At 43.5% G+C, this 121,674-nt stretch overlaps 1 protein-coding gene across 3 annotated transcripts; it reads right to left on the bottom strand.

The window, feature by feature from the left end:
* Positions 1–5,607: 5,607 nt before the first annotated feature.
* Positions 5,608–119,221, bottom strand: rnf144aa (ring finger protein 144aa). Of its 3 annotated transcripts, XR_011593830.1 has the most exons (9): positions 119,021–119,221; positions 63,170–63,316; positions 47,747–47,851; positions 44,189–44,249; positions 35,280–35,490; positions 29,218–29,368; positions 11,563–11,652; positions 8,003–9,475; positions 5,608–7,200 (listed from the first exon to the last, which is right to left on the bottom strand). XR_011593830.1 is itself a non-coding variant. In XM_070884951.1 (8 exons), the coding sequence occupies exons 2-8, from the start codon at positions 63,302–63,304 to the stop codon at positions 9,344–9,346; spliced, it is 885 nt and encodes a 294-aa protein (XP_070741052.1). In that variant the 5' UTR covers positions 63,305–63,316; positions 119,021–119,221; the 3' UTR covers positions 7,905–9,343. The 3 variants fall into 3 exon arrangements, 2 of the variants coding, with proteins under 2 accessions (XP_070741052.1, XP_070741053.1); XM_070884951.1 differs by lacking the exon at positions 5,608–7,200 and having other exon boundaries at positions 7,905–9,475; XM_070884952.1 differs by lacking the exons at positions 5,608–7,200; positions 8,003–9,475 and adding an exon at positions 9,914–10,225.
* Positions 119,222–121,674: the final 2,453 nt, after the last annotated feature.

The following is a 121,674-nucleotide window of genomic DNA, read 5'->3' as shown; positions in this document are numbered from 1 at the left end:
GTTATCGACTTGAAATACATGCAAATAAATAGAAAATGGTTTACAACTTATGGGTGGGGTAATTTAAATATTTGGATCAGCCTCTCATTGACTCAACCTCTGCTGATTTTTGGTTTTTAATGGTCGGCCAATCCGACATCGCCCGTTTTACACTATTGTCAAGTATTAAAATTATCCCCTAGATGCGGCCCTTCACACTGTGGTACGCATATATGCAGCCCTCAAAGTAAAAAAAAAATTGAATACCAATGGGCTAGAGAATGAAATGGGGTGAAATACAACTTTGGCAGGAGCGCAAAATTATTTAATGGAAAGGAAAATCAGGCGGTGTGCAGAATGAGCAGCCAATCTGCTACTGCCCTTTTTTGCATCCCTGCTGAAGTTAAATTTCTCCCCCAAAATGGCTGCAATAACACTTTGAAGGAACAAAAATGTCTTTAACACGTGAATGTTTTCATTGAAAAAAAAACTAATTAGGACTGAATGTACCTCTCAAAACAATCATTTTAATCCAGTCAAGGAGGCTACTCGTGTTCTGATCCAAATTGGGTCAAGAGAGTTAGGGGCCGAAATTGTCCACCGCCCAAAACGAGTCGCACCTAATGCATGGGGTGGCAAATCTGGAGAAATTCAGCTTTTTGGGTGATGTTTCCAGTTGCAGCAGTGTTGGTGTGGGGAGAGGGGCGGAACTGCGCTCGCGTTAGATTAGCCATCACTAGCGGGGTGGAAGTGGGGGCGTGTCGGAGCTGCCGATGCTCAAACACCAGCGCCGCGCTGATGACGTCATCGCGCTGGCGCGTCACAGCGTCTCTCTCCTTCAATTAAAGGGGAGAGATGCTGCGAACTCTGCAGCCACTTCAGTGGCAAACACTGGGCCACCAGGGAGGGTTTCAACCGGGCCAGTGGCCTGGCACCCAAGCCTCGCTGCCAAACCACAGAAAGGGTACCGACAGTGGTACCGACCGGCAGCGGCGCCGCTCCTGCGTGGTAATTTTCAAAAGGGGCAATTTCCCCCAGGCCAATTTCAGGACGGGGTCGCCGTCGGTTGATAAAGGGTCGGCATGTGCATGCCGTGGTGGTAAAACGGGCGGAGCAGTCCCCTACACGCTCCAAGACTGAGAAAGGGTCATTTCTAAAATGGCGGCCCCTCCGCACTGACCCGTGGCTGCCACTTTCAGGGAGCCTAATAGAAAGGGGCAACTTCAGCCCCTTAATGTTATGACAAAGGGCTACACTTGAAGTGTTAACTTTTTTTCCTTTTTCCACAGAGGCTGCCTGAGTTGCTGAATGTTGCCATCATTTTTCTGTTTTCGTTTCACATTTCCAGCATCTGCAGTATTTTATTTTGTCGATGTTAATATTGCTTTGACCCAAAAGCTGATGGAACCTAAAACAGTCCAAACACAGACAAGGCAGCATTGTATTGTCATTGTGTTTATAGTTTGTATAGATTGTAGTCATTGTTCCAGTATATGGGTATTTGAGCTAATTCACTTCTGAAGGAGAATAAATGAACTTGTATCTATTTAGTATCTTTTATCAGCTTCAGGATGTCCCAAAGCACTTTACAGCCAATGGAATTACTTTTAAAGTGCTGTCACTTTCAACACAGCAAGATCCCACTAACAAATAAATAAATGACCAGATAATCTGTTTTTGCTGATGCTGGTTGCAGGGAGAATGTTCGCCAGCACATTAAGATGTCTGCTCATCTTCGAAGACTGCCACAGGATCTTTTCGCCTCCTGAGTAGGACATATGGGGTTTTAATGGCTCATCCAAAGGATGACACATGTAACTGCATAGCACTCCACTGTTGTGCCAGCCAAGTCCTGGAGTGACTTAAAACATTCAACTCAGATGCAAGAGTGCTACTGACTGAGCCAAGCTGGCACTTGCAGTGCTGCTTCTGTGAATAACTTTACCATGAATAGAGCTGGTCGATAGTTTAGTCTTACAAAAAGTGTCCAGTGTGGCTGGTGATAGTCATATTCTGAACAGAACTTGCACCTGCTGCAACCCCATTCAAATCCCGGGGATGAGAACACTTTAATAATAGCAGTAGGCACCATCTCATGAAAACATTGTAATAGGCCTCTCAGAGGGAGAACCTGAGGGCAGAAGGGAAAAGTAGGGTAATATTTTTAAACTTTCATTAATAGTAATAGAAGGTTCACACTCTGCTACAGCAATTGTTCCCTCTGGGGTTGACTAGTGTTGGGGCCTTTACTAGGCCCAGATTAGAACCTACCTCTGTTCTCAACAGATGGTAGTCCAATGGACCTATCGGGCATATGTGGCTGGCTTCCCAGGGTAGCCAGGAACACCCAGTCACCCCCCTCCCCTAACCACCCCAAACTATTGGTATAACTCCGGTGGGCAGAAAAAGCATCCTACCAATTTTGAGGTTTCCAATCTACTTAAAGATGGTTGGAAACCTGGCGGATCTGTCTTGCACCTTGGAACTTTGCACAATTTCTGAGCTCTTGATCTTTGAACTATCTTCATTGCTTCTGGAGAACTATTGTGCATTCACATACCAACCCAAGTGAGGTAGGGAGCACAGTATCTCAACTGAAGCATAATTTTCAAAGCATTTTCTCGTCAAAGTTAACAGATTCATTCACGAGCAATCCTCAGTCCTCTAACATCTGTAGTTCTGAAATTTAAAATATATTGGGGCCGAAATTGTCCCTTCCCTTAAGGCCTGTTACTGCTGGAAATTGGCGACCATGCTGCACTGCGGAGTTCAATGGCCGCTGATTTTTCATGTAATGGCCGCCATGTTGAAAATTCCGCTCCCCGGCTCCCCACACTACTGCTTCGCTGCTGCCGATCCATCCCAAGTACACCCTCAGAGCGTGCACCGCCGAAGGCGAAATTCCACTGAAAGAATTTTGCACCCGCTTGGTGCCACTGGCAGCTTTTTCTGCCGGTGCACTGAGCTTGAAGTCCTTCTAAAATGCCAGTGTGGCTCCCATTAAAAAGGGAGGACCTATTGCCGCTGCCATGTTGTTTTTTTGTGTCGGCTGACTGCCATGTGGGTCAACAATTATGCCCCCCGGCTGGGCCACCAACAGGCAGCCTGGACCCCTCCCCGGTGGCCCAGTGGACCTAATCTAAAGAATCGCAGCTTCTCTCCCCTTAGGGGAGAGCCGTGGTGATGCGGCACCGTGATGACATCATCAGCGCTATGCTGATGACAGACAGCGGCGGCCACTACACCCGCCTCTCCAGAGTGCGAACTTCCACTTACCACCGCACATCTACCCCCATTATGACCGACTTCCGGTCTGCTTAAAAAAAAAGGCAAAGAGCGGAATTTCGCTCAAGAGGCCACCGCATCGGCAATTTTGGCTCCATTAATTGCTTGTTTATTTTAATACAATAGAAAAGCTATCTTAAATGCAATACAGGTATTGGGATTACACTGGATACCTTCCTTTACTGTACTGCTGTTGATTTTTGCAAAGTATGCAGCTTTTTATTATGGTTGGGAAGTCTAGGGATTCACAGAAATGGAATTCCATCATTGTTCAGCTGGAGGAGAGTAGTACAGTCAAATGTCAATAAGACTTTGCTCTAGAACTGGGAGGGCTACTGTTTCTGTAGTGAAAACCTCACCAGGACAATTCGGTCAAGTTCAAAATGCACCAAAGATATATGACAATATTCAATTTTGGCGGCACAAAAGAATAATGGGTACTTGCATTCTTTTATTTTAAAAAATGCGATACCAATTATATATATATTTATATATATATTTTTAAACGCTGGAATACATTTAGTTATTTACACACAAGATTTGTCCATGCTTAGCAATACACGGAGGAGATAACAGGATCTTCACACATTTATATAAGATTATGCAAATATTCTGCATTAGCATTCTAGGATTTATCTACAGGACATCGTTAACATTAACTGGACTCACAGAAGCATTTTAAGGCATAAAACCGACTCCTTTAGCACAATACATAGGTTACAAAACCAGAAAGAGACTGGATTTAAATCACATGGCAATATTTTGGAGAGAAAAAGAGGAAAAATAAAGCTGACATTATTTATACATTCCTTATTGTTAATATAAAAAAGATACACAAAAAACACTTTTTTTTGCAACATTTCTGCATAGAAACACAGACTACAAAGAAACCATTAAACGTTCAAGACAAATACTACTATTCTGCTGTAATGATTATAGAGAACAGCGAAAAGGATAATGGGCATTCCCAACACAATGCAAGATATGATAATGTTAAAAAAATAAGTATTTTAAGACTAAATGATGTAGTTTGTGATAGAAAACCTTTGTATTTACTCTTGAAATATTTTGCCTAAAATACTTGTATTAGATTATAAACAAAAAAATATTTTCCATGGCAAACCAAAATTGTTTAGCATTAAATATGTATACAGAAAATATGCAGAGTATGTGTAAGGACAAAAGAAAAGTGACACCAAGAACTTATTTTTGAGGCGAATAGCACAGATGCTACATGAGGGATAAAGGAATAGAAGGTGTTGCTGATAGTATTAGGTGAAGTAGGCCAGTTAGACCGAATGGCTAGTTTCTGTGCTGTAAATTCTATGTAATGTCAAAGATGGATCACGTGTCCCTTTCAAAATGCAGCCTTCCAGCAGTCAATGTATGCAGGCTTTTAGAATCATCTAGAAGTTCCTGCTTTGAGTGAGACATTTCTCAAATTCTAAAAGCTTTAACAATTATAATGGTCAGGGAAATATACCAGCTGAGTCACTATATCTGTCCTGACTAACAGTATAGTAATAATTTTCTTCTATTCAGGACAGATAAAGGGGATTGTTTTCAGTGATGCTAAATGAGGGTGAATCAAAACCTTGACAGTTTGATTTCAAAGACAATACTGAATAAAAAAGAGGGAGGACTGGAACATTTCTTAAACCCCCTTTCTCCTTTCCCATTCCTCCAAACCCACAGTGGTAGATTTTCAGATTAGTATTATTTTGACACCAGCAATAATTTAATTTAAATACTTCACGGTGATTTCCAATAGTCTCAGAGAAACAATGTGAAGTCAGTTCTTTCACCATATATTTTGGCTTTCTGAACAAGTTTGTTTGTTTTGCTCACTGGTGGATAAATTAACTAAGATCTGTTAAGTATCAGCAACTTGAGGTAGACACAAATTAATGGGAGCTTAAATTTTATTTGGCCCCCAAGAAGATGTGGAACTATACAGCCCATGGAGACTGGGAAGGGGGGGGGGGGGGGGGGATTGAACAATGGTGTGCTCTTTTTGGGCATAAAATCAAGGTTAGAGGGACAAATTTTGGGTTGTGATCTTTTGTGAGTGATCACCACCACCCCCCCACAAGTGCGTCAGCTGCCAAACTGGAAGCCAGTGACTTATAGTTGTGTAGGTAGACCACATAAAACAGACATTGGTTAGCCTGTATATGCAAATCGGGTTCTCAGCGTCAATTGTAGGGCTCCGGTGCAAATTTGGTCATCAAATGGGTGTTTACACAACACATTTTCTGCCCAGTTGTTCCAGGTCTTCAGTGGCCTAATTAAGGGCCAAAATGTTACTGAAGGCTGCTGCTGGCCCGGGATCATCCCCCCCCCCCCCCCCCCACCCCCACCCACTTTGCTACCTACCCAGCACCTACCAGCCGACTGGCTCAGCGTCGACTGAAATACTGAAGGCCCCAACCAGTGAGCTGCATCGGGACGACCGACTGGTGTTTGCATTTTGCCAGCCTCCAAAAAACGTGGGCGCGTGTTCGAATCATACCACATTTCATTTCCAATTTCATGTTGGAAACGTTGCTCCTCCAAAAGATTCGGGGTCTCCAGTTCTCAGCTATCCTGCTCATTTAATAAATAAATAAGTGCTGCCTTGTACTACAGCAACACTATTATATTGTGCAGCATCAACCTCAATTCTTGTGTAATCATACTGCATAAAGAATCATTTTGTTCCCTGAAAACAATGGAGGCTGTTGCGCCTTTAGTAGCAATCAGTACCACTGGCTAATGCAATTATGACAAAAGCCAAGTGCTTTGTCTAAGACTTAGTATGGTATTGGCTTCCTTAATTCTGTCTTGGTACATAAAGCGATATTAACCAGCTTCACTCACAGAAAACGTGCCCTAGTTTAGGTTTAATACAATAGCAGTCATGTGTCTGAGGAAGGGAATCAAGCCACTCAATTCAAATACAAACATCTTGCGGGATTAGTTTGAATTATGCTCATTTGGCAGCTTCTTTTAAAAAAAAAAAGATTTAATAGAGTTATTTAAATCTGTTTGGTCCTGGTTATTTACTTAAAAGTATTTCTTAGCCAGGCTGGTTTGAAGAAGAAAGTTGTGTAAAGCCTTGAGATTAATCAGACTAGATAGTTTCTGTGGATGGCGAGAATAGGAACAGAATGCCATATAAGAATACATAGTTTAGCATAGCAGAAATGACCATTATCTCACTTCTGCTTAGACAAGGTAGCTGTTTAATAACTACTGCAAAATCTATGTTGTGTCATTGCGATTGTTCACTGTCTTTTGCCGTTTAATAAATTTGTTTGGCAATTAAAGGCTAAGTCATGGGCTAGTGTAGCACCACCCTGCCATGCGATAAAACCAGTAAGCTGAAAGTGAAGAGGATTCCCCATTCTATCCCTGGGAATGGAACTATTCCCAGAATTTGGCTGCCTGAGCAAGTGAAAGCAATCTCTGCTACGTATGGAGTGAAAACTCACCTGTGGGAGTGGTCAATGATATTGAACCCCCCCAAAAAATGTAGGAGCAAGAGGAAAAGAAAACTGCAAAGGTAATATTCTTTTACAATCCTACTGCTCTCTGCAAACTGTCACCAGCTCCAGATGATAAATTGAGTATTACTGAAGAAGAATCTATTTGTATATCCAGTGATTGTTTTGGCAGGAGCTGAAGACAGGTTTTTAAAAGCAGGAAACATTTCACTATTGCCATTGGGCCACTTAAAAAATAACAAGAGGTGCAAGGACAAACTATTAGACGTTCTCCCTCCCCCCCTTATAAAAAAGCCAGAAGTCCCTGAAGAATTTCCAATATTCATTTATGTTTCCTGTTCCAACTCTACTCTGCCTCACCTTCATTATTTGTGCTGCTTGTCCTTGTATGTGCAGTGTTTAATTCATGTTTCCACAGAAATGAACTGCCTGTGTTCACATTCCCAGCCTCCTGTAAGATAACAAATAAAACCATTTAACTGAAATGAAAAGTATCAAACAAAGGCACATAAATGACACGTTCCAGCAGCCCTTTGCACTTCAGCTACCTACTTAATAAAAACAAAAGCCGTCTACTTTTTTTTTGCTGATAGCACTACAGAAATTCTGCATAATTATAGAAATTACTTTAGGACACAAGAATATGTCTTTCAATTAAGATAGAGACAGAGCACATGTACACACAACAATGCGATGCAAGTACTGCGAGAATTTGATAGCAAAACATCCAAACTGGCAATAACAGAGCTCACCGATCATGACTTGATTTCGCTCTTCAATGTGATTGTTTTCATGACCATGCTTCCTCTATTCCTTATTATCCATACTTTTGTTTCAGAACATTGGTTCATCCACAACCAACTTTGAACCACTGGGCTTCTTGTCCTCTTCACTCCCCTCCCCCTTAGTTTGTGCTTCTAATTACTCATCTCTTAAGTCCACAGACCAAGAAGTAATTACAAGAACTGGGTCAGATGAGGTGAAGGTTCAAAATCATTACATTAAAGCTGAGGAAATGAGAGAAAGCGGGAGTTTATGTGGAGCTAGAAAGCAACCAAAGCCATAGATGCCCCACCCCTCCCCTCCCCCCTTTATACTAGAGTATGCCTCTAACAGCAAAAGTATCAGAAACAGCATAGCAATATAAATGTCATGGTAGCAGTAAAGGCGCCAAAATCCTCCACTAAGGACTGAGGGGGGGTTCATTAGGTTTCCCCAATGACAAAAGCCTGGTTCCAGTGAGTGTCACTTACTTTGGGTCCAATATTTTGGTTCTGTTTGCTGGCAGGCATACCTCTCAGCTTGCTTGAGCCTGAAGCCTGCATTCTGCTTTAGGCATTGCTGATTTGCATGAAATTTAATCTGGGGTAGGGTACAGGTAAAAATGATCCGAGTTGTGAATGGAATTGTGGCTTCAATGCAACTAGGGCATGTGCAGTATAAATGCGGCAATCTGGTATTAACAGGTACTGGAACAGTTAATGAACCATAATATAAAAGCTGCTGACAGAACCCAATCATCATTACAGATAAATGATCAAGTCTGGTCACACTAAGGCAAACTGAAAGCCTTTCAAGAACTGACTCATTGTGACCCTTCCATGTCCTTCCAATTAACCCTGTGGAACAGAACATGGACTGGACAAAGGGAAGCTGCCACAATGAGAAATCTCCTAATTTACAATCACTTTAAGGGTAACTGTGGCACAGTATTATCTCTTTTTTTCTTTTAAGGGGTCCATTAATAAGGTTTTTGTTCAAGTCAAAAAACCTAAAACAAGAGTGAAAATTCAGATTTTTTGTTCTCAACTTCATGGACAACAAACCCAAATTACAGTAACTTTTAAGAATTGGTTGCTAGAACCAATTTTAATAAACACCAGTTCTGACATTGAGCATGTGGCAAGATTTGCATGAGTTTTACATGTTCACTCTCCCATTGTCAGTAATCAGCCTTCACATCTGCAGTCAAATGTTAGTACAGAAATATTATTGCAGATATCTATTAATAGACAATGCAGCACCTTTATACATTCAGAAATTTGCAAACACATAAAAACATGGAGATATTAGATTGTAGACAGATACGGATAAACAGCATGAAAATCACACCGCCTAGTAATTATGAAACCTTTAAATGCCCAATTTTAATCAGCAAAAAAGCATTGCCAGCATTTTCTCTCTTACAAAATTGCATTTTTTCCTTCTTCATATAACCTTATTCAATTTATATATTTTGTATTTAAATGCAAAGCTGTACACATTGTCAAGACTATTGCTTCTTTTGGAACAAGTACTTTTCTAAGCTTACTACCAATGTTCCAGAGCCTTTGTGCAGAGTACCATATTCCTGTTCTATTTTTTATGAATAACGAGTCTGATGGGCATCCAGATTTTTCCTTTACTAAACTTAAAAAAAAATTGACTGCACTCTCACAGACGCTGGAGTGTAATTTAGTTGTGCAAATCGGGAAAGAAATTTTGGCACTGGAATATACAGTGGGTCAAAAGAAGACAGTTTAAGATGATAAGTAAAATAGGAAAGAATGTTCATAAAATGCCGCCGTCCTGTTTTCTGTTTCTGGGCATCAAGCCTATGTGGGTAAAGGATCATCATCTCCTTTGTTACATTTGCACTTGCAGCAGAGGACAAATGGTGTGGCAAGGAGGAGGAAAGGTGATGCTACTAATAGCAAAAGGCCAAATCCTGCAAATATTCCAACTACCTAAATGGGAGAAGAAGATAAAACATGATTACTATATCATGTAATAATGAAACTAGACTCTCATTCAATAAAGTTATTACCTAAAACTGATGAGCCAATTATAATCTTAAAATATTTACCAGATTTCTTTATTGTCTGTATGTTTCACAAATTATCATTTTTAACAAGAACAAAAAGGAACAGAGAGACAGATGCTAATGACCATACATCAAGCATACAATAGGCAGACACTATAAGCAAATATATGTGGGAATACATGCAAGCTTTTACAATTTTGCTATAAATAATGATCAGTGGAAATCTTTCCCTATATAACTGGCAACTTTTGCTTTTAGCAGTCAATACAGACCTTTTCCACATTAACATAACTTTGTATGATTTGCTGAATTTCTGAATAATAGATAATTATTCAGAAGCAGATAATATTTTCACACAACACAAAGGTGACCTGCTGTTCGATTGACCTCAAACCCATACTCGCCTGAAACTGTTCCAGAAAACCAGTCAAATTCTGGCCTGTCAAGCACAAGTTTTTCCATTCCTTGTGCAGTTAGAACATTTTCACCAAAGTTATATATTTCAGCAGTAAAATAAATGTTGCACAGAATGGATAAATATTTGTGTATTTAGATTCTAACTACACAATATCCAGGTAGACAGGAAAATGTAGCTCTTGTAAAGCAATTGATTTTAGTCCATAAAAATCTGTAGGGCATTTCACTCCTTTTATTTTGCTCAAAATTTGCTGTCCTTGATGCAAAAAAAAAGCACAAAATTCAATTATTACATAAAACATGTTTGGAGATAACTACAATTCTTTGACATTCACCGTAGGATTGTTTTCTCCAAGCCTGACTTACACAATAGGACGTACAAAGATGGAGTATAGCAGAGATAATCCCTATTTATATACACTTAGTAACAGCAATAGCAACCAACAGCAGCTAATATTCCAGCTGATATGCGGTAACTGTCCTCACTGATAGCTGTTATACGCAGTCCTGAATTCATAGGTTTATCATTTTACTAATTATACGGACTCTGTGACCCTACAGATGACACATTCCTTGGAATACTTTTAACAAAAAAAAATGCATGAACCTAATTCTACAATTTTGATGTCCAAGCATATCAAAGATTAAGGAAAGTTTGGAGGAAGATTTATTTTCTATATATAAAATTCCTCACTAACCCCTAACCCTTCTTATCCCAGCTAATGTGGAAAACTGATTTTAAGAAATAATATCTCGTAGAAAGTATTCATAGTTTGCAATCCCTGAAATTCACCAGTTTATTCTCCCCTCTCTAGCTGTTGTCCAGTATGGCGAGTACCAGCATGTGGCTCCATATTTAATCCTACAAAGTCAAATTTTTGCTGGTTCTGGATTCCAACCAGAAGATCGAGAAATTGAGAAAAATTGGTACCAAAACTATGCACTCAGCTGGTTTTGCTTTCTCCCATTCAACGTGCAGGATGAGAAATGATACTGATCATCTGGATTGCCTACATTATCATTCCTGTGGCTAGCTGGTAATTCAGCAGTCACCTCAAGAGAGGAGAATCCTGAAACAATACATGCTCAGGGAAAGGGAAACCAAGAATAAAAGGATGAATATTGCTATCCAAGAGTAATTTTACCATTTTCCCACTTTACTTGGATTTTAGATTTCTTGGGGAAGGAGAGGGGATAAGAGGAGAGTAATTTATGATGCAATTGTAGCCCATTACACATACTCTTCTTGGAGTATTTCCAATGGTTCCTGAGAATAGTACTGGCAGAAAAAGTAATAAGTTTATAAGTTTCACTGCTGGTACAATACTTGTCTCCAGTTTGAACTCAAACTCTCGAGACACCTTTGTGAGCTAAAAGTGCCAAGCATTTATTGAGAACGTGCAGCAAAGGAGTCACGAGAGTCAGATACTGAAATCTATCTGGGGGTCAACAGGATCTTTTCATGTAGTTAAATGCTGCTCCCAAATCGATTAAGAATGACATGATCACTGACACGATTGGGTAATGATAAGGACAGCCATTTCACTGACAGCTTAGAGTGACAGTGATGGAAACAGGACTTTTTCTACTCACCTGGGTTCTGTGCCAGATGACAGAGGCACGAGTATGGCCAAGCTTGTTTCGGCAAGGTCCTTTATCATAGTGAATTAATAGAAAGTCGTCCTATTTAAAAAATAACAATTTCAAAAGATTAACATTGCTTCACCCAAGCAAAGTCCATTTAATTTTCTCCTAAATCTCATCTAAGAGATAGCATTTGAAATTAATTCTACAAACATTAACTTTAAACAGGGGCTATCACTATCATCTCTTGCAACAAATTAAAGGGAACATTTAACCTCAGTGAGCGAATACAACAGATGGTTTGTATTTACAAAAACAAGGCTTATGCTACAGTTTTTAAATCCTGCTGTTTTTAAAAATAATTCCATTTACTGGCTCCTATTTTTTTTCCATTCGCTACTGAGAATATACTAAAGCACAACAAATACTCACTGGGAATGAGGAGGAAAAAAGGCCACCCCAAGAGCCAGCTGTAGACTGTCAACAATATAAAGACAGCACTCTCAGGGCTGCACTGAGAATCTGCTGTGAAAAGATTATTGTGCTGCACATCATTTCAGCACATCCCACTCTTAAGTAATAAACTAGTAGACCTCAGGGCCTCCAATGTAATTTGATTAATGTGGGCTCTCCTGACTGTTCAGTTGGTAAATGTACTGCCGGTGTGGATTTAAGCCATACAGACTAGGAAAGCCTTATGTTCACTTCCTTGTTTGTATTGAAGTTCACTAATCTCAGCCGAGACAAACAGTAGGGGCACACATGCCCAACCTCCCGCCCAGGTCATCACCCTGAAAGTTTAACTATTTCTCTCTCCACAGATGCTGCCTGACCGGCTGAGTATTTCTAGCATTTTGTGTTTTTATTACATCTGTGTTTTCTGCACTCTTTTACGCTGGTTTAAGATTTAATTCACCCAGATTAGGCTCCGCCCACAACACTGACCACGTCCCCCCCCCCCCCCCACGTCACAATTGCGAGATTCCACCAATTAGGCTAGTTTGGGAAGGCTCTTCTAATTGTGCATATCTTCCTAGTTGCACAGGCACTAGTTAGCATGTTTTAAAAACTTTTCATATCAAAAAATTACTTTACCACGAAACTAGTGTACAGCCATGAAACTATTAAATGATTGAGTATAGTTTTTAAAAAAAAGTCATTTTCAGCCATTTTAAAACAGGTTACTTAGAGGACTGAACATTTACTAAAAATGCTTATTTATGGTGATAAACCCATTTTCAGCTGTGTTAATAAAACTTCAGCAGGTTACTACTCAAATACATCAAGGAATAATTTTTAATGAAAAGAAAAAATAAACGATTACATTCTATTACGCTGCCTGATGGCGCTGGTTCGTTGAAGATTTTAGTTTGCGATTATGAAAATGAATTTTATTGTAAGCTTGAACTGTAAACTGACCAACAGACTTTTGTGCGCATTTTGGGACCAATTTCCGAAACTGGGTCCAAAGCGGAAACTCTACCCCATCATGTTCAGCCTCAAGACACTGCAACTATCTGCACGTAGTAAGCACATCATGTTAATTCTCACTCATTGCACTGCTGGGCTCAGTAATTCATCTGAATCAGTTCTTCGATGAGATCAACAGTTACAATTAACACAGAAGGCCCACAGAAATAAACAAAAGGATATTAAAGCCAGACTTTTGCAAGGGACATTGATTTAAAATGGATGCGAGTGGCTTTCTGTTAGCTCCTTTGTATTATGCTGTGAAGTTTGTGAAAATTACAACTTTCCAAAATGATGCTCTGCAAAAAATTAAGTATAGCAGCAAATGCTAGAATGACAATAGGAGCAAAAGGGACTGAAACATTGATATTTACGGCAGCTCGAGGAACAAAGAACACTGCCATATTCTAACTGTAGGTGCTGGTGGTTGGGGAAGGCAAAGAAAGGCACAGTACAACTGGGAAGATGTGCCAGATTTCCCCCACACATGATATGGTTTAAAACTGGGAAAGATTGACGTTAAGCCAGAAGGCCAGCCCAGTAAGAGTACTACAGTGCCTCATCAAGGGTTGCTCTTGAATGGTTCTCCACTGTTGGTAAAGTACATACATATCATTTATCAGGCCTTTAACCCTTTCAGCACTTGCAGTTCTTACATTTTGATGCTGATTTTCCAGTGCATTTTATTGTGTTATACACTGTCTGGATGATGAAATAGAACAGAATTCACCAGTCATCCAATATGATGAGACCTTATCATGGATCAACTATACAACATTTTGCAGTTATGTATTGCCTTTAACGTAGTACATCGTCCCAAGGCACTTCACAAAGAGTGTTATCAAACAAAATTTGACACATGACATAACGATATGAAAAGCAGCTGCTATTAAAACATTACTAGAAGTTTTGATGCTAATGATGACCTGACTATTGTCATCTCGTCATTTGGTGCAACCAAATAGAATTAAAATAGATGATACAGTTTAACTTTCTAATATCTATAACCTTAATATTAATGGAGCATTTTTGGGTTTAAAACTAAATCCTTTCTGGGTTATTGCTAATTTACAAAGTCAGTCAGAGATCTGAGTAACTACCTTGTCACAATTTAAGGAGTATTTTTCCAAATTTAGATTTCCAAATTACATACCTCAAATACCATTAGCTGCCCCAATCCCAATCTGATTTCAGCAACACACTTAATATAAAGCAGTGCAGTCAGGATAAACATTCTGGTCAGTCAATATATTCTCCTACAAGCTGGATAGATCACTATCCAAGAACTAACATCTGAAGTGTGAATGCTAAGATGCTGCATATTAAAATTAACAAAAATTGTAATTCACAAATTAGAAATAAGTAATCTCTGAGTGATGGGTTTTAAACCTGTTAGATAATTGCAGGCTGGATATCAATTCATTACCTTCCTTTGGTGGATGATACCATGCAACTCAAACACATTTAGAAACTGCCTTCAGAATATTCCATGCACAATGACCTCACTGTCTGGAACTCAAACTATTTATAAAGGCTACACGTGGAGATTTTAAATAGCAACACAGACCCTTTCCCCTTTCAGTCCTGGCTAAAAATGTACAATGCCCATGTCTTCTCTCACGTGAACAAAACCAATGTTTGCATCCCACACATTAACTATTCGTGTAACTCCCAGCAAGGCTCCTTTAAATTAATGGCTACATAGCTGAGCAAATCCTAAACTCAAACCTTTCAACAATCAACGTAACACACCTGAAACACATGTGGACATGCATCACTGAGGGCATCACTCCATTGTGGTGCGGTGAATTTTGAACTGTGTGCAATACATTTGTGTTGCGCAGAGATCTTTGATGCACATGACATTGTGAATTGATTTTGTTGTGTTCAGGTAGTGTGTCCATGTAAAATCAGAAATTTTAGCACAGATTATAATTCTGTTGGCAAATTTTCTTTTTACGTTTTCAGATTTGTAATTCTGTAGTGGATTAAAAGACAATATTGAATATAGAAAGGCTGCTGCTCAGAAAGATAAAGATGGTCCTTTGGCTCAGTCAGGTACGGTAGCGTAGTGGTTATGTACTGGACTAGTAATCCAGAGGCCTGGACTAATGATCTGGAAACATGGGTTCAAAGCCCACCATGGCAGCAGCTGGGGAATTTAAATTCAGTTAATTAAATAAATCTAGAATAAAGCGCTAGGATCAGTAATGGTGTCCATGAAACTGCTGGATTGTTGTAAAAACCCATGAACCCTACCATTCTTACCCGGTCTGGCCTATATGTGATTCCAGACCCACAGCAATGTGGTTGACTCTTAACTTCCCTCTAAAATAATCTAGGTGGATCACCACCATCTTCTCAAGGGCAATTATGGATGGGTAATAAATGCTGGCCTTGCTGCTGATGCCCACATCCTGTGAACGAATATAAAAAGTTAGTTCATTTTGCCATGTTCTCCCATCACAGGCTCTTGAATGGTTCCAGAATGTTGTCTTCTTTGCCAATTGTCAAATAATTTGGTGACTATTGGTGGTACACACCTATATTTCAGAGAGCAGATGCAGCTCTTACAACATACAAATGACATACGAGTTCCAATGACAGCTGCGATTTAAATAAAGGAAATGCTGTGCAATCTGTGTGACAAGTTAAGACTAAATGTTAGGCCAGCCCACACACTGCTAGCCAGCTTCGCCACCATATTTTATTTACATTTTTGTTTAAATGGACATGGATATATTACATATGAATGCGAAGAGGTTGCAAGTACCTGTACAATCAATCATTCAGAATATATTTATTTAGGGACTATTTTTCAGTGAATCATGGAAAGACATAGGCAACATCAATATATAAAGACAAAACAGGAAGTGTGATTTTGAGGGGAAGATCCATATGGATCATGTGTCACCCGAAGGTCTACTGCTGCTTATACATGTTTCTGAAACAGCACGAGACCCACATTTGATCTGGTTCTGACTTAGGCTGGTATCAATTTTAAATGCATAATTTTAAAAATTTATAGTGGCAAATGGAAAGAAGACACATGTATAAAGTGCCTTATATGCCAAGATATCCCCAAAAGTTCGAGTTCAGACAGTTTTGACACATTTAATTCTGCCACAACAAATAAGGCACAGCAGTCTGCTCTTTAACAGTTAAGTTATGTAACCACGATTATGATGTACTCCAGACTTTGTAACATGATTGTAAGGGGGGAGGGGGAAATTTCCCCCTTCTTTAAGGCCTGTTACCGCCCGACCAGGGGCGGGAGGATGGTCCGAAACATATGGAATTGACCCTGCCTGGGGGCGGCAGAAACGGGTTTCCGCCATGCCTTGTGTTTCCGCCCCACCCTCCAACCCGTTGTCAGGCATGCGCCGAACCCTTACCGCCTGGTGGCGGCCCCTTTCCGCCCCGCGAGAGGAAGGGAGGGACGTTGCTATGCGTCAGCGGGACGGGGCACTTCAGCATCACGCGGACGTGCTCGACGTGGCGATGATGACACTGCCAGCCTTCCGCCTCGGTTCCTACTCGCTTCTGCCCCTCTGCCACCCCCAACACCGCCCTGTTGATTTTTTAAAGACAAAAGTAGGAAATTTCCCTCTATCCCCTGTCCCATCAGTACTGGTGGTAATTTGCCAGTTAATTTGAATTATCTGCCCCAAACGGGGCAGAGGACAACTTGAGATCCTAAATGTGCAGCCAGCCAGTTGATCAATTCTACAGTCTGCCAATGCTGCAACTGGCTGAAACATCAAACAATTCACTAGAGAATGAGGTAGGGAAAAGTTCTAAGCTTTACACTGCCTCAGTAAGGGCAAAAGCATGATTAGCAAGCTGAAATAAAAAGTGAAAATGCTGGAAATGCAGAGGTCTGTTAGAGTAAAGGAGAAATTAAAATTTTGGGTTAATCAGGAATGAAAACTAAAAGATAAGCATTTAAGTTAGGTTGGAAAAAATGAGGAGGGGATGAAGCAACAGATACTCACTCACCAAGAGGGGGTTAATGAGTTGAATTGTCTGCAGAAGCAAAATACTGCAGGTTGCTGGAAAGACAAAGTAAAAACAGAAAATTGTGGAAATGCTCTGCAGGTCAGACGACATCTGTGGAGAGAGAAACAGAGTTAATGTTTTAGGTCGATGATCAGTTCTGACGAAATGTCATCGACCTGAAAGGTTAACTCTGTTTTTCTCTCCATGGATACTGCCTGACCTGCTGAGTATTTCCAGCATTTTCTGAAGTATCTGCAGACTGTCTAATGGAAAATTATTAGCTGATAGAAAAGGTCACCTGAGTGAGGTGATGAAATGACATTTAAAAAACAAAAGAATGTGTAAATAGTTAACAAAAAAATTAATATTGGCAAGACCAAAGCCATTGTTTTCGGTCCCCGCCACAAACTCCATTCCTGAGCCACTAACTCCATCCCTCTCCCCAACTTCTGTCTGCAGCTGAACCACACTGTTCATAACCTGTGTGTCATATTTGACCCTGAAATGATCTTTCAATCACATATCCACAGCATAACTAAGACCGCCTATTTTCACCTCCGTAACATCGCCCGTCTCCACCCTTGCCTCAGCTCATCCGCTGCTGAAGAACTCGTCCATGCATTTGTTACCTCTAGACTTGACTATTCCAACGCACTCCTGGCTGGCCTCCCACATTCTACCCTACATAAACGAGAGGTGATCCAAAACTCAGCTGCCCACGTCCTAACTCACACCAAGTTCCGCTCACCTATCGCTAACCTACATTGGTTCCCGGTTAAACAACGCCTCGAGTTCAAAATTCTTATCCATGTTTTCAAATCCCTCCATGCCCTCGCCCCTGCCTATCTCTAATCTCCTTCAGCCCCACAACCACCCCGAGATGTCTGCACTCTTCTAATTCTGCCCTCGAGAATCCTGATTATAATCACTCAACCATTGGCGGCCTTGCCTTCTGTTGCCTCGGCCCCAAGCTCTCGAATTCCCTGCTTAAACCCCTCTGCCTCTCTAGCTCTCTTTCCCCCTTCAAAATGCTCTTTAAAACCTACCTCTTTGACCAAACTTTTGGTCACCTGCCCTAATTTCTCCTCATGTGTCAGATTTTTTCGTCTCATAATACTGTAGATTACTAATTCCGTCCCAATAGGTGCCAGATGAGAACTCCCCTGCCGTCATATTCTAACCGGGAGAGAAAAGATGCAGCGCCGGTCACTTTAGTAAAATGATTTGTGGAGATGAGCAGTCATGACTCCACTCTAAAATGTATAGGCCATATTCGAGTATGTAGTGCATTCTGGGGATGGATGTCCGTCATTGGGGCCCAGAATTACAGAACAGATCCTTTTAAGATCGGGCAAGGGCGAATCGCTTTCTGAATTAATAATTTTAATGAAGTATTACTATGTTTTATCCTTAGCTGCAGTTCGAGTCTGTCTCTGACCCATGAGAAGTGAAGGTGGATATATGAATGTGCAGCTCGAGCTGCGGCTCGCGTTCTATTTGTGTCTCATCCAGCGGGCCGGACAGAATGGCTTAGCGGGCCATATTTGGCTTGTGGGCCGTATTTTGCCCACCACTGGTCAAGACTGTACATTATTACATTACTCACATTAGCAGAATACGCAATATAAATACCGACATCATGACTGAACAGACCTATGCTGGAAATATAAGCATTTCAACTGATCTCAATTCTCTCTACTTCTGCCATTTTATGGTAACATAGAAAATAGGTGCAGGAGTAGGCCATTCGGCCCTACGAGCCTGCACCACCATTCAATAAGATCATGGCTGATCATGCAACTTCAGTACCCCATTCCTGCTTTCTCTCCATACCCCTTGATCCCTGTAGCCATAAGGGCCACATCTAACTCCCTTTTGAATATATCTAACGAACTGGCCTCAACAACTTTGTGGTAGAGAATTCCACAGGTTCCCATTTCTCTGAGTGAAGAAGTTTCTCCTCATCTCGGTCCTAAATGGCTTACCCCTGATCCTTAAGACTGTGACCCCTGGTTCTGGACTTCCCCAACATCGGGAACATTCTTCCTGCATCTAACTTGTTCAATCCCGTCAGAATGTTATATGTTTCTATGAGGTCCCCTCTCATTCTTCTAAATTACAATGAATAGAAGTCTCGTTGATCCAGTCTTTCTTCATAGGTCAGTCCTGCCATCCCAGGAATCAGTCTGGTGAACCTTCACTGCACTCCCTCAATAGCAAGAATGTCCTTCCTCAGATTAGAAGACCAAAATTGTACATAGTATTCCAGGTGGGGCCTCACCAAGGCCCTGTACAACTGTAGCAAGACCTCCCTGCTCATATACTCAAATCCTCTCGCTATGAAGGCCAACATGCCATTTGCCTTCTTCACCGCCTGCTGTACCTGCATACCAACTTTCAATGACTGATGTACCATGACACCCAGGTCTCGTTGCACCTCCTCTTTTCCTAATCTGTCACCATTCAGATAATATTCTGCCTTCCTGTTTTTGCCATCAAAGTGGATAACCTCACATTTATCTATATTATACAGCATCTGCCATGCATTTGCCCACTTACCTAACCTGTCCAAGTCACCTTGCAGCCTCTTAGCAACCTCCTCACAGCTCACACCGCCACCCAGCTTAGGGTCATCTGCAAACTTGGAGACATTACATTCAATTCCTTCATCTAAACCATTAATGTATATTGTAAATAGCTGGGGGCCCAGCACTGAACCTTGCAGCACCCCACTAGTCACTGCCTGCCATTCTGAAAAGGACCCGTTTGTTCCTACTCTTTGCTTCCTGTCTGCCAACCAGTTCTCTATCCACGTCAATACATTACTCTCAATACCATGTATTTCAATTTTGCACGCTAATCTCTTGTGTGGGACCTTGTCAAAAGCTTTTTGAAAGTTCAAATACACCACATCCACTGGTTCTCCCTTGTCCACTCTACTAGTTAATCCTAAAAAATTCTAGAAGATTTGTCAAGCAGGATTTCCCTTTCATAAATCCATGCTGACGGACCGATCCTGTCACTGCTTTCCAAATGCGCTGTTATTTCATTTTTAATAATTGATTCCAATATTTTCCCCACTACTGATGTCAGGCTGACCGGTCTATAATTACCCGTTTTCTCTCTCCCTCCTTTTTAAAAAGTGGGGTTATATTAGCTACCCTCCAAACCATAGGAACTGATCCAGAGTCGAAAGAATGTTGGAAAATGACCACCAATGCATGCACTATTTCTAGGGCCACTTCCTTAAGTACTCTGGGATGCAGACTATCAGGCCCTGGGGATTTATCAGCCTTCAATCCCATCAATTTCCCTAACACAATTTCCTGACTAATAAGGATTTCCTTCAGTTCCTCCTTCTCGCTAGACCCTCGGTCCCCTAGTATTTCCGGAGGTTATTTGTGTCTTCCTTAGTGAAGACAGAGCCAAAGTATTTCTTCAATTGGTCTGCCATTTCTTTGTTCCCCATTATAAATTCACCTGAATCTGACTGCAAGGGACCTCCATTTGTCTTCACTAATCTTTTTCTCTTCACATATCTATAGAAGCTTTTGCAGTCAGTTTTTATGTTCCCTGCAAGCTTCCTCTCATACTCTATTTTCCTCCTCTTAATTAAACCCTTTGTCCTCCTCTGCTGAATTCTAAATTTCTCCCAGTCCTCAGGTTTGCTGCTTTTTTTGGCCAATTTATATGCCTCTTCCTTGGATTTAACACTTTCCCTAATTTCCCTTGTTAGCCACGGTTGAACCACCTTCCCTGTAGCACAGTTAGTTGCATGTACCATGAAACCACAGCACAGGAAGACTTGAGTTTATGTCTCAGCCTCATTAACAAATCATAGCAAGAATTGTTCTCGTTACTGAAGCCAGCTTTGGTCATCAGACATGCAGGTGATGTGGACGGTTAAGAAAAAAAAAAAATCAGGAAGATTTTTTGTTGTCACATCTCCCCTGGCAGATCATATTGGCCTGCTAGCTGCACTGTTCGAGGTCACAGTCAAGTCAAGGTTGAGCCAGAATCTAAGGCACCTAGATTATTAAAACAGGGAGAAAAAAAAAATTAAACAAAAAAAAGTAATTAAACACATTTAAAAAAAAAAAAGTAAGGACTCCCAGACATGTCAATGTAGATCAAAAACAACTTGGTAGTCCAGTGCAGGAAGAAAAGGCCTGTACACTGAAAACAAGTACACATTCTCAAAATATGGACTCAATGAGGAATACAAAAAAAAAACAATGGTGGAATGTTAAGCCCCCCAGGATAGGCAGGGGAGAGGCAAGAGGGAAGGATGCTAAATCCGACCCCAACCCAGTGTCTACTTTTGTTTTAACCGGTTGGACGGGGAGTCGGGCAAAAAGTAATCTGCTCCCAAGAGGCGGGTCAGGAATTGTAATATTTAAAATGAGGCAGCGTGCCTCAGATTTTAGCAGCCATGTGGCTTTAATGGCTACAGGCCAGGTTTCCTTGGGCTCGGGAAACCGGCAGCTGAAGGGAGAAATTCTGGATCCAGCAGGCAAGTGCTTTTCCAGCATTGCTTCTTGGCCAGGAGGAGCAGGAGTGCTTCCCCCCCCTCCAGTCCCCTTAAGCTTACCTGCTTCCCTCCTTCCCTGCAAGCCGATCTTCAGCACCCTTCCCCCACCACGATGTCTCCATCACTCCCTCCTCTCCGGTCCGTGGCTGCAGCCTACTATCGTAGGCCTTCCCACCTGACAGCCAGCCAGCCTCTCAATCTGACCAGCTGCCAGGCAGGAAATGGAGAAAGAAAATTCGAATGCAATCCCACTGTTAAATTTGGCAGGACTTCCGGGTTCCCTGTACTGCCGGGTATCCCTGCTGCATAAAGTCCCTCTCCCCCCGCTCCCTTCCCATAAACATCGGAACCAATATATCAGTGTAAAAAAAAAAAATCAAGGTAATCAGCAAATATCATTAAAGTTGCCCATGCTAACCACTGCAGTTATTCAATCTGGAACCGATTCTGGAACAAAAATCCCTTACTACTGGATACATTGTTCCACTGATTAGCCTTTACTATTCCCACAGTTAAAATTCCAGATAGGTTGATAAAAACGATAGTACAGCAGAATAGGCACTTTACCACAGAAAAGCACAGCAACCATTTTCTGCACAAAAGACAAACACTGAAGATTCAGCAAAGCTTTTCTATTTGATTAGCGCCTTTAACATGTTGAAACGTCCCAAGGCGCTTCACAGGAACGTTATCAAACAAAACCTTGCCCCTCCCTATCTTAGTAACCTTCTCCAGCCCCGCAACCCTTCACCTGAGATCTCTCTGCTCCTCCAATTCTGCCCTGTTGAGCATCCCTGAATTTTAATTGTTCCATCATTGGTGGCCATGCCTTCTGTTGCCTTGGCCCGAAAGCTCAGGAATTCTCTCCATAATCCATAGATTTGGTCATCTGCCCCAATTTCTCCTTATGTGGCTCAGTTTCAAATTTTTGTCATAATACTCCTATGAAGCTTTTTCGGACGTTTTACTATGTTAAAGGCGCTATATAAATACAAGTTGTTGTTGTGACATTTCTGCTCATCCAATCCTGGATGTCGGACAAGTTGCGTGACAAATCCGAGGCAGTGAACGGGTCGAGAGAGGTGTGGTGAGGTTGTGCTGATACCATCAGTGTACATGTGGAACCTAATGTGTTTTTGGATGATGTCGCTGAGGGGCAGCATATAGATGAGAAATAGGAAATGGCCAAGGATAGATCTTTGGGGGACTCCAGGGGTAATGGTGCGGGAGCAGGAAGAGAAGCCATTGCAGGCGATTCTCTGGCTATGGCTGGATAGGTAGGAATGGAACCAGGTAAGAGCAGTCACCACCCAGCTGGACAACAGAAGAGAGGCGTTGGAGGAGGATGGAGTGGATAGGAATGTCAATAGTCACAGCTTAGATTTTAGAACATCTTTAGGATTGATAATTTTCTTTTAGTACAATTTCACTGATGTGTTCTTTATCACAATTCAAAGCATCTTGGTCTGCAGCTGGAGCAATGATGAGGCATCACAATTGGTCTTGGCCTGCAGTGCCCCACTGTACCCCAGCATGTCTCGCCACTCTTTAGTAAAGGGGAGAAAAAAAATCCATAAAAAATTAAGGGCTAAAAGCTCCACTTTTTTTGCATGCTTAACGCCCATTTTACTGCTGAAATGACGTAGAACGCTCAGATATCGGCCACAAAATGGAAACTGAAGGGCTTTTTTAGGAGACTTATCGTCGAGTGTTATTTTCCCAATGGGCTTAACGCCGGGAAAACATATTACCGCCGCCCACTTTTTTGGGCGGAATCAGCAGAATGGGCGAAATCAATGCCCATAATATCGCCCAGCATTACTTTCCGCACGGAATTAATGCCGAGATTCAATATGAACGCCCGCCCACTGTTTTTTCTCGTAAAGAGCATATTTACCCAAACTAGCGGCCATGGAGATCGCCCATTGTCAATTTCACCACCTCACACACATATCACCCACAATATCGCTCGCTCAAAAAACCGCCCACAAAAAGTGGAACTAACCGGAATGAACGCCATTGGTGTGCCTGGCATTTGTTAAATCCCAGTCTTACGTGAGGAGCTGATATTGGAAAGATTTGCCTGAAAGAGCACAGATGTGAGTGACAATGCTGTGTGTGTGCAGCTCAGACATCAATGGTGCCCATCATCTTGGTGCCAGTTAAAGTTTATGTTGATTGATGTTAAGTTGTATTTAACTCTTTCATGGTAAGGAATCACCAATGTGCAACGGTCCAGCCAAGTGAGACAATGCGCAACAAGGTTATGTTCAATGACAAAAGTTTAATACCAACATTGGTCTGAAATCATAAGTATCACAGCCAGTAACCCCCAACCCCCAACCCCATCCCACTTTTTCCACCATTGACATAAATCACATGTTCAACATGTCCAGCAACACAGAATACAAAGGCAAAGCAGGAGCGTGGTCCCCAGCCCCCATACATTGCAACAAATTGCATACACCAAGATGGAGATATAACACAGCCATCACCTGTGTTCATGCACCTCACTTTCCTTCCCCCCTCTCCTCCTTCTCCCCACCTCTAGCCCCTTCCCTCCTCGCTCCACGGCGCCTGGCCGAGGAGCTCCTCAGGCAGTGGCTCATTGGGGGGGGGGGGGGGGGGTGGGGGAATGAAGGCAGATGCGGTGGTTGCACGGGTATGGGAGCAGGGGGTACCGAGGGAGCAACATTCTCTGATGCAGAAGCAGGATCTTGGTCCTTGCTCTCATCTGTCGTTCGCAGTGGTGGTGCGGAATCAAGGGGGGAGTGCTGCGTTCGGGGACCACTGGGAGGCCTGTGCCAGCAGTATTCCTGGCTATCGCATCCAGGGACTCCGCCATGCGCGGAATGTACTCGGTCATGGTGGTCAGGTGTCGGGATATGCCCCCAAATGCTTCGATGAGCTGGTCACCAATGTCTACTGTCCTCCTGGACAACCGTACCATCTCGCCACTGTCATGTCGCGCTCGGGGAACAGATCTGCTGCGTCCACGAGGCCTCCGTGGGGTCGGCATCACCCTGGGGACAAATGGGGTACCCTGTGGCAAGGTGCTTGGGGCCGGTACCTCTAGAGTGGACGCGGGAATGACCGGAGGAACCACTAGATGGCTTTGGGGTGGAATGGCTTCTGGAGTGTGGCGATGCAGGTTCTTCGAAGTCCGGCCTCATCCATCGAGAACAGACCCAGTGGATTGACGGGCGACAATCGGAGCTCCTCAGCACCAGATGTAGTAGGGTCGTCCACCGATTCCTGCCCTGCGCCCTCACCTTCTGGCCTCTGTGGCCTTGCCTGGGGCCACGCTGCTGGCTAAGCTGCAAAACACAAATGAGGTTATTAGAGGAGAAGGGGGTGCTAGGGTGATAAGGTGAGTCCAGCGCTACACACAGCATATGCACGACAAAAGCACCACCGCTCTCAAAATCATCGCAGACACCACATTTCATGACCATCAACACATTGTGCATTGCAATGATTTTCATGAGGCCAGCATTATTTCTATGACACTTTTAGAAATCATCTGTCATATATGATTGGTCAGATATGAGTGGGTGTGGCATCTATTGACTTTACATCATGCAGTGGTGTAAGCTTTACTCACGTGGCATCACTTCAGGGTCTGCAGATGAGTCCATGGCTGTCCGGGGGTGCTTCCCCACGAGTGCAAGCACTCGCTCCTCCATCTCTGTGATGTCGCTGTGGACTGGTGGCCCCTCCACCAGTTCGCCTCTGCACGGACCTCATTGTCGATAGCTTCTTCTGTAAAAGGTGACGACATGGCATGAGATCATTGTGTGATATGATTGCTAGGTACTGTCACAGACACTGATACAACACATAACCAACAGATGTAATCATGATTATGATGATAATTATCATTCTTTACCTAAAGACGTGCACCGTGACCATAGGCTTTGAGTAAAACATTTCCGGTAAAAGTGCAAGACCTCAAATCTGTGGATAAATGTGAGGTTATCCACTTTGGTGGTAAAAACAGGGAGACAGACTATTATCTGAATGGTGACAGATTAGGAAAAGGGGAGGTGCAACGAGACCTGGGTGTCATGGTACATCAGTCATTGAAGGTTGGCATGCAGGTACAGCAGGCGGTTAAGAAAGCAAATGGCATGTTGGCCTTCATAGCGAGGGGATTTGAGTACAGGGGAAGGGAGGTGTTGCTACAGTTGTACAGGGCCTTGGTGAGGCCACACCTGGAGTATTGTGTACAGTTTTGGTCTCCTAACTTGAGGAAGGACATTCTTGCTATTGAGGGAGTGCAGCGAAGATTCACCAGACTGATTCCCGGGATGGCGGGACTGACCTATCAAGAAAGACTGGATCAACTGGGCTTGTATTCACTGGAGTTCAGAAGAATGAGAGGGGACCTCATAGAAACGTTTAAAATTCTGACGGGTTAAGACAGGTTAGATGCAGGAAGAATGTTCCCAATGTTGGGGAAGTCCAGAACCAGGGGTCACAGTCTAAGGATAAGGGGTAAGCCATTTAGGACCGAGATGAGGAGAAACTTCTTCACCCAGAGAGTGGTGAACCTGTGGAATTCTCTACCACAGAAAGTAGTTGAGGCCAATTCACTAAATATATTCAAAAGGGAGTTAGATGAAGTCCTTACTACTACGGGGATCAAGGGGTATGGCGAGAAAGCAGGAAGGGGGTACTGAAGTTGCATGTTCAGCCATGAACTCATTGAATGGCGGTGCAGGCTAGAAGGGCTGAATGGCCTACTCCTGCACCTATTTTTCTATGTTCTATGTTCTATAGTCACTCATGACTGTTACAAATCAAATTATATAAATACATAAGTACATGTAAATCAATGTAATACTTACTCTTGCGGATCCCACAAGGTCGTTCCATCGATGTCGGCATTGATTGCCTTCTCGCACCTCGTTGGTCACCGACGAGACCACCTCTGCTATCTCGGTCCATATCCTCTGGTAGGCCCTTGGGGTGGGCTTCCCACACCCTCCCTGTGTCAAATCACTTGAGCGTAACTTGACCTCCTGCAGGAGGGAGGCATTTGCCTCGTCCGAGTACCTCCTGGCTCTTTTACGGCCTCCAATGTGCTCCTCTCCTACCTCACTGCTCTCTCCAGCATCAGTCTCCACAGCGTACTGTGATGCCTCCTCCTCTCCCCCATTATAGGGCAAATTCGGTCAAATATGTGGCTGGTAACAGCTAATTTTTATTTGCCTACTTGCTGGGAAGCTCTAAAGTCTCCCTCCTTCCTCCCAAAGCAGCCACACCACACCCAGCCATGCTTTCAGTCCCTCTGAGCTCCCTCTCTCTGTCTCCTCTTCTGCGCATGGTGACCCTTGACCTCGGGAATCGAGTGTTGCCATGCCGTTGCTAAGGACGGCCACACTTTACTGCAGAAGGTCAAAAAAATTAATGCTATCACCCATTTGATATCGCTCGCGGTAACGCCCATCAAAAATGTAAACTAGGTGTTTTGAGAACAGGCGAGAATCCAGCGATCTGAAAACCCTTTTTTACCGCCCACGCCGGAAATACCGCTCATTTTTGGGAGATAACCACAAAAGTGGAGGTTATAGCCCTAAATGTTTTTACACTGTACCTTCCAGTGCACTACTGACGAGTCATGTGGGTAAACTATGGAAACATGGTTACACTGTACACTAGCAAGGAAATTAAGTAATTAAGTAAAAGACATGGGGGCGGTGGGGTGGTTAATTTTGACTTTGGGCGATATCAGTTCAGTCACTCCCGATTTTCATTTCCATTGAAGTATCGGGAGAGAGGTATAATGGGCAGGTGATCAGATATCGGTCGTTTTACACTATCGGTCAACTCCACGCTCTTTACAAGTTATGCTAACAGTTACAAAGCAAAAATGTGTGCAGCAGTTTTAATGACCCCAAGTGATTTACTTTGGGCTTGACATGGTGAAAATTTCAGTGCATCAAAGATAGCATTGGTGCATAAATCCTTTTAATAATAGGATTTAGACCAATTAACAACAACTTGTAATTATATAGCACTTTTAACTTAGTAAAATGTCCCGAGGTGCTTCACAGGAGTGTTATAAGACAAAACAAATAAATTTGACATCGAGCCACGTAAGAAATTATTATGGCAGATGAATAAAAAGCTTGGTCAAAGGAGCATCTTACAGGAGGAAGGAGCGATAGAGAGGCGGAGAGGTTTAGGGAGGGAGTTCCAGAGCTTGGGGCCTAGGCAGCTGAAGGCACGGCCACCAATGGTTGAGCAGTTATAATCAGGGATGCTCAAGAGGGCAGAATTAGAGGAGCGCAGATATCACGGGGAGTTGTGAGGCTGAAGGAGATGAAAGAGATAGGGAGGGGCGAGGCCATGGAGGGATTTGTAAAGAAGAATGAGAATTTTGAAATCGAGGCGTTGGTTAACCGGGAGCCAATGTAGGTCAGCGAGCACAGGGGTGATGGGTGAACAGGACTTGGTGCAAGTTAGGACATGGGCTGCCGAGTTTTGGATGACCTCAAGTTTACGTAAGGTACAATGTGGGAGGCCAGCCAGGAGTGCTTTGGAGTAGTCAAGTCTAGAGGTAACAAATTACAAAACAAACTATTCTCTTGAATATATTATAAGTATTTTATTTTGATGACTTGAGACAGAGCTGCATGTAACTCATGGAGAAGGGGGAAAAGGAAGATTTTACGGAAGTTATCTCTCACCCCATGGTAACTCAGTCAAACTACTCCTCCATCCCCAATCCCAACAAAAAGTGATGCTATCCTCCAATGATGCACAATTGCTATTCTTTCTATCTATCAGATGTGGACATAGCCGGTTTCAAAAGCCAATAAAAAAGAGAATCATGAACTTTATCCTATTAGCTCATTGAACGGTTATTTTAAAATGATCTTGTGTTTATATAGGAGAATCTACAGTATGCTAAATTCCATCACTGTAACATCTCCCATCTCCGCGTCTGTCTCAGCCTATCTGCTGCAGAAGTTCTCACCATGCCTTAATCATGTGCAGACTCAACTAATCAAATGCTCTCCCACCCTCCAGGAACATCAACTCATCCAAACTTTGCTGCCCCATTCTAACCTGTACCAAATTCCACTCACCCATCACCCCTGTTCTTGCTAACCTATATTGGCTCATAAACCCCAAACACCTTAAATTTAAACAAGCCTCGTGTTTTTTCTTCACTCCTCCTTATCTCTAACCTCCCCTGACGCAACAACACCCCACCCAAAATCTCCATTTCTCTCACTCTCGCCTGTTGTCCTTTGTCCTGGCATTGGGGGCCATGTTTTCAGTCATGTCGGCCCCATGCTCTGGAATTCCCTCCCTAAAGCCCTCAGTCTCTCCATCTCCTTTTCCTCCATAAAACCAACCTCTTTCACCAAGCTTATGGTCACTCCATTTTTTTGATTACGCTTCTGTTGAAGGTGCTATATAAATGCATATTATTGTTGGTTGGTTGGGTTGTTGTTGTAATGAGACTCATTTACTAATTACAACTATTTTACCCATTATTACTGCATTTTAAACATACTGCAGGTCAATTACATGAAATGCATCTTACATTGTTTCCTGAATGAGATATGTATAAATATGACATGGTAAATCTCAATGTGCATACACATGCACTTCCTTTTTTTTATATAAACAAATGCTCATTGACTTACATCAAGTGATTCCAGGCAGTACCAGCAAAAGGCATGCTTGCAGTTTTTACACATCATTTGTGCACATCCTTCATCTCTTTCGATATAGACTTTGCATTTTGGGCAACGTTTGATTGGAACATCATCCTCCTCATTATTTTCAAAGAATGAACTAGGTGGAAAAAACAAATAATTCTCAAAAATAGATCTGGTTCAGATAGCTCAAGAAACAGAGCAGAAAGGAACCTACTACACATAATTATTCTGGAAACCAGCAACAGCCTGACATCAGTAGTGGGTAAAATGATGGAATCAATTATTAAGGATGTCATAGCAGCGCATTTGGAAAGAGGTGACATGATAGGTCCAAGTCAGCATGGATTTGTGAAAGGGAAATCATGCTCGACAAATCTTCTGGAATTTTTTGAGGATGTTTCCAGTAGAGTGGACAAGGGAGAACCAGTTGATGTGGTATATTTGGACTTTCAGAAGGCTTTCGACAAGGTCCCACACAAGAGATTAATGTGCAAAGTTAAAGCACATGGGATTGGGGGTAGTGTGCTGACATGGATTGAGAACTGGTTGTCAGACAGGAAGCAAAGAGTAGGAGTAAATGGGTACTTTTCAGAATGGCAGGCAGTGACTAGTGGGGTACTGCAAGGTTCTGTGCTGGGGCCCCAGCTGTTTACACTGTACATTAATGATTTAGACAAGGGGATTAAATGTAGTATCTCCAAATTTGCGGATAACACTAAGTTGGGTGGCAGTGTGAGCTGCGAGGAGGATGTTATGAGGCTGCAGAGTGACTTGGATAGGTTAGGTGAGTGGGCAAATGCATGGCAGATGAAGTATAATGTGGATAAATGTGCGGTTATCCACTTTGGTGGTAAAAACAGAGAGACAGACTATTATCTGAATGTTGACAGATTAGGAAAAGGGGAGGCGCAACGAGACCTGGGTGTCATGGTACATCAGTCATTGAAGGTTGGCATGCAGGTACAGCAGGCGGTTAAGAAAGCAAATGGCATGTTGGCCTTCATAGCGAGGGGATTTGAGTACAGGGGCAGGGAGGTGTTGCTACAGTTGTACAGGGCCTTGGTGAGGCCACACCTGGAGTAATGTGTACAGTTTTGGTCTCCTAACTTGAGGAAGGACATTCTTGCTATTGAGGGAGTGCAGCGAAGGTTCACCAGACTGATTCCCGGGATGGCGGGACTGACATATCAAGAAAGACTGGATCAACTGAGCTTGTATTCGCTGGCGTTCAGAAGAATGAGAGGGGATCTCATAGAAACGTTTAAAATTCTGACGGGTTTAGACAGGTTAGATGCAGGAAGAATGTTCCCAATGTTGGGGAAGTCCAGAACCAGGGGTCACAGTCTAAGGATAAGGGGTAAGCCATTTAGGACCGAGATGAGGAGAAACTTCTTCACCCAGAGAGTGGTGAACCTGTGGAATTCTCTACCACAGAAAGTTGTTGAGGCCAATTCACTCAATATATTCAAAAAGGAGTTAAATGTAGTCCTTACTACTAGGGGGATCAAGGGGTATGGCGAGAAAGCAGGAATGGGGTACTGAGGTTGCATGTTCAGCCATTGAACTCTTGAATGGCGGTGCAGGCTCGAAGGGCCGAATGGCCTACTCCTGCACCAATTTCTATATTGAAACAATGATTTTTATTTGCTATCTGCACCCAAATATAGTCACCAATCAAAAAAGCTACAGTCTGTAAAACATTTAGTGCATTTATCTTTAAGATATCTTGCATGTCTGGAGAAAATAAAACCTCTCTAATCAAATTGTTCAAATATTTGATGCATCTTTCCGATTATTTCTAACTCCGGTTGGTGCCTCATACGCCTGAAAAATAAGGGATTTTAATAACAGAATGGAGTGGCATTTATCCCACTCCATTATAACTATTAGCCTGCCCCAATGCCTAAGCTTATATACTACAACGCAAACTATTCCCAGCCGCTAACTTTCCCGCCCTGCCGTCATTATCGTCCCGAAAACAGAAAATCCGAAAATCCAGCCCAAACACTTTATCTGGTCATTCATTAATTTTCTGTTTGTGGAACAATTTTGTTTGCCTACACAACGGAGAGTATGTATCAAAAGTAATTCATTGGCTGTAAAGCATTTTGGGATGTTCTGAGGCACTCGATAAATGCAAGCCTTTCTTTTTTCTCTTTATTCAAGAAGGCTGTCAGTGGGACAGCCCTCACTGCAGTACAAGCTGCTGGGACTGCAACTGTATGAACCACTTGGAACATTTCAGATTAGATACACGTTTCACAGCCGTGTTATTGGTGATGTATAATGTTACTGTTTTATATGTCTTTGCAGCCAGTTATCAGTATTACCAATTGTGCGTTTGCACTGAAACACAATTCAATCATTTAATTATCCATTTCAGCAGGCACTGAGAAAGGGATAAATAAAGGGCTCCAAGAAGAAATCCAGTAAATGGGATTTTAAATGTCCCAGCAACATTTGTTTCCTTTATTTTCTGCTCTCCCTATCCTATTTCTTTTTAAAATTTATTTTCATTAGTTTTCTCTCGAACTTTCCTAGTTGCTCACTGGATACAATTGCTCAACCATCTAAGGAGCTATTTTTCCCCTTGTGGCACCGACTCCTGCTAGGGTACAGTTCCATGGGTACATTCTTAAAGTCTGAGACCCCATAATGATTTATGGCAAGTTATTCAACTGCATGGGGCATTAAAGCCAAGCCCAAGATTCACGAATGTGCGCTTTCCAGTAGGGTGCATGAGAAAGCAATCAGGATTAGGAATTCTGGCAATTTTTTCATTTGCCTAGCCTGGGAGAGTGGGGGCGGGGTGGAGAACTGAAACCAATGACAACATTCCTGAGACGTTGCATTGACCAGATATTGAACCTGTGACTTGCTGGGCTGGTTCCCTTGATGTTGCAAGTATTATTCAGTGACACATTTAAGGGGAGGCTTGATACATACATGAGGGAGAATGGAGAAAGATGCAGGCAGGGTGGGAAGAGGTAATTCGAGTTGGAGGAGGCTCAAGTGGAGTTTAAACATCGGCATAGACCCGTTGGGCTAAATGGCCTGTTTCTGTGCAGTGGATTCTATGTAACAGTTGACTCTATAGTATAGAACTACCGGACTGGAATTACACCAGCACAATCCTTTCATTCCCGAATGTTGATCTGTCACAGTGTTGAACAGATACTGAATTACAAAATAGCTTCAGGAACAATTTAAAAAAAGATTATTTACCCTGCTGATTCACCAGAGGCCAAGCCATGGGTGAATCCAGCTTCCATAGAAAATGAAACTTAAAAGGCCTGAAATCTCAGATCTCTAAGAAAATAAGAGAAGTGAAAGAGCATGGGAACAAGTGTAACAAGTAAAACTCAAAAAATGTGGCAGAATGAAAATGGGAGAGAACTTGACAGATAAAGCAGTACTTCACACCTGTGATTTGATGATGTAGCTGAAATATTGGCCCCAAGTTTCCACATGATTTGCTCCTGATTTTTAGGAGCAACTGGTGTAGAATGGAGTATCTTAGAAATCGGAATTCTCCACATTTAGTTTACTCCAGTTCTAGTCAGGTAGAACAGTTTCACTTTGGAACAGAATTTTTTTTTCAAAAGGGGGCGTGTCCGGCCACTTACGCCTGATTTCAAAGTTTCGTGAGTGAAAACTTACTCCAAAACTAACTTAGAATGGAGTAAGTGAAGATTTTTGTACGCTCGAAAAAACCTTGTCTACACTTTAGAAAATCAGGCGTAGGTTACAAATCAGGCGTAGGGAATGGGGGGGGGGGCGGGGGTATTTATCGGGAAGTTTACAAACATTAAACACTTCAGTTTTACAAATAAAGAGCCATCATCAATAATAAATGATAAATACATCAATAAATCAACCAATAAATCAATCAAAAAAAATTAAGAAGAAATAATTTTAAAAAAATCAATAAAACAAAACATTTTCTACTTACCGACTGCAGCACCGGGAGCCCTCCAACAGCGTGCCCGTCCCCAGCACCAGATTTACAGGTAGGTGGCGTTGGGTCGGGTCGGGGGGGTGGTGGGAGGGAGGTCGGTTTGGTTCGGGGGGAGAGGGAGGTCAGGTCGGGGGGAGGGAGGTCAGGTCGGATCCAGTCCGGAGGCGGGGAGGGGAGCGGGTGGCGGGTCCGGTCCGGTCCGGGGGGGGAGGGGAGAGCGGGTGTTGGGTCCGGTCCGGGGGCGGGAAGCGGGAGTTGAGTCGGGTCGGGAGGAAGCAGGAGCTGGCCATGGGAGGAGCCTTATTCACGCAGCCCTAGTGAAGCCATTCGGCCAGGGCTGGGGGTTGCGTGCTTCGGGCTCCTCCCACACAATTTCGGGCGCCTGGAGCTACTGCACTTGCGTGCCCACTGTAGCGCGAATGTGCAGAGCTCCCGGCACTGTTTTCGGTGCAGGGTCCTAGCTCCGCCCCCTACAGCTCCTGCTGCACTGCGCCGAGGGCCAGAGGACCTGCAGGGAGGTGGAGAATACAGAGGGTTTTTTTTAGGCGCACTTTGTGGCGCGAAAAACAGGTGTCCAGGTCGGGACTGCGCCGTTCTAGGCGTGGCTCGAAACTTGGGCCCATAGTGCTGTAAGAAAGGCACTGAATGGATGGCATTTAAATACACACCTCTTTGCACAACAACTGTATACATTTTGATCTTATTCTCAGCTAACATATTTTCAAAGGGCTAGAAATTGGTCTTCTGGCGATAGCGATATTTTTTCGGCATTTTTCACCAAAAATACTGTTAAAATACCACTATTTTTTAAAAGGCCTAAAATTGGCAAAAAAAATGTGCCCGAAGGTAAAAATCGGCGTTGTACATGGATTCACGGTGAAAACTGCAGTCCTCACCAACTTTAGTCCAAGGCCGATTACTGCTAAAATGACAGGACTTGGGAGGGGGCAAAACACAAAAAAAAATTGCAAAAACCAAAAATCAGAAAACATTCACAAGACACTTAGCGAGCGAATCGCTGAAAAGGAATTAAAAAATAAAAACTTTAACTTACCTTTTTTGCAGGTCTTCATACTTACCGCTGTTTCTGGGGCTGCAACGCAGGCTTTTCTTGGGCGGTTTTTCCCCCGAGAGTATGAGTGCGCCGAATGGCCAATTTAAAGCGATATTGCTTTTTTTTGTCTTGCACGATGGCAGTCTGCTTTTCAGTGGTATTTCAAAATCGCCGGTGCACAACTTTGGCCAATTTAGGTGAACACCTTTTTCCATCAAAAAAGGCAAAATATCGCCAAAAAAACGGACGCAAGGTTAGCCAATTGCTGTCCCTTAGTCTTTTTCAAGTACCATTTATAAAACAAGATGGAGCTGAATTTATCGCACTGACTAAATCGGAATCTAATTGAACAGATGTTACGCCAATTTTTGTCTATCGGGACTAATCACAAAAAACAGCACGCTTGACATTGTTCTACTTACAATATTAATTTAAAATCAGTTTTGAACTCTGAATTCACAGAGTGGGGTCTGGCCTCTTTTCCAATATTGGTGGCCAGTAACAGAGCTGTCATGGAGTATGGATGGATTTCATTTATGGTACAGTAACACTTTGCAAGCTACAGACATATTTTAATACTCAAATGATTACACTTGAACACCTCCCGTGTCTTTTCTTTTGGAACAGGGATCTCTACCAAAATTACATCATAAGATGGTCAGGCCTAATTTCATTAAACATGCAAATTTTGCTGCAAATTTTACTTTTTATTGCTGTAAAGAAAAGAAGAGTAAAATCATCTTGCTCTAGTTATAATCAAAGATGAATGATTAGATTTTCATTCAGAAAAGCAGGGAGATGCCAACTAGCTGTTTCATTGCAACGAGCAAATGCTTGTATGCGTGCATGGCCATCTCTTGACAGCAGTCTTGTTTGCAGTTGTTCTAAAAGTTGGGAATGGTACCGGGGATGCTGCACTGCACATCTGGAAATGATGTTACACAATAAGAGCACGGCAGCGCTTCCAACAGAGTAGCTTAACAGGTATAAAGAGCAAGGGCAAGACCTGCTGCCAATAAGCAGAAGAGTAAGTACCTTGTTTCTCCAGGAAGGAATGAGGTAATGGACAGGTTTTCTAGGCAAGCCTGCCCTGCATGCCAGTTCGCTTTGCAGAGAGAGCAAAACTCCAAGTTACAGGCTGCACACTGTATCAGCTGGGGCTGCTGTAACTCCACCTCCTTCACTTGGCAGACGGACTGGCAACTGGAGGATGGGCACCAAGTTCGGCATGGATCCAAAAGCACTTCTGAAAAACAAATAGCTACGTAACCAATTTTGTAAACACGAGGCAAAAATTATAATATAACCCCCCCACAACATGTAATCTTCTGGTATACTCATCATCTTTGGCATGTACACACCTATGAATTGTGCAGTGGTCTTGTATTAGTCCCTGGACTGTAACGGTTTCAATCTAAACAAACAAGCAAAAAAATGTACATACTACTGGCAAAATGAAAGGGAATTGCTCATTTATAATCTCTGTAAAGCTCTGTGGGATGAAAAGGGCGCCGAAAAAATGTCCCCCGATTCTGGCCGCTGTGTTGCCTCTCCCGGGGCTTGACACAGCGTGGCCAGTCGATTGGGGGGCGGAGCTAGGGTCCTGCACGAGAAACAGTGCCGGCAGCTCTCCATCTGCGCATTGGAGCGAGCGCGCATGCGCAGTAGCTCCTCACCTCCAGCACGCCCTGCAGCTTGTGTGGGAGGGACCTGATGCTCGCCGCCCCTATCCCTGGCCGAGTGGTCTCATGCACCGGCCGGGCCCACTGTGGAACGCACTGAGGCTGATCCCGATATTTACAAGTGTGAGGGTTGTGAAGCTGGGTGCTTTCTTCATAACAGAAGTCGAGTCAGATATGAAAAACAATGCCACAAAAGTGTTTCAAATGAAGACTTCGTCAACATTCCTTGCTTCTTTCAACAAAAAGTGCCAGGCAAGACATCCTAAAGCTAACTTTTTATTAAGCTGAGTAGGAACAGGAGTGGGGTCAGACAGAGAGGATTCTTTGGGGAGGGATTGGAGCTGGAGCTGAGATAGGGCACCCTAGGACTGGAATCTGGACTTGCTGCATCGCTGGGAGGATTCATTCAGAAGCAATCCCCATTCTGGATCTTCATTTGGTTTGATTGATTTCAGATTACCAGTGACAATGTTCCCAGGCCGAAGATGAAGGTAGGGTAGGACTTACTTACCTCTGTTGCACCGGCTGGCCTGCTGATGTACTGGGCTGAGTTTTGATATGAAGGTAGGACTTAGTTTTATTTTTAATTTCTTCTTGTATGTTTTTATGTCTTCCTGAAGGCTTACTACTTGTAGTGCTTTGTTTAGTGCTTTGCAAGGTCCTCTCCGCTTCTCTTCCCGCCCCTATCTCTGGCCAAATGGTCTCCGATGTACCTACCTGCGCTGATTTCTTAACTCTCCGTAAGGGTTTTCTGTGCGGCCACAAGTGGCCATATACGCTGGCCTAAGTTAGTTTGTAGTAACTAGAAGCTGTCCAAAGTGGCTTAAATCGCCAAAACGGGCATAGGTGGCTGGTAACCCCCCCTTTTGGAAAAAAAACCTAAACTAAAAATATCCTAACTAACTCACTTGCACTGGCGCAAATTGAATGTGCAAAATGGGGATTTTTAAGATACTCCAGAAAAATCAAGTTGCTCCCCAAAAAAATGGAACAACTCCTGGCCAATTTTGAGCCCATAATCTCTACGTCTACCCTACTGAACTACTTTATAATTTTAAACACCTCCATCAGGTCATTTCTCAGAGGTGGCCTTCTAAGTTGCCCCACTCTGCACAAATCTCAGGATATAATCTGATAATTGTTGTTGTTTTTTGCTATTATAAATTCATATCCCCAGCAGAGACCAGGATTGATTTTAGGTTCAAACAATAAATATTAGATCAAGTACACAGTTCATCCATCCCTCCCTTTCAGTCCTACATCATAAGCTCCATGAATATACCTCCCTTTAGAAGGATTCCCAACCCAATTGCAGCTAATTAACATCACGTACAATTATCACCTGTCCTTTTCCCCAAAGGACTCCTAGTTACAATTAATTGTCCATCAATTTTTCACCAAGAAATCTTTAACAATTCTCCACGAGTAGTTATTTTCTTTGTCACAATTCGTCCATTCAGACTAACAGGACTTCTTTTGCCAAAGATTAAATTAGGTAATTAAAATAACAGACCTTCCCTCACTAAAAATTTCTGCAATATATTTCTCATATGCCATTTATACAAAATTCCAAGCAATACTAAATATAGTCTGCTTCTGATTACATGTAAAAAATGTATGTATTTAAGGAGTCTCCCCCCTTCCTCATCAGGGTCCACCGAATTTGCTATGAAATGCAATGTTGCATGAAACGAGGAAGCTCACAGTTTGATCTCTTGCAGTCAGGTCCAAGAATCATGCAAGCGAACAATGGCAGGAGCAGCAAACTCAACAGTTAAACAACTTGCTTACTTTTACAAGGAGCAGCAAGAATAGGTCATGTTATCACAAGTACAGGTGTGCTGTTGCTACTTGTCTTGCATACTGAGCATGGGTTCCCCAGAAATTAGTCAGAAGAGGGCAGACTCCTCTAGTGTATGGAGAATATGGTTGAAAATAATTATTGCTTGTAATTTGTGCTTCCTCCTCCCCCCAGCTACTCAGCGGAAACTCTTCCCCATATCCGACCTCAAATTCTTTGCATGGCAGAAAACAGTTCAACTTTTGTCATATAGCTTACACTTCTGATTTACTTCACAAAGAATTGTGGCAAAAGTCTATGCAACCACACAACACTGACGACAGCCTTTTTGCTGTGGGAATACAAATTCCTCCCTGATGTTTTTGTGAGCTTTCCATTGTTTTGTAAGGCAAGGAGTTAATCTCAAATGCTACAAGACTTGGCAGAAAAGCAGCAAATGCAAAGGTGGCAAGAACAGTCATTTTATAACAACTAATTTTACACGTAAACATGACCCTTTTTGTTATTGCACTGAAGTTTAGTCTCAGTAGTTTTCCCATTTGCCTAAAAAGCTGGTTTTAGGGCAAATAATGGGCTGATATTTGTGGCCTTACTTGGTCCGTAGTGCGCAGTGAATGAAGGCCTCAGACCAGAATTGTACATTGCTCCAGGTCGAACAGGTAGTTTCGTAGATTTTTTTTTCGGATCAGATGCGTTCGTACGAGGGAAGCTTCTGACCGCAATTTTCCCCCCATTGTAAAACAAAAATCTCACTATAGCAAGACTATAGGATAGCATATACATAATCTTCTGCCAAATGATGCAGTCTGACAGGTATCGCAATGTTCCAGACTAAGAAGAGGATTTTTATTTGTAACAAAGCTTACATTTGTCCCCTTTCCCCCAATATTCATGGTGTTTTGCTCACTCAAGTGGGTTTGAGTAACCCCTAATCAGCTCACTTTAAACAAATATCATCCATCTCTCCTGCCTATGGGAAGATCCCAAATATTCAATTGTGGGACTCAGTTTGTTGAAAGGTCATCAATTTGGGCCTTTGAGCCAGAGGAGATGTCTGCACTACCTAGTGCTGGGCTGTACTTAATAGTGACTGATGGACACATCAGCATGGAGGCCAACGCACTGAATGATCGACAGACTGCCCCTTCACTGTAGGTGTTAAATGTCCCCTTTCGTCATTAGGATGTGGCTAACGTGCTGGGGCCGCTGTTCCTTGCAAGGATGAAGGTTGGCTGCCGATGGCCCCAGCACCAGGCCCACAGTAAGTCCAGGTAGAGGAGATCAGGAGGGGGATGAGTGGTGACTAGCAGCGGTCTACAATTTCAATACTGTTCTTGGCTCCACATTCAGACAAGCAAAAAAAGTTCTTACTGCACAAGATAACAGCTCAAGGGGTTGGCGGTAATATTACAGCATGGATAATGGATTGACTAACTAACAGAAAACAGAGAGTGGGAATAAATGGGTTAATTTCCGATTGGCAAACGGTAACTAATGGGGTGCCACAGGGATCGGTGCTGGGGCCTCAACTATTTACAATCTATATTAATGACTTGGATAAAGGGACCAAGTGTAATGTAGCCAAGTTTGCTGATGATATAAAGATGGGTGGGAAGACAAGTTGTGAGGAGGACACAAACAATCTGTAAAGGGATTTAGACAGACTAAATGAGTGGGCAAAAATTTGGCAGATGTAGTATAATGTGGGAAAGTGTGAGGTTACCTATTTTGGCAGGAAAAATAAAAAAGCAAAATTATTTAAATGGCGAGAAACTACAAAATGCTGCAGCTCAGAGGGACCTGGGGGTCTTTGTGCATGAACCACAAAAAGTGAGTATGCAGGTACAGCAAGTAATCAAAGGTGGCAAATGAAACATTGGCCTTTATTGAAAGAGTGATGGGAGTATAAAAGCAGGGAAGTCCTGCTACAACTGTACAGGGTATTGGTGAGGCCACATCTAGAGTAGTGCGTACAGTTTTGGTCTCCTTATTTAAGGAAGGATATACTTGTATTGGAGGCAGTTCAGAGAAGGTTCACTAGGTTGATTCTGGAGATGAGGGAGGTGACTTATTAAGAACGGATGAGTAGGTTGGGCCTGTACTCATTGGAGTTTAAAAGAATGAGAGGTGATCTTATTGAAACATAAGATACTGAGGGGGCTCGACAAGATAGATGCAGAGAGGATGTTTCCACTCGTGGGGGAATCCAGAACTAGGGGGCATAGTTTAAGAATAAGGGGTCACCCATTTAGAACTGAGATGAGGCGGAATTTCTTCTCTCAAAGAGTCGCAAATCCGTGGAATTCTCTGCCCCAGAGAGCTGTGGAGGCTGGGTCATTGAACATATTTAAGGTGGAGACACACAGATTTCTGATCGATAAGGGAGTGAAGTGAGCACGCAGGGAAGTGGCGCTGAGCCCAAGATCAGATCAGCCAAGATATTAAATGGTGGAGCAGGCTCGAGGGGCTTAATGGCCACTCCTGCTCCAAATTCTTATGTTCTTATGTTACCTTTTTGGTAGCAGCCTCCGGCGGGTCCTTTAAGGACTGCTCAAGGTCAGAGAAAACTGACTGCAGCATCACGGTTCAGGCTGTGGTTAGACGCCATCAAATTTAGCAATGGGACCTGAAAGCGGCATTAGGCTCATTGACTATGCAGATGGTGGGCCTAACACTCATTTCAGGCAAGTGCCCAGGATGACCAAAGGCTGCCCTAACCAGTATGGTGACCGACACACTAACCGCGGATCAGTTATGTACGATCAGCAAAAATATTGATGGGTTGTTTCAGATCCCCCCCACCCTAGTTTCTCCCAGCGTTAATAAGAGAGCAGTGAGACATCATGGGCCCGAAATTGCCCCTTTTTGTACCTGGTTGGTGCTGCCGGGTAGGCTCTAATGGAGCGCAATTGCCTTTTGCCTAGGGGCAGTGACACCTGGGGTGAAATTGCCCCCGAGATTTTGGGGGTGATTTGGAGTTTGCGCCGCGCCCTGCGATTTGTGCCCCAGGCTGGTGCACACCCACCGATGGAGTCACTGACATGTGCGACGACCTCTCACCGCCCCATGCTGACCCCTTTGCGCTCCGTAGGGGTCATTGTCTCGTGGGACACGAGGCTGGCATGTGCCATTGTCGGTGACATCTGCCCAGGGTGCTCCTTAAAGGGGAGGCCGTGTGCGCACCTGGTCGCCACTTTTTTTTTGTCGGACGATTTTTCCGTTGGCCTGTCAATAGCGGCCCTCATCTCGATCGGGCCATCATTATGCAGCCCGGCACTCCTCTTTGGGTACCGGGTCACTGGCCCGGATGAGATGGCCCTTTGGTGGCCAGCAGGGACAATGTAAAGTCCACAGTGGGGCGTTGTGGCGATTCAGTGTTACATGGAGTAGCCGCATAGCGCTGATCTGTTCAGCGTGACCTCAGCGCCGTGCTGCCACCTCAGGAGTGCCCCTCAAATGAAGTAGAGCGCCTGAGACAGCACTCCGCCTTATTTGAGGGGTGCAAAGGGCAATTCCATGCTGGGGGCGGGTCTTCCGCCCCGGGTGTTAACTGGCCCGGAAGGTTACCACTCCCGGATGGGCTGCGGGGCAATTCCGGCCCCCATGAGTACACAAGCACACTTATCCACTTGGGTACTGTGATTGATAAGATACATAGCAATTAGTCTGTGCACCTTGAGCCTCTTAAGATTCAATGCTTTTTAAGAGCATAACTTCTTAAATATATCAATAATTATCTCTTTTTATTCTATTCTGTGAGTACTTTCTGCTGATAGGGTCCGCCCTCTGTTCTGCTCCATGCCCCCCTATTAAGCATAATAGTCTGGATTGAGTGGGACCAGCGGCTGGAGAAAGACCAGGACGTCGCCGGAGCGAGGGAGGCCCGGACGTTGCCGGTGGAATGGGGGCCCGAACGTCGCCGGAGAGAGGGTGAAAGGGTGAAGAGGAAAGAGAGAGTCCAATCTGTGGTCGGAGCTGGTTTGAGGCTCACCGGACGCCGTTGAGTGCAGCAGCTGAGTCAGCCATGTCCAGTTGGAAGGTCTTGGCAGCAGGGAGGTCGATCTGATTGGGGGATAGGCAGTGGGCCCAGGTACTGCCTGTGCAGCACGGGTTTTAGGAGTAAGGGATATATTTTAGAGGAGGGTGGGGGGAAATGCACCCACTATTAGGGCCAATGGGAGTTTAAACAGTGAGAGGGTTAGATTGGGGGGGGGGGAGGAAAGAGAAGAGTGAAGGGTGGCAGCAGACGGCTAGGGGGAAGTTTGTTCGGGGAGAACTCCCTCGGGAGCGACCATCCCTTCCGCCATCTTGGTTATAGTCTGCAGGGCAGTAGTGATACCCACCCTTGTATATGGCTCAGAGACGTGGACTATATACAGCAAACATCTCAAAGCGCTGGAGAAGTACCACCACAGTGTTCTCGATCAGGCCAACATCCCCAGCATTGAAGCACTGACCAGAAATCGACCAGCTCCGTTGGGCAGGCCACATCATCTGCAAGCCTGACACGAAACTCCCAAAGCAAGCGCTCTACTCGGAACTCCTACATGGCAAGCGAGCCCCAGGTGGGCAGAGGAAATGTTTCAAGGACACTACCATCCCTACGGACACCTGGGAATCCCTGGCCAAAGGCTGCCCTAAGTGAAGGAAGAGCATCCGGGAGGACACGGAGCACCTTGAGTCTCGTTGCTGAGAGCATGCAGAAACCAAACGCAGACAGCGGAAGGAGCTTATGGAAAACCCGACACCCCACCCAACCTTTCCTTCAACCACTGTCTGTCCCATCTGTGACAGAGACTATAATTCCTGTATTGGATTGTAAATCACCTGAGAACTCACTTTTAAGTGGAAGCAAGTCTTCCTCGATTTTGCGGGACTGCCTATGATGATGAGTGGATTAAACGTGCTTTTACATTACACTACTCTCAACACATACAACTTCCTTCACTGACTACACTCTGAAGTATGAATACCGCAAGCTGCAGGGAACTTGACGGCACCATAGATACAAAAATGTGAATCTATGAATACTCTCCATCAGATCTAGTGCCTCTTGGCATGCAAGCTAAACAAAGGGAGTCAGTTTAGTGCACTCTGCAATCAAGGCTTCATGTTATTCAGTGGAGCATAGCAGGCCTATGGAGACTAGCACCCGACAACAAATTTAATCAGGGAAAGTGAAACAATGAGGTCCCTCTCTCAATGAGAAGGGCACGAGGATTAAAAAAAATATCTTCGTACAGAATGATTTACATTACATTGTCTTTACTATCACAACATGGACTGAAATATCCATACGCTTATCCTCACTGTTACTACTGTCCTTGCCGTATCATTAATTTTTCTCTGAGCAACTACAGCAATCTTTGCATATCTCCAACAATCACACTTTTCTTCATGTCCAATCTTTGCACTCTGTTGTTACGCTAGAATTAATATTCCTGCTTCTTCTCAAGTTGTGCTTTTTCTGGGCCTCCCATCAGGTCTTATAAATGATGTCCTGTTATCTATCTGCACGTATCTTGCCTGTGTGTTCTGTTGGGAGTAGTTCGCCATTCTTTTCCCATTCCATCTGACCAGGATAGTCAGGACCTGATGCATGAAACATGCTGCATCAATTTGTTGCTCAGTCAATTTACAACGGTACAGCGTGCTCTACACGTGGATTCACAAATCTTATACTTTACAACTGTTCAGTGGACCACTAACTGCAGGAGAAGTGTTAAGGGAGCATAATTATAAATGTCTAATAATTGGCTTTTTTTTGTTGTTCTTGCTAACAAAATAGTATTGCATGAAACTGCGCTTCTAAAAAGCATGCACACGCACCATTTAAATAAGAGCTTACAAAAGACAAGATAAACCCATTTTGAACAAAGAGAAAAATATAGTGCATAAAACATAACTAAGATGAGCAGGAAAAGCCCTTGTTTCATGATATGAGCAGTTTTTAAAATCTGCTTCTTGACTTTGTGCCAAGCCTGTCATCCTGTTAAATTCAGAAATGTGTCATCATTTTTTGAAAGCTTCAACCATGTGGATTCATGACTAATTGGCAAGTTCCTTTGGAAAAAGGGTACTTGATAGGAAATAGAATATAAAAAACCTCACATTTACAAACCACAACACTGCATTAAAATGTTCATCCGAGGCCTTCTTTTCATTGGGAAACCTAGCCATAAAAACTGGAGAAAAGTACTTTTCTGCTGATTAAAAACTTAAGTGGAGCCAAGAATAATGCAATAGAAAGAGGAGCAGGATAGATAATTATATTGACAACTGATCTATCAATATATACTGCAATACTCTGTAAATTAGGGCAATTCTTTGAAATCAGCCAATATATAAATTTACATTAAAAAAGGAAAATCATTATTAACTTACACAAGGAATGTAACTAAAATCATAATGGACAATTAAAAACAAAGCATTTTCAGTTATTTATAGCATAATTTACTTGCCTTTTTCAAACTGCAACCTTTTATATCTCTGCATAAGCTCTACTGCAACGACACATTCGATCTATTGGGAAGACGAACAGTGAAATACTGTTTAAGAAATGCAAAAAAATATAATTTTTCAAGCTACATCAATGAAAGGCATCAACAATACTTGAATGAACTTGAAGACAAACATAGGTCCCTTGCAGTCAGATTCAGGTGAATTTATAATGGAGAACAAAGAAATGGCGGAGCAGCTGAACAAATACTTTGGTTCTGTCTTCAAGAAGAAAGACACAAATAAACTTCCGGAAATACTAGGGGACCGAGGGTCTAGTGAGAAGGAGGAACGGAAGGACATTTTTATTAGGCGGGGAATTGTGTAAGGGAAATTGATGGGATTGAAGGCCGATAAATCCCTGGGGCCTGATAGTCTGCATCCCAGAGTACTTATGGAATTGGCCCTAGAAATAGTGGATGCATTGGTGATCATTTTCCAACAATCTATCGACTCTGGATCGGTTCCTATGGATTGGAGGGTAGCTAATGTAACACCACTTTTTAAGAAAGGAGGGAGAGAGAAAACGGGTAACTGTAGACCGGTTAGCCTGACATCAGTAGTGGGGAAAATGTTGGAATCAATTATTAAGGATGAAATAGCAGCGTATTTGGAAAGCAGTGACAGGATCGGTCCAAGTCAGCATGGATTTATGAAAGGGAAATCATGCTTGACAAATCTTCTGGAATTTTTTGAGGATGTAACTGGCAGAGTGAACAAGGGAGAACCAGTGGATGTGGTGTATTTGGACTTTCAAAAGGTTTTTGACAAGGTCCCACACAAGAGATTGGTGTGTAAAATTAAAGCACATGGTATTCATTTTGGTGGCAAAAACACAAAGGCAGAATATTATCTGAATGGCGGCAGATTAGGAAAAGAGGAGGTGCAACGAGACCTGGCATGCAGATACAGCAGGCGGTGAAGGCGGCAAATGGTATGTTGGCTTTCATAGCTAGAGGATTTGAGAATAGGAGCAGGGAGGTCTTACTGCAGTTGTACAGGGCCTTAGTGAGGCCTCACCTGGAATATCGTGTTCAGTTTTGGTCTCCTAATCTGAGGAAGGACATTGAGAGGGTGCAGCGAAGGTTCACCAGACTGATTCCCGGGATGGCAGGACTGACATATGAGGAGAGGCTGGATCAACTGGGCCTGTATTCACTGGAGTTTAGAAGGATGAGAGGGGATCTCATTAGAAACATAAAATTCTGACGGGACTGGACAGGTTAGATGCAGGAATAATGTTCCCGATGTTGGGGAAGTCCAGAACCAGGGGACACAGTCTAAGGATAAGGGGTAAGCCATTTAGGACTGAGATGAGGAGAAACTTCTTCACTCAGAGTTGTTAACCTGTGGAATTCCCGACTGCAGAGAGTTGTTGATGCCAGTTCATTGGACATATTCAAGAGGGAGTTAGATATGGCCCTTGCGGCTAAAGGGATCAAGGGGTATGGAGAGAAAGCAGGAAAGGGGTACTGAGGTGAATGATCATCCATGATCTTATTGAATGGTGATGCAGGCTCGAAGGGCCGAATGGCCTACTCCTGCACCTATTTTCTATGTTTCTATGTTATTCAAAAATATTCCGATAGTTTCAGTGTTACATCAGAACACATTTAGATATAGTACATTTATAATGATAAAGGCCACCAGAATATAATCTTCCAATGCCAACAACAACAATTTGTATTTATATAGCGCCTTTAATGTAGTAAAATGTCCCAAGCTGCTTCACAGGAGTGTTATAAACAAAACCTTTGACACCGAGCCACGCAAGGAGAAATGAGGGCAGGTGACCAAAAGCTTGATCAAAGAGATAGGTTTTAAGGAGCATCTTAAAAGGAGGAAAGTGAGGTCGAGAGGCGGAGAGGTTTAGGCAGGGAATTCCAGAGCTTAGTGATGCCCAAGAGGGCAGAATTAGAGGAGCGCAGATAACTCGGGGGGGGGGGGGGGGGGGCGGGGGGCTAGAGGAGGTTACAGAGATAGGGAGGGGTAAGGCCATGAAGGGATTAGAAAACAAGGATGAGAATTTTGAAACTCGAGGCGTTGCTTAACTGGGAGCCAATGTAGGTCAGCGAGCACAGGAGTGATGGGTGAACAGGACTTGGTGCCAGTTAGGACATGGGCAGCCGCGTTTTGGATGACCTCAAGTTTACATAGGGTAGAATGTGGGAGGCCAGCGAGGAGTGCATTGGCATAGTCAAATCTAGAGGTAACAAAGTCATGGAGGAGGGTTCCAGCAGTGGATGAGCGGAGGCAAGGTTGGAGATGGGTGATGTTACGGAGGTGGAAATAGGCGGTCTTAGTTATGCCGCGGATATGTGGTCAGAAGCTAATTTCTGGGTCAAATATGACACCAAGGTTGCGAACAGTCTGGTTCAGCCTCAGGCAGATTTTAGGGAGAGGGAGGGAGTCGGTGGCTAGGGAACGGAGTTTGTGGCGGGGACCGAAATCAATGGCCTCGGTCTTCCCAATATTTAATTGGAGAACATTTCTGTTCATCCAGAACCGGATGTCGGACAAGCAGTCTGACAATTTAGAGACCGTGAAGGGGTTGAGAGAAGTGATGGGGAGGTAGAGCTGGATGTCGTCAACATACATGTGAAAACGGATGCTGTGTTTTCCAATGATGTCACCAAGGGGCAGCATGTGGGATAGGACGGGGCCAAGGTTAGATCCTTGGTGGACACCAGATGTACGATGCAGGAGAGGGAAGAGAAGCCATTGCAGGTGATTCTCTGGCTACAAGTAGATCGGTAAGAATGGAACCAGGAAAGTGCAGTCCCACCCATCTGGATGATGGTGGAGAGGCATTGGAGAAGGATAGAGTGGTAAATCATGTCAAAGGCTGCAGATAAGTCAAGAAGGACAAGGAGGGATAGTTTATCTTTGTCACAGTCACAAAGGATATCATTTGTGACTTTGATGAGAGCAGTTTCAGTACTGTGGCAGGGGCGGAAACCTGATTGGAGGGATTCAAACATGGAGCTGCAGGAAAGATAGGCAAGGATTTGGAAGTGACAACGCATTGAAGGACTTGAGAGGAAAGGGAGGTTGGAGATGTGGCAAGAATGGAGGGGGTCAAGGGTTGGTTCTTTGAGAGGGGTGATGACGGCATATTTGAGGGAGAGGGGGACAGTATCTGAGGAAAGAGAATCATTAACAATGTCAGCTAACAAGGGAGCCAGAAAAGGAAGCTGGGTGGTCAGCAGTTTGGTGCGAATAAGGTCGAGGGAGCAGGACGTGGACTCATGGACAAGATGAGAGCAGAGAGAAACTGGAGAAAGATGCGACTTTAGTGCTGGGGGAGCCTTAGAGGAAGGTTGTTTCCAGGGATGGAGGGAGAGGAGAGAGAGAGAGAGAGAGAGAGAGAGAGAGAGAGAGAGAGAGAGAGCGAGCGAGAAAGAACCACAGATGCACACAAGCGAATGCACAGACACACATGCAATGAGGGAATTGGAGAGATATATAAAAGACTCGCACTTATATAATCATTTTATCACAACACTTAGAAAACAAAATACCTCATTTTCCTGTAGCTGACCTCTCTTTGGGCAAGCAGCATCAGGACAGCTAATTACAGATGCCAGGCCCTCTTTAATTAAAAGTTCCACATATTGCTTCAGACACTGTTGGCAAACCAGGGAAAAGTTATAAATCTCTGTCATATGAATTATGTCGTTTTGCACCACTGTGCAGGTGGAACTTCACTGTACTGAAAGATATATCAAAAAAGATTGAAATTCCCATGATTTAAAAACATTTTTGTCCACTCCCAGATCAGGGTTTACCAGATTCAGAGTAAAGCTTCCAGTACTCTGCTCGAACAACGTATTTCAGTCTCAACCGTTGGAGTACCAGTGCGATATTGTTTCACATGACACATAAGCTATCCTGTGACTCTTTCAAGTGAGATTCCCAATTAGTAACAGAATACGATCAGCTTTGTGCTTTGGGGCTTGTGTCCACTAGGAGCCGGATTAAAATTGCCCAAAGACCCTGGGGAGGAAATTGCGTACCGTCCCATTTGGGGGTGGTAGCAGTCACGAGGCTAGATTTCCTGCGCCAGACATACAAGTCCCGCCCCGTGACCTAATTTCGGGTTACCACCCCCAAGAGCAAGTGGAGTGCAAAATAACACGCTCCACTTGCTCTGTGGGGTACATGCGGGGCAGAAAGAATTAGTGAGGGGCGCACTGCTACGCGGTGGGACGCATAGCACTGCCGCGTAGAAAAGTTGTTTGCACCTTCACGAGCAAAGCACTTTACTAGCAATTAAGTACTTTTTTGAAGTCACTGTTGTAATGTAGGAAACAGCCAATTTGTGCACAGAAAGGTCCCTCAAACAGCAATGTGATAATGACCTTCTGACTCAGTGACAAGAGTGCTACCAACTGAGCCACAGCTATCAATGACAATGATGAAAGCCCAATCTCAAACCGATCAAAACATCCGGCCCTCCTCACAAGATATTTAAAGTAAAGTATGTTCCCCTATTCTGTAAGTCAGAAAGTAACATGAGCAAAGACAGAACATTCATCAGCAATAATGAGTGAAATGTTTTGAATTTGTCTCAACAGTAACAGTGACTGGACCCATTTTCAGTATTTAGTACATGACACAGCCCTGCAATGTGCCCAATTAAAGGGAACAATGGAGCTAAAGGTACACCATTAGTTAAGCAATTTAATTAGAAATGCCCTGCTCCCTGATGGTTCACAGATGTGAAACTGAGCCAGACAAAACCAGTCATCCCAGATTTGGGCTTAGAAATTCGATTAAGCCCGAAAACGGGCAGTACCACCACGGGCCAAGGTTAATGGCCGCTCGCAAAAAGAGTGCAGGGACTTGGTGCTGCCTGCTGATTTAAATGAGCGGAGCACAGAATCTAATTGTGCAACATGCTCTTTCTGGCGGTAACATCAGAAGACCAAAGGTTACGTCTAAAGGCTTGGTGCGGCGTTCTCGGGCATTGTGCTGTTTAGGATCATTTGGTGACGGTTCCTGGGTTTTGCTGGGTCAGGAAGTATCGAGTACACTGATGGCCCTTGTAGGGTCAGCGCAGTGTCCGTGTGGCACACTGGGAAGCATTAGTTTGTCCACAGCTTCCATCTTACTTTTTCAGACCTTTGTCTGGGTCTTGTGTGGGGTCCACAAATGGGTACCAGACTGCCCGGTACTCCCGCCTTCGCTGGCTGCCATAGGCCCACAGATGTTTCACCCAGATGTTTGCTGTGTGGAGGTGCTGGAGGGGGAGGGGATGGGGATACAGCACCTTGCAGCTAGCAGTGACAGTGTATAACCTGCATATCACATGGGGATTCACTCCCTGGTGAGTGGGTCTTACAGCACAGGCTCAGATCTGGAGGGACCGTGACTGGAAACACTACATAATGACTGTGGCAGAGATGTCGTTAAACCGTTGCACGAGAGATCAATTGAAATAAAAATGTTTAAAAAAGGGAAACATGAACTCTTGGTCACAAGTTTACAGGTGTAAATCGTGCAGAAGAAAGTTCAAATACATTTTTAACAACAGACTTTTGAAGAACTCTTGGTGAGTGTAAAGAAAGAAAGACTTGGATTTATATTGTGTCTTTCACAACCACCGGACATCTCAAAGCGCTTTACAGCTAATGAAGTACTTTTTGAGTGTAGCCACTGTTGTAATGTGGGAAACACGGCAGCCAATTTGTGCACAAGCAAGCTCCCACAAACAGCAATGTGATAATGACCAGATAATCTTTTTATTTTGTTATGTTGATTGGGGGATAAATATTGGCCAGGACACACCAGGGTAACTACCCTGCTCTTCTTCAAAATCGAGCCATTGGGATCTTTTCCAGCTACTCGAGAGAGAGAGAGAGAGAGAGAAACCCAATGTAAGAAAATGCAGCTTTGATTTTTTTTCCTGAGATTATTATAACTGTAGTACAGTTTAGTTTATTTTAAAAGTATTTGCCGCCTGAAATGTTTGACTGACTGGGGGGAGAGGTTTGATGCATCTCAGTGGAAACAGTTTTCACTCCAATTACATAGTCTGAGCTCTCCACAGTTACCAGTTATCTCAGCAGCTGTTTATTGTACAGTTTATAGCCTACTTTCTCCCTGCTCTACGCTCTCAATGGCTGCATGCAGGGGTATGCTTTGAGCAGGGCGGTTAAGAGGAGCGGCAACATCCAAACTCTGAGCTTGCAAAAATGAAGTCACGCTTCTGGTAATTAAAATGCTTGCAGCAAGCGCAGGCGAAGGCAGTGCTGCTGGCCTGTCCAATATTGTGGCCGTCGTGCTCCTTGCCGGAAGTAAACGGAAGCGAGGTGGCCACAATGTTTCTTCAAAACTGGCTTTAACGGCCGGCGCTGAAGGTTCGATTTAGGCCTTGATCTCTTGTTTTTGACAAATGAACTGATCTCAACCATGGAGCCCAAGGGTACTACAAATTCTCTGCCCCAGAGAGCTGTGGAGGCTGGGTCATTGAATATATTTAAGGCAGAGATAGATAGATTTTTGAGCGATAAGGGAATAAAGGGTTATGGGAGCGGGCAGGGAAATGGAGCTGAGTCCATGGTCGGGTCAGCCATGATCTTATTAAATGGCGGAGCAGGCTCGAGGGGGCAAATGGCCTATTCCTGCTATTTCTTATGTTCTTATGTCTCAGCATCCTTTGAGCTAAGGAAGACATGATAAGAGCCAGGATTCCTGCTCTATCACTATCTAGCCTACCATCATTTACTATTCAGACTTGTAGAAGAAGAATGGCAACTGTGACAAAGGAAAATTGGGCTTCCAATACCCATGGAACAGCATCCCAGCATCACATCCAGAAACCGAGAAAACAATGGGGCGGGGGTTGGTCTTTATATGTCAGTCAGTTTTTGATCCCCAAAACTGAAATAGATAGGAAGGTTTTACTTCAGGTATCACTTCTACTAAAAGAGATAATGTTTCATCCTTCAAACTAGCATAGCTGTCAAAAGTAATGATAGCCAGCTACATACATTTGGTGCAAATTCAACAATTTTTTTCAGAATGTGATAAACCTTGACCAATAGCAGCCAGTTAGAGATCCTGATGCTACATCCTTTATAATTCACACAAGAGCCTCTTCAATCCGAATGCATTTTAGCTCAGACTTTAGATATTAAACTAAAACATTTTTCTCATTGAGAAAAACAGGATGCTGAAATTGGTGGATTTCTTTAAGTAGAAGTCTGAGCAAGTGTTATCTCACCTATATCCCTGGGATTATTCTAGTCCAGGAGAGCTAGGTTAGAACCAAATACGCCAACTGTATTGCAACAGGTTATGAGGATGAGGAAGGATTTGATGAGCAAATTATATGGTAAATCTCTGCTCCAATGTTATTGATCTGAGCATCACAGTAGAACGATCGATTTCAAATAGAGAGGACAGTATGGTTGAAAATGTAGGATATCACCCATCTAAAAAGATAGTACAGATGTAAAGGGCAGCTTACTATATATTATGACTACAGAAATTCCACAATCGTTAGCTTTTTCAACAGAGCTTTCATTAATAGAAATGGACTAACAGACTAAAAAGCTGAAAGCCGATGGCACAAAAAAACCCTGCAGCTAATCCTTTAGGTTGTCATATTTCTCAGATCTACAGCTATTCCTGAAGATTGTTGGGTCTAGAAATTGAATTAGGCCCGGAAATGGCAGGTGCCACCATGGGCCGAAATTAATGGTCGCCTGCAAAAAGAGAGTGCAGGCAGCATTTTGGTGTTGACAGACGATTTAGATTAGCACAACGCAAAACATACCGTGTAATGCGTAGTCTCAGCAGGAGGCCCAATGTAGCATGGCCGTAGTGTCCCTGGAGCAAGGCAGCATTCTCTTAAAGATGAACTGTCTGCCACTTAAAAAAAAAGGTAGAAGTGCTTCAACACTAATATAAATGGCTCAACAAGCCAGGGAAGGGGCACCCAGGATCTCACACGCAGTACTCCAGCTTTGTACAGCGGGTCAACTCTGCAAGAGAGGTCCTCTACCCACAGGGGGGCAGGAGGCCCTGCAGAAAAAACGTGGGACCTGATCACCGAGACCAGCACTGTCAGCATTGTTGCCCCCAGCCCCTGGTTCCAGTACCCAAAGAAGTTTCATGACCTGAGACCAGTGATCAAGGTTAGTGAATGCATCTTCAAAAGCCAGCTCGTACCAACTACACCACTAGCCTCACACACTGTTCATTGCAAGAGAGAAGAGAATAGAACCAAGAGCTGGAAAGTGGGATTAGGCTGGATAGCTCTTGTCTAGGCCTCCTTCCGTGCTGTAAATTTCTGTGATTCTATGAACAGGAGAGGAGAGGAGGAAGAAACATGGTCACTGACAATCCCAGCCACCAGCTCCTCAAGGTCGTCCTGCAAGGCCATCTGCAGTCTTCCACCAGTCATGCTGCAGTCACTGAGGTAGCACTGTATGACTTCACTAGAATAGGCAAAGGCACACACACACAAGACAGTCACTAAGGGAATGCACATAATTGATTTCTTGATGTCATATTGGATGTATACATGGATAAAGTTGGATTGGAAAGTTTGCATTGTGGTGGCTTTTATATTTGCATTGTGGCCATGAAGATGCTGTGATGTCAGTAACAGAGGGAAGGTAAGGCGTGGAACAAATGTTGAAAGGGGAATTGGAGTTGTGGTCACTGGGACCGCATCCCGGATATGCCAGCTAGAAATGAGCTGTCTGGGTTTCATCCTTCGATCTGCTTCCTCCTCTTCTGCTTCCCTCTGCGAGCGGATGCTGGAACTCTGAAATAAAAGCAGAAAATGCTAGAAATACCCAGCAGGTCAGGCAGCATCTCGACCTGAGACATTAACTCGGTTTCTCGCTCCAGGATGCTGCCCGACCTGCTGTATTTACAGCATTTTCTGTCTTCTCGGAGGCCTTCCTTTACCATCTGAAGCCTTGCAAGCATCCAGCAGCACTCCCTGCACACTTTAAAAACTTTTAACATCTATTGCACCAAGCCACTACTTCAATAAAATATTTTTAAAAAAATGTCCAAAAGCTTAAATCCAAACTTACTTTTAAAAAGCATTGACAGCATCTCTGCAGGGTTGCTTCACACATGCTTTTCTGTGAATGGTTAGGACACAGTGTAAAAGGAGAGCGAGAACGTCCAAATGAGCAGTCATGACATAAGTCAGCCGTTGCATGCCGAGTGACATCACAATCTGCTAATTTACATTCGAGAGGCCAGCGCGATCAACTGCAGCGCCATGGCCCTCAACAAAATGGCCGTGTCCAGCGCCGGAAGCGAGGCAGCTGACATTTTTTGAATAAAACTGAACTTGACGGCCGGAGCTACACTGGGAAATTTTTAGGCTGTGATGTTTGTAAATACAGAGATACAACATATTGCCCAAGACCCGAAAAGGTAATGGCGGCAACTTCACCAAAACTATGTTTACACAACAAAATTATGGGTGGGCACTCAGAGGAAGCCAATGTACTTTATTCCACAGGCTACAACAAACAAGGGGCTCCATGAAATAATGTCAATAGGTGGACGAGCACATTAACACAGACGTCAGTCTCCAAGAAATAACTGAGAATGCAGAGTCTACTTTCCCTGTTTTTGTGGTCGGAGGTTTAGCTCTTAGATTTTTCCTGTGTGATTTACACAGCCTTTGATAAGTCAGTAAGTAATTGAAAACTGCACTTTCTTGGAGGAGCATTCAAGGTTTCTAATCACCATTTAACGTTAACCGATTGGAGAGAGAATGTTTAATTAGAAGTGCTGGAATTGGAGTAGTTTGTTCGGTAGCATTCAAAATCGTCAGTGGGCAGTGGTGCCAACTATTGCTATTAGACTTATTAAAGGGCAGAAAGGGCAGCTCGTGCGATTAACTGAACATGACAGGAAGGCATGATAGGAAGGATCATTACAGCTTCCCTAAAGGCTCAGCTAGATAAGGCAATCACTGCCTAAGTCAGACAGACCAGGAAGTTCCCATATTTAATCTCAAATTTTCTCCACTTATCTGTGCCATTTTTTTGGCTTGCACCATTTTTTTGGGGAGTAAATTAAAATCTCCAAGTTTCCCCAAAGTTTCTGCGCCAGTGTAATTCACTTAGGTAGGATTTTCTTTAGGCTACAATTTTTTTTAACCTCATTGGGGACGTAACCTGTCACCTGTGTCAATTCTGGCCATTTAAGCAAGTTTGGCCAGCTCCGATTTACTCCAATTTTTCCTAGGACGGCTTGTGTGACCGCTCTGGAAAAACCTACTGAACAGTTAACAAAATCGGTGCAGGTTATGAAAATCAGCGCAGCAGATGAAGTTCCGTGGCTCAGATGACGATGACAGCGGCAGCGGCAGCAGCAGCAGAGAGGGCGGGGGTGGGGAAAGAGAGGAGAGGGGAAAGAGGCCTTTCGGCCAGGGCTAGCAGCGGCAACAAGCATCGGGAGGAGGTGGTAGGGAGTTAGACTTTTAGCATAAACATTAATAATTTAATGCTGGAATGCTGCTGCAATGTGTAAGGTGCTTGTGCAGGTTGCTGTGAGCTGGCCAGAATGTGTTGCATGTTTCACTTTCCAGCCTCAGCCCGCAGTGTGTCCCTCATTACCCTGGCAACCCGGTCTTTTTGGCGCAGATCTTAGGCTCCACCCTTGAAATTTAAGGACAGGCTAGGCAGTGCCAAAATGAACAATTCAAACGGGGAAAGTTGGATGATTTTTTTTGGCATAGTTGAGCCCCAAAAAACGGCGTAACTCTTCAAGTACGCCAAAAAATGGCTTTGGGGAAAGTTGAGCCCTGTGCGTTGGCCCTCAGCTGGGGAGAGGGAGATGTGTTACAATTGGTCTTGGGGGTGAGGACTGAAATTATCCAGAATTCCCAGTTCTAGTCACTATCAAGCAAGCCCTGCTCACATATAAAGATGACCACTTGGGACAAGGTATTGAGTGCAACTGGCACAGCGGCAAACCTGTCCCACCCACCCTTTCCCTCAACGACTATCTGTCACACCTGTGACAGGGACTGTGGTTCTCATATTGGACTGTTCAGCCACCCAAGCACTTTTTTTTTTTTTAAAAAGAGTGGAAGCAAGTCTTTCTCGATTCCGAGGGACTGCCTATGATGGTGATGATTGTACCACATCCCCAAAAAGGGAGAAAATTGGTAGAATTTGGAGTTATGAAGTAATAATAAAGGTTTAAGTATAACCAAATCCCCAAAAGATGACTTTTATTTGGATAGAAAAATATGAAAATGGAAAAACCACAGCAAATGAATGACCTTTCCATTTACAATGAATTGTAGGTAAGTTAATTTATTTTTTGGACAGGATCTTGAAGAATAATAATAGTTGGAAGATTCAGCCATTACACAATAAGGAGATGGTTAAAAGGGCTCTCTCCAAGGAATTCACGATCAAAGTTTGAGGGTTGTACATTCTGGATGCATTTTACAGACTGAAGAGGAATGGCTGGAACACATACCTAGCCACTCTCTTTGGGCTGACAGTAACCTTCGAAGGGAAGGGACATCCTCAGCTCACCACTACTTCAATCGTATGATAGTGTTCTCAATTGTGTTGGTAATCATGGTTTTAACAAAAACTGTATTACTTAGCTTCCTCCACTACTGAGCCAAAGAGACAGTGAAGGTCCAGCTTTAACACCTGGTGTGCGCTGAGTTAGCTGACCTCATCAGGGGCAACAATGGGGTTCTTAACATTGGCCTTATCTGAGCTAGGGTGGGAAAAAAAAAAGACTAAATCAGCCAGGGATCCCATTCCTGATCGTTATCCAGCAGCTCCTGCACTTTGCTTGGGCTTGGTTGTAATGAGTCCCCTGGCCCATTAGCCTGCTGACACTGACCTGACTAAGTTCACACATGGTGGAATAGCCATTTGGATGAGGTACTGGAGAGCTGCCAGCACCTGTAGAATTGGACTCCAATACAGGTCATTGCTTTCGGGACAGGACAAAAATCTGAAGAAAACTGCTACAACTCAAATACAACAGATTCAAACTGATTTAAATAAATTAGTTTGATCAATTTACCTCAAGTGAACTTCAGTTAAAAGTGAGATTTAGATCTTCAGCTGCAACTCAGAAAACCAGCTCTACAAACAGGTAATCCCGTGGCTCACACATTGGAGGCTTCAGCACTCAATGTAAAGCACCAGTTAGTGGATCCAGAAACAATGCAGACAAGTGTATTCAACCTACGCTTGCATGTTACATCATCTGTCATTTGATGTGCGGTCTAATGATACTGTTTATTACTGAACTTTTTCCAATGGAAGGTTTATGTGCTGGTTTCTGTTGGTAAAACTGTGGGAACAGTTTAGCAAGAGGAAACTGCTCAGTAGTTAGTAACCTACTATCAAAATGTTTTGATGTAATTTGCTGTATAGGCCTGCAATATTGAATACATATTATCCTGCATGGTCAGGTTGAAGAGTCAGCCTACGCACACCAAACAAATGGTAACCCAATGGCAGATTCCATCGACACTGCTTCAATTTTCTGTCTGTGATTGCTTAATTTGATAGCAGCGGGTGATAACTCCAGTCCAGGAGACTTTCAATGCCACCAATGGTATGAGCATTGTGTTGTTATACTACAGGGTTGCCTTTGAATGCACACCTACTATTGGAGGCTGCTACCCTGTTGTATGAAGAGGGTATTTGTTTGTGTATGGGAATTTTGTTTTACAGGGGTCATAGCGTTCTTACAGTTGGGTGTAAGACTTCAGCGTGGAGGCCCCGACCTGCGAGAAACCACCAGCTGCAGGTCGGGGCCATAAAAGGAGCGTTGGGCCGGGAGCAGCATGGAGGCCACTTCAGGGAGCAGTGTGAGCTGGTGCAGGAGGGCAGCGACTTGGAGAAGGGCGACTGGATTGGATGTCACCAAAATCAAGGTCGCTGAGTGTAGCGTGGTCAGGTACAGCAAGGCGGCAAGCAGCAGAGAAGCGGTGAGGTTGGGGCCGAAGGAGTGGCGAGAGATTGTAGAGCGACGTGATCAGGGCCCAGGAGAGGTGAGAGTTCGGGGCCCAGAAGAGGCGAGGGCCCAGGGGGAGCACAGGCCAGCCCACACTGTGATATGTGCGCACTAGGTCCATGCAGCAGAGCAGGTCTCCAGTCGTCTTGGTTAATCCTTGCCACTAGATCAAGACCTAGCTCCGTCAAGCCCATATGGTGGCTGATGTGCAATGGCCATCACACGTTAAAAAATCCACGCACAGGCATCTTCCGCCCTTCAATATGTAGTTCGGGCTGTGGAATATTAGGTCCTTCATTGAAACACCTGTGAACTCATCCCTTTTTGGTGCGGAAGTAAGTCATCCTCGATACAAGGGACTGCCTAAGAAGACGACTACTTCAATACGTAGAGTGCTGAATTTAGTTTTGTTGCCGCTACATTTAAACACTTCAGTTGCACTGGTTTGGCTCAAAGGACATCATGCATCTAACACTAAAATATGATTCAACAAAACATTAAGTACGGATGGGGAGGAACACTAAAAACTAATGTGGTTGATGCAGCTAGAATAGTATTCCTTTTATTAATTTATTTTAAAAATTGAATTTCAGCTCCATTTGAAACCTTCAATTCCACTCAATTCTTCTTTCCATTTATGCCATCAGTCTTCATTTAGCCAGATTGCCCTGGCATTATGGGTGACTTTCATCAATGCATTCTCACTTTTCCACTTTGGAGCAATCAATAATTTTACAAAAGTCCTCCAAGCCTAAGATGTTTGGGCCCAAGACTTCCTTTGGAGCTGCAGTAGTTGGGGGAAATAGAGCATGTATGAAAAGCTCTAATTGATTTTTCTCAGTTGGGGGGGATTCATTCTTCATTGTATTTGGACAGTAAATAGTTTAAGTAATTTTCTGCAATTGGTGCCTTGTTGTGATCGGCTTATTTTGCTTGTGCAGAGGATGATTTAAGACTTTTTCCTGACAAACAACAATAGGATTTACCATCTTCCCACCAAGATATGGGCCCAAATTTCCCCAGCCGCCTAGAGCGGCGTAGTTAGGGGTGGCACGCTGACTTTTTGGGGGAAAAAAAGCGGCAAAAATGTACCTGGTAATTTGGCCGCTCCCTCGTCGTCCGATTCCATTGTCATGGCGCTGCAGGGCCTGCGGGGGGCGGAGCTTCGGCCGCGCTTGCTCAGCGCAGCCGGCAGGGCTTGGGCCCAGCGTCTCATGGAGTGCCGGCAGGGGGACGCATGCGCGTTTCTGCGTGCGCACATGCGCAGTGGAGCGGGAAGCTTGACAATCGGCCAATTAAAGGGAGAGAGTCCTCAGTATCATTGGCAATGGACCATATATAAAGGTAAGGTTTAAATAGTGATTTTTGTGTGGCTGAGGGAGTGGAAAGGAGTGCTGGATAGGTGGAAGAAAGGTGAGAACTGTGATTTTTGAACATTACCCGAGTGTGAGTCCAATACACGAATGTCGCAAGAGCGTGCAACAAGAACAAAGAATTTCCTCCATGAGGAAGGGGAGAAACTAGTGACTGTAATTGAGAAGAAATGGCTGGAGCTGGATATCAGCAAGAGTGGTCCCACAAAAGTTTCACCCAAGGAAATGAGAAGAAGATGGAACCTAGTTGCAGAAGAATACTCTGCAGGGGTCAATACCGCAAGATCTGGAAGCTAGTGCAAAAAGAAATAGCATGATGTTGGTCAAGTAGTGAGTGTAAGTAATATCTTCATCTTTAAATTGAATTGCAGTTGAAAATGTGAGCAACTGTATGTGTCCCACCCATCAGAAGCACACCATGTGTGAAAATTAATATTTTCATCTTTGAAGAAATTGGCCCACAACAAAAGGGAAAGACGTCGAACAGGAGGAAGTCCGCCAAATCTGCACCAACTGTCACCCCTGGAACAGAGGGTTGCTGCCTTGCTGAGTCACACCAGCAGAAAAAGAATCAGCTCTGCACAAGCTGGACCCACACGCGAGGGTGAGGGCGAGTCATTAAAATGCATAGTCACCCTTCAAATTAACCTGCTGACTGGCCTGCTACGCGTCAGACTACTCATTCCACCCATCCTGCCCCCTCCTGTGCTGCTAACCATTTGACTGTTCAGTTGTATTTTGCAGAAGACGACGACACTCCTCAACATCCTGAAGATCCACCAGAAGATCCAGATGCGTGCGCTCCAGACCAAGGCGGGTGGGGGGGAGGAGGGGTCCATGGAAATGTGTGCATGGGAGAATGCTGACTGCGATATGGATCAGGCCATAGCACAGGACATCACACTGCCAGAAACCTTCATGAGCTCCTCGGTGACATTCCATGGGTTCACACCTTCCGAGGTCGCGGGTCCCAGTGACGGTGGTGAAATGCATGTTGGGACACCCAGTGCCCCACCATCCCAGCCTGCACCTCACACTGGAGGGGTGCTACTAGGCAGACCCACGGCGAGGGGAAGGAGAAGCCGACCAGTCTCTCCTGAGATGCAGCCCTCAGAAGAGTTTAATCAGGTTGTGTCATTGGGTGAGGAGACCAATGCCCTCACAAGATCACTCGTGGCGGCCGTCAGTGGGGTGCGTGATGAGGTAGCGACACTGTCGGGTGAAATTTCAGCACTGAGACGGGAATGGAGGGCAGACATTTCGGAGGGTGTGCAAACAATGGCAGATGCCATGAGGGAGCTAGCTTCTGCAATAAGGGCACAAAGGCCGGATACTCAAATGCCACTCCCACTTCAATCCACGCACCAGCCACCGGTGAGACCCAAGCCGGGCCCCCACCCCCCGTCCCCCCTCCCCATCACCATCACCGACCCTATGAGGAAGTACATCTTCCCCGAGATGTGGGTGAGGGATGGGTGCAGCCTTTCTTTGCTGTTGTTGTTGCTATTGAAGTACACTGTAAAATATCCAATAAAAGATATTTTGCATTAAAATTGAATCATGTTCTTTTAGGGCCACACATTTAGGGACAACTGTAAAAAGTAAAAATCCCTCACCCCTACAGTCATGCGGGCCTGCCGCCCCTAGCCCTGGCGGGAGGGCTAGCCAGTGCGTTCTGCAGTTGGCAAGGTAGGACTACTCTATTTTCAGTAGCTGATTTATCTTTCATTTATTTTTGATGATGTTGTGCTGATGTTGTGAAGATCTTTAGAATCCTCTAACTCACCTTCCTCTCTCCCCCCCACCCTCCCTCCCTCTCTCTGGCTACCTGCGCTGATTTCTTAAATGTAGGTAAAGTTTTTCTGTGCCTACAAAATTGGCCACATACACTGGTCTAAGTTAGTTTGGAGTAACTTTCAGCTGGCCAAATTTGCTTATATAGCCAAAAGAGGCGTAAGTGGCTTGTCACGCCCCCTTTTGGAGGGAAAAAACGAAACTAGAAAAAAACCTTACACTGGAGCAAGTTAAATGGGGAAATTTGCGATTTTTAAATTACTCCACAAAAAGCTACTTACTCCAAAAAAAAACAGGGCAACTCCTGGGGAAATTTCAGTAAAACTGAAAAGTTGTTGGAACTTTAGAAAAACTCATTCAAAAATTTTACTGCTTACTTGCTTATTTCAGTTTGTAAAGAGTAAAGGAGAATAAAGCATTTGGCCCATTTGAACTTCATCCCTCTAATGATGTAACTCACCAGCCTAGCATCCAATTGTATTTTGAACATCCCTAATGCGTTGGACTCTAGAACGTTACATGATGAATTGTTACAAATGTTTATCACTCTTTTGAGTGAAGATATTGTTCTTTTAATATCGGTTTTAAATTAACTTTTCACCAATTTAAATTTATATTCGCCTGACTTAGCTTGAAGTAATATTCTGGGTTCACCTTTTGTGTGTATATATTGTAGGCTAATTGTAATGCCACTCCTCTCAATGCCATTCCATCTGAGATAAGCGAGTTCTGCTTAGACTAGCAATTGAGTCTGAGAATTTCCGTGGAAGGGAGTCAAGAAATGTTTGTTTATAATGGTATAATTTTAAATGGATTGCAGGAACAGAAAGACCTGGGGCTTTACGCACAGATGGTGTCAGGGAAAGTAGGTATATGTCACCTTCCTTCCATTGTCTTCTTCCCTCTAGACAGTCCTTAATCTTTCTTCATTAATCATCTCACTCACATTTGAGTTTTCTTTGCACTCTCGCATACATGTCCTGTTTAGTTACCACAAGTGTAATTTGAATTATGAGGATTTCAGTAAAATCATCCCAGGATCCACAACTTCTGATTCCTAGAGAATACTGCAAATTCATAAAACTGAGATAGTCAGCACAGATGGAGACCTCTGTACAGAATTCAGAGACTCAAATATCACTCGGTCTACAAACAGCAGGCAGATGGTCTTGTTGCTGAACTAGATAGATCAAGAAAAACAGCACTGGCACAGCTGCACAGAAATAATTGCTCTGATTAATCCCAGTAGAAAAGTACAGAGGTTTCCAAAAAAGTTGTTGAGAAATCATATTGTTAAACTCTGTCCTATGAAAGCAGATACTATAGCAGCAAGACTTCGGATGTGCTATATTGGATCAGAGAGGTTAATCTCTAAAATGTTGGCAATTTTTCAAACTGGGCTTGATTGAGTAATGAATTGAGCAGATCTGTTTCAATCAGAATTTGACTCCTCACTTGACCTTGTAACGTTTGCTGGACCCAACTACATCCATCTTGAATTCTTCTAGATTCATTAAAATAGTTTTAAAAGGTCCTGTATTCTTATCATCTCAAATCTACTTTTAATGCTAAATTGCATAATTTGAATAATCCATTAATATTAAACCAAAATAATGCAAAAACACTTCCCGTGTTGCTTTTATTAAAATAGCTTATTGTGAGTTATTAAATAATTCAACTTTTTCCAAACAAAAACAATCCTGAATAGTAGAATGCCTGTGAAAAATTGGCACTGTGCCAAACAACAAAAAATCAAGTCAAGATGTCATAGAGCTTTCCAGTTACAGGCCAGTATCTCTACTCTGTGTCTCTTACAAATCAATGGAGCAATTGTTTTTTTTTTAAATAGAAGGAAAACCATCACTGAGACAATTTCACCACCAGAGCAGGCAACACAAAGCTAGTACAGTATCAACATACACAATCATCACAGCGATCTGTTAAAATTATTCCCATTGCTGAAATGACACCTAAAATCAGTAATGTATGTCAACAGAGCTGTTCTGAATGAAATGTAGAAAATTATAGAAGGCCAAATAACATTTCAGTGTAAATCCACAAAGAGTCATTCATATTATGCTAAAAGCTCAGGCGCGTCATTTTAAATTTAAGGGATTAGCAGTTCTCAAAAGTGAGCCATACAATGATCATATATAAAAATAAGGCAGATTTTGTTAAAGTCAGTAAAAAATAAATGTATCTAGTTACTGAAATCACATGAAATGGAAAGACAGTAGTCTTGAATTTCATCTGGTTAGTTTTGCAAGAAAAATCCATACAAAGAGGAAATAAGTCTCCATTTTGAATTAAATGATGCAAGTTGATGCAATATTAATAGTAAAAATGTGAATACATTTACAAAAATAAGTCTATCCTAGCAAGTGGTTCCATTAGATCATGTAAGGTCCAAGACTACAAAAAACATTGACATTAGTGAAATGTAAAGCAATTCTCCGTGAATACAACATAGACAGAGGCAGGCAGGTATCTCTTTGGAGGGAATCCGAAACAAAGAAACTATACTGAATTATCAGAATGGAAAATTAAAACGTTAAGCTAATCTTCCCATATTTCTGGGTCCAAAGGACAGGAAGATATGCAGATTCTACAAATATCAGCAATGAAGAATATGGCTTGTTGCAGTGTTTTTAAATCAAACCTCGACTGTTTTGACATGATACACACAACAATTCCAATATTAAATCTACAATATATTGGAGCATCGCGAGCTTTATAAAATTGTTTAAAAATGTCCTACAACCAGTTATACAGCAAAATAAAAATCATACCAACCAGGGTACAGAATATGCATTGGCACTGCGATAATGTCGTCATTTGCTCTAAAGGATATTCCCCAAGACACAATTTACAAGACACGAGGGGATCCAGTGCCAGGTCCCAAGTAGGCCTATATCTTGCTGTTGTCATTCTAAGCTGAATCTGGAAGAAAGAAAGAATTATCTGCAACTGTAACAATTTAATTGTTTGATCGTAGAAAGTTTTCATCAATTATGGAAGATAAGTACACCTCTAACAAGACCAAAATTAAGTAAGTGATGCGATATTGACAGTCTGATGAACACCCGTCAAACTGATAGCCATTGCCTTATTTGAATACCTTTGCAGTACAATTTGCCTAATGTACTGTGGCAGATAAATGCTAAATTAATTATTTAGTAGTTTACATGCCACACCTAGCAACCCCTGCAAACACAGTTCTCCCTGCTTAAATGTTCCCATTTTCCTATTGCCAAAAAGAAATTGGTTATTTCAACTAATCTGTTAGTGTGTTAAAAATTCATAGCACTGTTAAGCAAGCAACATTGCTGTACGGAAGATTATCATAAAATCGTACAGCACAGAAGGAGACCATTTGGCCCACCTTGTCTGTGCTGGCTCTTTGAAAGAGCTGTCCAATCAGGCCCCCAACCCTGCTGTTTCCTCATAGCCCTGCAATTTTCTCCCCTTCAAGTATTTATCCAATTCCCTGTTGAATGTTACTATTAAATCTACTTCCACCACCCTTTCAGGGAATATATCCCAGATCATAATAACTCGTAGCATAAAAAAAACCTCATCTCACCTCTGGCTCTTTTGACAATTACCTTAAATTTGCATCCCATGGTGACCGACCCTTCTGCCAGTGGAAACAGTTTCTCCTTATTTTTAAATCATCAAAACCTGTCATGATTTTGAACGCCTCTATTAAGTCTCCCCTCAACCTTCTCTGCTCTAAGCTTCTCTAGTCTTTCCATGTAACTGAAGTCCCTCATCCCTAGTAAATCGGTACACAAGAACACAAGAAATCGGAGCAGGAGCAGGCCATTTGGCCCAGAGAGCCTGCTCCGCCTTTTAATAAGATCATGGCTGATCTGATCACGGACTCAGCTCCACTTCCCCGCCCGATCCCTATAACCCTTTATTCCCCTATCGCTCAAAATTCTGTCTATCACAGCCTTAAATATATTCAATGACCCAGCCTCCAGAGCTCTCTGGGGCAGAGAATTACACAGATTTACAACCTTCTGAGAGAAGAAATTCCTTCCAATCAGTTTTAAATAGGCGGTCCCTTATTTTGAGACTATGCCCCCTAGTTTTAGTTTCCCCTATGAGTGGAAATATCCTCTCTGCATCCACCTTGTCGAGCCTTCTCATTATCTTATGTTTTGATAAAATCACCTCTCATTCTTCTGAACTCCAATGAGACCCAACCTACCTCATAAGTCAACCCCTTCATCTCCGGAATCAACCTAGTGAACCTTCTCTGAACAGCCTCCAATGAAAGTATATCCTTCCTTAAATACGGAGACCTCACCAATACCCTGTACAGTTGTAGCAGGACTTCCCTGCTTTTATACTCCATCCCCCTTGCAATAAAGGCCAACATTCCATTTGCCTTCCTGATTACTTGCTGTACCTGCATACTAACTTTGTGTTTCATGCACAAGGACCCCAGGTCCCTCTGTACTGAAGCACTTAGCAATTTTTCTCCATTTAAATTATAATCTGCTTTTCTATTTTTTCTGCCAAAGTGGATAACCCCTCTCCAAAGTCTTGACATCCTTCCTGAAGTATGGTGCCCAGAATTGGACACTACTCCAGCTGAAGCCTAAACAATGTTTTATAAAGGTTTAGCATAACTTCCTTGCTTTTGTACTCTATGCCTCTATTTATAAAGCCAAGGATTCCATATACTTTAAAAAAACTTTATTAACCTATTCTGTCACCTTGAAAGATTTCTGTATGTAATCCCTCAGGTGTCTCTATTCCTGCACCCCCTTTAAAACTATACCAAGATAAACAGACATTTCTTGACTTCCTTCCAAGGAAGGGATTGCTAGTCTATGCAGAAATCGCTTACCTTAGATAGGACGGCATTGAGAGAAGGGGTATTACAATTAGCCTCACTATTACATAAGATAGAGTAAACAAAACATGTTCAAAATTGAGGGGCTTTAAGAAGGTAATTCAATAAAAAATATTTCCACTGGTCAGTGAGTCTGTACCTAAAGGCATAAATTTAAGATCTTCACCAATAAAACAAACAGGGAGGTTATGAACATAATTTTTTTTTTTAAAAAGAAGGCTGAGGGTTGTTAGGATATGGACTGCCCTACCAGAAACAGTGGTGAAAGCAGAATCTATAGAGCTTTTAGAAGAGAAGTGGATAAATGCCTAATAAAAGAAACATTTCAAAATAGTTTCGAGAAAGCACAGGGGAATGGGATTAAATATATAAATCTTTCAAAGTTGGTACAGGTACGATGGGCCCCATTGGCCTCTTTCTGTGCTGTAAACGTTTATAGAGGTAAATTTCCTCAGGGCTTCTCCGTTCCGCCACCGTAAGCAGAAACCTGATTTGTGCCTGTAAACGGGGTTTCTGCCAAACCTTTGCCGAAGTTACGAAAGCAGACTGGGAGCAGGTCCAAGAAAACTCCCAGCGTTTGATTTTGAGACAAAATAAGTGTTTATGGGATTGGATTCCAATCAAATGGAATTAAAATGCGCTATTCATGTTTAAAAGGAAATATGCAGCGAACTGCACTATAGCTGACCCATCAGTACTCGGTATTACATTCAACAGCAGCAACGTCCTCTCATTGTGCAAAATATTTCAAAATAGTTTGTGCGCTTTTTTATAAACTTACTGTGCACTGCTAAACAGCCATGTTTACAAATATCTGTTCTTTACAGGATTATTGACAGAACCAAAAGTTCAAATTGATTGGGAAACAAAATAAAAATGCATTATTAGTAACCCTTTTAAATCTACTGATCTCAGTAGCTACAATTGTCTCTTGCATGTTCACAGTATCATTTCAGATTAGCCCATTACCAGTAAAACTACTCTATTATTTATAGCTGTCGTGTTTTTTATTTCTGCAAATGGAAAGTCAGAAGACAAATCAATTGTTAAAGGGAAAAAACATGTCCAATTAAAATGCGAGAAATATAAGTTTATCTTGGAAATATTAATAGAACATATTTTAGGAAACATTTAAAATATTCAGCTCTGTACTTTAACATCCTGATCCAAGAGTTAAACAGGAGTATATTATCTACATTCCTTTCCATCAGCACTTGCAATTCACAAATATTACAGCCTCAGACAGCGGTTTGTCTCGAAACTCGATTACTGAAGGAACAAGTTGCTGAATGCCTGTCCCTAGGCCATATTAAAGTCCAGTAAATCGTTACATGAATCATTTTTACTCGTTTATAAATTCTTTTTACAATTTATTTGAATTAACTGCAGTAATCTACTTACTGATGGGCCAAGTTCCAAACAAGCAGGAGAATAAAGAGGTCATTGGTGGCTGTTCTTATATATATATCATGAAACTGACCTGAAATTGACAAGTAGAGAATTGCAAAAAGCTGTTTTGAAGCCTTTCAAGGTCACACTATAATGATCACATTGTGGTTTATCGAAGTCAAAATGTTCTGGAGAGTCTCCGTTTCTCCAAAGTCTGAGCTGCTATTACACATATATGCATTGGCTTTATCAATATTATAATCACAAATAAGATTTGCCAAATATTTTTATGCAGAATGATGCTTTAAAAGTACTATTAAAATGAATTTTTGTAAACATTACAGACTATGGTATATAGCAAGCAAAAGGAGATGCTACATATTTACAGTCTATTAATTAAATATTTTTAAGCACTGAATTCCCACTTTGGTGAGTTTTTTTATATTGCTTAATTTGAATTACCAAATAATGTTACTGTTTTAGTACAAAAACTCAAATACCGTAGAATCATAGAATGATACAGCACAGAAGGAGGCCATTGAGCCCATCATTTGAAAGAGCTATCCAATTAGTCCCACTCCCTTGCCCTTTCACCATCGCGCTACAAATTTTTCCCCTTCAAGTATTTATAGAATTCCATTTTGAAAGTTATTACTGAATCTGCTTCCACCTTTCAGGCAGTGCATTCCAGAGCATTATAACTTGCTGTGGAAAAAAAAAATTCTCATCAAGTCTCTGGTTCTTTTGCCATTTACCTCTAGACTTAATGCACTCCTGGCTGGCCTCCAACATTCTACCCTACGTGAACTTGGTGATCCAAAACTCGGCAGCCCGTGTCCTAACTCACACCAAGTTCTGGTCATCCATCACCCCTGTGATCGTTGACCTACATTGGCTCCCAGTTAAGCAACGCCTTGATTTTAAAATTCTCATCCTTGTTTTCAAATACCTCCGCGGTCTCTCTCCTCCCTATCTCTGTAATCTCCTTCAGCCCCACAACTCTCCTCCCACCCCCCCTCCACCTCCCCCTGAGATATCTGCGTTCTTCTAATTCTGCCCTCTTGAGCATCCCTGATTATAATCGCTCAACCATTGATGGCCGTGCTTTCTGTTGCCTAGGCCCTAAGCTCTGGAATTCCCTGCCTAAACCTCTCTCGCCTCTCTTTCCTCCTTTAAGACACTCCTTAAAACCTACCTCTTTGAACAACCTGCCCTAATTTCTCCTTTTGGCTTGCTGTTAAATTTTTTGTCTCATAATATTCCTGTGAAATGCCTTGGGATGTTTTACTACGTTAAAGGTGCTATATAAATACAAGTTGTTGTTGTTGTATTACCTTAAATCTGTGCCCTCTGGTTACCAACTCTTCTGCCATTGGAAACAGTTTCTCTTTATTTACTTATCAAAATTCTTCATGATTTTGATCACTTCTATTAAATCTCCCCTTAACCTTTTCTTCTTTAAGGAGAATAGCCTCAGCTTCTCTCATCTCTCCACGTAACTCAAGATTTTTATCCCTGTAAATCTCCTCTGCACCCTCTCCAAGGCCTTGACATCCTTCTTAAAGAGTGGGTCCCAGAAATGTCACAATACTCCAGATGGGGCCGAACCAGTGTATTATAAAGTTTTAGCATAACTTCCGTACTTTTGTACTGTGCCGGTTTATAAATCCAAGGACTCCATATGCCTTTTCAACAGCCTTCTCAACTTTTTCTGCTACCTTCAAAGATTTGTGTATGTACACTGCAAGGTGTCTCTGTTCCTGCACCTCCTATAAAATTGTATAATTTAGTTTATATTGCCTCTCCTCATTCTTCCTACCAAAATACATCACTACACACTTTTCTGCGTTAAATTGCATTTGTCACGTGTCTGCCCATTTCACCAGTCTATGTCCTCTTAAGTCAGGAGTAACTGAATTATCAGAAATAGACAGAATTTATAAAACCTCATTGTTTATAATCAAGAATAATATAAAGGTCAACAGTATAACTAGCAAGTTATCAACAAATAAAAAATCATATTTTATTTCTTGTATTATAAAATGAACCAAATATCAAACACAAACATACTAAATAGGCTTAGTAGAGTTGGTTGAAACACAATTTCTATTATTTAGAAATCCAAGATTCGGATTTAATTATTTTTCCCAGTTCAAATTTCCAACTCTCCTGAAGGTATGCACTTCTACAATGTAGAGGGCATCTTAGCCAAGTTCAGCCCTGGGCCTGATTCCAACCTACACAAAGATACTTACTTCCACTGGGAGTTGGTCAACAACAATCAGAAACTGAGAATCTCCAGTACATAGTGACTCGGAACACTGGCTGATTTTCCCCTTCCTTAACCCAGCGCCCTGTAGCTAATTGTAACACTTTACTAAGATCAGTTAACTCAGCACAGATTGGCAATGGAACCTAGGGCCTTCCCCAGCGAGAAACTGATGGGATCGGATTGGCCACCCAATTCGATAGCAAGTAAAATTAGGCGGGGTGTAAAACAAGCAGCCAATCTGATTTTGTTAATTTGCCGCCAGGTGGATTAGGTTAGAATTACAACCAAAAACATTACATTTGTGCCTTTTGCACAGTTCTGATTCATTAACAGCTTAGTTTCATCGTATATTCCTAGGAAGAGTATGGACAGATCTTGAGACTGATAATGCCAGAAACCACTAAATTGAGATATTACTCAAGTTCAAAATAATTTCAACTATGTGAAAATAAAATCAGAGAATTTGAATTGAGCTGAAGAATAATATTTCAGATTTTGAAACCATTTCTGACTGATAGAGAATTCAAACAAGCTGCAAAGTTGAGAAAACACAGACCCTTGCCGACGTGAGAGTTAGCACGATGCCTTAAGCATCAATCAACTTGACATTTCAGGACTTTAGGCTGGGAGCCAATTAACATATCAATTGAGCCAATAAGGTCAAAGGAGGTCACGGTTATAAATTGATCCAGGATAAGTACAACCATTTTTTGCCATGTGTTTCAGAAGGACAAAGGACCTGGCACAAAGCCAGCAGTTTGTTGCAGCTGCCAGAATAAAGTTATGTTAAACTATCACCAGAGTTCACATCTCATTGAAAATTAAGAGATCTAACAATTTTGGCGTCATGAACAGGATCGCTGAGGGAAGAAACTGAATTTTGGACATCGGACCTACATACTGAGGTAAGGATTCCTCTTTATAAAAGTCCTCAGTCAATTGTCAAAATTCACCACCCCTTCTACGCGATTCCGAAAGCCTCCGGTTTGCGAACCCTCCGGTTGCTAATCAGCTCGAGGTCCCATAGACGTCTAAACTTCGGCAGTGTGTTCGTTAATTCATCACCGACCCACTGATCGGCTGGAAAGCCTAGGACTCAAGACCCCAGTAAAGAAATCAGTACTATGGCAGCAGAAGATAAGAGCAAAGAATTGCCTACAACTGTTAAAGGCGGGTGGACACCACCTGAGATTTCGATAGACGAAATCCTCGAACAATTGAAAGAATACATAGAGCAACAATTCGACTTATCTAAAACCTGTATTAAGATCGAACAAAAGTATTGTACCTCCAAAGGACAATGGTCCTTGGACGAGATCAAAAGGGTCTGGGGAAAAACGACCCGTATGAAAAATAAAGAGCGAACCAGATGGTCCTTAGCTGTTATGGGACCGACAGCGGAATGAAATTATAACGCGTTCCCAACATGATAGGGACCTGACCAGTACAAAGGACCAATTGTAAGCGGTTTGTGAACAAATAAGACAGAAAAAGCTTGAACCTGAAAAGTTGGAAGCGGAAGTTAAAGATCTTAAAGGTGAAATTAAAGAATGGAAAAAATCAGGTGGTCAAGAGACAGTAATAGGAAAAGGAAAATGTATCGGTCAATTCCCAGGGTACCCATGTTTGGATAAGTTAAAAGCGAAAACCCGAAGATATGACCAAGGAATAGATACGGATTCTGAGTCCTCCGATGATACAGGGTCAGAGGATGAAGAATTAGGGGTGCGATTTTCCACGTTTAAAAAAAAACGAGTTGTAGTCAAATCAGAAGAGACTGCGGATGAGGACGGAACCAAAAAAACGAAGAACATGGTGTATACAAAATATTAGTTCATGATCCGGCAGACCCAGAGAAAATTGATAAATGGTCCAAGGAATTGCCCAATCCAAGGAAAGGGGGAGTGAAAACGTGGGACCAATTGGACCGCTTAAGAAATATATATCAACTTCATCCCTGAGACGGAGTGCAAATTTTGACCATAATGGTGCCAAAAACACAAGGAAGGAAATTGTACAACAAGGTAAAAGGAGCTTTGGGATGGGATGAGCAAGAATTATACGCAGGGTGGGATGCAATTAAACACTGGCTGCAAGCCGTCAGTCCAGCTAAGACAGACTGGGGAAAAATTGCAGCCTGCCAACAGAAAGGAACAGAGGAGGTCCTGGAGTATGACGAGCGGTTTAGATGCACGAGGCTAGAACATTCGGGTATGAATAATACGGATGAGGAAATGGATGAACAAGAGTTTGGACCCCTGAAAGCAGCTTTTGTGGCAGGTCTAAAGCCAGAACTGTCCAAAATGCTTAAGGTAGTGTTACCGGACTGGGAAGGTAGAGGAACTACCTTTGCAGTGTTGGTGGATCGATGTAACCAATTAGATCGGGATATGGGAGTTAAAGTCCGAGCTGTGCAGGCTATGGGATGGAAATCCCAGGATTCCGATAAACAGTTATTAGGAAAATTACCCGGAAAATGTCATTATTGTGGGAAAGAAGGTCACTGGGCCAAGACGTGCAAGGCAAAACAGCAAGGTCGTGGCTGGGGAAGAGGATGCAACCAGGGATACAATTCAGCCAACAAACCAGGCTTGTCACAAGATAACGACCTCATAGAAGCATTTAAGTGACTGACAATACAACAACAGAAGGAGTTACTTGGGATAGCAAAAAACGATTAGAGCCCGCCCTGGTCCCCCTCCTCGCACTAATACAACAGAGGGAAGATGGGCTATATATAACTGAGGGTGGGCGATAAGGATATGGACTGTCTTTTCGACACAGAGGCGGAATTAACATGCTTACCCCTACAATATGGAGACTTTTTGCCGTTGGATGGTAGGGCACGTACAGCCTATGGAGTTGGGGGCCATAAAATGGAAATTAAAAGGACAACACCGGTACTTATAGGGCTGGGTCCACATGAACTAACCACACCGGTCTGGATAGGCCCAGTAGATCAACCCCTTTATGGAATGGACGTTCTAATCCAAGTGGATTCATCACTGCATTTCGAGGATGGTCGGGTGACATGGTCAATTAGAACTTTGAAGAAAGAAGAATTGAAGGAACATCCGATATGAGCTAGATAAGAACGATTGTGGCCTACTCTAGATGGAGCCGGCGTCATTTACTGGGACCAAGCCTCCATGCACTAAACAGTATCCCATCAGTCCAACTGCCATCGCGGGAATCTCACCGATTATTCAGCAATTGGAGAAACAAGGGGTGCTTATTAAAACACGTAGCTCCTCCAATAGCCCCGTGTGGCCGGTACAGAAATCTAATGAAACATGGCGTTTGACCGTCTATTATAGGAAAGCTAACCAGTGTATTGATCAAAAAGCTCCTTTGGTCGCAGATCCCTCCACCATTTTTAATGCCCTCAAACCGGAACATAAATATTTCTCGGTTATAGATATGTCCAACGGATTTTGGTCGGTGCCTCTGGCACCGGAGGTTCGACAGTGGTTTGCTTTCACTGTCCAAGGACAACAGTATACTTGGACCCGGTTACCGCAGGGTTTCCACAACAGCCCTACGGTATTCCACATGGCTTTACAAAGCCATTTGCGAGAATTACCTCCCCCGTCATCCACAGTCATCCAATATGTAGACGATATCCTGCTAGCTTCAAACATGGAAGAACAGCATGAACAAGATTTGAGAGATCTGCTGGACCACCTTTGGCTGAAAGGACATAAAGCCAGCATCGACAAAGCACAAATATCCCAATAAGAGGTTGTATACCTGGGACAAAAGATTTTACAAGGAAAGAGAGAACTTACCCAGGATAGAACTGCAGCCATTCAGGCTGCTAAAAAAAACCACCACTATTCAGGAACTAAGGTCCTTTTTGGGATTGTGTAACTTTAACAGAAATTGGATTGACTCCTTCACACAGCTTGCTCAGCCATTGAATGATATCTCAAAGGAGAAACGTGCCTCTAAAGAAGCCATCACCCTCACTAAGGAACAGCAAGAGGCCTTCCTGAGTTTGAAAAAGGCTTTGTGTTTGGCACCGGCTCTGGGAATCCCCGACAGTGGTTAGCCATTTACCCTGTTTGTTCATGAGAAAGAAAGATACATGACAGCTATGTTGACACAAGAACATGGGGATCAGCAAAGACCTATTGGCTATTATTCAGCAAATCTGGATGCGGTAGCCCTCAAATGGGGAAGTTGCCGAAGGGCCATGGAAGCTACATGTCGAGCGGTAATGATCACTGCGGGTCTAGTCCTCGACCAAAAGCTGATTGACAAATGTCCCCACACCGTACATGCTTTGCTGTCTATGAATAGAATGTCTCAGGTGACGGCAGCTCGATGGACCCGCTGGACAGCAGTTTTGGAAGCTCCTAATCTCCATATCGTCTGGGCCAGCCCGGTTAATCCCGCAACTATGCTCCCGATGTCAGAATAGAGGGAGCAAGGGGGTGGGGGGGGGGGCGGGAGAGAATGTGAAGAGCATGACTGCGTGGAGATTTTAAAAGAAACAGAAGCAGCCTGAGCAGCAGGGGAGCCTCTACACAACCCAGACCTCATCCTGTTTACAGATGGTTCCTCCTTTGTGGACAATGGTACCAGAAAAGCAGGATGGGCAGTTACAACCTTATATGAGGTAGTGGCAAAAGGATGTTTACCCTCAGGAACATCAGCACAACAGGCCGAGTTACGGGCCCTGTCAGAAGCATGTCGAATAGCAGAAGGACAGAAAGCTAATGTCTACAGATTCACGTTATGCTTTTGGAGTCGCTCACGACTTTGGTCTGTTATGGCAGAAAAGAGGATTCCTCACTGCTGCTGGTACACCCATCTGAAATGGAAAAGAAGTCCGAGACTTACTGGAGGCCATACAATTACCTCAGGAAGTGTCCATCCTGAAGTGTAAGGCCCATACCAAGGAAAATACCACAGAAGCACAGGGAAATGCCCAAGCCGACCAGGCAGCTAAAGATGCCGCCTCACAGGGCGCTCCCTCAGAAGAACCAACACAGATGTGCAGATTGAAAGCACTCAGGACTCTGACACGAGACCTTCAAACAATGCAAGGCGAGTGCTCTCGAGAGGAAAAATGGACATGGATTGAGGCAGGAATTAAGCTATGCGAAGATGGTGTCTGGAGACAAAGAGTTACCAACAAGCCAGTCGCGCCACAAGCGCTTATGCCTTTTTTTTAGCCCAACAGATCCACTCGTGGGGACACTTGGCCTCACAACAGATGACGGCATGGTTCCAGAAAAGTTGGTGGGGTCGGGGATTTAAAAAACACGCCCAGCTGGTAGCAGACCGTTGTGTGGTCTGCCAGAAAAATAATTCTGGACCCATCACGGTAATGCCCCAACTGAGGCTCCCTGCCCCTGCCCCTGCCGGACCATTCCAGCATCTGCAGGTTGATTATATATCTCCCCCTCCATGCCAAGGATACACTAACATTCTTGTCATGGTCGACAGATTCTCTAGATGGGTAGAAGCTGTCCCAACTAAAAGAGCCACAGCCAATCACACTGCAAAGGTCTTGTGTAAAGATTACATTCCCCGATGGGGAGTCCCGAGTAGCATTGACTCAGATCAGGGAATACACTTCACAGGTGCTGTCTGCCAAGAAGTCTGTAGGTTACTGAACATTACATGGGATTTACACTGTCCTTATCACCCACAATCATCAGGACAAATAGAGCGAATGAATCGAACTCTGAAACAATGGTTTGCCAAATATCACCAAGAAGGAACACCAAGGCCCCAGGCACTACCAATAGTGCTATGTAGCATTAGGGCAACCCCGAACAGAACTACAGGTCTAAGCCCATTTGAAATTATAACAGGAAGACCCATGTCGCGGCCAGGAACTATTGATTTACGGAAAGCTGATGTTCACTTAATGAGTGACACACTGTTATCATACTGTCAGAACCTAACCAATGCTATATGTTCTGTTTCCCGACAGGTATCGGCAGCTTGGGGTAATCCACCCGAAGGAGGACACGACATAATCCCGGGAGTCTGGGTTTATGTGAAAAAGTTACATAAATAACCTTTGGGTACCAAGTGGGAGGGATCTTACCAAGTGTTATTGACCACCCAGGTAGCTGTTAAAAGTCCAAGGAAAGAAAGCCTGGATCCATGCCTCACACGTTAAACGAGCACCCGTAACTGATAATCTGATAAAGACAATTACTTTTTGCCAAAATGTATAAATTTACTGTACTACTGACTGCATTTGCCTAGTTCTTACTAGCCGACCCTCTGCACCAAAGGGAAATAGTAGAGTACCGAGGGAATTACATGTAAATACTTTTTAAATATATATCATACATTTATGCCAAACAAAGTAACATTTCTCGTTGAGTATTGCACATATATCCCAGATCGCTCCGAAGAAATTACCCACTTAGCGGAGCATATCCAAAAGGAGGTAGAAAAACTTAAGCAACCCCCATCATTCACTTTGTGGAGCGGAGCCACTGAATGGCTAGGTTCAATAGGAACTTCACTGGCGGAAGGTTTAATTCTATTCATTGTAATTATTTTACTTTTATATTGTTTGTTTATGTTGATTAAATGTTGTTGCAACCAGGCGGCTGCAGCTGCTGTCCCACAGGTGAGACACCTTGCAGGTCCCAGCAGACCGTCTGTACGTGGCACAGGGGTATGTTATGCTTAAGGGAAGGTTGTTTACTGGTTGAATTAAGATATTGATTTGGATTAAATTGGAATGAGGTTAATTACCTACTAAAACCAGACTTCCATTGTGGCTATAATGGAATTCGGGTTGATGTAAATTTGTGTGGAAGCGACTAGTCTGGACATGTGGCAAAACACATCAACAAATTTTAGAAGGAAACTCTATTAACATGCATGAAATTATTTTGTAGAATGTTTAACCAGTGATACCTGATGTTTTATGATTCAGTTTGTGAAAGAATCAAAGGGGGGGATTGATAGAGAATTCAACAGGCTGCAAAGTTGAGAAAACAGACCCTTGCCTACGTGAGTTAGCACGATGCCTTAAGCATCAATCAACTTGACATTTCAGGACTTTAGGTTGGGAGCCAATTATGGGCTAACAACATATCAATTGAGCCAATAAGGTCAAAGGGGGCGAGGTCACGATTGTAAATTGATCCAGGATAAGTACAGCCATTTTTTGCCATGTGTTTCAGAAGGACAAAGGACCTGGCATAAAGCCAGCAGTTTGTTGCAGCTGGCAGAATAAAGTTATATCACCGGAGTTCACATCTCATTGAAAATTAAGAGATCTAACACTGACCACATCGCTACTAAATAGGAACCAACTCTGGATTTATCAGAGTTTGGCACATCAATCAAATGTACGCAATGGACTTGGATCATTACAGAGCGTAACCTAATGAACAATAGATTCAAATGAGTCGGTGGACCTGACACAGCTTGTAATTGAACCATTATCAAATACCTAACTTATATAAAACTAATCTACAAAGAAACAACAATAAGTTCTTCACAAAAAGTTAGTGATGCAATTAAATGTTTATCTTAAAAAAACTGGCATACGACAAGTAATAACTTGTACTTGATTTTGCCTTTTGAAATACTGTCTGGTTCTGGCTGACTGGACCGTTGTTGCATTTATATATGAATATGTAGAGCCTTATTTGTTATCATGTTTTGTACCTTATTCAAGTGATTATACTGATATGGGTGAGCCTCGGCAGTGTGCCTCAGCAGACTATTTAATCACAGAGAGCATCATGCTCAAACCCAATCCTGCCCTTATCTTTCAGTTTTGCACACACAGTTTCCCTTGTTTCCATGAGTTTTTTTTTTAAATCCTGATAATTTTACGTTTATTAGCATTAAATGTAGAAGGTTTCCTCTCCTCTCCCTTCTGGTGACTTAGCTACATTATCCAGCGAATAGCTGAGCTGGACAAACCACGTTCAATCCCTGGTCTGTGCTGAGTTAGCTGCTCTCAGCCACGGCAGCAGCATGGATGCTGTAACTGGCATCAGCGGGTCTAGGTTAAGCAGCAAAAAGAAACAGCAATTCTGTCGATGGCTCAGACAGAATTAGGGATTACTTTCTTGTATTTGTACATGATATTCCCTTATGAATTATTGTTTCTGAAAAAGAAGAAGAACTCCCGAGTACTGGTGTTGTTAGGTCTGTATGACCTTTTTGCTTTCTTCTCCAACCCTCCTACGCAGCATACATACTTTTGGTTGGGGGTGGGGGGGGGGGGGAGCACTGGCCCAACTATTCATGTACTTTTTTTTTTAGAATCGAGCACACAAGTTGTTGCTGAGCCACTGTATGGCTAATGTATGATGTACATTGCTGACTCACGTCACCATTGCAACTATTTTTATACTGCTAACATTAAGTGACAGGATTTTTAACATTACAAAGGTTTAGCACAGCACTGCTTAACAGGTACTGCATCCAAATATTGACACTGAAAATGGATTAAAATGTAATGTTGCAACCCACTCAGAATTTTTAACATTTAATGGATTAAATGTGTTAAATATATACACATTACTATGGCTAGCAAGTAAAAGGTTTATTTTATATCAAATTATAACAATTAAAAATTGGCACAAAGTTACTAATTTATTAGAGGGTAAAGTGCAATGGTTTAGGGGTTACTGAAATAAAGGTTCATAATGCAAAGAAAGTGGATTGCTTAATGAGATTTAATGAAGCTTCAACATCACAATAATATGCCTGTTTTTTTTTTTAAAGCCCTCTTTTTAAAATTAGTTGCAGTACCAAGAAAATTTTGTTCAGCTTAAAATAAATCTGGTTCCAGTAACAAACTCTGAGGCAGCCCTGCGAGTGCGGTTTGGAGGCTGTCAAAATAGCAGAGATTGTCAGCGGGGTGGGATCGGGTTCACAGACATGATAACAATGTTAATTGGCTGGCCCGCTGCTTGGTAAGAGGTAGTGTGGAGGTATTTAAAAATAATTTTACCAGGTAATTTTGCCAAGTTTTTCAGCAGCTTCCCGTCGTTCGGGATTCATGCCAGGTAAGTGCGTTGCGTTCTCAATGACTCTCCTTTGCTTTCTCTAGTTGACAGCTGCAGAAGTGGTATAAAAGCCACCATTTCACAGCTGTTCACTTTCCAATCTCAGAGGCTGAAGCCTTCAGGATTTGGAAGACACTTTTGAGCTGTATGCAGTTTGGAAGCGTGTGCAGTGAACTCTCTGCATTGTCACCTCCTTGGAGCAACCACTCTCACCACCGACAGATCGCTTCTGTCATCTCAACTTCAGCTGCCATCTGTTTCAGCAGCATTGGTGCCCTTGAGAAAATCTCACCTTCGTCCTCAGAATCCCACCACAATCAGCCCCAATACCAACATCAGTAAAGACACCAGCATCACCACCAACAACAGAAAACTTCTCCACAATCACCTGATGCTGAACAGGACACAGGGCATCAGCACCCAACCACATTACTGCCCAGGATGCTAGGGATGGCCTCACCATGACCAGATTTACTTCACTTGAAGCTGTACACCCTGGCTACCACATGATGCGCCAGGTTGGTACCGCCCCACATCAGCACCCCAAAGCATTCTGCAATGACCAAGCCATTCCTTTCACACTCATCACCATTGCAAGGAGGGGGGGGGGGGGGGGGGCGGTACCGTTATGTCTCACCGTTAACTACAACTCACTAAGCCACTTCCAAAGGTGCCCACAAATCTGTCCAAGAATGCAAAGTGTTGAAAATAAAGATTTCAATGTTTGAGAATACATTAGCAGAAACTCTACATGAACACTGGCTAAAAGACCCAAGTGCCCACCCTTGTTTGTTGTTAGTTGGTATGATTGGACAAGGATGAGGGTGAGTGTGTGGTGTGGCTAGTGAGATGGGATACTGCAGATAGAGAGGGATGGGTGGAGGTGCAAGGTAAGTTGGTGTGAGTAAGGAAGGGAAAAGAACCTCCCTGCATGCTGTGTCTCCCTCCATAAGCATCTGGAGGGAGTCATGGGACAGCCTGGGTGCAGCCATGCACCTTTATACAGGGCTTGTCAGTGTTTGCTTCACCTCAATGTTGCAGCACACTGACAGAACAACTGTCAAAATCAATGTGGCCATGGTTCCTTTAAGGAAACCGGTTGATGACGCGTCATCAGACCTGCTTCCTTTTAATCGACTGGGAACCGCGCAGGGCGGGCTTAACAAGCCCTATCAACAGAAGATTCTTCACACAGTGCAGGCTGGAGCGAGGAACGGCGTCGCCTCCTGCCACCTACCCGGCCGCCCCAGGTGCTTATTTCAACTCTCTCGTACAGTGGCAGTAGAAAAGATGCACCATGGCAGTCATCCCCACATTAGTATAAGTACACTTCTTACATTCAGACAAATTTAGTTGAGTGTCTTCAAACAATACTAAGAGAAAAACTATTCTGGCATAAAGTACAAAAATGAAAAAAAAGAGACATAATTTTTCTTTAATAAAGTTAGTCGAGAAGATCCACAGTACTTCTTGCTAGCTTCTCCTACCCTGCCCCCTCGTTATTTTTCTCTGCTCTTACTCCTCCACTCATGTACTCCTTCTGTGTCCGAGAGAATGAGCTGGAAATTCGATTTGAGACTTATGCCAAAGCAGCTCAACAGCCAATTACTGGAATTCAGAAACAAGTGGAGCTTCAAGTCCCACCACTCATTATGGGCTCAAGTTTCGGCCCGAGTGACTCCTATTTTTTTGCAGCAACTTAGAAAACGCAATTCTCGACATTTAGTTTGCTCCAATTCTAGTGAGTTAGAATAGTTCCATTTTGGAACAGATTTTATTTTTCAAAAGGGGGCGTGTCCAGCCACTTACACCTGTTGTGCAAGTTTAGGCAGTGAAAACTTACTCCAAACTAACGTAGAATGGAGTAAGTGTAGATTTTTGTACGCTCAGAAAAACCTTCTCTACACTTAGAAATCAGACGTAGGGAACGAGAGATGGGGGGGGGGGGGGGAGGGGGATTTACAAACATTAAACACTTCACTTTTACAAATAAAGAGCCATCATCAATAATAAATGATAAATAAATCAATAAATAAACCAATAAATCAATCAAAAAAAATTAATAAAAAAAATCACAATAAATAAAAAAATTATTTCTACTCACCTACTGCAGCACCAGGGAGAAGAGTGGGGGGGCGGGGGGGGAGAAGAGAGGTGGGAGGGAGAAGATGATGATGGTGGGGAGGGGGAGAAGAAGATGATGAAGGGGGGGGGGGGGGGGAGAAGACAATGACGAAGCCGGGCCCCGCCGAGGACTTCAGGCGGGGCCCACATGCAGCAGATGCTGGGCCACCGCTGCCGACTATTCAGGCGGGGCCCGCACCCAGTGAGAGGCCGCGGGTCCTGCCGTCGCCGACGGCAGCTCAAATGAGGACTCCGGGGGACTTCGGGCGGGGCCGCCCCCAGCGAGAAGCTGGGCGGGTGGTCCCCGCCACCGAGGTAAGAGGTGTCAGGCCACTCGGCCCGGGATAGGGGCGACGTCCCTTCGGCCAGGGATAGGGTCGTCGCCCGGAGACAGGACGTGCTGGGAGGTCCAGGAGCTACTGCGCACGCGCGTAGCTGTCGGCACTGTTTTTGGCGCAGGGCTGTAGCTCCGCCCCCAGCAGCTCCTGCTGCACCGCGCCGAGGTGGAAATGGGCCTACAGCTATCGGAGAATCGCAGGGTAAGTATTCGGCGCAATTTTTATTCTATAAATTAGGCGGGCCTCTCAGATGTGCGCCGTTCTAGCGGGCATCCAAAACTTGAGCCAATTGATTCAGCATTCAGGATGATAAAGCGAAAGGACACAGGATGGACTGCAATTTGGGGAGGACTCGATTCAGAGTTCAAAGCATAGCTCCCTTCCCTTTTGTGGTTTATAGCTAACTTGACTAAACTTTGCTTTAAGATATATTATTCAGGAAGTGTGTGGAGGTTCACAAAAGTAATGTTATTAAATATTATTGCTACAATAAATGTGATCCTTGCAAGTGTGAAAATTCTGCGAAATACAAATAAAATGAAAAATTGATGCACGCATGTAATAAAGATTCACAGGAAAAGGAAAACCTTTTGCTTACTTGAATTTTCAAATCATCGCACAAGTTTGGTTTCAGCAAACTGCAAAATAAAAATGCATTCCAAAATTTTCCCATACACAGTTTAGTAACATGGTCATAGAACAGTATCCCAATGTGAGTCATTGTCTTCAGGGGAAGAGGGTAGAAAATTGAAAAGCAATTCTTTTTTTAATATCATGACAGAACAAAGTTATGAATTATTCATAACCCAAACAAACACTGTAGAATAATGCTGGATGTCATTTCACAGCCCTGATATTACTGCATTATTAACCATGCTAAGCTTATCTCAGGTGTGCTTCTACTATACTGTAGATGGATACGGTAACCATTAAACTAGCAATTCCCACTGCAAACCCAATTCTTTAACTTGATTGGCATCAAGATTTAGAAGGCCTTTCACCATGGAAATTAGCAAGTTAACAGTAGAATGCAACATAACGTATTATACTGGTCCCAGAACATCCCCCTTTCCCCTACCCTCTCTCCACTAAAGGCATTGATTGAAGGAATTCAAACAGGGTTTTACAGAAGAGTTTGGCATAGATCTAGGAGGTGACAACATATTCAAGGATTGTGGAGACGAAAGGGAGGTTGAAGATGGGACAGATAAGCCTAGAAAGTTTTTTGGGGGGTGATGGTGGCCATTTTGGAAGATAGGGGGAAAAGGAGCCATTTATATCATCTAAAATGTAGCCAGGAAGAGACGATGGATGATCAAGAGTTTAGTGGGAATGGAGTAGAGAGCAGGACATGGATCAGATGAGTTTGGAGAGGGTGGAGTGGAGCAAGCGGTGAAATGAGAGTGACAAGGGTTGAGAGCTAGGATGGTCAGAATGGGGAGCGAGGTTTGACTTAGTGCGCAGGGGAAAAGGAAAAAAAGCAGCAGAGATAGCTAAATATACAGTCTCTAACTTAGAGACAATGAAATCAATGAGCTCCTAACACTTGTTATTAGAGATGAGGGTGGAAGGGGAGAGGAAAGGGCTTTAAAGTTCACAGATAAAGGAAACCCATTGTTATTTTGGCCCTCCAGGATGATCCTAAAGTAGCAGGCTATTGTGGCAGAACAGAGTGTGGCCCAGGTGAACTTGATGTGGTCAGATCCAACGATGAATGGCTAAGACAATGTATGCAAGATATGCTCAAGTTCACGCCCCTTCGACTTAATGGAGCGAATTTAGAAGCCATACTAGGAGGAAACAACTAGAATGGGAAATGGTGAAGCTTTTGATGGGAACAAAGATGGGAATGAAAGATCGGTTGAACAAAACCATACTGAGGTATCATAATGACAAGAGGACTAAAGATAGACATAAAAAATTCATAAGTGCGGTTATAAATGACTTGCAGCAGAGCTCTTTGCAGGGACGAATGCACAAGGATGTGGTTGTCGATCAAGACCATTAGATGGGAGAGATCATGGGAGATGGAAAAGTTGATGAGGAAGCTTTATATGGAGGACGAATATAAAGGTTCTGGAGAGAAGTGAATTTTGAGGAGGGGCAAAGGTAGGTGAGATAGAGAGAGACTGCGAGATGATATTTCAGGGAGAAACTCAGAGTGGAGCAGCGGAAAAACCAAATAATAAAGATTTTAAAGCAGATGTGTGGGGGGAGGGTGTGGAACAGGGTAAGGTGCTTGAAAGAGTAAAAAGTGCCACAGAGTTAGAGGGAAAGACAGCAAGGAGTTACCTGGCCACTCTGTCACACTGGCAGTTTAGGAAGGGTAGATGGTGGAAGATTTAGCCAGGTGGGGAGGTTTCAGTCAGGGGCAAGGTGGCGCCACTTGTGAACCAGGTTTCAGTCAAAGCTAGGATGTCAATGTGATCGTCCACAATAATTCTGTGGATGGCAGTGTACTGGTTCTCAAGGGGGCAGATATTTTGGGGACGATAGGCGATTGTTGATCTGACGACAGAATCCAAGCAGCAGTGGTGGTTGCCGTGATTTGAACCGCTGTAGATCTTCTGGTTGGCGGAAGTATGGGGGACAGACCATAGGGCTGTTTTTATTTGGGTGCTCAACTGGCATGCAGCCAGGAAAATAAGAAAGACTGAGATTTTCCCCTCCTATCTCATTTAAATGGCTCGACTGGCCTGTGCCTACTGCAGAATCCATACTCACAACAGACTCTCGTAATCCATCCAGAAACAAAGACTCTGAAAAGAATACTTCCCAACACCAACTGAAATCTTCCTAAAGCAGGCATTAAGCCTCTTATTTCCATATACAATTGGCTCAACGCCTACTTCAGGCGTGGGTAAAAGACGCCATTTTGTTTGTCCTACCCAATGTGGCGGGTGGAACACTTCCTGGCTGCCATTTTGGACACTTGGGAGTCTGCGTAGCGGCTGAAAAACAGGTGTTCTGCCACCCAATTTCTAGGCCAGAATTCTTGAGCTTCAAAGTCATACTTGTTTCTGAACTTTCTCCAACACCTAAAGGCTGGAATTTTGCCAGCGCTCAGAATGGGCGACGGGTCAGCTGTCACAACGTGGACACTAGACTTTCCCAATGTCGGGTCTGCCAGCGCGAGCAGACCCGAACATCAGCAGTGGGGAACCTAATTTAAACAATTATTGGCTTATTGACAAGCCCTCGAGTCAATTTAACCGTACCTTTTGACTAACAGCTCGTCCATGGCTTCCACACTACTCCCGGACCCTGTCTGTTAATCTGAGGAGCCTCAGTTGAGTCGCCATTGAATCAGCTGATGAGTGACAGGTTGAAATCTAGTACAACAGCTCCTACTTCACACCTAGTCACTTTCCAAATGCAGAGGCTGTTGCTTTCTCTCTTTGGAACACAGGTTGCGCTTTATGCAGGTTGCAAGTGTTTGGAGCAAACTCTCCAGCCAGTGTTACCTTATTGCAGTAACCTCTTTCACCACTGACAGATTGCTTCGGTCATCTCAACTGCTTTCTGCTCTATCAGGATGGGTACCATTTACACTCTCACCTTGGTCCTCCAAATCTGACCACAATGAGCCCCAACACCAGCAGCACCCACAATACCACCAAACTTCTCCTCAATTACCTGATGCTGCACAGGATACAGGGCATCAACACGTGACCACATTGCTGCCCGGGATGGCCTCACCATGGCCAACTTCACTTGATGCTGCACACCCTGGCAGCCACATGATGCACCAAACTGGCACCACCCCACACCAACATAAAACATCCCTACAATGTCCAAGCTATTCCTTTCACACTCATCAGCATTGCAGGGAGTACTGTTGTGTCTCACCATTCACTGCAACTCACTAATTCACTTCCAAAGCTGCACACAAATCTGTGCAAGAACGTAGGGTGTTAAAAATAAAGATTTCAATGTTTAACAGAAATTTTACATGAACATTAACTAAAACATACAAGTGTCTACACTTGTGTGTTTTTAGTTGGTATGATTGGACTAAGATTAGGGTGAGGGTGATGGGTGGCTAGTGAGATGGGGAAGTGATAATGCAGATAGAGGACGATGGGTGGAGGTGTAAGGTAAGTTGGTGTAAGGAGTTGCAGTAGGGTAAGGAAGGCAGAATGATGGGGATGTGATGAGTGGCACAGCAGGACGAGGTTGACTATGGCTTTGCAGTAATGTTTCATGATCTATTGAGATCATTGAAAGAACATAAGAACACAATAGGAGCAGGAGTAGGCCACACGGCCCCTCGAGCCTGCTCCGCCATTTAATACGATCATGGCTGATCTGATCATGGACTCAGCTCCACTTCCCCGTCTGCTCTCCATAACCCCTTATCCCCTTATCGTTTAAGAAACTGTCTATTTCTGTCTTAAATTTATTCAATGTCCCAGTTTCCACAGCTCTCTGAGGCAGCGAATTCCACAGATTTACAATCCTCAGAAGAAATTTCTCCTCATCTCAGTTTTAAATAGGTGGCATCTTATTCTAAGGTCATGTCCTCCAGTTCTAGTCTCCCCCATCAGTGGAAACATCTTCTCTGCATCCACCTTGTCAAGCCCCCTCATAATCTTATATTGCAATAAGATCACCTCTCATTCTTCTGAATTCCAATGAGTAGAGGCCCAACCTTTCCTCATAAGTCAACCCCCTCATCTCCGGAATCAACCCTTTGAACCTTCTCTGAACTGCCTCCAAAGCAAGTATATCCTTTCATAAATATGGAAACGAAAACTGCAGTATTCCAGGAGTGGCCTCACCAATACCCTGTATAACTGTAACAAGAATTCTCTGCTTTTATACTCCAGCCCCTTTGCAATAAAGGCCAAGATTCCATTGGCCTTCCTGATCACTTGCTGTACCTGCATACCATCCTTTTGTGTTTCATACACAAGTACCCCCAGGTCCCGCTGTACTGCAACACTTTGCAATCTTTCTCCATTTAAATAATAACTTGCTCTTTGATTTTTTTTCTGCCAAAGTGCATGCCCTCACACTTTTCAACATTATACTCCATCTGCCAAATTTTTGTCCACTCATTTAGCCTGTCTATGTCCTTTTGCAGATTTTTTATGTCCTCCTCACACATCGCTTTTCCTCCCATCTTTGTATCGTCAGCAAACTTGGCTACGTTACATTCAGTCCCTTCTTCAAGTCGTTAATATAGATTGTAAATAGTTGGGGTCCTAGCACCGATCCCTGTGGCAGCTCACTAGTTACTGGTTGGCAACCAGAGAATGAACCATTTATCCTGACTTTCTGTTCTCTGTTAGTTAGCCAATCCTCTATCCATGCTAATATATTACCCCCAACCCAACCCCGTGAACTTTTATCGTGTGCAGTAACTTTTTATGTGGCACCTTGTCAAATGCCTTCTGAAAATCCAAATACACCACATCCACTGGTTCCCCTTTATCCACCCTGTTCATTACATCCTCAAAGAATTCTAGCAAATTTGTCAAACATAACTTCCCCTTCATAAATCCATGCTGATGCACAGGCATCTTCCACCCCCTCAACTGGAGTTCAGGACTGGAACATCGGGTCCTGCATTGAAACATCTGTGAACTGTCGTGGAAGCAAGTCATGCTCGTTCGAGGGACCGCCTATGATGATGATGAGGATGCTTATAATACTCCACTATACTCCAGGACATAGTCGACGTATTTACTGAGGCATACAAAAGCATGGGCCTTATGCTAAACATCAGCAAGACAAAGGTCCTCCACCAGCTGGTCCTTACCGCACAGCACTGTTCCCCAGTCATCAAGATCCACGACGCTGCCCTGGACAACATGGGCCACTTCCCATATCTCGGGAGCCTCCTATCAACAAGAGCAAGCATTGACGACGAGATCCAATACCGCCACCAGTGCACCAGTGCAGCCTTCGGCTGCCTGAGGCAAAGAGTGTTTGAAGACCAGGCCCTCAAAACTACCACCAAGCTTATGGTCGACAAGGCTGTAGTAATACCCGCTCTTCTGTATGGCTGAGAAACATGGACCATGTACAGCAGACACCTCAAGTCGCTGGAGAGATACCACCAACGATGTGTCTGCAAGATCCTACAAATCCCCTGGGAGGACAGACGCACCAACATTAACGTCCTCAACCAGGCCAACATCCCCAGCATCGAAGCACTGACCACACTTGATTAGCTCCGCTGGGCAGGCCACATAATTCGCATGCCAGACACGAGATTCCCAAAGCAAGCGCTCTACTCGGAACTCCTTCACGGCAAACGAGTCAAAGGTGGGCAGCTGAAACGTTACAAGGACATCCTCAAAGCCTTCCTGATAAATGGAGGAAGCTGAGCACCTTGAATCTCATCGCCGAGAGTGTGCAAAAATCAAGCGCAGGCAGCGGAAAGCGTGTGCAGCAAACCAGTCCCACCCACCCCTTCCCTCAATGACTATCTGTCCCACCTGTGACAGAGACTGTGGTTCTCGTATTGGACTGTGCAGCCACCCAAGAACTCATGTTAAGAGTGGAAGCAAGTCTTCCTCGATTCCGAGGGACTGCCTATGATGATGATGATATAGAAGGACAGCATCAATATGGCAGCTGAAGAGTCACCACTATTTTTTTTTTATAACTGAGACAGCAGGCACTCCCATCACTGCTTATGCAGACCCACAGGGGAGCGAAATTGCCCCGCGCCCCACTTGGAATGCACAATTTGAATTAAATGAATATTTCGCGCCCGATGAGATTGGCCACTAAATGTCACTGAATTGGGGTCTTTGTCTGAAAAAATATATGCCGTGCGGTATCGGGGGCTGTGATTCGCCTCCGAGTGGCTATAGCGCAGTTAGCGGGGAAAGGCTCAGCATGACGCAGACATGTCGCTTTGCGCTGACGCGTCACAGCGTCCCTCCCCTTCTTTTAAAGGAGGAAGGCCGCTGCGAACTCTGCAGCCACTTTCCTGGCACCCACAGGGCCACCAGGAAGGGTTTCGGCCGGGCCAGTGGCCTGGCACCCAAGAGGGGGTGCTGGGCTGCATGTTGCCGACTCGGCCGAATCAATGGCCGCCATTCTCGTGCCGACTGCAAAGTCGACCGGAAAAAAAAGATGGTGGCCGCGGCACAAGGGCCTCCCCTTTAAGGGCAGCCCGGGGGGGGGGCCCAACCACCACAGCTTTGCGACCCATGAAGCTGTCGTTGTGGCATCGCCCCACACCAATCTCACGTTCCGTTGGGCAATCTTCCCCACGTGGCTCAAAGTGGTCAGCGCGGGGCGATATGGAATGCCCCTGCCCGCGGCATCCCAAGGGCAATTCCAGGCTGGTCACTTCCGCCGCCTGTCCCTGGGCGATAAATCATTAGTGCCCTGTTAATGCCTCTAGGAGGCGGGGCAATAGAAAGGGCCAATTTCGGCCCCATCGTCTATAAAGATTATCATAGCACAATTCAAAGGCACTGCCAGTTTCGTGCCAAATCATCCTAGTTGCAAAGAGATTATAAAGCTTCTGGAGACAACAAGAGCACAGAATTCAACTGCTTTCCATAAACGATTAATCAGGGATCCCAGCTGCACAACAGTATTATTATTCTGCTTATGCAAACAGCAGTGAAAATAAACACAGTATTTTAATTCTTTTTTTTCCTAATTGGCTATTGATCTTCCTTGCTACAAAACTAAATGGATTACAAAACATATTTGTAACATCTCACTGAGCTGAAGGCACAATCCAATTGCATGCAAACAGATAAATGTGTTTTAACAAGTCTCATTATATTTCTCGTGCTATCCTGAATAGGTGTGAATGAGTAACTGTTTAAAATAACAGCGCAAGGGCAGGTTCACTTTTGAAGATGTTTGTGACCATTCAGGCTTTAAAAAAATTCCAACAGAAAAATATTTTAAAAATAGTATACCCAAATTCCTGCCCCCCTATTTCCCCCCCCCCCCCCAACCATTTTGCCAAATGATGTTCCCTTCCACCTATTGCCGCATTTCTTCACAATAGCAAAATGGCTGCTTCCAATATCGGAGCTTCTTCCAGACGGAGGTCCATGCTACATTTAGCATTAAGATATCAGACTTGCAGACTAATCTAGTAAACCCATTGTCCTTTTGCGAAACAGAACTACCAATGTCAGCCAGTGCACCCATGCTCCAAAAGCTGCTCAAGACCAACATCAACACTTCAACAATTCCTCTTACTCCTGAAATGGTTTCACTGAGTCACCAAACAGTAACTGCTGCAGCCGTCCACCAGCCAATGGTCCAACATGCTCCCTCCCTGGGATCGCCAAACACAATCCGATTTTTGCCCTATTTACCTTGATGAGGACTGATAGGTAATCACCTTGTGCATACAGAAAAAAAAGTTCATACTTCCAAAGCAATATTTTTTTCCCAAAACTTAAAATTTCTTCAGCTATTAAGTGGCAAAGTCAGCAAATATTGGCAAGCTGTCGAGAGAGGAGATGGCAATGTTTCTGTCTACTAGTCAGGAAAAAAAGTGCTTTTCTAAGCTGCCTCTGACATTACTTCCAACAGTATATAACATTTCATTTTCAATATTTGAGTTTCCCCATCCCAATTTAACACTCTGGTCTCCTGAAGGTGCTGACTCCTGATGGGGCATGTCCCACAGGTGTCAACGTCCCTCTGATACCTAACCCAAGTGAGCCTGGGCTTTAGAGGTCTAGAAATTCAATTTTTGGTCATAGCGGTATTTTTCCACAAAAAATACCGCTATGACTCCGCTACCGCTACGAAAACTAACATTCGGAATAAAATGCGCCCAGCGGTAAAAATCGGCGCTGCACGATAATTTGAGGTGCAAACTGTGAATTTTCTGCAACTTTTCTCCGAGGCCGATACCGCTGCCAAGGGAGGGGAGAAAACACCCCCCCAAAAATTGCAAAAAACAAAACAATCATAAAACATTCACAAGACACTTAATTATCGAATTGCTGCAAAAGAATTAAAAAATAAAAACTTTAACTTACCTTTTTTGCAGGTCTTCATACCTTACCGCTGTTCCAAGGGTTGTAATGCAGGTTTTTCCCAGGCGTTTTTTTCCGTCCTATCTATGGATGTGCTGCAAGCCAAATTTCGGCCGATAGCACTATTTCAAGTCTTGCACGCCGGCGGTCCGCTCCCCAGTGGTACTTAAAAACCCGCCGGCGTAAGACTTCACTGAATTTCCCGGTTTGCCATTTTTCACCAAAAACGGTAAAATATCGCTAAAAAAACAGGCGCAAGGTTGGGGAATTTCTAGCCCATAGTGTCTGCAGTCTATTCAACAATGGAGCACATCATAACTGGTTCCAATTCTTCCTCATGCCTATGTGCACTTACTAACAGGAGTCACTAGATAACGATTAAGAATCATACTGATTTTACGCTCTTTAGCCCAGATATATGAAAAAGGCATTGGAGAAGGTGAAAAAAAGATTTGCAAGTATGATACCAGAACTGAGATTGTAACCATCAGGAGAGATAACATGTTGGGGTTCTTCTCTCCAGAAGAAAGGTTGAGGGTCTTTAAAATTTTGAAGAAGTTTAATAGGGTAGACGTAGAGAAGACATTTCCACTTGTGGGGAGTCCAAAACTAGAGGTCTTAAATATAAGTCACTAATATATCCAAAGGAATTCAGTAGAAACTTGTTTACCCAGAGAGTAATTAGAATGTGGAACTTGCTACCACATGGGAGTAATTGAGACGAGGAGGATAGCTGCATTTAAGGGGAAGCTAGATAAGTACATGGGGGAGAAAGGAATAGAAGGGAGAAAGGGAGAAAGGAATAGAAGGTTATGCTGATAGGCTTAGATGAAGTAGGGTGGGAGGAGGCATGTGTGGAGCATAGACTAGCTGGGCAGAATGGCCTGTTTCTGTGCTGTAAATTCTAACTAATGTACCAACTAGACCGTGGGGGAAGTCCTAGGACAACTTTTTCAATACAAAATGAGGGAGTAGGAACCAAACTTCCAGCTGCATGAACAATTGTTCTGTTTTGCTTTGTTTTTCTGCCATTTCTACACACTTTGGCAGTGCTTAGGTTTTGCTGGGGCCTGGGAGTAATCTGTTCATGCTATTTACTTGCATATGTGAAAATGGCAGCCAGCAAATAGAGAAATCAGGAAAGTTTCTGCATGGATCGTCTTTCACTGCACGTTGCCTAGGTTGGAGCTCAGCTAGGTCATGATGCATCATGGGAAAGTGTGCCAAGGTCAGATATGAAGCTGCGAGAGGAAGGGGTAGAAGAAATAAAGACTTGGATTTATATAGCGCCTTTCACGACTGGACATCTAAAAACACTTTACAGCCAATGAAGTATTTTTGAAGTGTAGTCACTGTTGCAATGTGGGAAACGCGGCAGTCAATTTGCACACAGCAAACTCCCACAAACAGCAATGTGATAATGACCAGCTAATCTGTTTTCTTATGTTGATTGGCCAATATTTATCTCTCAGAACACTGGAGATAACTTCCCTGCTCTTCTTCGAAATAGTGCCATGGGACATTTTACATCCACCTGAGAGAGCAGACGGGACCTCGGTTTAACATCTCATCCAAAAGATGGCATCTTCGACAGTGCATTTCAGTGTCAGCCTAGATTTATGAGCTCTAGTCTCTGGAGTGGGACTTTAACCCACAACCTTCAGACTCAGAGGTGAGTGTGCTACCCACTGAGCCACAGCTGAAGGAAGGGTTGCTGCATTATGCTAGAAAAAATTGATGAAACATCGGAAAATGGGATGTGGAATTTTTTCATGATTTTCTAACGTCTTTAGTACGTTATAAATTTCATCTTTACAAGGAATTACATAAAATATACAGCACAGAAACAGGCCATTTGGCCCAACAATCCATGCTGCACACAAGCCACCTCCCACTCTACTTTACCTAACCCCATCAATACAACCTTCTATTCCTTTGTCCCCTATGTGTTTATCTTCTTAGGCGGTCCCACGAATCGAGGGTGACTTGCTTCCAAGCTAAAAAGGGATGAGTTCAATGAGTTCACAGGTGTTTCAATGAAGGACCTAAAATTCCAGGTCCCGAACTGCATATTGAAGGGTGGAAGATGCCTGTGTGTGGATTTTTTTAATGTGTGGTGACGGTTGCACACCAACCACCACACGGGCTTGAGAGAGCTAGGTCTTGGTCCAGTGGCAAGGTTAATCAAGACGACTGGAGACCAGCTCTGTTGCACGGACCTAGTGCGCACACATATGGCAGTGTGGGCTGGCCCATGCTGCCCCTGGGCCCGTACCTCTTCTAGGCCCTGAACTCACGCTTCTCCTGGGCCCTGATCACATCGCTCTGCAATCTCTCGCCACTCCTGCTGTACCTCCCCATGCTCCAATCACCGACCTGGGTTATGGTGATGTCCAATCCAATCGCCCTCTTCACAGCAGTCGCTCTCCTGAACCGGCTCGCGCTGTACCCTGTAGTGGCATGTCGCCACACTGCTCCCAAGCTGCCGCTCACGAGGAAAGATCAGCAGCAGGTCAGAGCCATAAAAGGAGTGGCGAGCGGCAGCCTGGGAGCAGCGTGGCGGCCCTGACCTGTGAGGAAACAATAGTGTTTATCTAGCTTCCACTCTATGCTATGTATGAGCGCTGGGTGAGGAACTATCATGGAAGACGTATGTTGGAATTTTTTTGGCGCCAGATAACTCGGGAGGAAAAGTGAAATTGGATAGAAAGGTTTCATGTTATATGATTATTATAGAATCATAGAATGGTTATAGCACAGAAGGCGGCCATTCAGCCCGTCGAGCAAGTGCAGGTCTTTGCAAGAGCACCTCAGCTAGTCCCACCCCCCAATCCTTTCCCCGTAGAAGTATACAATTATGACCAAGTAAAATGTAGTAAAAACAGAAAATAAACAATTACCAAAGATGTTTGGTTAAAAAGAGAGATTTATCCAGTGAGGAAAAAGAAAAATGAGACACAGACTCAATAGCATAAAACGCTAGTGGGAGTTGTGTACAGACCACAAACAGTAGTAGTGAAGTTGGGGACAGCATCAAACAAGAAATTGGGGATGCGTGCAATAAAGTTGTGCAAGGCCCCTTGGGGAAGAGTGACCACAATATGGTAGAATTCTTTATTAAGATGGAGAGTGACACAGTTAATTCAGAGACTAGGGTCCTGAACTTAAGGAAAGGTAACTTTGATGGTATGAGACGTGAATTGGCTAGAATAGACTGGCGAATGATACTTAAAGGGCTGACGGTGGATAGGCAATGGCAAACATTTAAAGATCACATGGATGAACTTCAACAATTGTACATCCTTGTCTGGAGTAAAAATAAAACGGGGAAGGTGGCTCAACCGTGGCTAACAAGGGAAATTAAGGATAGTGTTAAATCCAAGGAAGAGGCATATAAATTGGCCAGAAAAAGCAGCAAACCAGAGGACTGGGAGAAATTTAGAATTCAGCTGAGGAGGACAAAGGGTTTAATTAAGAGGGGGAAAACAGAGTATAAGAGGAAGCTTGCTGGGAACAGAAAAACTGACTGCAAAAGCTTCTATAGATATGTGAAGAGAAAAAGATTAGTGAAGGCAAACGTAGATCCCTTGCAATCAGAATCAGGTGAATTTATAATGGGGAACAAAGAAATGGCAGACCAATTGAACAAATACTTTGATTCCGTCTTCACGAAGAAAGACACAAATAACCTTCCAGATATACTAGGGGACCGAGGGTCTAGTTTGAAGGAGGAACTGAAGGAAATCCTTACTGGTCGGGAAATTGTGTTGGAGAAATTGATGGGATTGAAGACCGATAAATCCCCAGGGCCTGATAGTCTGCATCCCGGAGTACTTAAGGAAGTGGCCCTAGAAATAGTGGATGCATTGGTGATCATTTTCCAACAGTCTATCGATTCTGGATCAGTTCCTATGGACTGGAGGGTAGCTAATGTAACACCACTTTTTAAAAAAGGAGGGAGAGATAACAGTTAATTATAGACCGGTTAGCCTGACATCAGTAGTGGGGAAAATGTTGGAATCAATTATTAAAGATGAAATAGCAGCGCTTTGGAAAGCAGTGACAGGATCGGTCCAAGTCAGCATGGATTTATGAAAGGGAAATCATGCTTGACAAATCTTCTAGGATTTTTTTGAGGATATAACTAGTAGAGTGGACAAGGGAGAACCAGTGCATGTGGTGTATTTGGACTTTCAAAAGGCTTTTGACAAGGTCCCACACAAGAGATTGGTGTGCAAAATTAAAGCACATGGTATTGGGGGTAATGTATTGACGTGGATAGAGAACTGGTTGGCAGACAGGAAGCAAAGAGTCAGGATGAACTGGTCCTTTCCAGAATGGCAGGCAGTGACTAGTGGGGTGCCGCAGGGCTCAGTGTTGGGACCCCAGCTATTTACAATTTACATCAATGATTTGGATGAAGGAATTGAGTGTAATATCTCCAAGTTTGCAGATTACACTAAGCTGGGTGGCGTTGTGAGCTGTGAGGAGGATACTAAGAGGCTGCAGGGTAACTTGGACAGGTTAGGTGAGATGGAAGATGCAGTATAATGTGGATAAATGTGAGGTTATCCACTTTGATGGCAAAAACACGAAGGCAGAATATTACTGAATGGCGGCAGATTAGGAAAAGAGAAGGTGCAACGAGACCTGGATGTCATGGTACATCAGTCATTGAAAGTTGGCATGCAGGTACAGCAGGTGGTGAAGGCGGCAAATGGTATGTTGGCCTTCATAGCTAGGAGATTTGAATATAGGAGCAGGGGGGTCTTACTGAAGTTGTACAGGGCCTTGGTGAGGCCTCACCTGGAACATTATGTTCAGTTTTGGTCTCCTAATCTGAGGAAGGACATTCTTGCTATTGAGGGAGTGCAGCGAAGGTTCACCAGACTGATTCCCAGGATGGCAGGACTGACATATGAGGAGAGACTGGATCGACTGGGCCTGTATTCACTGGAGTTCAGAAGAATGAGAGGGGATCTCATAGAAACATATAAAATTCTGATGGGACCGGACAGGTTAGATGCAGGAAGAATGTTCCCGATGTTGGAGAATTCCCAACCAGGGACACAGTCTATGGATAAGGGGTAACGCATTTAGGACTGAGATGAGGAGAAACTTCTTCACTCAGAGAGTTGTTAACCTGTGGAATTCTCTACTGCAGAGAGTTGTTGATGCCAGTTCATTGGATATATTCAAGAGGGAGTTAGATATGGCCCTTCTGGCTAAGGGGATCAAGGGGTATGGAGAGAAAGCAGGAAAGGGGCACTGAGGTGAATGATCATCCATGATCTTATTGAATGGTGATGCAGGCTCGAAGGGCCGAATGGCCTACTCCTGCACCTATTTTCTATGTTTCTAGTCTCAAGGTGTAGACAACAGAGATACAGAGCATGAGTTTCAACAGGTGGTCATAGCCATCCTTTCCCTATTACACACTCATTTTCAGAGTGCCATACAAGTTACAATGATGAGAACTTTTCACTTTGTAGCCAGCAGTGATTTGCAGTAATATCTATTTCCGGTATAATACTTTCCCCCTGTGACAGTACTTAGTATTTAGACTTTTGATGAGGTGGCCTAATATTTTTTTATCTCAAAGAAGTATACAATTATGACATTATAATATAATCATATTATTGGTCCCCACCCAAAACATTTCAGAGGCTGACAGGTTCTGCAGATATTTCCAGAATTTTGTTTTCTTACAATAATCTTTTTATTTTCAATCAAATCTTGGGTCACTATTGAAGATTAGCAGTACTGGACTTAGCATCCAGTATTCCTATGTCACTGCACCAAGCTTCAGAGGACCATGGTGGAATGAGCTCTGGAATATATTGAAATATTTAATTTTATTTTAAAATGCATAAATTTTACATGGCAAGATTTTTGAGGAGCATTCCCTGAAACATTCCTTTAATTATAGTGCTCATCAGGCAATCAGTTTAAAAAAAAACTGTATTTTGATTTGGAATTATCGAATGCATACAAATCTGAACAGAAAACTGGCTGGAAGATACCAGCTCCATTTTCATTCCTACACTTGTTCATGGTTACAATGAATTGTTTCCTTACTCAATTGATGTGCCCTTGGGAAAAATGTGATAAAAGACAGACTTTGAAGTCAATCAATTATCAAGGAAAGATCACAAGGAAATACGATGCCTATACGTCAGTTACAATACTTCAAAAATAATTCACTGGCTGTAAAGCACTTTCTGATGGGAGATGAACTAAATAAATGCATATTCTTTCTTTTTCTATTCCTTCTCTTCTGTTTACCAGTCCAGGATCTGAGTCCATGCACGTGTCCAGATTAAAGCAGATGAAGCCATTGCATTCTCTCTTTCATAATAATATATCTCCTGCCACCTTCACCACCCACCTCCATTCAAAATACTTTTTTGCCAGCTGTTAAGCTCCAGGCTAATATTCAGGCAGCTGTTCTGCACAAACCAACCCTGAATTTAATATACGGATCAGATCTAAAATGACCTAACCTTGAAGAGTCCCAAGAACTGTAGATATAATTTCAATAATGAAGTTTCATCTTTCTGGTCCAGGGGCTATTTGTAGAATGTTTAATTATAAGCCTACAATAGAAGTGAAGTCATCAACTTTCGAACAGTTTTATGCAATTTAATCATTTGCAGAAAACAAAGACATATTTGCAACAAAATGAAATGCAAAGGAATGTTTGGTTTTCTCACTCTGAATATTGTGAATAAAGATTGTCCATATGGATCCTCCCAGTTCTTATTTGAATTGATAAGATGCCGTGTGATCAAAACTGCTTACATTTCGAAAGCTGCAAAGGGCAAAGAAAATGCAGAGGATTTAAACTTAACAAGTCACCATACTGTGGGCCCAAATTGTCCCAGCCACCGAGAGTGGCGTAGTTAGGGGTGGCACGCTGACTTTGTGAGCCAAATAAAGCGCCAAAAATGTACCTATTAATTTGGCCGCTCCCTCGTCGTCCGGATCCATCGGCGTGGCGCTGCAGAGCCTGGGGCGGGGGGCGGAGCTTCGGCCAGCAGGGGGGCGGGGCTTGGGCCCAGCATCTTGTGGAGTGCCGGCAGGGGGACGCAGGTCCGTTTGAGCGGGCGCACATGCGCAATGGGCGGTTCAGCTTGTGCGCATGCGCAGTGCAACAGGAAGCTTGGCAATTGGCCAATTAAAAGGGAGAGTGTCCTCAGTATCATTGGTAATGGAGCATATATAAAGGTAAGGTTTAAATATTGATTTGTGTGTGGCTGGGCGAGTGGAAAGGAGTGCTGGATAAGTGGAAGAAAGGTGAGAACTGTGATTTTTGAACATTACCCGAGTGTGAGTCCAATAGACGAATGGCGCAAGAGCGTGCAAGACAAACAAAGAATTTCCTCCGTGAGGAAGTGGAGAAACTAATGACTGTACTGAGGAGAAATGGCTGGAGCTGGATATCAGCAAGAGTGGTCAGTCAAAAGATTCACCCAAGGAAATGAGAAAAAGACGGAACCTAGTTGCAGAAGAATACTCTGCAGGGGTGAATACCGCAAGATCTGGAAGCCAGTGCAAGAAGAAATGGCAGGACGTTGGTCAAGTAGTGAGTGAGGTGCAACGAGACCTGTGTGTCATGGTACATCAGTCAATGAAGGTTGGCATACAGGTGCAGCAGGCAGTAAAGAAAGCAAATGGCATGTTGGCCTTCATAGCGAGAGGATTTGAGTATAGGAGCATGGGGGGGGGGGGGTCTTACTACAGTTGTACAGGGCCTTGGTGAGGCCACACCTTGAATATTGTGTACAGTTTTGGTCTCCTAATCTTAGGAAGGACATTCTTGCTATTGAGGGAATGCAGCGAAGGTTCACCAGACTGATGCCCGCGATGACAGGACTGACATATAAAGAAAGACTGGATCAACTAGGCTTGTATTCAATGGAATTTAAAAGAATGAGAGGTGATCACATAGAAACATATAAAATTCTGACGGGATTGGACAGGTTAGATGCAGGAAGAATGTTCCCGATGTTGGGGAAGTCCAGAACCAAGGGTCACAGTCTAAGGATAAGGGAAAAGCCATTTAGGACCGAGATGAGGAGAAACCTTTTCACTCAGAGTTGTGGGCATGTGGAATTCTCTACCACAGAGAGTTGTTGGGGCCAGTTCGTTAGATATATTCAAAAGGGAGTTAGATGTGGCCCTTACGGCTAAAGTAAAGGGATCAAGGGTATGGAGAGAAAGCAGGAATGGGGTACTGAAATGCATGATCAGCCATGATCATATTGAATGGTGGTGCAGGCTTAAAGGGCCGAATGGCCTACTCCTGCACCTATTTTCTATGTTTCTATACAAGTAATATCTTCATTTTTATATTGAATTGCAATGGAAAATGTGAGCATCTGTATGTGTCCCACCCATCAGAAGCACACCATGTCTGAAAATTAATATTTTCATCTTTGCAGAAGAAATTGGCCTGCAACAAAAGGGAAAAACTTAGAACAGGAGGAGGTCCGCCAAATCTGCAGCAACCGTCACCCTTGGAACAGAGGGTTGCTGCCTTGCTGAGTCGCACCGGCAGAAAAAGAATCTGCACAAGCTGGACCCACACGCGAGGTGAAGGTGAGTCATTAAAATACATAGTCGCCCTTCAAATCAACCTGCTGACTGGTCTGCTACGCATCAGATTACTCATGTCACCCATCCTGCCCCCTCTTGTGCTGCTAACCATTTGACTGTTCAGTTGTATTTTGCAGAAGATCCACCAGAGGATCCAGGATCCAGATGTATGTGCTCCAGACCAAGGCGGGTGTGGGGAGGAGGGGTCCATGGAAATGTGCTCATGGGAGAATGCTGACCGCGATATGGATCAGTCCATAGCACAGGGCATCACACTGCCAGAAACCTCCATGAGCTCCTCGGTGACATTACATTGGTTCACACCTTCTGAGGTCGTGGGTCCCAGTGGCGATGGTGAAATGCATGTTGGGACACCCAGTGCCCCACCGTCCCAGCCTGCGCCTCACACTGGAGGGGTGCTACTAGGCAGACCCACAGCGAGGGGGAAGGAGAAGCTGACCAGTCTCTCCTGAGATGCAGCCCTCAGAAGAGTTTAATCAGGTTGTGTCATTGGGTGAGGAGATCAATGCCCTCACAAGATCACTCGTGGCTGCCGTCAGTGGCGTGCGTGATGAGGTATCGACAATGTCGGGTAAAATCTCTGCACTGAGACGGGAAGTGAGGGCGGGCATTTCAGAGGGTGTGCAAACGATGGCCGATGCCATGAGGGAGCTAGCTTCTGTAATAAGGGCACAAAGGCCGGATACTCAAATGCTACTCCCACTTCAATCCAACCACCAGTCACCGGTGAGACCTAAGCTGGGCCCCCAACAACCCCCCCCCACCCCCCCACCAACATCACCGACTCTATGAATAAGTGCACTTTCCCCGAGATGTGGGTGAGGGATGGGTGCAGCCTTTCTTTGCTGTTGTTGTTGTTGTTGTTGTTGAAGTGCACTGTAAAATTTCCAATAAATGATATTTAGCATTAAAACTGAATCATGCTCCATTAGGACCACGCAACATTTAGGGCCAACTGTAAAAAGTAAAAATCCCTTACCCCTACAGTCATGCATGCTTGCCGCCCCTAGCCCTGGCGGAAGGGCTAGCCAGTGCGTTCTGCAGTCGGCAAGGTAGGACTGCTTTATTTTCAGTAGCTGATTTATCTTTCATTTATTTTTGATGTTGTTTAGCTGTTGTGCCAAAGATGTTGTGAAGGTCTTTAGTGCTTTAGAATTCTCCAACTCACCTCCCCGCCCCCACCCCCCCACCATCCCACCTTGCCCCCCCCTCCCCCCACCATCCCCTCCTCCCCACTCCACCATCCACCATCCCACCCCACCAACCCCCCCCAACCACCACACCCCAACCCCCCCCCTCACACCTCCACCCCACAACCCCACCACCGCTAATCTCTGGCTACCTGCACTGATTTCTTAAATGTAGGTAAGGTTTTTCTGTGCCTACAAAATTGGCCACATATACTGGCCTGAGTTAGTTTGGAGTAACTTTCAGCTGGCCAAATTTGCTTCTATGGCCAGAAGAGGCATAAGTGGCTTGTCATGCTCCCTTTTGGAGAGAACAAACGAAACTAGGAAGAAACCTAACTAACTGGCTTACACTGGAGCAAGTTAAATGGGGAAATTTGTGATTTTTAAGTTACTCCAAAAAAAACAAGGCAACTCTTGGGGAAATTTGAGCCCATACACACTGGCTAAGGATCTAAAGCAGATTATGTTGAATGAAGAGAACTGCTGTTCACAGTCCAGGTTAAAAAAGAAACATTGAGAGAAGCATTTCCTCTTATTCTACTGTTGAGTAACTTATTTCCAATATATGGCAGAGGTGCACAGCACGGGGCCCACACGCTGATCCAGTTCATTCAGCCTTTGAGGCATAGTTTAATTGTTGAAAGGAACTGTTCCACTACTGCTGCATGAGAAATACGTATATAAGGAAACATCGTAGGGATGTAAGGGCCATTCAGCCCATCAAGTCCACTTATTTCACTGACCATCACATACTATCTTATATTATACCCCACTTACTTAATTTTGTCAACATTTCTCCCAAAGTGAAGCAAGCAAAATGCCGGTATGTCGAGCGATCATTCTTTAATACTTTAATTCTTTAACCATGGCCATTGCTCTCCACAGATGAGACATCTCTGAATGGGATTGTCAATTAGTGCCAGCAGCACAGGAATCACTGTATTCCATCAATATTCCAGTATCTGATCATCTGCCTGGACTTTAATCCAGTACCTAACCAAATGCTTATCCAGATTTTTTTTAAAGAAATTAATCAACACAGTAATAATTGCAGTTGCTGGGAATTTACTCTGCAGGTCCATTATTCTGTTTCTGTGCAGGAAAAGTTGATCCTTTGTTGCACTGGAAAGAATTCCTGTGAATGAAGAATTTAATTTCTATTGCCATCTTATTACAAATAGTATTCAAGTGCTCCACACTTGTATATTGAATGCCCCTTAAACCACCAAGCAGATGTTCAAAAGTAGCTCACAAATAAGGAACATAGCTGTGGGTAATTAACGAATATCAACATCACATTTTAGGATTTGGAACAGTGGGAAGCTTTAATATGCTTTCAGCTGAGTGAAGATATTAGTAGCTACATAGAAATTATAACATAGGAATAGGCCATTCAGCCCAACCAGTCCATGTTGGTATTTAACTTCCATACATGTAGTCTTAATCCCAATTGCAAGCCTCTGTTCCCTTTTCTTTTAGCAACTTATCTAACCCATTTTTAAATGTTGACGTGGTTTCTGATTCAATTACTCAGTCTGGTAGTATATTCCACAGCCTCACAACCCTGTTTCTCCTCATATCTGTCCTAAATCTCTACCATGTCATCTTATACCAATGTCCCTATAATTAATGGAAGCATTCTGTTTCTTTCTACTCTGCCTCATCTTTTCATTATTTTAAACACATTTATCAAATCATCCCATAATCTCCTGGTACAAAGAAAACAGACACCATTTTTCCAAGTCTTTCTTTGTATTTGTATTTCCTCATACCAGGCAGAATTGTAGTGAATTTCCACTGTACTCTGTCTATTGCCTTAATATCCTTCCTACAGGGAGCAGCCCAACACTGGACAGTTATCCAACTATGGTCTTAATGAGGGTTTATTATAGATTCATTATTCTATCTCAACTTTTATTTTGGTTACCTCTTGCCATAAAATACAGTATTCCATTGGCTTGTTTTGAGTGCTTATCCATTCGAAGTGTTGCTTTTAACAGTTCTCAAATTTCCAAATTAAATGTATTGTTCTCAGATTATGCTTTAATAGATACTTTACCCTTTTGTTTCTTTCCCCTCTTACCTACCATCAACATTCAACAAAAAACTTGCATTTATATAGCGCCTTTAACATAGTAAAACATCCCAAGGTGCTTCAAAGGAGTGTTATCAAATGAAATGTGACACCAAGACATATAAGGAGATATTAGGACAAATGAGCAAATCTGTGGTCAAAGAGGTACGTTTTAAGGAGTGTCTTAAAGGAGGCAAAGAGGTTTAGGGAGGAAATTTCAGAGCTTTGGGCCAAGGCAGCTGAAGACACAGCCGGCAATAATGGAGCAATTAAAATCGGGGATGCGCAAGAGGCCAGAATTGGAGGAGATTTATGGGGCTGGAGGTTGCAGAGATAGGGAGAGGCGAGGCCATGGAGGGATTTGAAATCTAGGATAAGAGTTTTAAAATTGAGGTGTTGCCAGACCGGGAGCCAATATAGGTCAGCAAGCAGGGGTGATGGGTGAATGGAACTTGGTGTGAGTAAGGATACGGCAGCAGAGTTTTGGAGGAGCTCAAGTTTATGTAGGGCTGAGGGGGGCAACCTGTACCCAGACTTCTGCCAAGGTACTCTAGCCTGCAGCTGAGACCAAGAAGGCACGGTTGGTTGCAGATTCCTAGATTCAGTGCAGATCAAGAAAGGTGATTATAATGGCACATTCACCTACCTTCTGCTGTGCGCAGCCCCGCACTTTGCCTTCTCAAGCCTACTGCATCACTTAACTTCTCACACCCACTTAACTTGCAGGTTTGCCCATCGTTCTCCTCTATACACTCGCTCATATCCCCATCTATCCACCCGTCACTGGATGGCCAACCATCTTCAGCTGCTTTATCAATGACTGCCCCTCCATCATAAGGTCAGAAGTGGGGATGTTCTCTGATGATTACACAGTGTTCAGTTCTATTTGCAACTACTCAGATGATGAAGCAGTCCATGCCCGCATGCAGCAAGACCTGGCTAACAGTCAGGATTGGGCTGATAAGTGGCAAGTAACATTCGTGCCACACAATGCCAGCCAATGACTATCTCCAACAAGAGTGTGTCGAACCACCTCCCCATGACATTCGATGGCATTACTATTGTCGAATCCCCCACCAGAAACTTAACGGGACCAGCTACATAAATACTGTGGCTACGAGAGCAGGTTAGAGGCTGGGTATTTTGCGGCAATTGACTCGCTTCCTGTCTCCTCAAAGCTACTCCACCATCTACAAGGCACAAGCCAGGCGTGTGATGGAATACTCTCCATTTGCCTGGATAAGTGCAACTCCAACAACATTCAAGAAGCTTGACACCATCCAGGACAAAGCAGCCTACTTGATTGGCACCTCATTCTCCACCACCTTAAACATTCACTCCCTCCACCACTGACGCACCGTGGTTGCAGTGTGTACCATCTACAAGTACACTGCAGCAATTCGACAATGCTTCTTCGGCAGCACCTCCCAAACTCCGGACCTTTACCACCTAGAAGGACAAGGGCAGCAGGCACATGGAAACACCACCATCTCCAAGTTACCCTCCAAGTCACACACCAGTCTGACTTTGAAAAGTATTGTCATTCCTTCATCGTCGCTAGGTCAAAATCCTGGAACCCCCTCCCTAACAGCACCATGAGAATACCTTCACCACACGGACTGCAGCAGTTCAAGGCGGCGGCTCACCACCACATCTCCAGGGCAATTAGGGATGAGCAATAAATTCTGGCCTTGCCAGCAATGCCCACATCACGTGAATGAATAAAAGAAAACTCCCACTCATCTTCATCCTTATGCAATCATGCCTCTCTCTGTCGCCACCACCAAATGTACTCCATCCATTAGATGAACACATGCCATCATAAGAACATAAGGAAAACATAAGAAATAGGGGCAGGAGTAGGCCATACGGGTCCTCATGCCTGCTCAGTCATTCAATATCATGGCTGATCTGATCTTGACCTCAACTCCTCTTTCCTGTCTGTTCCTTTGACTCCCCTATAGTTCAGGAATCTGTTTATCTCAGCCTTGAATATATTCAAGGACTCAGCCTCCACAGCTCTCGGAGGTGGAGAATTCCAAAGATTCACGCCCCTCAGAGAAGAAATTACTCATCTTCATCTTAAATGGGCGACCCCTTATTCTGAAACTATGCTCCCTAGTTCTAGATTCCTACATGAGGGGAAACAGCCTCTCACTCGTAGGTCTGTCCTTTCCCTCCTTGCAGAAGAGAACACAAAATACCAGGGAAAGAGAGAGAACTGGAGGGGGCCTTCCGCAGACCACATAGCTCACAAACTGCAGAGGAGGAGATGCTGGAAATAAGTGGATTTATGGTGTCCCTGGCTGTGAGAGATAGGTAAAGGCGGAGCTCCCAGCTACCTGGTGACAAACAAAAGCCACCCACACATCATGGAGCACGCAGTCATGTTGGGTATTTAGCAAGGGAAATATGATAAAAGACATGACTAAGTCATGGCAGGGCCTTCACACGTGCAGCAGGAATCGGTGGACATGGTAGGAGAGGAGTCTTCAGAGGTGCTGAATCCTTCTGAGACTGCATCGTCACAGGATTCATACAGACCATGTACGAGCTCAGACACTCGTACTTCAGTGGGACCAGGAAGACAGATAGTTCACCTGGTGACTCACACTTCACAAGTGAGCAAGAGCAGATGGTGGAGACCGGGCCAGCCGTGGAGAGTCTGTATCAGAGAGCGTAGCCCTCTCCAAGCTCTGATCAGCTGGACACGGATGCTGTACCTGGGAATTATCGATGAATATCTTCAAATTAGACTCATCATGATTGCAGAGAGATTGGAGGAGCCCACCTCAAGCATGAGGGCTGAAGTTGCAGGCCATTGAGATGATGTTTTCTTCCATGGAGAGTGTGGCCAGTACCTTGGACCATCAAACGCTCCAATCAAATGAATCCATGCACGCCTTCAACATTATCATGCAGACTCTGGGTGCCAACCTGTCAACCGCCTTAAATAGGCTGAGATACCTTAGCCTTGCCCTTACAGGGCCGCACTGATCTGCATCAAAGTGTTCACTAGCACAGTGGTAGCAGTGAAGTTTGGCAGGGCTATGAGAGGGATGATGGTGAAAGGGGTCGTGGAAGTGGGGACTCCACTAAAAACACTTCCACTTCTCACCCACTGCCTAGCTCTCAGTCAATGGCCCACATGCTACTTCATCTCCTGATGGCCAAGCCTGCTTCTGCTTAGGTGAAGCTGTCTTCAGTGGGGCCTTCACGGGCTCCATAACCCAGAGGACGTCGGCCAAGAACATCTCAGCAGATGGAACAGGGATCTGAGCAGCCTTCCTCTACCTCTGCTGAAGCCATGTAGGAGTAGCAGAAAAAGGAAGTGTAATGCTTTGTAGTCGCACAATGTTATGCACATGGGTGTCGAAGAAAATGTTGTGTTGATAAGTTTCTGTTCTTTATTTAGCTCAAATAAATGTTATTCTTTTTCACCATTTTCCTGTCTTATCCATCCTTGGGTGCTGGGTGGTAAGTGGCCTTCACATTCATCATCAAACAAATTAGAAGACATGAACTGATGGAGACCAATGGGGGGGGGGGGGGTGGCGGGGATGTTCATGGGGTGATTGGTTGGTTGCAGGACTGCTTTGTGACACTGGGGGAACGGTGGGGGGGCGGGAGAAATGTGTCGTTGTATTTTCTGGTGACATGGGTCCACTGGTGCAACCTAAGTCAACCTTGTATTAATAAGGACATCCCTGGCAGCAATGTTTGCATCTGGGGGTGCATTGCACTCATGACCCTCCTCCTTCGAATCGTCCAAGAGGAGAGGAGTTCTTCGCCTCGTTCCTCCTGCAAGTTCAAGCCTCGATGTTGCGCACTGTAGTGTAGAGTGCAGCAAAACACAACCATTCTGGAGACGCTGGCTGGTGCGTAATGAAGGGCGCCTCCAGATCTGTCAAGTCACTGGAAGCACATCTTCAGCATGCCGATGGCTTGTTCATTCACACATCTTGAGGTGATATGGCATTCATTGTAGCGCTGTTGGGTTTCAGTGGCCATGTTTCTAACTGATATCGTCAGCTAAGTTTGCAGTCAGTAACCCTCGTCACCTGGCAGCCACCTCTCGAGTCTGCTTTCAGGTCCCAAGAGATCAGGAATCTTGAACTGTCGCAGGATAAAGGCATCATGGCAGCTGCCTGGGAAGCTTGCGCACATCTGCAGGGACACACCAGCTGCACATTGATGGAGTGGAAGCTCTTGGGCTGGATTTCCGTCTTCTGTGCTCCGTTTTTCGCCCCAGAGCAGCGGCAATGGCAGCGGTGAAGTCTTCTGGGCGGGCGATCAGGCTCCAGTGCCCCGCAGTGATCCTCGGGTCCGGTTTTGCGGCGGTGTGGAGCAGCACTGCCTGGAAGAGCTGCGCCGGTGGTGTGCAATGCCCCTGGTTGCGACACTGACGTGAGTTTGAGCTCCTACCCGACCCGTCTGCCTGGAACTATGCCCGCAATGACCACCTCGGAAATCAGGGCGATCCAACTATCCCGTCGGCGAAGAGGTGAGTAATAGACTCCCCAGGTAAGTGTGATTGTTTTTTCTTTTAATTTTTTTTTGTGATTTGTGTTGTGGTGGCGTGGGCAATATTTTGGGAAGGTATTATGTTTTTTTTAAGGTTCCCCCCCCCAATCCCTGCAAAAGACGGGAATTTTCCATTCTAACGCCAAGAGAGGTGCAGAGCCCAGATGCTCAAACTTACCTACTGAGGTACAAACTGTTCCCGGGCGCTAACTTTCCCGCTGCCATTATCGGCCCAAAAACATCAGAGTGGTGCCTGGATTGTCACGTGTGTGCAGTCGATAGCATCCTGCACCTGTGGGAGGCCAGCCAGTGACACAAACTCGAGCGGCCGCTCATTCTGAATGGCAGCATTGCAGGCAAAATTGCTGGCCCTGACAAACAACCCATCAGTGACCTGTCGTATGCATTGTGGGCAGCCGATTGGGAGATCCTGGATATGTCTGCGGCAGAGCCCTGGAAGGATCCAGAGACAAAAAAAAGTTGAGGGCTTTGACAGCAACTGGTATCCACTGTTCCTTCTAATTTTTGTTTAGTTCACAGTCCCTTTAATTGGCTGTGCAGCCATTCAGATTTTCACGCATGCACGGTTTTTCCATGTAAAAGCCGGTGAGCAGCCTGCGCGGGACCTCCAGACCCCAAAGAGAACATTCCCAATTTACATAATCGCTCCTCATAATCCAATCCTTCCAATCTATATATTCCTCATCATGACAAATTCAGAGGATAGTTGGGCCAGAATTGACTGTAACTGGTGAACGAACTGCACCAACCCATTCGTTAGACATGCCCTTGCCCGTTTAATTTCCATGAGCTTTTACACTGCAAGTGGGAGATCGAAATGGCCTGGCACCGGAAATAGGGTATCTGGGACCTGTGTGACCAGGACAAGCAACTGTGCATCTGCTTAACCAATGACATCGAAACATTGTTAATGAGCCGCACAGAGTCTGAACAAAGAAGTGTAAGTTAGAAAAGTGAATTCAATCTCAAATTAGGTACAGAAAGCACATAGAGAGAGGAAAAGGAAGATTGGATTAAGAGAGGGGAAAGAAAGGTTAACAAAAATTTACATTTAAACAAAATGTTCAACCTATATTAAAAGCTGAAGGAATCAGACTCCACACTTGTAAAAGTTAATTTTCAGTGCCGGAGATTACTTAAAAGGGGTACATAGACTAAAATGGGCTAGCCCTAACTTTTTGTGGCAAGTTTAGTCCATATCGATGATGTCAGTACAGGAACTTCACACTGTTCAATACATTTGAATGGGGAGTCAGACGGCGAGATGCTGTTTTTTCGCAGGTTATGGCAGAATGCCACATCTCAGACAGCAACTTCAGGATTTTTGCTATCCAATTTGTAGATAAATAATGGTGTGCGCCATTAACTTCACCATTATTTTTTACAATAAATTCTGGCCCAATGCATTCAGCTTCAAAAAAAATTCACCCACAACACTATATGCAAGTAAATAGGGAAATGTTAGCTTGGAGCCTGAAGGTGTGGAATTGATACTTTTAGTTAAAATGTTCAAGGGCATTTTCAGCTAACATTGTATCCTTTGATTTGGGCCTTCAGAGAACACCTTTGCAGAACATAATGACATTATGCTTTTTTGGTGGTCATTCAGTATTTAGTTTCTCTGCATCAAATATTGGCCTTGATCATAGCCTGCAATTATCGAGTGTCTACTAGACCCAGAACAATAGTTGCTTTTTCTTGTACTTTATAAAAGAGAGACTACCCATCCTACAGAACAGACCGGTCAGTTTGTCCAGTAATGCACACACTAGATTATGTAAATCATTAAATAACGAACAATTCCCACTCTCGTCACAAATACACATTCAACATATTCTCTCAATCTCATATTTTATTTTAGCTATTTCAATTTTTTTTAAAATTATAATTTTACCACTCTTTAGGGGGAATAAAACATGCAAGAATCTGCAGTTTATACAAAATATTTTACAGTAACTGTTTTGTCTTAACAGAAAATTTATATGGTATTTTATCCTTTCCCTCCTCCCCCATCAGTGGGTCTTCTGGAGTGGTGCATTTGAGAACTGAACTAAAATAATTCCTCTCAGTTAAGTCAGTGACAGTAAAGCACATCATTCTGAGACACACAAGAATTTAAGCATGGAATGAGAATGTCATTTGGCTGACCAACGTTTCACTTTCAATAGACAACATGCAATTTGCTGGACTTCGCCTAATTTACTTGACCTTAGGCATGTGTGAATAAAGTGAATAACCACAGGCAAAATAAAGCTTTGAAATGTTCCTTTTAAAATACAGGTGGAGCATCCAAAATCCGGAAACCTCGGGACCGAGGCTGTTCCGGATTTCAGGTATTTCGGAACTTCTTTCTGATGTCCTGAATCCGGAAACGCCCAGGCCGAGGCAGAGGGTCCGGGGCAATGGAGGGGGGTTTGGGGGGGGGTGGAGGGTCGGCGGAGGAGGGCCGCGGTTCCGAGGTCGGCAGCAGGGAAAACCTGTGTTGAAGACCTGCAAAAAAGGTAAGTTAAAGTTTTTACTTTTTAATTCTTTTTCAGCGATTTAGTAGGTAAGGGTTTTGTGCACGTTTTGTTAATTTTTATTTTTTGGGTGTGTTTTCCCCCCTCCCTTGGCCCAACTCGCAGCGGTAATCGGTTTTTTAAAAATTCTGGATTTTGGAACATTATCCGGATTCCGGACGACCCCTCCATGGATCAGTGCGATGATTGGATTTCGGAACATTCCGAATTTTGGAACTCCGGATTTCGGATGCTCAACCTGTAATGTAACAAAACTTCAGGATATCAATCTGAATTTGCAATCTACATCATTCAACTCTGACCAGTTGCATTCCACAAATGACAATATTCTCTTGGTCAAGACAACAAAAGAACCAGTGTTCCTGAGAGAATTTGATTTATGCGGAATAAAATGTACTCATTGAACAAAATTGCAGCTGAAGGGACACAGATTGGAAACTGAACATTACTGGTGATGGCAAATGGATTTAAAATGTGATAAAGGGATGAGGTAGTCGATTTCCTCACGACTATTTTCTCCCCATCTCACCCAAAGGTACTGGCTGTTGCCGCGGTATGGTCCATGTATGGTAGCTCTCTGGTACCTCACTATACATGTGTCTAAACAGTGAGTGTTGTCGGGCTGTTTGACTGTGGGATCAAAGTCAAACCCAAGATACAAGATATTTGCTGTCATCATTAACACCTCCTCTGGACCCATCTTTTGTTAGCCCATTAAAAACTGTTCATCGCTAACATCTTCCAGTTGTGATGAATGGTCATTGACCTGAAATGTTAACTTTCTTTTTCCCTCTCCACAGATGCTGCTTGACCTGCTGAGTGTTGCCAGCATTTTCAGTTTTTATTACACAAGAAACAATTATTTTTTAAGTAATGAGAATTAACAGATTTTATTTGATGCAATATTCTTACAGCTTTACATTCAAAATCCCTGTCCTCACTTAAAAATCCCCGTGCTGCCCTATCGCTTCCTATCTCTGCAATCGCCTCCAGCTTTACATGTGAGCGGATTCCCTTTTTCAGTTATCATCTTCACATTTTCACTGACTACTGTTGATTTACTGTAAAGCAGTGGCATTTAGCACATACTGGTTAAAAACATAAGAAATAGGAGCAGCAGTAGGCCATTTGGCCCCTCGAGCCTGCTCCCCCATTTAATAAGATCATGGCTGATGTGCTCATGGCCTCAGCTCCACTTCCCCGCCAACTCCCCACATCACTTAATTCCCTTATCACTCAAAATTCTGTCTATCTCCACCTTAAATATATTCAATGACCCAGCCTCCACAGCTCTCTGGGGCAAAGAATTCCACAGATTTACAACCCTCAGAGAAGAAATTCCTCCTCATCTCAGTTTTAAATGGGCAGCCCCTTATTCTGAGACTATGTCCCCTAGTTTTAGTTTCCCCTATGAGTGAAAATATCCCCTCTGCATCCACCTTGTCAAGCCCCATCATTAGCTTATATGTTTCGATAAGATCACCTCTCATTCTTCTGAACTCCAATGAGTATAGGCCCAACCTACTCAAACTATCTTCATAAGACTACCCCTCATCTCCGGAATCAACCTAGTGAACCTTCTCTGAACAGTCTTCAATGCAAGTATATCCTTCCTTAAATACAGAGACCAAAGCTGTATGCAGTACGCTAGGTGTGACCTCACCAATACCCTGTACAGTTATAGCAGGAAGTCTCTGCTTTTATACTCTATTCCCCTTGCAATAAAGGCCAACATTCCATTTGCCTTCTTGATTACTTGCTGTACCTGCATACTAACTTTTTGTGTTCCATGCACAAGGACCCCCAGGTTATACTCACGAATTATCTCGAAGCCTTAATTTCAGACCTTTATTAATTTACCTTCTACGCATCAATTTTTGTCTTTCCAACAAGTTGAACAGCTTTATCCGATTTCTGTATTTTGGGTCTGTTCAACATCTCGTACACATTAATGATACTTCTATCCCAATGGGAATTCCTGTATTTTACTGTATTCCTGTTAACAGACACAGGATTACCCTATTGTTCGTAGTTCCTAAGAAAACTACGATAACAGACTTTGAGATTCTCGGAACACATACAAGACTGAGTATATTGTCTTTATTGCAGTACGTGCCAATTACCTTGGGATCCAGGGTAGTGGGGACTCCGGAAGTAAAAACAAGGTAAAGAATGGGAGGGAAATAGCAGCAGGAAAAAAGAAAAAAATAGGAATGATAAATGCCAAAGAAAAACATTGAAACCAGGAGAAAAACAGTTAGCAAAAGCAGATGTCAAGACTTGCATAGAGGAGCGAGAAGGACTATATCCATAAACAATACATTATAACAAACTTTAGGTGATAAAACATGTATACACATGAGCAAATACAAGGAGTGGAAACAGATTGGGTGTCTACACTTTGTGTATTTGCATTCATGTACACACAGGAAATACAGCAAAAAATGAACGGAGATAGGGGGGAATTTTAACCCCAAAAAAGAGTGGGTATTTAAAGTGTTAACTGTTAAGTCTGAATCCCGACCAGAAGCCACCCACTTCCAGTTTTAACGGAGGCGGGCAGCTAACCTGTTTCCAGGAGGCGGGTCTTCCATTTAAATATTAGAATGAGGCCGGCATGCTGCAGATTTAACCTCCATTTTAATTTTAACTTCAGCTTGTCGGGTTTTGAAGGCCTCGTGAAATCTGCCAGCTAAAGTAAGGCGAGGGCTGCTGGATCCATGAGGCAAGTGCTTTTACACTTACCTCCTGCATCAAGCATCCCTGCCTAACCCCCCCACCCACATGGCCTCCTACCCCTACCCCCACCCCCACCCTGTTGCTATGGTCCCCCCGATATGCTGCTTCCAGACCCCAGATGCTCACCTGGCACCCGTCTGCTCCTCCGGCCCACGATCGCTCCCGACCTCCATCCCGCCCCCTCCCTCCAATCGTTCCCGGTCCTGCCACCTGCTTGCTCCTCTGGCCACCCCTTTGTTCCCCACATAATCCCTCCCTTCCTCTTCTTTGTGGGCTAGTGCCACAGGCCGATCTGCCCGGTGCCAGCCAGCCTCTCAATCTGGCCCTGCCTTTAAATTCAGCAGAGCCTGTGGGAAATCCACTCTCCTGAGTTTCCCCGATTGCTTCCGAGCTCCTCCCTATCCCCCAACCTGCCTCCTGATTAAAATTCAGGCCAAAGTGTCTGATCGTGATAGGGGAGCACTTCATTAAGTGTTAGCTGATAGTCAGCACATGTTTTAGGATCAAACAGTCATAAGATTTTTTACCTGTCGGACAATAGATCTGTTTCACATGTAACTGTGCACATAACTTTCAGTATTCATGACCCTAAAATACAGATGAATGCAAAACTGAAGACTAATCCCAATTGTCTAGTTCAACTTTCGAGTCACTCCATTTCACTCAGGCACATTAACAGACCACATTTGTCATTTTTTTTTGTTGCTCGCTATTTAACCAGTGTCGAGGGAAGAGAAAATATAAATATTTGATTTTGATATCTTTTGATTTTGTAGCAGCACTTTATTTCAGACAGTTATATTGGTTTCTGTCAAAATAATTGTGGGAAGATGGGAGGGGGGGGCAAGGGAGGAGAGCGGGGTTGTAGCTCAAAGATATTGTAGGGTAGGTATACACTGCGCCAGAGTAGAACTTAAGATCTGCACGCACGTCAGTTGAGGCACCAAATGCTGGTTCAGCAGGTTTGAGATCGTGTGTCAGGGAATAGAACATAAACCCTGTGGCTTAAAAAATGATACTTCTCAAGACCTTTTTCTTAATTCAATTTTAACTTTGTACATGTACAACTCATTAAAGAAATTCATACGGTTACAAGCCGGGTGACCTTTAATACATTATACTTGCATTACTATGGTAATGAAATTCAACTAGGACACATCAATTTACGTTCAATATATTAAAAGGAGAACACATTCCAGTTCCAGTAAGAATAGATGTTAAGTGTCAATGTGTTCGGGCCATAGTATAAGAATCTGAAACTTAAAAGCCGCATTCACTCAATTTTGGTGCTGGGGTGAACGGCTAAGTTATTTTTCATTTTTCTATGATTAAATATTCCAATTTCCTCTTTTGCCAGAGAAACAGATATAGAATGAAGGTGAGTAAGTGAGAAATGGCAAAAGACAGATTAAGACATAAACAGGTGCAGAGAAACACAGCAAACAAGCAAGAGTGGAAGATAAATGAGATGCCAAGATTAGATAAAACAGCAGAATACTGACCTCAGCATATCCCATTAGAAATGCTCAATGCCATAGCACTACTTTTCAATGAAAGTTGTTTCACATTATCACTGATCCTAATGGGTGGACCCTTTAAGTTTAAAGTTCATGTAAGCTGCCATCATGCCAATGGGACAGTTTTCAGGATTATATTTATATCTCTTGCATTCGTGTAACATTACTGTACAAGGATAAATTTTAAACCCTGCAATTTCCAATAATTAACTCCAAGTCATGCTTATATGTAGGTAGTCACGTCAAGTAGTGACTTTGAAGTGCCAAGTACTCGGCTTTAGCTAGTCAACCCCCTCACACCTCCTCCATACACATGCCATCGTGCTCATTATTCCCTAATTAGGTATTTGACAGAAATTCTGAATAATGCCAAAGCAAAAATACATTAATGTTTGACAAGCAACACATTTTAGGTTCAAGGGGTGGAATTTTCCCCTCATGCATAACGCATGAAGAGAAAAATTCCATGGAACAGTTAAGTTATGTATTGCACCGGGTCCTTGTTACTGTACATCTCTCAATGTGTACAATGTGTAATTGCCATTTTAGTGCAAAAAGAATAAAATAAAGAATGCAGAATAATGTATACTATCACCAAAATAGATAGATTGATAGAAAGGAAAAAAAAATGAAAGAAAGTAAAAAGAAAATACAATGTTAGATATTACTTTGGTGCCTTTCAGCATTTTGATTGGATTACAGTAGCCCACAGACATCCTGCTTCATTTCTCTGTTGGCAATATAAGAGATAGAAAGCCTCTTTACATTGTTGCACTGGTGTCAACTCTGGGTGTACAGGTCTTGCAGCCGACGCACTTCAGAATATAAACTGATCTGCTTCTGTTTATCCTATACCAGTAAAGATCCGCAATTTCTTGGGGCTCAGAATCTGCTGCTGGTGGTCAGACCTTGGTCCATGGCCTACCAAATGTGCTACGCCAGTTTAGCAGCATGACTGTGTCATGACATAAAATTCTGTTATAATGCAAGTACAAGACACTGGGCTGGCTCAGCTCCTGTCTGGCACATGTTTGAAATTTATTTAAAACTAAAGAACATAATACTAGCCAATCTCCTGTGGCATTATACACAGTGAGTTGGAGAACCTGTTGTTTTAAAATAATTTAGGGTGTTATAAACAAAGAGTGAGAGAATACACAAAACAAGTAAAGAAAGACTTGCATTCATACAGTGCCTTTCATATCCTCAGGACTTCCCAAAGTGCTTTACAGCCAATGAAGCACTTTTGAAGTGTAGTCACTGTTGTAATATAGGGAATGCAGCAGGCAATTTACCCAAATTAGCCATTTACCTCACAAACAGAAATATGATAATGATCAGATAATCTGTTTTAGTGATTGGACCTCTCATGAGGAAAAGGCAGCATGACATAAAATTCTGTTACAATGCAAGTAACTGAACTGACACAGAAATAAATATAAACAAACTTTTAAAAAGAACATTTTTTAAAGTTTCTTAAAAATTTGAATTTTTATTCAAATGGATAAATTTGACACCACAAAATTAAAATGAGTTTTTTTGGGGTCATAACATTTGTTTAGTAGTCAATACGCTGTTAAAACCCCAGTTACATCTCATCGGAAAGGGTCTAACTTTTATTGGGGTATTTAACAGTGGTATTATCGCAGAAGAGCCGAAGTTGAGGCTAGCTCATTGAATGTATTCAAATCACAGATAGATATATTTTTAACCAATAAGGGAATTAAGGGTTATGGGGAGCGGGCCGGTAAGTGGAGCTGAGTCCACGGCCAGATCAGCCATGATCTTGTTGAATGGCGGAGCAGGCTCGAGGGGCTAGATGGCCTACTCCTGTTCCTAATTCTTATGTTCTTATGTTATCAGTTTCCCTGATTTGACAGATTACATTGATTGCCGGCTGTGGGAGGGCCACAGCGCAGCCAATGTCGGAGCAGCGAATGATTGACCGCAACTTCAGGATTACCATGTTAGGATGCGCATGCGCTAAATCCTGAAGTTGTGGTCAGTTTCAAAGCAGTAATAACAGCAAACACTGTTCTTTTGCTGTTATTACGTACCTCAAATTCCAGGCCATTGAGTAGAATATTCTCCATCATTCAGTTTGATCACGACTGATCTGTACCTCAATGCTATTTACTCACCTTGGCTTAATATCCCTCGACATCCTTATCCAAGAAAAATCTATTCTATTACTATGCACTCCTGCATACTCTTTGAAGCAAACCAATTTGGAAAACATAGACTTTTAAAATGTTTTTATTTATTCATTCATGGGATGTGGGAGTCGCTGGCAAGGCATACATTTATCATTTATCCCCAATTGCCCTTGAGCAGGTGGTGGTGAGCTGTCAACTTGAACCACTGCATTGCTGTTAGTAGGGAGTACCAGGATTTTGACCCAGCGACCATGAAAGAATGGCGATATATTTCCAAGTCAGGGTACTGTGTGACTTAAAGGGAAAGTTGGTGGTGTCTGCTGCTCTTGTCTTTCTAGGTGGTAGAGGTCATGGGTGTGGGAGGTGCTGTCAAAGAAGCCTTGGCAAATTGCTGCAGTGCATCTTGTAGATTGTACACGCTGCAGCCACATTGCAGCAGTGGTTGGAGGAAGTGAACGTTTAAGGTGGTGGATGGGGTGCCAATCAAGCAGGCTGCTTTGTCCTAGATGGTGCTGAACTTTTTGTGTGCTGTTAGAATTGCACTCATCCAGGCAAATGGAGAGTATTCCTTCACACTCCTGACTTGTTCCTTGGTGGAAAGGCTTTGTAGAGTTAGGAGGGGAGGCACTCATTACAGAATACACAGTCTTTGACCTGCTCTTGTAGCCACAGTATTTGTGGTTGGTCCAGTTAAGTTTCTGGACAATGGTGACCCCCAGCATGTTGATGGTGGGGTATTCAGCGATGGTTATACCACTGAAAGTCAGGCGGAGGTGGTTAGACTCCTCTTGTTGGAAATGGTCATTGCCTGGCACTTATTTGGCGCGAATGTTACTTGCCACTTATCCACCCAAGCCTAGATTGTCCAGGTCTTGCTGCATGCAGACATGGACTGCTTCATTATCTGAAGAATCATGAATGGAACTGAACAATGTGCATTCATCAGCAATCATCCCCACTTCTGAGCTTATGATGGAGGGAAGGTCATTGATGAAGCAGCTGAAGATGTGCTGGGGCTTAGAGAATTGCCCTCCAACAAACACTACTGTCTTCCTTTGTGCTAGGTATGACTCCAGCCAGCGGAGAGTTTTATCCCCCAATCCTCATTTTACGAGGGCTCCTTGGTGCCACACCCAGTCAAATGCTGCCTTGATGTCACCTCACCTCTGAAATTCAGTTCTTTTATCCATGTTTGGGCCAAGGCTGTAATGAGGTCTGGAGCCAAGCGGTCCTGGCAGAATCCAAACTGTGCATCGGTGAGCAGGTTGTTGCATCGTAAGTGCCGCTTGATAGCACTGTCGACAACACCTTCTATCACTTTGCTGATGATTGAGAGTAGGTTGATGAGGCGTTAACTGGCCATATTAGATTTGTCCTGCTTTTTATGGACAGGACATACATGGGCAATTTTCCACTTTGAGGGGATGATGCCAGTGTTGTAGCTGTATTGGAACAGCTTGGCTAGAGGCATGGCTAGTCTGGAGCACAAGTCTTCAGCACTATAGCCAGAATGTTGTCGGGCCCAGTACAACAGCCATTTCTTGTTATCATGCAGAGTGAATCGAATTAGCTGAAAACTGGCATCAGTGATAGTTGGGACCTCAGGAGGAGGCTAAGATGGATCATCTACCCTGACCAATTCAGTGCTATTTTCTGGACCAGCTTTCTTCAACTTGCCTTTATGAAAGCAGAGCCATAAGAAAGAACGAAAGAAAAAAAGTGTGCATTTATATTGTGGCTCAGGACCTCCCAAAGCACTTCACAGTAAATTATATTGTAAACCCAGATTTGCAATCTGCTGTCAGGTTAGGTGCCTGCTGTTCTGTTCCACCAAACATGCAAAAATCAGTTCAAAAGTCATGACTCAAGCATCCAAATTGAATCTGCATTGGTTCCCAGTCCCCGGTAAAACAAATGATGTTAAAATTGAAGAGAATATGGATCGGCCAAGTGAAATGGAGCAACAATTTGTCCTTTTACTACAATCTATAAAAAATTTAATATATTGCAAGCTAGATATAACCCGTCATCCCTCCGCCCCTCCAGCCAACCCTCCACACATCTGTAGTGTTAAAAATCGCAGGTACATGGTGTTTAAAAATAAATTGCTTCCAAGCTTTGATTTAGCTAATGTAAATGGGAGAGCACAATACACAAGAAGTCTGTTTGAATGCCACTGTCCCGAGACACCAATTATAACATAGAGGCTTTACAATCCAGTCTGCATTCTTGTTATTAGGATTTTCAGGCAACACTTACAATCACAACAATGTAAATGGAGCATGAAAGTGCCATTGCAGAACCATGAAATGTAAATGACCTGACAGTGTTGAACCCACTGAGACCGACTCAATCTAACTCCAGTCTGCCACCTTGGACCAACAACATCCCTCACAACTCAATGAGCTCAATGGAGCTGCCGTTTACACCTTCCTGCCAGCACAATTCTGAGCTTTGGGATCACTGAACGATGCAACAGCAGCGAGGTATAATATTTGCAAGGCTTCCTCGAAGATTCAGAGCACCAGTACATATTAATGATGCATGACATGCTTGTTAGCGAATGCAGAATGGTGCACAAGCTTCCAAATCTGTTACAGCACCTGACTGTATAATCCTTGTCCGGCATGGTAGAGGGAGAATTACTCAATGCACTTTACTAATGTTAGCAAGTACTAACAAGGGTATTAGCATCTACAAGATAGTAAATGGTAAGAAACTAAACACGTTAAAAACTCTCCTATTTTGTTTCTTGGTTTCCATTGAGTTAACTTTAAAATTCTCATCCCCGTCTTCAAATCCCTCGAGTCTCACCACACCTTAAACCAAACACCTCCAGTCTTGTATCCTTTCCCACACCTTTCAGTCTTTTAACTCTGGCCTCCTGTGCAATCCCCCAAACATCAGTGGCATAACCTTCTGCAACCTTGGACCCAACTCTCAAACTCCCAACTTGAACCACTCCAGTCTTTCCACTTCTCTCGCTACTTTAAAAAACTTCTCGAAATCTATCTTTTTGACTACACCTTCTGTCACTCATTCTAACTTTCCCCTCCATGAATCAGTTGGTTATATATTTCCATTTACAAAGCACATTGGGATTATTTTTTACATTGAAGACTCAGTAAACTGTTATTGTCCAGACTCACGTGAAGAATAATGGCTTAAATGAGGTACTTGAGGACAACTGGTGCCTGTTGAACCATAACCAAGCATGATTCAGTTCCTTCAGAATATATGGGGAGAATTGTTTAAATAATAAAGGTGAGACTTACATAGCAACAATGTGAATACATTTATACATTAAAATTCACACCAAGGGTGTATTTGCTGCCCTATTAAATGGCAGCAATGTTAAATATTAATTACCTCTCCTTGAAAAGCAAATTTTGCATAGTACGTACAAACTATATTCATAATGTACATTTCTTCTATGCAATTGCATTTATCGATATTAAATTGTAAAAACATACCCGGTAGATACTGCCGCAAACTCAATATATACATACCATGATCTACAAGTCATATACAATAATTTAGTAGTCTGCATAATAACAAGCAACACAAGACACCTTATTTTCCATGAATCGTTCATTTGTATAAACCGAAGTTAAAAAAATTAAAAACGCATTAATTAGCAATGCTATTTCTGTAATGCCTACGATTGGGATGTAGGAAACAAAACCTACCAAGTATGCCATCTAAAGGTTCGATTTTAACAAGCATTTACCTCCTGGCACCTTGCGTGCAACTTAAGACTAAAAATGGAATCAATTTTACAACGATTAAGTCATTTCCGTATATAGCCACTCAGTGTATTTTTGGGGGGGTTAACTGAAATATGTAACCCCTCTCAGAGAAATATACGAAGTAATGTGGTTACCATTGATATACGCAGCCCCTTGTCATTTGGCAGACGTTACAATTGAGATGCAGTTGCTAATGTTGGACGACAATGGACACTGAAAAAAATATTGCTCCTATAATCTGGAGCAGCATTTCCTTTGTGTCTATTTCGCACACGTCCCCTAACTGCAATATCTAAGTATCGCTACTATGGAAGGAACTAACATGTTGCAAAGGCTGGCTAGACGAAGTCCTGGTGGGGAGACATTAGGTGGACTAATTCGTTACTGCCCGCGTGGTGAAAATTGAGCCACATTTCGGACCGCTTCGGCGATAAAGTTGCTAATGGCATGGAGGGCAATCAGAGCGGATCCGAACCGTGGATTACTTCAGATCTCCCGAACTCGGCACCCCACACGCACACAGGGTATTTTTTTAAATATAAATAACACGCAAGACCCACCTTTGTCTCTTTGGTTAGATCAGTTGCAAAAACCCATCAATGCAGAAGCTCGCCTTTAGCTGTCCCAGAAAGCCGGCTTTTGTTCCTTCTTCCTCTCTGGTTTGCTCTGCCCAGTTCTATTGTTTTATTTCCCCTCTCCCTTATTGTCTACCAAGGTTGGCACCGGCTCGATCGGCCAGCGCAACAACCGCCACACCGATTGCAATCCATCAGCGGCCGGCTGCGTCACTGGCAACACCGCCAGCCCCAGCCTGCGCTTGCTGCAGCTGCGGCCAATGAAACCGAAGGCACCATTGAAGAGGGAGAGGGAGGGGGGAAGAACCCGCACGCACGGAGCCGGGCGGTCCGAGTGGAACACCGGGTGAACCGTTGCTAGGCGGCGGCTGTAACGCGGCGTGGGCCGTTGCTAAGCGGCGGCTCCGGCTCCGGCTCCGGCTCCAGCCCGGTGCTGAATAGTTAGCTCGCGCGCGGGTTAGCAGGTGAAAGCGGCGCGACTTGGGTGTAGAGCAGGCTCGGTGGGATTGTCTATTTAGTCACTTGTGTTGCTGCAGGTTTGAATGGGGTCCGCTCCACATCCTCCCCGGTGATTGATCCCAGTTCAGGCACTGGCCCGCCGAGTAAGTACACGGGGATTGATGTGGTTTAAAATCTAAAGCACATCGGCACACAACTGGTATTACCCATGTTTAGAGACAACACGCAACCGGGCTTTTGTTACGCAGGGAGTAACACCGGATTCAGAGGTGCAGAGAGCACAGTACTAACTAGAGGGCGCGTGTAAATACGATGTCCGAGACCTGAAGGAGCGCTTGAGGTCTGGAGCCCTCTGACGGACACTGTTGGCTCTTGGAATAGATCGACCTGGGGAAAAATATCGATGGTCTGGAATTTCCTGCCCATTTGCACCCAGGCCCGCAGTCTGGATCCAAATCACATATGCGGCCGAAAGCAATTGCGGAATTTTGTGCGTTAAGTGCAAGTGTATTATTGATCCCTCCGCCCATAATAATTACACCGAATGTACAGCATAGGAACAGGCCATTCGGCCCAATCGGTCAATGCCGGTATTTATGCTCCATAGGAGCCTACTTCATCTCACCATTATCAACATGTCCATCTATTCCTTTCTCCCTCATGCACTTACCTCACGTCCTCCTAAATGCTATTTGCCTCAACTACTCCTTGTGGCAATAGGTTCCACATTTTCTTCTGAATTCCTTATTAGGTTTATTAGTGACTATCCTAGTTATGAACCCTAGTTTGGACTCTCCCACAAGTAGAATTTTTTTTTCTACCTCTACCCTTCATAATTTTAAAGAGATCTATTAGGTCACTCCTCAGCTCTCTTTTAATGGTCTCACTCCCAAGTTGCACTTGTACACTTGCTCAGACGGTTTCTTCAAATTCCGACCAGATTTTCAGGTGCAGCAGGAAACGTCATTTTTTTCTGGTGCTTTATTGACATTTTTGAGCATTTAAAAAATAAAGCCTCACTGAGACCTGCACTGTGTTTTTTGTTTCTTTGAATTATTTTTATCATATAAGTATGTCACATTAAAAATTGCATAGCCTCTCCGATTGCAGATTATTAATAGTGATGTGCCTAATGTGCACCCATGGAGAAAATTCTCGGCCATCGTCTTCGAGGATTGTTAAGGATCCCACAGTGTGTAACATGATGAACAAAAAGTTAAAAAAAACTGCAGATGCTGAAAATTAGAAACAAAAGCAGAAAATGCTGGAACCACGTAGCAGGTCAGTCAGTGGAGAAAACTGACAAGCTGGCGTGTCCTGGAGGGTGAATTTCTGCAGGGGTTCTGCTTGTCTGCCATACCTTCACTGACACCATTTTTCTGGGGTTCCATGACTCTTACGAAAATACAATGGAGAAGCTCTGCTTAATATTAACTTAACAGGTGCTATATTATCCTTAAAGAAATGTAACCTCAAAGGATTTGAATACAAAGTAGGCACTGCATATTTATCCACTTTATTAACATTTTTAAAGCATTTGTTGGTACAAAATAATATTACAAGTGGCAGCATTATATACACAAAAATATAATTCTTAATATATACATCAGTTCCACTGTACTGAATCTGGGATAAGCCAAAATAAATTTTAAAATTCCAAACATTATTAACTACATATCCTAACTTGCATGAAGTCCTATTCACCCAACACTCCTTTGCTCGCTGACATACATTGGCTCCTGGTCTGGCAACGCCTCGATTTTAAATTTTTTATCCTTGTGTTGAAATCCTACCATGGCCTCTCCCCTCCCTATCTCTATAAACTTCTCCAGCCCTACTACCCTCCGAGATCTCTGCACTCTTCCAATTCTGGCCTCCCGCACATCCTTAATTTTTGGCGGTCTGCCTAGGTCCTAAGCTCTGGTATTCCCTCCCTAAACCTCCCTACCTCTCCTCCTTTAAGACATAACTTAAAACCTAACTTTTTCCTGTCCTGTGAAACACCTTGGGAGGTTTTATAGTGTTAAAGGAGCTATATAACTGCAAGTTGTTGTAAATTCCTTCCAAAGTTAGAAGTATGAAATCATTTGTATACTGCTATTAAGAACAGATAAGAATCAGACAATTGCAAAATCTTACTAATATAAGATACACAATGACACTCAGTGATTTACTCAGAA

Source organism: Pristiophorus japonicus, chromosome 7 (assembly GCF_044704955.1).
Source record: "Pristiophorus japonicus isolate sPriJap1 chromosome 7, sPriJap1.hap1, whole genome shotgun sequence".
NCBI lineage: Eukaryota > Metazoa > Chordata > Chondrichthyes > Pristiophoridae > Pristiophorus > Pristiophorus japonicus.
Note: the sequence above shows the minus strand (reverse complement) of the source record. Positions and strands in the feature narration are given on the sequence as shown.

Excerpts from the sequence above, each read along its gene's own strand:
- rnf144aa (XM_070884951.1), bottom strand. The coding sequence starts at position 63,304 with ATGACAACAGCAAGATATAGGCCTACTTGGGACCTGGCACTGGATCCC. Across the intron at positions 44,250-47,746 it reads GTCAGCTACAGGAAAATGAG|ATCGAATGTGTCGTTGCAGT; the intron begins GTATTTTGTTTT and ends TCTTCCCAATAG. Across the intron at positions 11,653-29,217 it reads ACTGCCTGGAATCACTTGAT|GACGACTTTCTATTAATTCA; the intron begins GTAAGTCAATGA and ends TTTTTTAAATAG.